The sequence below is a fragment of the Notechis scutatus genome, chromosome Z, assembly GCF_049901735.1.
Source record: "Notechis scutatus isolate UNSWTSFEM ecotype Mainland chromosome Z, rNotScu1.2, whole genome shotgun sequence".
NCBI classification, from domain to species: domain Eukaryota; kingdom Metazoa; phylum Chordata; class Lepidosauria; order Squamata; family Elapidae; genus Notechis; species Notechis scutatus.
Window position 1 is genome coordinate 110428222 of NC_142025.1, and position 121896 is coordinate 110550117.

A 121896-nucleotide genomic window follows, 5' to 3' on the forward strand; every position below is an offset into this window, starting at 1 on the left:
AGTTCTGGGAGTTGAAGTCCCACCCATCTTCAAGTTGCCAAAATTGAGAAACGGAGCTGGAACACGAAGGAATCCAGTAGAGATAATCCTTGATTGACAGCTACAATTGAGCATTTCTGTTGTGAAATGAGACGTTTGTTAAACGAGATTTGCCCCCTTTTAACACCCTATTTTTGCCACCATTGTGAAGTGAATCACTGCAGTTGTTAATGTGAGTAACAAAGTTGTGAACAGAATCTGGCTTCCCCATTGATTTGCTGCTCAGAAGGACACAAAAGGGGATCAGAGAAGCTGGAGACATTGCAATCGTCATAAATATGAAGCCGGGACCAAGCATCTGAATTTTGATCACGGGACCAGGGAGGCGTTGCAATGGTCATAAGTGTGAAAAACAGTTGTAGGTGCCATTGTAACTTCAAATGGTCACTAAACAAACTGTTGTAAGTTGAGGTTGATACCCCTGGGTTAATTCTAGGGTTGTTGTTTTTTGCTTTCTCCCTTTTTTGGTGAAATTTCAGGCCAATTTCTTAGAAAAGTAGCATGTTCTCTGTTGACATGATGGTTCTGTTGTTGGAATGGTTCCTGCATTTACACCTTTCCTCCTTCTACCTTCAGGTAGTCCTTGACTTACGGCCACTTGTTTAGCAACCGTTTGAAGTTACAATATGTAGGAGTTGGGGGGAAAAAGTGATTTATCACCGGTCCTCATGCTTGTTGCAGCATCCCTGCAGACATGATGCTTGCAATTTAGGCACTTGGCAACAGGCATATGTTTGCGATTGTTGTGACATCCTAGGCCAGTGATGGCTAACCTTTTCAGCACTGAGTACCCAAAACACATGCATGCATCCCCCAAATGCAATGTGCATGTCTCACGCGCATGCGCCCCCCCCACATTTGCCCCCTCATGCGCCCTGCCCATGCATGCGCAGCAGAGCACCCGAACACCAGCTGGCTGGTGGGAGGTGCATGCGCATGCATGGCGGAGCTGAGCTGGGGCAACGGCTCGCACCTGTGGCATGCGTGCCATAGATTCACCATCACGGCCCTTGGATCACTTGATCCCCATTTGTAATCTTTGCAGTCAACTTCCAACAAACTCAATACGGGAGGAGATAGTGGTTTCACATAATGACTGCACTGCTCACTTAGCGACTGCAGAAAAACGGATATAAAACTGGGCACGGTGACACAACTACTCGCTTAATGACTCTATCACTCTACTATCATCCCAGTGCCAAAAAACAGTTCCCTCAAAACGACGCTATAGAGCACTGCACACCAGAACAACTAGACACAAGGACAGTTTTTTCCCAAAAGCCATCACTCTGCTAAACACTGTTCAACTATTTACAAAGTCTGCACTACTATTACTGTTAATCTTCTCATCACTCCTTATCACCCATCTCCTCCCATTTATGACTTTGTCGCTTGTATCCTTATCATCTATTTGACTGTTTCCTAGTATGATTTGATTGCTTATCATACCCTATGACTATTATTAAATGTTGTACCTTATGATTCTTGACTCTTTTTTTTTTTTGTAAATTTTATTTGAGTTTTCACAATAAGAAAAGAAATACAATTAAAACATCTTTTTTGAAAGCAGCATAATCCCGAGTTACATTTCTTCGTACAGACACAAATTCAGATTCATGCTCATTTTTATATTCTATTCCATATCTTATTACAATTTTACATTTTCTACATGGCTTCTCCCCTCTTTTAATTTCCTCAATTTTATTGTATTTATTTTATCTCAATTCAAATCATTATATTTATATTTTTTATCTGTCCTGTTTCAATTGTCTATTATCTTTTCTCATTAAACAAAATTTCTCCTGTAGTTACTGATTGGAGTATGACACCTTTATATCTTTCCCCTAAAGTTATAACACTCAATATAATACATAACTTCCATTCGGATTCTGCTTGGTACATTCTTAAACTACACACAGTATTCTTAAAAAGAAAAAAAAGAAAAAAATTATAAATGTATATAATTAAAACAACATTCCATTCCAATTCAATTCTATCATTAATATTAATATTCATTGCAGTCTTAACATTTTTCACGTTACTTTTCAATTAAATATCATACTTCTATGGGAGCAATTATAAACTTTCCATAATCAATTCCCCCCCTCTTCACTTATATTTTATAAAACATTGACTAATTAAAATGTTCCCATTCCTTCCTAATTCAATTTTCTCATTTATTTTATTTCATTTACTTTATTCACAAACATTTCGCTAAATTACACTAATTATTCTATCCCTCATTCTAATCATATGTTGTTTCCAATTTTCTAAAGTTATTTCTATTTCAAATATAACAACACAATCTCATGTACCTTTACAGAATCCCCCTTTCAGTTAGATTTTCACCCATTATCTCTAAATAGGTCCTGTTTCTTTATATCTTGCTCTGGATCTTTGTAACTTCTTTTCCTTTCCTTCTTCTCTCTCTTCTTCTCTCTCCCCTTTTTACCTCTTTGTCTCTCTACCTCTATTTCCCTCTTCTGTATTTCCCTTTTCTGTTGCTTTTCAGTATTATACTTATTTTTTGAATTATTTTTCTTTTCTTTGGTTGTTTTTTTAAGTCTTAAATTCTCCATCCTCTTCCCCCCTTTCCTTTTTCTTCCCCACATAGAGTTACTTGTTCATTAAAGATGGCTTCTTCTTTGTCCCAGTCTTCTTGTTTTGCAGTCTTTTCTTGTTGTTTCTCATAGTTCCAAATCTCCATTTCTAGAAATTGAAAACGAAGCCAAAGGAACCCTTCCCTTCTTGTGCATCTTCTTTGTACTTTTTAAGTTCCATTTTCAATTCATCCAAAAGTAATGCCATTGTAGAAATTTTTAAACTGATTGATTTTAGTCATTCAAATATAATAGCCAAAAATCCAAAAGTCACCAAGTAATCCAAATACACACAAGCTGTTTCTTTTTAAAAATAAATTTTATTAATTTTACAATTAAAAACAGATCTACAATACATACACAAAAAACAAGGCCTTAACAAGGCCAAGAAAAGAAAGAAAGAGAGAGATGTAAAAAGAAAGAAAAAGGGAAGAAAAAAGAAAGAGAAATGAAAAAGAAGCATTTAAAAAAAACAATATCCTTTTTGACAGTCTGTAAGATCTATTCTTCTTAAGTTGTAACATATACGCCTATCTTATCGGTATCTATACTTAAATTACCCTCAACTAAGTTTCTCTTATAAACAGTCTATCTTTGAATTAACCAGTTATACCAGGGGTTCCAATTATTGTAATATATTGAGGACTCTTGGTTTTTTAAGGCTAGGGTTCATTTGTCCATTTCTGCGCACTCTAATATTTTCTGGATAACCATCTGTTCTGTGGGAGTGGAAGGTAAGTTCCAGCACTGAGCAAATGCTAGTCTGGCCGCAGTTAAAATGTGAATTATTATATACTTCATCTTTTTTGATAATTGTTTGTCGAAAATCCCTAATAGGAAGGACTCTGGTTTGTATTCCATTTGTTCTTTAGTTATCTCCTCCAACCATTTTCTATTTTTTTGCCAGTATTTCTGGATTTCCTTGCATGACCACCACATGTGGAAAAAGGTTCCATCTATGCTTTTGCATTTCCAGCATTTTGGACTCGTGTTGGGGTGCATTTTCGCCAACATCGAAGGGGGCAGGTGCCATCTGTAAAACATTTTGTATGTATTTTCTTTATAGGCTGCCGATTTTGTGATCTTGATATTTCTATTCCAAATCCTTTCCCATTCTGATAGTGTAATACTTCGTCCCACATTCCTGCTCCAGGCTATCATATTTCCTTTGACTATCTCTTGTTCTAGTTCTACTTCCAATAAGTATTTGTAAAATTTAGATATATTCTTTTTATTTGGTCCTAATAAAATTTTGTCTAAGTACTGCGGTTTATTATAAATTCCAAAGTCTTTGTTGTCTTGTTTATATCTACGATGGATTTGAATATATAACCACTGATCAATTTTAAATCCTCGCTCTTGTAATTCTTGTCGAGTTTTCAGTTGTCCTTGTGGGTCTAGTAAATCTTTGTATTTAATCATTTTTGTTATGTCCAGGTTGTTAGGGTGTACCATTGCCTCCATTGTTGATAGCCAAGTCGGTATTTTTAGATAGTGTTTTTTGCGAACTTTTTCCCAATTAGTTAATAGTGAGTCCCTAATAAGATGTCTATGAAAGTATAACTGCTTGGGTTTCCCCACTTCCCATAAAAAGACATGCCACCCTCTCTGGAGATCGTGCCCTTCTAATAATAGGGTTATTTTATTGAGTAGATTCACCCAATCTTTTAGCCATAGTAAGGTAGCTGCCGTGTAATATAATTCCCAATTTGGAAGAGCTAGACCCCCTCTACTCTTCGAATCTTGTAATGCCTTTACATTAATCCTGGCTTTCTTTCCCTGCCAAATAAATTTGAGTGTTATCTTATTTAGTTCTTCAAAGAATGTTTTATGTAATTTGATTAGAATTGTCTGAAATGTATAGAAATTTTGGTAGTATGTTCATTTTAATCGAAGCAATCCTGCCCAATAGAGAAAGCTGCAACTTGCTCCAGGCCTCTAAATCCTTCTTTAATTGTTGGAGTAATTTATCATAATTATTCTCTTTAAGTGATTTACCTTGTGGTGTTAACCATATTCCTAAGTATTTAACTCTTTTGGTTACCTGTATCCCCATCGTTACCTCTAATTCTTTCTTCTGATTTTCTGTTAAGTTTTTGGTCATTAATTTTGTCTTTTTTCTATTAATTTTTAGTCCTGCAACTGCGCCAAATCGTTCTAATTCTTTTATTAGGTTTATCCTTTCTCTATAGGTTCCTCCAAAAAGAAGACCATGTCGTCAGCAAATGCTTGTAATTTATATTCTTCTGATTTAATCCTCAGTCCTTTAATTTCAGAATTTTGCCTAATGCGTGTTAAAAGTGATTCTAGGGCGAATATGAAGAGAAGGGATGAGAGAGTGCAGCCCTGTCTAACACCTTTTTCTATATTTATTGGACCTGTTTGTTCCCCATTTATTAAAATATTAGCCTGTTGTGTGTCGTAGATTGTTGTAATAATATTTTCAAATTTAGTGCCAAGACTCATATTATAGATTTTTTGAATTAGAAAATGCCAATTTAAATTATCAAATGCTTTTTTTCTGCGTCTAAGAACATAAGTGCGAATTGTTTCTCCGGATGGGCTTCATAGAATTCTAAGACATCAATAACTGTTCTTAAATTGTTGTTTATTTGTCGAGATGGGAGGAATCCATTTTGGTCCTCGTTAATGTGTGGGTTTAAAACTTATTTTAATCTATTAGCTATAATGGAGGTGAATAATTTGTAATCAGCGTTTAGAAGTGAGATTGGTCTGTAATTATTAATATATCTGTGGTCTACATCCTCCTTCGGGATTAGCGAAATCAATGCTCCCCTCCACGAGTCTGGCATCTTAGCTGCTAGAAGTACCTCATTGAACACTTCCAACATCAGTGGTCCAACTAATTCCATTATTGCTTTGTATAATTCTGCCGGAATCCCATCTGGTCCTGGAGATTTGTTATTACTTTGATTCTCTATTGCTGACTTCAATTCGGACCATGTAATATCTTTATTTAGTAATTCTATCCCTTCCTCTCCAATTACTTTGTCATTCGTTTCCTCTAGATAGTTCCTTATTTTATCTTCGTTAACTTCTTCCTTTTTATATAATCTTTGAAAGTAATTGTAAGTGATATCTTTTTTCTTCTCTATCTCATGTTGCAAATCGTCCTTCTCATCCATTAGTTGATGTATCAATCTCTTTTCTTTCCCTTTTTTAAGTTTGTGGGATAACCATCTTCCTGGTTTATTTGCATACTCAAAATAAGTTTGTTTGGTCATTTTCAAGTTTATTTCTATTTTTTCTTATTCGAGTAGGTTCAATTTATGTTTAGTTGTTATTAACTGATTTTGTATTCTTTGGTTTTGGGGAGTTTTTTGTAATTGAATTTCCAATTCCTTAATTTGTTGTTGTAATTTGTTTTGTTGGGCATGTTTTCTTTTATTTCTCATGGCATTATAAGAGATTGTTATTCCTCTTATGATTGCCTTCATTGTATCCCAGATATTTTGTTTCGAGGTTGCTTCATTATTATTTTCTTTTAGGAAATAATTTAATTCCTCTTTCAGCTTATTAATGTACTCCTCTTCACTTATTAAATGAGTGCTTAGTGTCCATCTTTTCTTTGTTTTTCTCCTGCCTCTCCAAATTATTTGAATTGGGTTGTGGTCGGCCCATTCATTTGGTAAAATTTCGATTTCTTTTATTTCATTTGCCAATTCCCTATTCATCCAGGCCATGTCTATTCTTGTCCATATTTTATGCGGATTAGAATAATATGTAAATTGTTTATCTTCTGGGTTTAGTTTTCTCCAACTAAACCCTGGAGAAAGCTGTTTCTTTTTGCTCTTTCTTTTGTTTCCACTTTCTCTTCCTGGGGTTACTATTGAGTTGCAAAGTTTCAGTTAAAATGTATCTTTTAGAAGTCTTATTGAAATTTTACTTTAGATTCTTTTAAAGTCCAGGCAGTCTCCTCCCTCTTCCAGATCCTGCCCTTATTCTTTTTCTCTCCCTTCCTGCTTATAGAAGAAAAAGTTTTTAATGTCCAGAAATCTTTATTGTCCCTTTGGCATTTAGTTATATTTTCAGCTTAATTGCCTATTGATGCCAAAGCGGATTTTTCCAATTTCTTATTCTTAGTTGTCAATATAAGGAAGGAGAGAGAAGGGGGAAAAAGTCAAACCTTTCCCTTTTCACTTTCTTTCGCTGCTTCCGACTCTTCTTCGGGAGCGATGTTATTTCTTGTAAAATTTAAATTCCAGGGTACCTTAGTTATTGCTTTTTCAACTTAGCCCGGTCAGCCAAAACTTTCATTTCTTATCTTCCTCCTGCACGTTCTTTTCTGGTTGAGATCTTCTTTGAGGTGCCATTTCTGACCACCACTCCTACCGCCTTCAGGAAAGGGAGTAATGGCCAGCTGAGGAGGAGAGATGCAGCTCTCCTCGACCCTGCTGGCAGTCTCCCCCTTCTTCACCACCTCTAAGGGGTGGTTTAGCCCCGAAGCCAGCCGGCTCGGGGCGCTCCAGCGGCAAGCCCAGGCAGAAACCGCACACCATCACGGATTCCTGTCTGTCGCCGAAGCCCTTCAAACCGGAAGTCCATGATTCTTGACTCTTGATGAATGTATGTTTTCTGTTATGTATACTGAGAGCATTTGCACCAAGACAAATTCCTTGTGTGTCCAACCACACTTAGCCAATAAAGAATTCTATCTATCTATCCATCTATCTATCACTTGGCGATGGATGTTCCTGATCCAATTGTGGTCGTAAGTCCAAGAGTATCTGTTTAAGGAATAAGTGGTAGAAACAACCATTCTACATTATCTGCCCCCCATTTACAACACCTCTTAGCCTTGTGAGTGACCTCTGTGAGTTCACGAATTCTGGAGTATAGATTCCAAAGGAAAATAAATAAGATAAAATATAAAATAATCTGAATTCTGCTGGATGAGGCCGATGGATGACTTTGTCCATTATTCTTTTCACACACATTGCAGGCAATCCAGACGCTTTGGAGTGTTTATATTTACCTGGGCTGTTGGAATATTTTCCTTATATATTTTTCAATAAATATAAAATGAAGGTGTGATGGAGAATTGTATAGGCAGTAATAATGCTATTTTATAAATGCAAAAGGCTGGCTTCTGGTATTATAAATAAATGAGCATTTAATGTGGCAAAAATAATGTAAAGGAAGACATATAGCTTGTGTATAGGAAAATATATACATTGTGGTTAGCTATAGCTGAGGAAACATCTGTTTTAATGAAATTAAAGAATATCAAAGGAAGGAAATATTGCACAGGATAAAAATATTCATATTCATAACTTCCTTATTGTAATAAACTAACATATTCTATTCTATTGATAATAACTGCCCAAATCTTTAAATTAAAAATCTATTAGAAGGGCATCAGAGGAGCAGTCCTTCACGGCTGCCATCCAATGTTACTGTGAATAAATATACATATTTTTGACCTCTGATCATCCACTGTGTTTTGTTGTTGGATTCGCAGCTTGGATACCTATGAAATGTGGGGATAGAAATGTCTGACTCTGAATCTCAAGAAGAGATTGGACAACCATTTGTCTGAAATGGTATAGGGCCATGATGGCGAACGTATGCCACGCCTGGCGGGCACACCAGCCATCGCCCATTGCTCTTTTGGGTTCTGGTGCACCAGCTGGTCTTCATGCATCATGTGCATTAGAAACCAGAAGACCAGATGGCTGGCATGCATGCGTGCGCCAGGAAGCTAAGCTTCCAGTTTCCAGTGATCCCCTGCGTGCGCATCAGGAAGATGCTCTTCCAGATTCTGGTGAGCGCACACTCTCATTTCAGCACTCGGTGCCAAAAAGGTTTACCTCCACTGGTATAGGGTTTCCTGCTTAAGCACAGGCTTGGACTAGACCTCCAAGGTTCCTTCCACCTCTGTTCTATGCCTATTCCTATTCCTATTCCTATTCCTTTCTGTTCTGTTCTGTTCCGTTCCGTTCCGTTCCTATTCTATTCTATTCTATTCTATTCTATTCTATTCTATTCTATTCTATTCTATTCCATTCCACTCCAATCCATTCCATCCTATCCTATCCCATCCCTCCCTATCCCATCCAGACATGGTATTCAGCAGGTTCTGATCAGTTCTGGAGAACCGGTAGTGGAAATTTTGAGTAGTTCAGAGAACCAGAAAATACCACCTCTGACTGGAGATTTTACAGTATCCTTCCCCTGCCATGCCTACCACGCCACACCCACAGAACTCGGTAGTAAAAATTCTTGAATCCCACCCTAAACTATCCTATCCTATCCTACCCTATCCTATCCTATCCAATCCATTTCACAGACGATCAGAAATCAAAGTAGCGTCCCAATTTTCTCTCCCCCTACAAATAGGGTCAATTATTATAGATTTTTTCCATGCGTACGATTAAGGATCCGGAAGTGGTCCAGTGTTTTCATGATGCCTGAACATACGGGAGATTCTCACTTCTGATGAGAGGTCTTTCCTGATGGTCCTGCGAAACAGGCATTTTCTGAAATTTGTCTGCATATCTTTGAGGAGGACGTTATAGAAAAGGGGATCCAAGATGTTGTCCAAGAGGGAAAGGCACAGAGTTGCATGCTCGTAGATGAAGATAGATCTCAGTGACTCACAGACCGCTGCTGAAGGTGTCATGACTTCCAACAGGTATCTATAATATGAAATGACCTGGTACGGAGTGAAGAGGAGGAAAAAAACCATAATGAGGAGAGAGACGAAGCCGGAGATTTGCGTTTTGAGTCTCTTCTCCAGAGAAACCACCTGCCTGACTTTGAAGAGGACACTGATGTGGAAAAAAGCCATGAGAAAGAACGGGATGATGAAGGAGAAAGCCACGATACTGACCCGAAACATCGCATAATCAGGATTCAGGGTGGAACTGTCTACACAGGTCTTCCCCCCATGTTCAAAAGTACGGATCTGCAACCCAATGCCAATGGTGCAGAGCATCAAGACCAGAAGCCAAACCAGGATGCTAATCTTCACAGCACCCAGAACAGTCTGTGTCTGGTGAAACCGTAGTGGGTGCACCAGGCCGAGATACCTCTCCATGGCGATGAGACACAGAAAATTGTTTTTGGCATAGAAGTTTGAGCGGAAAGCCACACCGACTAAGAAACAGGTTGCTTTTCCCAAGTTCCACTCGTGATTGTTGTGGCTGTAATGCATCCAGAAAGGCAGAGTTAAGATCTGCAAGAGGTGGGCCACTACCAAATTCATAATATAAACAGAAAGGACCACAGATTTCTTCAACTGGTAGATCAAAGCCCCAAAGGCCAAGATATTCAGGGGCAGGCCAAATGCTAGTATTACAGAATACATGGGAATTTTGAAAATCTTGGTGGCATTCAGAGGCATAAAAGGACACTCGCTGTTGCTGCTGTTATCCATGGCGCCAACGGAGAGGATGGGTTGGATGTTGTTGAACTTCAGGCTTGTCTGCAGAAGACTTGGGATAGTCTGCCCTTAACACTTCCTTTGACTTGTCTCAGTGAAGACAGATTGCTCGCTCTTCAAATCCAAATCACTTTTTCATTATCGCAAAGAAACCAGGAAAAAGAAAAATATGAAAATAAATTCAGATTTTCTTTGACCGGCAAATAAATATAATCTAACACAGCAGCCTTAGGGCTGATTATGACACATCTCTCTCACACTCTTTCTCTCAGTCTCTTCCCTATCAGTCTCTTTCTCATGTATCTATCTATCTATCCATCCATCCATTCATCCATCCATCCATCCATCCATTCACCCATCCATCCAGGGGTTGGATTCAACTGGTGTAACAACTGCTGTAACAACTGTAACACATGCAGCATTTGCAACTCACCTTCTGTTGCAAGCCCTGTGTGTAAAACAGCTGATGTGCGGCAAGTGGGCGGGTGGGTAAGCACAACTGCTGATAGTCTGAGCAAACCGGTTGTCTCCCAGCTGATCTTCAGAGCTACCGGTTCTCCCGAACTGGGCAGAACCAGTAGAATCCCACCCCTGTATCTATCTATCTATCTATCTATCTATCTATCTATCTATCTATCTATCTATCTATCTATCTATCTATCTATCTATCTATCTATCTATCTATCTATTTACCCACCCACCTACCTACCTACGTACCTACCTATCCATACATACATACATACATCCACCTACCTACCTACCTACCTACCTATCCATCCATCCATCCACCTACCTACCTACTTACCTACCCATCCATCCATCCACCCACCCACCCACCCACCCACCCACCCATCCATCTATCCATCCACTTACCTACCTACCTACCTATCCATCCATCCATCCATCCAGTGGTGTAATTCAGCCAGTTCACACTGGTTTGAACCGATACCCCCTAATTTTTTGTTGAGCTCTGCGAACCAGTTAAACGTGTTCTGGAAAATCTGTGTTTTCTGCAACATGTCTGGTTTTCATTCAACTTCCTTCCAAGCATATGAAAACTGTCTCAGGTGGAGGTTGTGGGGCCTGCACATAAGGCAGCAGCCCAAGGCCAAAGTGCCGGCAGAGTGCCAGAGGGTCAGGGAGGGTGCTTAAATGAGTGGGCATCCTGCCTGCAGCACCCATGCATGCTGCCCCTTCCCAGCCAGAGCTGGAATGCCGCCACATTTACATGCCAGTAGATGCCAGCCTTCTCTCTGGCTGGCCTGGGCAACTACTGGAGAGAGATAGCCTTAATCAGCATCTGGCACCAGATGCCTTCACTTCTTCCAAGCATTTCTTTGCCTGCCTGATTTCCAGCTCTGTCACATTTCTCCGTTGCATTTCTCCATGGCGTTTCTCACCAGCGTGTGCATGGAAAGAAAACGTTTGTGGGACTAAAAAAAAAAAAAATCCAATCAATCAACCCCAACTTCTCATGGGAAAAAAAAGATCTCATGAAGTTGGAATTGATTTATCTTTTTTTAAAAAAAAAATCCCACAAACTTTTGTTTCCCTGCACACAACAGTGAGAAAAGTGACGGAGAAATGCAATGAAGCTGGAAATCAGGTAGGCAAAGAAATGCTTGGGAGAAGTGAGGACCGCTATGGTGGTGGTGGGTGAGGAAAGCTCCATGGCGGTGGTGCTGCGCTCCAATGAAGAAACAGAAAATGGAGTCGCCAGAGCGAAGGAAGGAGACCACTTTCCCTCTTTCTTCTCCCTGCTCCTCCTCCTTTCCTCATTCCGGCTGCTCCATTTCCTATTTCTCCATTGCAACACAGTGCCCAGGATCCACTTTGATAGTGTGGGGGGTGTAATTTAACAACCGGTTTGCCCAGGGTCAGGTTGGCCATCGTGGGAGGCTTGTCCCACATGTGTGGGAGCTGGAGGACGGGAATAGGCCACGCCTTCCACGACAGCCCACCTGACCCTGGTTGAGCCAGTTGTTAAATTATTTGAATCCCAACCCTCACTCTGTCTATCTGTTTGTCTGTCTGTCTATCTATCCATCCATCCATCCATCATCTATGATCCACCCACCCACCCACCCATCCATCTATGTGCAATTCTGGCTTATATTATGCAAATTTATGTGGCACAGTTGCCCAAAATAAGCCTTGATAGAACTATACGTCATTGATTTATTTATTTTTTTAATTTCAATTTTTTTTCTTCCCTTCCCTAGGTATTAAACAGGCTATTTTATGACTTCCTTTTTTCTCACTGTGTACCTGCTTATGCCTAAAAATGCTTATGCCTAAAAAATAAAAATAAAAAACCAAACCTGGGAGCCAACCAATATGCTTCTTTTTCCTGCTACTTATTGAAAGCTACAAAACCCCGCTTAAGACCAGAATAAAGGGTATTTCAACTGGAAATTGAAAGTGAAGCAATATTTTTTTATTCTTATAATAACAGCTGTTCTGCCTCTCTTTCCCAATATTCCAAGTGTTAAAGTTTTATTTCAGCTCCCAACAATACACCTTCAAAATAATAGTGCCTTCTGGGTATCACCTAGCCATCCTTATTTATTTAATCTGGAATGTTTGAAGGTTTCACTTCAGGTCTACAGTTCTTGTGGGAAATATCCACCCTTAAAGTTTATAAGCACATGTGCACACACACACACACACACACAGACACAGACACACACATACACACACCTTGAAAATACATACTATCCTGAAAACAAACCCTAGCCCAGTTTCCATGCCTGCACCTAAAATAAGCCCTAGTTAAGTCCCAGCCCACCATCTGGTTACATGAGATGGGGTGAGGCACAGGCATAAAAATCAAGCTATGGTGGGGGTGGGGGTGGAGGTGGAGCAAGGAAAGCAGATGCAGCAGAGACCCTAACTTGTTTCATTCCCTCAAACTGTGCTAGAAATAGGTCTTCTCAAAATTCATGGCGCTGGTGCAGCCACTCATGGAAGCACACCGCGAGGCTCATTGCGCCAGTTCCACATAATATGCTGTAGATGACAGCATCACAAACCTCATGACATCCAACTGAAGTTTTAGGAATACCTCGCACACAAATTCACTCACCCATTTCACCATGAACCACTATTCCCAAGTGAGGACGGAGGTAAAGCAGGAAGAAGTTCCAACCGCACCTGCTTGAACATGCTTAGCGAGAGCCAGCAATGCCTTTTGTGGCAGCAGAAGACACAGCCAAAGCACCATTTTCAGCTTCTCTGGGATGCTGAATTTCCCTGAAAAGTGTGGGGGGGGAGGAATTAAGACATCCCTCAAAAATAAGGCCTAGAGCTTATTTTGGAAGTCAAAAGAAAATAAGCATGGGTCTTATTTTTGGACTTCATCCCATAATTTCATGAGGTAAACATTAAATTAAAGGTTTGGCTAAATGCTCTGCACATGACATGAAACCAGATTTGAAATTCTTTGCCTTCAAATAGATTCGTTGGCCAATCTGTGACCCAGGCAATTCTGGTTTGCTCGACAATTGTAGCTAACTTAAGTTGTGGTTCAGGAGGCAGCGTGATCAAAATAATTCAGCAATATAAGTTTTGATGAAAAGATTTCTCTTTCAGGAAGATGGGAAGTTCAGAAATGTGAAAAATAAATAGATGGATAAATAGATATGTATGTGAGAGGGGAGGAGGAGAGAGAGGAAGATAGGGATAGAGAGAGACAGAGGTCAGGATAGATAGATAGATAGATAGATAGATAGATAGATAGATAGATAGATAGATAGATAGATAGATGATAGATAGATAGATAGATAGATAGATAGATAGATAGATAGATAGATAGATAGATAGATAATATATGACAGAAGAGAGAAGGATGGGAGATAGGGAGATAAGGATACATAGAGATCAAAATAGAGATAAAGATAAATGAAGGGGGGGAATAAATAGATATACAGATATAAAGATAGAGACAGACATACACACAGAAAGAGATATGGAGACTTCCGGTTTGAAGGGCTTCAGCGACAGACAGGAATCCGCGATCGTGCCCGTTTTTTGCCTGGGCTCGCCGCTGGAGCGCCCCGAGCCGGTTGGTTTCAGGGCTAAGCCACCCCTTAGAGGTGGTGAAGAGGGGGGAGACCACCAGCAGGGTCGAGGAGACCCGCATCTCTCCTCCTCAGCTGGCCATTACTCCCTTTCCCAAAGGCAGTAGGAGCGGTGGTCAGAAATGGCCATCTCAAAGAAGAACTCAACCGGAAAAGAACGTGCAGGAGGAAGATAAGAAGTGAAAGTTTTGGCTGACCGGGCTAAGTTGAAAAAGCAATAACTAAGGTACCCTGGAATTTAAATTTTACAAGAAATAACATCGCTCCCAAAGAAGAGTCGGAAGCAGCGAAAGAAAGTGAAAAGGGAAAGGTTTGGCTTTTTTCCCCCTTCTCTCTCCTTCCTTATATTGACAACTAAGAATAAGAAATTGGAAAAATCCACTTTGGCATCAATAGGCAATTAAGCTGAAAATATAACTAAATGCCAAAGGGACAATAAAGATTTCTGGACATTAAAAACTTTTTCTTCTATAAGCAGGAAGGGAGTGAAAAAGAATAAGGGCAGGATCTGGAAGAGGGAGGAGACTGCCTGGACTTTAAAAGAATCTAAAGTAAAATTTCAATAAGACTTCTAAAAGATACATTTTAACTGAAACTTTGCAACTCAATAGTAACCCCAGGAAGAGAAAGTGGGGAAAAAAAGAGAGCAAAACAGCTTGTGTGTATTTGGATTACTTGGTGACTTTTGGATTGTTGGCTATTATATTTGAATGACTAAAATCAATCGGGTGGTTGTTTAAAAATTTCTACAATGGCATCACTTTTGGATGAATTGAAAATGGAACTTAAAAAGTACAAAGAAGATGCACAAGAAAGGAAGGGTTCTTTTGGCTTCATTTTTCAATTCTTAGAAATGGAGATTTGGAACTATGAGAAACAACAAGAAAAGACTGCAAAACAAGAAGACTGGGACAAAGAAGAAGCCATCTTTAATGAACAAGTAACTCTATGTGGGGAAGAAAAAGGAAAGGGGGGAAAGAGGATGGAGAATTTAAGACTTAAAAAAACAACCAAAGAAAAGAAACATAATTCGAAAAATAAGCATAATACTGGAAAGCAACAAAAAAGGGGAATACAGAAGAGGGAAGTAGAGGTAGAGAGACAAAGGGGTAAAAAGGGGAGAGAGAAGGAGAGAGGGAAGAAGGAAAGGAAAAGAAGTTACAAAGGTCCGGAGCAAGATATAAAGAAACAGGACCTATTTAGAGATAATGGGTGAAAATCTAACTGAAAGGGGGATTCTGTAAAGGTACATGAGATTGTGTTGTTATATTTGAAATAGAAATAACTTTAGAAAATTGGAAACAACATATGATTAGAATGAGGGATAGAATAATTAGTGTAATTTAGCGAAATGTTTGTGAATAAAGTAAATGAAATAAAATAAATGAGAAAATTGAATTAGGAAGGAATGGGAACATTTTAATTAGTCAATGTTTTATAAAATATAAGTGAAGAGGGGTAGAATTGACTATGGAAAGTTTATAATTGTTCCCATAGAAGTATGATATTCAATTGAACGTGAAAAATGTTAAGACTTTAATGAATATTAATATTAATGATAGAATTGAATTGGAATGGAATGGTTGTTTTAATTATATACATTTATAATTTTTTCTTTTTTTTTAAGGATACTGTGTGTAGTTTAAGAATGTACCAAGCAGAATCCGAATGGAAGTTATGTATTATATTGAGTGTTATAACTTTAGGGGAAAGATATAAAGGCGTCATACTCCAATCAGTAACTACAGGAGAAATTTTGTTTAATGAGAAAAGATAATTGATAATTGAAACAGGATAGAAAAAAAATACAAATATAATGATTTGAATTGAGATGAAATAATTAAAATAAAATTGAGGAAATTAAAAGAGGGGAGAAGCCATGTACAAAATGTAAAATTGTAATAAGATATGGAATAGAATATAAAAATGAGCATGAACCTGAATTTGTGTCTGTACAAAGAAATGTAACCCGGGATTATCCTGCTTTCAAAAAAGATGTTTTAATTGTATTTCTTTTCTTATTGTGAAAACTCAAATAAAATTTACAAAAAAAAGGAAGAAAGAAAGAGATATGGAGATGAGGGATATGGAGATATAGATAGATAGATCATAGATGATAGAGAAAGAAGGAGAGGGGGAAGGAGGAAGATAGGGAGATAAGGATAGATAAAGATAGAAATCTAAATAAAAGATAAATGAAAGGGGGGAATAAATAGATATAGAGACAGAGATAGAGAGACAGAGAGATTCGGAAATAGAGGGATAGGGAGATACATATAGATAGATCATAGATAATAGAAAAAGAGGGAGGGTGATAGGGATAGAGATAGAAAATGAGAGGGGGGAAGTAGATTAGACAGACAGATAGACAGACAGACAGATAGATGGAGGCAGGCAGGCAGGCAGTTTACACTGCAAGCCTAACAAAGGCAAGGATTCTTTCTACTGTTCTTTCTAAGGTCACAAAAGAAAAAAATCACAGGGGAGAAACAGTCTCAGCAAATTATTGATATATCCTAGCATTTTTCACTACAGGACACTTGATAGTCTCCCCTGTTGGCTTTCAAGTGGAGTTGAGTTTTATTCAACCATTTGAGAGCAAAAGAGAAATGGGCTGCAGCATCAGTCTGGATTGTTTTAATTTTTTCTGTTTGATTTAAAAAAACACATCTATCAATAAATGAAAATGAGACACTCACCGAATTTGCTGCCTCCCAAAAATAATTTCCGACCTGCTCACTCAGGTCGTCTTCATCTCTACTGTTTACTGAGTCACATCCTCCCTCTGTGGTTCTTCAGCTGAAGTGATTTGTGATGTGAACTTGCAGATAGCGTGCCGAGGGCTAGTTCCTGGCCTCGTAACTTAACAACCGAGTTTTATAGAAGTGGTCAGGGTTCTTTGTTTTCATAAAAGGACACATCTGCTTTCTGATCCTTGGCAGGGAGTTCCTCAAGCTATTTTATCTAGCAGGATTTGTTGCAAATGGGTTTTGAATGGGGATCACTTCATTTCACCTAGGAATCAAGTAGGACTGAAGTTCAACTAGCGGTGTGTTTGCATTTCCCAGTGTTTAAAGACCAAGCCCATTATGCTGCAGGATATCTGTGAGAACATTCTACGCACTTCACCACAACTTACAAGAGGCCAAAACAATGACTGAGGAGATGCCTCCTTAGAAAAAAAAACCAAATGCACAGGTACAGTGTCTAGATGGTACCTGGCTCAATAGTAGTAATTGTGAGAGGGATCTTGGAGTCCTAGTGGACACCCACTTAAATATGAGCCAGCAGTGTGGTACAGCTGTCAAAAAAAGCCAACATAGTCCTAGAGTAGACGGTATTAACAGAGGGATTGAATCAAGATCACATGAAGTGTTTAGAATGGAATGGAATGGAATGGAATGGAAGAGAAGAGGAGAGGAGAGGAGAGGAGGGAAGGGAAGGGAAGAGGAGAGGAGAGGAGAGGAGAGGAGAGGAGAGAAGAGAAGAGAAGAGAAGAGAAGAGAAGAGAAGAGAAGAGAAGAGAAGAGAAGAGAAGAGAAGAGAATAAGAAACGGAATAGGATAGAGTAGGGTAGCGTACTATAGCATACCATAGCATAGCATAGCGTAGCATAGTGTAGCATAGCGTAGAATAGTATAGAATAACATAGTGTAGCATAGCATAGCGTAGCGTAGAATAACATAGCATAGCATAGAAACAGAAACAAAACTGGAAGGGACCTTGGAGGTCTTTTATCCAACCTCCTGCTTAGGCAGGAAACCCTATACCATTTCAGACAAATGGTTGTCCAATCTCTTCTTAAAAACTTCCAGTATTGGAACATTTACAACTTCTGGAGGCAAGTTGTTCCACTGGTTAATTGTTCTAACTGTCAGGAAATTTCTCCTTAGTTCTAGGTTGCTTCTCTCCTTGATTAGTTTCCATCCACTGTTTCTAGTCCTGCCTTCAGGTGTTTTGGAGAATAGGTTGAACCTCCTCTTCTTTGTGACATCCCCTCAAATATTGGAACACTGTTATAATGTCCCCCCGGTCCTTCTTTTCATCAAACTAGACATACCCAGTTCCAGCAACCATTCTTCATTTGCTTTAGCCTCCAGCTCCTAATTATCTTTGTTGCTTTTCTCTGCACTCTTTCCAGAGTCTCTACATTGTTTTTATATGGTGACCAAAACTGGATGCCATATCCCAAGTGTGGTCTTATTGAGGCTTTATAAAGCAGTTTTAATACTTCGCGTGTATTCCTTCAAAGGGAGGAAAGTCTGTTGTAACAGAAGATAAAGAATCCACTAATGTCACATTGTCCACAGAGTCCTCTGGCAACCTGTTCATTCAGTCCTTAAGTTACCTTGCCTTCTTCATGCACTAAGGAGCTTAACACAGGCTGGATTACAAATGGATTTTCTCATTTCATTCCAGGAAGTATCTACTGGGAGTGAGTTTGAGAAACCAAAACGCTTGTGAGAGCCCAGCAAAAGGAAGGAGGAAGAGGAAGGCAAATTCGCTGACATTCCCAAGAGATTGGACAGAGAACAAAAAACTTCCCTTCTCCTCTCCATCTGCTGGAAATGGGAGGTGAGCCAATGAATATTTTGATATATTGAATTATTGTTTCAGATGAGCCAATAGCGGAGTGGTTATTAACCAGTAATCATCACAAGGCTTGAAGAAATGTGATTTAAATACTGAGAAATCTTGGGGGCCGTGGACATGGTCCCTGGCCACAAAAGGTATTTAAAGGGCATCTGTGGTGAATAAAATGTTGAGAACCACTGCAATAGAGGAAGCCATCTTTCTTTCAAAATTTCAATAATTTCTAGAAAATTGACTTTAAAAAAAAAAGAATTTAGGATAGAGTAACTGTTTGCTTGGGCTCAGTATAAATCCCAAGTAAAAGTAAGCCCTGTTCACTCAAATTGATTTATTTTTATCAATTTATCTATTTGGTAATCAAATGTGTACAGTTATGTTTGATGTGCCAATTTTCTGAATTTAGATGTATCGACAGATGGTATGGGCAACGAGATGATAGCAATAATACAGGTAATAGCAATAGCGCTAAGACTGAACATTACTTCATAGTACTTCATAGTTAGCATAATGCCCCCAACAATCTGGATCCTCATTTTACCGACCTCGGAAAGATAGAAGGCTGTGTCAGCCTTGGTCCGGTCAGGATCGAACTGCCAAATTGAAAGTAGCTGGCAGTCAGCAGAAATAGCCTACAGTACTGCATTCTAACCACTGCGCCACCATAGCTCTTAATCCTCGACATCTAGAGCAGGGGTGTTAAACTTGTGGCCCATGGGCCAGATGCGTCATGCACTGGCCATGCCCACCCCAAACTTAGCGAAGGGGGAGAAAGTTGTAATACGTCACATGATGACAATATGATGCCGTGAGCTTGACACCCCGATCTAGAATAGTCTGTCTCTCACTTCACACTGCACTATTTTCCAATCACATTATGTTGGCATTAAAAGATGGCAACTGTCTTTAAAATGAATGAGTCCATGGTTCTATCTACAGTGGTACCTAAGTATCCATCATTGTTTTTGGAAGGCGTGTTGAGTACCAAAAATGATGAGTACCAAACAAAATTTTCTCATAAGGAACAATGTAGTGAGGCACAAGGCAACCAATACTGACAAATTCTAGTTTGTGTGTCAAGTATCAAACAAACAGTGGGTACTGAGACAATTTTGTGTGTGTGTCAAAATGCATTGAGTACCAAATTCAATGAGTTTCAAAGCAAGTGCCAAGGAACTATTGTATCTCCATCTTTACTTCCCAGAGACCCCAATGTGTTGCATTCAGTAAATAGGTATATTTGGTGCCTGCTATTTGTTTATGGATGTCTCCCTTGGCAGGTACACCTGCCAACTCAAATGATGTGGGATATCAGCTGCTTCAGTAACAAAGTCTAACATTCTTGGAATGGGCAGGGGACAACTGAGTCACTCAGCTAGTTTTGCAAAAAGCCCATTAGTGATACAAATTTCCTGAGGACTCTTCATCCCAAATGCAAATCTTTTGAGTTAACTTACCACTTATATACCACCAGTTAACTATTCTATTGTCTTCACCACTTTTCCTGATAGAAAGGGATGCAAAACTGAAAAACATCCAATTCTCACTTGGTTAGAAAGAGATCAGTTTTTAAAGCTTTTTTCCAAATCCATCAGGAAAAGCAAACAAAATTTTGGAGCATTGTAAAGCAAGTAATGTAGGAAGACAGGACATTTTTTCTGTGGCTCAATACTTTTTTTTCTTTTTTTGAGGCAATCAAGACATTTAGATAAATGATATTTTTATTTTTATCAAAGGGGACAACCATGAGATTTTCAGTCCAGTTTTTCCCATTTGAACCTGTGGGAAGAAAAATCCATCTGCTTCAGTTCCAAGCTGGGAGAAAGACACTGGAAACATGGGGGCTGATTGGAAAGATGGTTTAATGATGAGCAGGACCACATGGATTTGAGAAAATGGAGTTGAGTGTGGGTGGGTTTTTATACCTTTTTTGGACTCTGCACTTGAGCTTCCTGTTCCTGTGCAAGAACATGTATCCTATTGGCTGTTGTCAGATTCCTATGGGGTCAAGTAGGGGTTATGTAGGGGTCATAGCTGACTCTATAGGCAAAAGAGGATATGCAAATCCTAGGTATTTGTCTGAGCTGCCAAGTTTGGTTGAAGTTTGGACTGCTCCAAGGGTGATGCAATGAAGGGGCTTGTGTTTGAAAGAGTGTTGGGCAATTCCTATTGTGGCTTAATGGCTTTCATCCTGTTTAGGATCTTGAGTGGGGGGGTTAATCCTGCTATTCTGCCTTTGTTCAGACTTTGCTGCAAGGAATTTCAAAATATCCTATCTTGAATGGATTTCTTACTGCAGTATTTGCTTTGCTCTTCCTTTTTCAATAAGCTCTTTATCTCTTAAGTGTTGACATCTTCTGTGGGCTATTAAGGAAAGTGGGGGTTGCTTTCTGTCTTTAAAAATATGTTTCTCCACTTCTCCCTTTGGAAAAATACAATATTCTGCCTTTTTTATATATTTCCCAAAATATTTCATTCTTCTAGGAGAGAGATAGGTGCTGACTTGTGACGAACCCCATACCAGTGAGATTTGAAAAGCATTTTCTAGCCAGCTTTGGTTTATTTCAGGCTAAGGTCAGGTCAGCCAAGATTAGAACAGGAAATCACTCGCATGGTGGAAAATCAAAATATATTTCAGAGAACACAACTGCTAACCATTTGCATCCTATTTCCAAGGAAACTACAATGATGGTTCATAAAATGGGGAAGTCAAGCTCCGCTCTGAGGAGACGTCATCCTTAGCTCTGATGATGCATCAGCTGTCTGGAGGTTTTGCAGTAAAATATTGTATTGCCATTATTCCATGGTTTTGTGCTGAATTTGCCATAATGTGATTTTGGGAGTTGAAAGTTGAAAGCTATTTTGGTAGTCATAGACTTATGACCACAATCGAGCCTAACATTTCTAGTCCTAAGAAGACCGTGTTAAGTGAATTTTGCCCCACTTTATGCCCTCTCTCCAGGGGTGGGCTGCTGCGGCTTCGCAGGGGTTTGGGAGAGCCCCTAGCTAAATTTTTATTTATTTATTTTAAATTCTAAATTCTGTGCAGTTCAGAGTATCCCCCAAATCCCACTCCTGGCTGGCCCTGCCCACCTGGCTAAATTTTTATTTATTTATTTTAAATTATAAATTCTGTGCAATTCAAAGAATCCCCCAAATCCCACTCCTGGCTTGCCCCGACCACCCCTCCCCTCCCTGGAGTCTCCCATGTGGCCCATTTTGGATGCAGGGTGCACATGGAGGCTTGGGGTAGGCAAAAAGTGGGCCTCCCGGAAGTTTGGAAAGGCTGGAAATGGGCCCGTTTCCAGCTTCCAGAGAGCCTCCGGAGCCCACGGAGGCCATTTTCGCTGTCCTGGAGGCTCGAGAAAAGCCTCTGGAGCCCGGGGACGGCAAAAATGCCCCTCCTGCCATGATGCAGGAGGCCGACTAGGCCACGCCCACCATGGCCACACCCACCCAGCAACCGGGCAGAGAACCCTTTGCTAAAATTTTTGTCGCCCACTTCTGCCTCTCTCACCACAGTGGTTAAATGAATCCCTGCAGTTGTTTAAGTTAGTAACATGGTTATTAAGTGAATCTCATTTTTCCATAGACTTTGCTTGTCAGAAGATCACAAAAGTTGATCCCATGACACTGCAACCGTCATAAATATAGGCCAATTGCCAAGTGCCTGGGTTTTGATCATGTGACCCTGTGAATGCTGCAATGGTCATAAGTGTGAAAAAGGATTGCCAGTTGGTTTTTTCAGTGTTGCAACTTCGAATGGTCACTAAATGAATTGTTGTGAGTCAGGGTTGATGATTGTCAATCAAAGCTGTATATCCATGGAAATAAGATGAATGAAGATTCATAGCATTCAATAGACATCTCAGCAGTTCACCGCAGATTATCCATAAGCAATATTTAATCAAAGAAGAGAAATAATTTTTGAAGGTATCTTCTACTCATCAATGCACACACATCCATCCAGTTGAAATGGGTGAGAAATGATTGTTTTGCACAGTGGGTATTTAGTGTCCAAATATGTTTAACACAAGGTTGAATTATGGAGCATTTGATGCTCTCTGAACTTATTGCTTTCTTGCAGACGTTTCATTACCCAACTAGGCAATATCCTCAGTGCTAGAAGGGAGTGGGGTTTGCTCTCTTTTTATATGCTAATGGCTTGTCCTGTCAGTGTTGATGGCAGTTTTCCTGGTGGTTCCTTGAGTAAGCTTTTGTCTACTGTTAGCTTGTTTGTGTGAATTGATAGTTCCTTGATTGGGGTACTATTTGCTTCTTGTTTGTTGATCTAGTGTTAATATTGGTGTTACTCTCTGCTCATCTGGGTGTTGATTTGTTAGTGAGGAGATGTTCAGTTCTGTTTCCCTTTTGACTTGTTGATTGTCTCCTTTGAATGATATGTAGATGTTATTTATCTCTATGTGTCTGTTGATGGCAGATTTGTCTAAGTGCCAGGTTCTCAGGAATTCTCCAATGTTTTTGGACCTGGTTTGGTCCAGAATGCTCACAGTTTCCCAGTTGAAACTATGGTGAAGTCTGTTAATGTGTTGTGGAACTAAGGAATTTCATCATGTCTTCTGACTACTAATTGGTGTTATTCAATTTCCCTTCCAAGCATCCTAAAAATTAGAGTTTTCTCAATCTTTTGGAGGAAATTTAGGTTTAGCGTCTGTCTCTAGAAAGAGTGTAGTGAAGAGCAACAAAGATGATTAGGGGACTGGAGGCTAAGACATATGAAGAACATTTGCAGGAACTGGGTATGTCTAGTCTAATGAAAAGAAGGACTAGGGTTAACGTGATAGCAGTCTTCCAATATCTCAGGGGCTGCCAAAAAAGAAGAGGGGGTCAACCTATTCTCCAAAGCAGCTGAGGGCAGGACAAGAAGCAATGGGTGGAAACTGATCAAGGAAAGAAGCAACCAAGAACTAAGGACAAATTTCCTGACAGTTAGAACTATTAATCAGTGGAACAACTTGCCTCCAGAAGTTGTGAATTCTCCAATACTGGAAGTTTTAAAGAAGAGATTGGACAACCATTTGTCTGAAGTAGTGTAGGGTTTCCTACCTAAGCAGGGGATTGGACTAGAAGACCTCCAAGGTACCTTCCCATTCTGTTATTCTATTCTGTTCTAAGCTGCCTTGAATAGTAGTGCAGACTTAGAGTAACCTGTTTGGACATATAGCAGTCGATTAGCAGAGAAGAAAATCCGCAGAGATTCTCATGAATCTGGGGGAATGCCAGATCTTCTTCTCTTGTGTTAGAGAAGAGAACTCAATTTTGCCCATTGAAGCAGAAACAGAAGAGAATCAACAGTTAACATGATTACTCTCCTTTAATTAACTACATGCAGAGAGAACTTCAAACTGGGAGTGGATGCCACCAACACGACAGTCACGTCTGCCTTAGCTCATCATGCAAATATGGACATGTCTCTAGGAAGACGTTATATTTGCTAGAGAAATAAAGAACCTGTATTTGCAAATTACACTCCGTGCAAATTCATGTTAATTTTCAAGGCTAACACTTCTTTTTTTTTAAAAAAAAAATTTTTTTTGCTGCTGTTCCTTCAGCAAAAGAACAGAAGGGCCAACTTTGGGGAAATTTATTAGTTACACGTAACTAAATCAGGGGTGTCAAACTCAAGGTGTGGGGCCAGATACGGCCCTGTGGTGCTTAGATCCAGCCCAAGGGCATGGCCTGGAAACAGCAAAGGACCTGCCTGTGGTGCCTCTGCCAGCAAAAACAGAGCTCAGTGAAGCCGCACATGGCTCCCCTGCACCCCATTTTTAGCCACAACAGTCTCCTGCCAGCAAAACGGGGGTATGGGGGGGGAGCTCTGTTTTCGCTGGCAAAGGGCTAGCAAAACAAACTAAAAACAAAACAAAAGGATAAATGTTTCCCCTCTTGCATTTGAGCATCCAAGAAGGGACAAGAGAGGAGAAAGGGAAAGAGGAAAAACAAAGAAAAAGAAGGAAAGATGGGAAGATGGGAAGAGAGCAAGGAAGGAAAAATAAGGAAAGAGTGAAAGGAAGAAGAAAGGAGAATGAAGATGGAAGGAAAAAGAGGAAAAGGAAGGAAGATTATAATAAGTGTGAGAGAGGGTCTCAGGCAGAGGTGGCATTCAGCAGGTTCTGACCAGTTCTGGAGAACTGGTAGCGGAAATTTTGAGTAGTTCAGAGAACCGATGGTAATCTTCCCCCAGGAGTGGGGTGGGAATGGAGATTTCGCAGTATCTTCCCCCTGGATTGGGTGAGAATGGAGTATCCTTTCCCTGCCACACCCACCAAGCCACACCCACCAAGCCATGCCTACAGAACCAGTAGTAAAAAATTTTGAATCCCACCACTGGTCTCATGGAAATCCTGCATTATCATTTAGCCACCACAGGTGCCCCGGACACAAATCCCATGCCACATCTACCATGGCCATGCTTATCCCCTGACCCTCTAAGGCCAAACACAATCCTGATGTGGCCCTCAATGAAATTGAGTTTGACACCCCTGAACTAGACCAGGGGTTTCCAACCTTAGCAACTTTAAGACTTGTGGACTTCAACTCCCAGAATTCCTCAGCCTGCTTTTTTTTAAAAAGTGCTTCAGAGAAATGTCTATGGAGATTCTCTATTGTCCAGATTATGATTGGATGAGAAGTGAAACATCTTCAAGGAAAACAAAGGAAGTCCAGTTGCCTTTTGAAAAAGCACTTTTGGGACAATTATGACCTGGACAATTTTGGAGTATAGCCCTGTAGAAATCCACCCCGCTCCTAGAAGAATGAAATATTCTAGGATATACTAAAAAGGCAGAATATTAAACCTCCCTGGATGAGAAAAGGAGAAACATGCTGTTGGAAAGCAGCCCCCACCTTTCTTAATGGCCCCAGAAAGCCTGGGCCATCCTATCTACAAAATCAAACACCTTCAGCCTCAGGCCTTCACTCAAGATCCAAACCTAGGACAATGCTATTGCCATAATAGAAATTGCACAACAAGCCTCTTCATTGCATCAGCACTTCAACCAAACTTATCTCAGACAAACTCCTAGAATGGGAATCTGACAGCCACCAGTAGAGTACATGCCCTTACACAGGAACATGAAGCTCAAGTTCAAAGCCCAGACAGGCTATAAATAACCCTCACTCTCCACTCCGTGTGATCAGCTGCACCAGGACCTCAAACTCATGTGGTTCTCCTTCATCAATAAACCATCTTTCCAATCAGCCTCCATGTTTCCAGTGTCTTTCTCCTCACTTGGAACTGAACCAGGTGGATATTTCTTTCAACAGCCCCTGTCTGCAACACTTTGAATCAAGTGTATCTTTTCTTAGGATGTCATATCTTTCCACCTATTCCAAAGCACTGTGGTTTTGCTTCTGAAGCTGAAGTACTGCATTACGCTAGTGTCTATCTATGTGAAGCAGGTTTCCTTTGAACTGAGCTGACTTCCTGTTGAATTCATGGACAGGTCCATGCTATTTTCTCACGAACGAAAAGGAAGTGGTTTGCCTTTCTGCTTTCTGTATTTCTTGATCTGCTAGTCTAGGCAAAGCCTTGGACTTCCCAAATGTGCCTTCTCTGATTACCAATAAGGTTGACCCCGTTTAGCTTTCCAGATCATCAAAATGAATGGAGCGGCTGCTGGAGGCAAGAGTCTGTCTGTCTGTCTGTCTACCTATATCTATTTATCTATCTATGTGTCTATGTATCTATGTATCTATGTATCTATCTATCTATCTATGTGTCTATGTATCTATGTATCTATCTATCTACCATCTATCTATCATTTGTGCGCCGTCAAGTCAATGTTGACTGCTGGTAATTGCCTGGACAATAATTTTCTTTGGCAAGATTTCATAAATGAAAGAGAATGGCTGACCTAAAGTCATCCAGATGGCTTCATGCCTAAGATAGGACTGGAACTTCCTGTCAGCTGGTTTCTAGCTGGTCTCTAAGTTATCTGCCTGTCTATCATCTAATTGTCATCTGTCTGTCTATCTCTATCTGTCTCTGTCTTTCTGTCTTGATCATTTGTCTCTCTGTCTGTCTATCATCTCTCTCTCTCTTTGTCTCCCTCTCTTCTCTCTTAAATCAAACTCTTATAAAGGTTATGTTAATTTCCTGCAAGGTATTACCAGTCCTTCAGATCCCTTGGAGACAAACCTTCAAGGCTTCAAAGGTCCACACCATTATTTGGAATTGCAGTCACCAAAGTAGATACAAGTTGGGTAACATGTAATACAGACAGGAAGATGATGGGATAGGATGGAATGGGATGGGATAGAATATGATGGAATGGAATGGAGCGGAACGGAACGGAACGGAACAGCACAGCACAGCACAGCACAGCACAGCACAGCACAGCACAGCACAGCACAGAACAGAATAGAATAGGACAACAGAGAATGTAAAATTCAGTGCAATGGAATGCAATGGAATAGAATAGAATGGAATGTGTTCTGTATTAACATACTCCAAATACTGACTTCTGATTGGTCCACACAAATGGCATTGTGATTGGTCCACTGAACGGCAGTGATTGGTCCGCTAAGAATCAACCACGATTGGCCGAGCTGATTGCGGGAGATTCAAAGATCTGTCATTGGCCAGCGAGCCGTGAGCAATCCCTATATGAAGGGCTGCCGCGACTCCAAGATCTTGTACAGATCTATACATGAAATAAAGAGCTTGAAGTACACTGGTCTCGCGTCTCTTTCGTACCCGATCTAACACTAGCGATGAGGATGGGATCGTGAGACAAAGAGACCAACCGAGCACATGGCGAATCAACGCTGAACTCCCGACGAGATGGCCGGCAGCAACTCGCCACCCACACCCTTCGATCAAGCAGCCGAGGACTGGGAATCGTACATCGATCGATTCCTCATGTTCCTCAAGAGCAGCAACTTGAAAGATGCCAACGATCAGAAAAAGAGGGCCGTGTTCCTGACACACTGCGGGCCCACAGTGTTCAAGATGGCCAAAGCACTAGCCAAGCCCTGAGATGTGAAGGAGATGGACTGGACCGACCTCAACCAACTGTTGCGGAATCACTATGCCCCCACCGTACCCAACCTCATCCGGCGGCACGAGTTCTACAGAAGGGATCAGAAGGAGGGCGAAAGCATTGGCGATTTCGTGGCCACCCCAAGAGACCTCAGGGGCATGTGCGGGTTCTCTGACATGGATGAAGCCCTGCGAGACCATGTGGTCCTCGGGCTAAGGGACCCCATACTCCAGAGCCGACTGATGGCACGAAAGGACGTCTCCGTCACCGAGGCCATTGCTGAAGCAACCGCAGCCGAGGCAGTGAAACAGTCAGTGGCAAAGATGCAGCAGATGAACGACATAGACCGACCAACAACCGCCGAGATGACACCAACCCTGAAAAACGACCAGAGGCCAGCCACAAAGCCACAACTACACACCATGGGGACATCGACTCCTTCTCCGAGACCAAGGACAAGGAGGAGGAGATCCACAGGCTGCAAGCAGAACGGGACCAGCGAGAACAGAGAGGTCGTAAGTCGGGGTTCCAGTGTGCTGGGTGTGGAGGCGACCATCCCCGTTCAGGGTGCCGGTTCCTCAATGCCATTTGCCGGCACTGTGACAAACGGGGATACATCGCCAAAGTATGCCGGAACAAGAGAAATCACAGCCCCCGGTGACAAAACAGCACCCCCACCCCCAGGGCCAGAGACCGACATGCAGAGAGCCGGTGGAGCCAAGAAGGAAGGAACAAGCGGTTCAACAAAACGCGGCGTAAAGAAGAGACCCATCAGATGGTCATCATCGCGCACTCGAACACAATTGATGCCCGAAAGAGGCATGTGGAGGTAAGCATCAAGGGTCAGCCATGTGAGAGGGAGGTAGATTCCGGATCCTACCTCTCCATGGTCTCGTGGCGTACAATCAAGCGTTTGGTGCCCACCATCCACAGACGCGAATTAGAAAGCCAGAGACTGACCCTGAAGGATTACCAGGGAAATCGGATTCCCGTGGTTGGGATCGGACACTTTAAGGTGGTCTTCAAGGGACATACGGAGGTGCTTCCGCTCACCGTTGTGGATAAAGACCACCCAAGCCTGCTGGGACTGGAGTGGTTCGCGCCATTGGGGATCGAGGTGACTGGCATCAACCACATTGCCGAAGCAGACTGGGAGGAGACACTCGTGAGGAACTTTCAGGAGGTGTTCGACGGCGGCCTAGGCAAGTACCGGGGGTCCCCAATCTCTTTCAACCTGAACCCAAATATTGCCCCAATCCGTCTTAAACCGCGGCGAGTACCTTTCACGCTCAAACTCAAAATCGATGAGCAATTGGACAAGCTCATCGCACAAGGGGTCCTGGAGCCAATAGACCATGCCCGGTGGGAAACCCCAATAGTCACCCCGATTAAACCGAACAGGTCCGTGAGGATCTGTGGTGACTACAAGGCCACCCTCAACCATGCACTGCAGCAGAGTGCTTACCCCGTCCCAGTGGTACAGCACCTCCTACACTCACTGGGGGGAGGAAAAGTCTTCGCAAAACTCGATCTGGCGCTGGCATACCAGCAGCTGCCAGTCGACGCCGAGACTGCTTAGGCGCAAACCATCGTGACCCACCGGGGGGCATTCCTATGCAGGAGGCTCCATTTCGGAGTCAGCATGGCACCAGGGGTATTCCAGAGTCTGATGGAGAGACTATTGCAAAGAATAAAAGGTGTGGTGCCCTATTTCGACGATGTGTTAGTATCAGCCAAAAATAAAAGCCAACTAGAGAGCCGCCTAAGGGAGGTCCTACAAAAATTTAAAGACACCGGGCTAATGGTTAAAAAAGAAAAGTGCCAACTATACACAGAGAAAGTAGAATTCCTGGGGTACCTATTTGACAAAAACGGAATCCACCCCACAGAAAAAAAGGTTAAAGCCATCAAAGAAGCCCCTAGACCTCAGAATAAAACGGAGCTGCAGGCTTTTCTTGGACTCATTAATTTTTACAATGTTTTCCTGCCCCAGAAGGTGACCACAGCGGATCCCCTACATAGGCTGCTGGACAAAACAGCCACCTGGTCCTGGGGAAAGCGGGAAGAAAACGCCTTCCAGAAAATAAAAGACCTGCTAACATCAGACGCAGTCCTCATGCAGTACAGCGAAACCCTGCCGTTGACTGTGACCTGCGACGCTTCACCCTTTGGTGTGGGAGCCATCCTCAGCCACACTCTGCCAGATGGGAGAGAAGCACCTATCACCTTCTTTTCAAGGACATTGTCCAAGCCCGAGAGGAATTACAGCCAGCTGGACAAGGAGGCGCTAGCAGTAATCACCGGCGTGAAGCAGTTCCACGAATACCTATACGGTAGGACCTTTTCAATTATCACTGACCATAAACCGCTACTAGGGATACTGGCAGGGAACAAGGCCACCCCAAACATATTGTCACCAAGGATGACAAGGTGGTCCGAGTTCCTTGCCGCCTACAGCTACCAGCTGGCACACCGACCCGGGAAAAGCATCACACACACAGACACACTGAGCCGTTCCCCCCTGCCCGACCTGGAAGACGACCCAGCACCCACAACATCGACGCTACATATAGAGACATTACCCAATCCACCCCTGACCGCGTCAGACATTGCCAAAGAGACTAATAAAGACAAGCGGCTGGCGCGAGTCTTGAATTGGGTGGGAAAAGGGTGGCCGGAAACCGACGGCGGTGAGCAGTTTAAAACTTTCCGAAACCGGCAAACCGAACTGTTCACACAGAAGGGCTGCATACTTTGGGGAGACAGGGTGGTGATCCCTGAAACACTACAAAAGAGACTGTTGGCTATGTTGCATGAGGGGCACCCGGGCATAGTCAAGATGAAAGCCCTGGCCAGGAGTTACGCCTGGTGGTCAGGGATGGACAAGCAGATTGAAACTTGGGTGGCCTCATTCAGAAAATGCCAGGAAGCCAGACCAAACCCTCCCCCCGCACCGATTCTGGAATGGGAGACCCCCCAGAGGGCCATGGTCCAGGGTCCATATAGACTTCGCCGGACCCACAAAAGGACCCAGATTCCTAATAACGGTCGACGCTTACTCCATCTGGCTGGAAGTTAGCGTCATGAAACCCACCACCACAGAGGCCGTTATCAAAGAACTAACCAAACTGTTTACCACCCATGGACTACCAGACGTGCTAGTGTCAGACAAAGGGCCACAATTTACCACATTGGCATTCGAGAAATTCCTGGCTGAACGGGGCATACGGCATGCGTTGACAGTGCCTGCTCATCTGGCGACGAATGGGCGGGCGGAACGCATGGTGCGTTACACAAAAAATACAATAGAAAAAATTGAAACCGGGGACATACACGACAAAATAAATAAAATGCTACTGATAAAACACATAACACCCAACACAACAACGAATAAAAGCCCATCAGAGCTACTGATGGGCAGAAAACTACGATCCCAGCTAGACAGACTGCACCCCACATACAACCCCGAAAACCCCCCAGATTCGTCGAGCAAATACCGAATATTTGCCCCAGGAGATGCAGTCTATGCAAAAAACTTCACAGGGGATCCGCTCTGGGTACCGGCAAAAATAACCCAGGTAACGGGGCCCCGGTCGTACTTACTACAAACAGACAACGGAAGAAACTGGAAACGACACATCAACCAACTAAGGTCGAGAACAACCACTGACAACATGGACAGCACACAAACACCACAAACAAACATTAAAGAAACCAGAGGGGGGGGGAACCCCAAACAATAAGCAAAGAAAGGAAGAAAATCCCAAAACACAACCTGAACACCCTCAATCCAAAATAAACCAACAATACTCACCGGTAGATGACATCGACAGAAGAGAACTCTCAATGGACGAACAACAGGGAGCTTCACCTGGAAGGAGCAGCCAAGGCAGCTCAACCAGCCCGGAAAGACCAGGTGGGAACAGCGGAGCCGACAACTCGACCGACCCGGGTAGACTGGGTGGGAGTTGCAGCGATAGGCCCGACTCACCCTTCCAGGCGATTCCATCGAGGAGGACGAGAGCGACAAGGAATCCACCCAAACCGGCCAATGACCAAACAACAACTGAGCTGCGCAGGTCAAGTAGGCAAGTACGGAGCCCCGCCTACCTGCGCGACTACGTCCCGTAGGACTGAACCCAGAGGGGAGGGGTGTTCTGTATTAACATACTCCAAATACTGACTTCTGATTGGTCCACACAAATGGCATTGTGATTGGTCCACTGAACGGCAGTGATTGGTCCACTAGGAATGGAACAGAACGGAACGGAACAGAACAGAACAGAATACAATAGGTTTATTGGCCAAGTATGATATATACAACAAGGAATTTGTCTCCAGTGCATAAGCTCTCACTGTACATGCAAATCAACCAAGTAATAATAATCATAATATTAAAGTAATAATAGCAATAGCAATTAGACTTATATACTGCTTTATAGTGTTTTACAGCCCTCTCAAAGTGGTTTACAGAGTCAACCTATTTGCCCCCAACAATCTGGGTCCTCATTTTACTCACCTCAGAAGGATGGAAGGCTGAGTCAACCTTGACCCTGGTGGGATTCGATCTACCAAATTGCAGTAGGAGTAGCTTGCAGTACTGCACTTTAACCACTGCATCACCGAGGCTCATAATCATCTTAACAAAGATGCCAATAAGAGAAAACAGGGGAACAAAGGAGAAGGATAAATGCAATACAGCCACACTACATGGGTAAATATACTTAGACATCAGAGAGCACTGTGGGAATTAGGTCTTCAGCGGAGTGATGGCACGAGGGAAAAACTGTCTGGTTATTTTGGCATGCAATATAGATATGCCCTGTGATTACCTGAATACTATGGAATAAACAATCTGCCAGAGGGAGTTTGGGAGTAAATACAAATTTCCAACTTCATTCTGTTTCTCACAGAGACATTATTGTTGGGCTGATATTTGTTTGCTTGTACCTTAGCCTCTTTGTTGTTTTGTCTTTACTACAGCCACTTCCCACCTGCCCCAAGCCATGTCGGTTTTGCTGGGTGAACTTGCAAGAAACCTGACTGTGCAAGAGATGGATCAGAAGCCCTCAATACTAGCAGCCCTTCAAGGTTAGCCTTAAAGGTTAACACTGGTATTTTCCTGATGTCTGGAACTGCAATGCCGAGCCAGTTTGGGATCCCAGAATGGGATGGGGATGGGGGAATCCTTAATTTCTTGCTTCTCTATACTAGGGCAGGATCTCAGTCATGTGGCTGTTACCTTTGAGACCCAAGATTCAGACAGAGCTTTCTTTAAACTGAGCCTGACTCCTAGTGGCTCATTGAGTAAATTAGTGTTGCCGTCTTGCAATAACACAGAGCTGATTTGGGATTTTATTTACTTATTTACTTACTTATTTGCTTATTTATTTATTTTGTCAAGCATGTATTAGATAACAGATATAAATATAAACGTGATTATGAATACATGAAATGGGTACGAATAAAAGGGAACATTAGGACAGGGACGGTAGGCATGCTGGTGCCCTTATGCAAGCCCCTTTACAGACCTCTTAGGAATGGTTTGATGCTACCACCTCCTGAGATGATGACATTTCAACCATGATATCATTATTTGTAGAACTGATTGTAACGGGTAAAGAATTTGGCTAGCTCTTTCTCCAGAAAAGTTGAAAAGTGCCATTCAGATAAACATAATGCAACTTGTATATGGATTTTTATGAATTGACATTGAATCTCTGAAACGGAGATGTCTACTCGGCAAAACGCTGAAACTTGGCTTATATCCCCCACTTCTTCATGTCCCACTCAAAGGGACCCAAGTGGCTGTGAAATTGCTTCTAATATTTGCTTCTAGTCTTTGCTTTCTTAAGGACTTATTTGGCAAGGAAGGCAGCAAGGCGATTCTGTATTTTCCCATGCGTTCTAGTCTCAACCTGAGCTTTATACAGTATAACCCAAGAAACCACAGGGGAATAACAGATGGCAACTTATAAACCATATTTGTGGGAGAATGTTGCCATATGTTGATGAAAATCTCTTGAAGTGTTTATTGAACTGTATTCAGAGTCATATATGTCAGATGGGCATGCATATAAACTGGATGGATGGATGGATAGACAGATGGATAGATACTGTAAAGATAGATAGATAGATAGATAGATACCGTGTTTCTCATATAATAAGGCCGGGTCTTATTTTTTTTTGAGCCCCGAAAACGTGGCTAGGCCATCTTTTCGGGGGTGACTTAATTCCCCCCCTTGCATCTTCGGGCGGGTGGGTGGCGACGGCTTGGATGTTGACCTTGGCGTTGGTGGGGCACTTCGTATCGGGGTCAACGCAGGCAGCACCATATCCGGGTGTGCAACAAAAGTACTTCCTAACGGCAAGCCCCCCCACCATTCCCCCCATTTCGCATGTTTTAATATAGGCCTTAATTTGGGGGGAGGGGCTTAATTTCATTTCATGCCTATAAAACATGCTGGGACTTCCTATTGGGGGAGGCCGTATTGTTGGAGAAACAGGGTAGATAGATAGATGATAGATAGATAGATAGATAGATAGATAGATAGATAGATAGATAGATAGATAGATAGATAGATATAGATAGATAGATAGATGATAGATAGATAGATAGATAGATAGATAGATAGATAGATAGATAGATAGATAGATAGATAGATAGATAGATAGACAGACACAGATAGACACAGATGAGAGATAAATGAGATAGATAGGTAGGTAGGTAGATAGATGATAGATGATATAGATAGATGGTATAGACAATAGACAGACACAGACAGACAGACTGAGATGAGAGATAAATGAGATAAATAGATAATAGATATAGATTAGATAGATAGATAGATAGATAGATAGATAGATAGATAGATAGATAGCGACAGATGAATATAAGATATAAATAGATAGATAGATGGATGATAGAGACAGATGAGATATAAGAGATAGATAGATAGATAGATAGATAGATAGATAGATAGATAGATAGATAGATAGATAGATAGATCTCATTATATGGTAATAGTTCATTCACTCAAGTTTCTGTCTTCGCACCTTCTTTCTTTAGGTGTGTCTTCTTCAGCGCTCATCCCTGCCAAACCTGAAAGGCTGAAAATCAAAATGAAAGGTGGGCAATGAGGTGGGCTTTTCACTAAAAGCCAACATTCTTGATCCACTGGCAGACTCAGTTGGTGGGTGCAACCCACACAACCAAAGTTCAGATAAATCCAGTGAGAAACAAGAATAGGAATTTATATACTTGGAGAAACCAAAAAGCTGTCAGATTGATTTCTGAGTTAGCTAAGGGGGAAATGCTAGATACTCCTTAATTTTTACATGTCTTCCCCATGGTTTCCAGTCAAGATGTAATTATCACCTTTCCTCATCCAGGATTGAGCTTGTTAGCCAAGACTCGTCGCCAGATCAACCAAGCAAGCCAGACAGAGTTGGCTAACAGTTTTCTACAGCTTCGTGATGAACATTTGCTGCTCAAAGAGCTCACTCAAAAGCAGGAGAACAAGATCAAAAGGTACTGCGAATTTATTAAACATGTTTATCCATTGGGTAAAACCTTGGGGATCTTTCTGATAGACTAGATACAACCTTTGACGATATGGTTATTAATTCACTTGTTGTACCAAAGGTGCTTTTTCAGGAGACAACTGGACTTTCTTGCCTTTTTTCTTTGAAGACGTTTCACTTCTCATCCAAGAAGCTTCTTCAGCTCTGACTGGATGATGGGGAAGGGAAGGATTTATATTTGTTTGCAGAGAGTTGGTCATTTGCATTCTTTTAGAAAGTTGTTGAGGTCACTTGGAGTTTTATTTGTATCCTCAGGATCACCTGAGTAGTGCTCCTGTTTTCTGCAGTCTACAATTTTTTTCCTCTGGAAATCCATTCATACTCCCACACCATTCAAAGGGTAGCTATCCATTTTGGGGTGAACACCCTTCAAATGAATATATTTTTTTGCCACATGGAAGAGGGGGCCAACCTCTTTTCCAAAGCACCAGATGGCATCTATTCAAGGAAAGGGGCAACCTAGAAGTAAGGAGGAGTTTCCTCACAGAATAGAATAGAATAGAATAGAATAGAATAGAATAGAACAGAATGGAACAGAACAGGACAGAACAGAACAGAACAGAACAGAACAGAATAGAATAGAATAGAATAGAATAGAATAGAATAGAATAGAATTCCTTATTGGCCAAGTGTGGTTGGACACACAAGGAATTTGTCGGTGCAGATACTCTCAGTTTACATAAAGGAAAAGAACAATTAGACAGTGGAACAACTTGCCTCCAGAAGTTGTGGGTGCTCTATCATGGAAGGATTTTAAGAAGAAATTGCACAATGATTTGTCTGAAATGGTCTAGGGATTGGACTAGAAGACCTCCAAGGTCCCTTCCAACTCTGTTATTCTGTTATTTTCATTCATTCAGGGTTACTCAATTCTTCTATCTTTTCCTACACAATTCTTCTTTGGCTTTTGTCTGTGGAGATTCTCAGTCATCCAGCTCATGGTTGCCCAAAGTTTCTTTTTCAAGAGGCAACTGGACTTTCTGGACCAGAAAGTCCAGTTGTCTCTTGAAAAGCACCATTGGGACTTTTTTGGCTTTGGTCACCCATGACAATCTTAAACAATGGTAACGGTTGAGTTCCTAAAGCAGAAACCCAAACTAGGTTTCTGCTTTAGAAACAACAAGGGGACTAAAACATACGATGAATGGTTGCAGGAACTGGGCTTGGCTACTCTAGTGAAGAGAAGGACCAAAGGAAACAGAATAGCAGTCTTCCAATATTTGAGGGGCTGCCACAAAGAGGAAGGGGTCAAACTATTTTTCAATGCACCCAAAGACCAGACAAGGAATAATGGATGGAAACTGAACAAGGGGAGATTCAACCTAGAAATAAGAAGAAATTTTCTGACAGTGAGAACAATCAACCAATGGAACAGAAGTTGCCTTCGGAACTTCATCACTAGAGGCTTTCAAGAAGAGATTGGACTGTCAGTTTGGTGTAGGGTCCCCTGCTTGGGTGGGAGGGGGTTGGACTGGATGACCTAAAAGGTCCCTCCCAACTCTGTTAATCTGTAAAGGTCCTGCTACAACAACAGCACACACTGGGAAGACCAAGATTGAATGTTCTTTTCTTGTTCCTCCAGGATGGGCACCAAACTCTCAAGACTGAGTCATGACCGAGCACAACAGGAAACCCGGAACAGGAGACCTGGAAGCTTCATTCAAAATGCTGTGGACTTGGAAGAAGGCCTGGAAGAGATGCAGGAACGGGTTTGGGATCTGGAACGTGTCAACCAGCGTTTGAGGAGTCACCTGCTCTTCTACAAGCAACAGATAAAACTGCAGGGCTGCAGCCGTCACTGTCCCTATGGCCACATCACAGCCAAGGTCAACACAGGCTTTCGTCGGCCACATACCTCTCCCAGAGAAAGGCCCAAGAAGTCACACAAAGGTAAGAAGGTTGGAGAGCTTGATGTGTCCATCATTGGGAAGGTGCTAGGTTGAATAACAACATCAGATGGTCCTTGGAAGTCATCAAGTGGAATTTTTATGCATGCTATTCAGGGGTGGGATTCAACCAGTTCGGGCCGGTTCGGGTGAACCAGTAGCTCCAAAGATCAGCTGTGAGCCAACCGGTTCACTCCGACGATCAGCTGTTGGGCCCACCCACCCACTGTGCTTTACTTCTGGGTTTTCCAGCTCAGCTGATTCGTGCGGCACAGTGGATTGCCGCACATCTTTTACACACAGGGCTTGCAGCAGAAGGTGAGTTGCAAACCCTGTGTATGCACATGGAGCACGTGTGCAAAACACACACTCACTGAACCGGTTTTTACACCGGTTGAATCCCACCCCTGATGCTATTGTAGAAAGTTAGCACCCATCTCTCTCCTAGAAGAATGAAATTGTCAGGGTTAAGTGAGATCAGAGTTGGCTTGCTGTCAGGGCTCCAACCAATGCCCTATTTAAATCATGAGCCTCAGGCCAAGCTTCAAAAGAAATCCGGTTATTTATTAGGAGATTCATGGCAGCACAGACCAAATAAAGCCAACTCTGACTTCACTTAATCTGTACTTTGGCTGTGATTGATGTGTCATCAGTCATATTCCCCAATGAAGCAATTTTGCAGGTTGTAGAAGTCACTCCCTCCGGCCACTCTGGGTCTCCATGCAAATGACTTTGACATTGCTGGCTGGAATGTGCTTTGTTTTGACTGCAAGTTCACAATGCAGCTATGAGGTTCTATTCCCCCATCCCACTTGTCTATGGCACCTCGAGAGCAGGTTAGGAATGCTTTGTGGGTTGACATGAATATTTTGAGAAATATTAAAAAGGCATTTCCCTCAATGAGAAATGGAGAAACGTGCTCTTAGGAAAGCAGCCCCCACCTTCCTTAATAGCCTACAGCAGATGTCAGCATTTGAGAGACAAAGAGATAGATAGCCCCATTCATAAGCAAATACCTTCACCCAAGATCCAACAAGAGTAGGATTAGCCCTCACTCAAGATCCAAACCAGGACAAAGCCATTAAGCTATAATAGGTATTGCTCTTTCAGAACACAAGCCCCTTCATTGCATCATCTCAGTTGCAACACCGCCAGAAAACTCCAACCAAACCTGGGAGCTCAGGCAATGACCTATAGACCATAGAGCCATCTATGACCCCTACAACAACCAATAGAATACATGTTCTTGCACAAGAACAGGAAGTTCAAGTGCAAAGCCCAAGAAAAGGTATAAAAAAAACCCACTCTCAACTCTATGTGGTCAGCCGCCCAGAATCACATGCGCTTGGTGGCTCCGCTTCATCAATAAATGGACCCACTTTCCAATCAACCTCCAGCCTCCATTTTGTCCCCAGTGCCTTTTTCCCAACTTGGAACTGAACCAGATGGATATGTCTTCCAACACTATGTCTTTGTTGAATGATGGAGATTCAAGGACATGGCAGTCAGTCCATCCTTTTCTTTTCTTTCTTTTCTTTATTGGGCCATAGAGATGCAGGTATCAAGAATGACAGTCAGGCCAATCTCTCCCAGATATGCCGATGATGTTCTGGAAAAGTCGCAAGCAGAAACCGAAAGTCTGTGAGTTCTAGCCCCGCCTTAAGTATATTGTGGACTGATTGTGGGCCAATCACTGGGAGACTGTGATTTCTAGTTTTGCTTTAGGCATTGAAAGGTGCCTAAGTAACTTTGGACCAATCATCACATGACGGTGAGTTCTAATCCTATCTTCGGCGTGAAAGTGATCTGCGTGTATTTGAGCCAATCATCAGGAGACTGTAAGTTCTAGTCGCATCTTAGGCATGAAACTTGACTGGTTAACTTTGGACCAATCACCAGGAGATGATGAATTCTAGTCCCACCTTAAGTATGAAAGACTCCTAAATGACTTTGAGCCAATCACTCTCCCTCACAACCAAGCTCACTTTATAGTGCTGTTATTCTGGGGAAATAAGAAAGGAAGGAATATTAAGTAGATTTGCAACCTTGAATTATAAAAATAATAAAAGTGGGATCATTTTTTCTAAAAAAAAATCTTGTTAGCCTACAAGAAAAAAGATCAATCTTTAAAACAGTGGCATGCATTTTAGAAACTTCAGTTGTTAGCTATTAATACCTAAAAAAGCAATTTATATTTTTACTTTGATTCTTCTTTCAGGACCCACAGCCTGGTGCTGGCTGAGTTAGACAAAGATCATGAATTGCTGAATTTCACACCTGATAAAGAAATTGATCTGGAATATATTCAACCTCGGAAAAGCTATCTAAATTTGCAGGAATACCGGTAAAGTTTGGTTCTCGTCTCCCTCAATGGAATTAATTTAGGATTACACCTATAATAGTCAGAATAATTAGTGGAACGACTTACCTTCAGAGGTTGTAGGTGCTCCAACACTGGAGAAATGGGATAAACATTTCTCTGAAATGGTGTAGGTTTCCTGCTTGAACAAGGGGTTGGACTAGAAGACCTCCAGTGTCCTATCTAAGTCTTATTCTGTTATTCTGCTATTCCATTATTCTGATTAGGATTACATGTAAATTGTCTTCCGAAACCTTGTTTTTCTATGGTGCTTTTGATTCTTCTGCTGCTTTCATTGATAAATTCAACTGAAGCAGAATTTCAAGGTTGAGTGTGGTTGTAATTTCTGGAGGTTGGTTTTAGAGGAATGAAAGTCACATCTCAAGGCTGGGCAGCTATTTAAAAATTGGGAGCATTATAGATTTTTTTGAACTGGAACAAGGAAATACAGGTGTTCAACTGATAACAGTTCATTTAGTGACTGCTCGAAGTTTCAACAGCACTGAAAAAAGCGACTTATGACCAGTTTTCCCCAGTTACGACCTTTATAGCATTGTCATGATCATGTGATCAAAATCCTGACTCTTGGCAACTAGTTCATACTTATGATCGTTATAGTATCCTGAGGTCATGGGATCCCATTTTGTGACCTTCAGACAGTCAACGGGGAAGGCAGTTTCACTTCACAACCGTGTTATTAATGTAACAACGGCAGTGATTCACTTAACACCTGTCTCACTTAGCAACAGAACCTTTCCATTATGATTCCATGTTGAGGATTACCTGTATAATATCAAATTCCTTCGGGTCAGTATAAATTAGCAGGACATTCATTTTTTTTAATTATTATTTTATTTAGTTTGTCAATTGCTTACAAGATAATAGGTATAAGTAAAAATATAGTTATGAATACATGGATACATATAAGAAAAATAAAGAGAAATAATAGGACAGGAACAGTAGGCATGTTGGTGCGCTTATGCACGCCCCCTACAGACCTCTCAGGAAAGGGGCGAGGTCAATAGTAGAAAGTCTAAGGTTAAAGTTTTTTGGGGTTTGGGAAGAAACCACAAAGTCAGGTAGAGTATTCCAGACATTGACCACTCTGTTGCTGAAGTCGTATTTCCTGCAATCAAGTTTGGTGCGGTTTACCTTGAGTTTCTATCTATTCTTTGCTCTTGTATTGTAATGGTTGAAGCTGAAGTATTCATTGACAGGTAGGACATTGCAATGTATGATTTTATATACTATACTTAGATCGGACCAAAGGCGGCATAGTTCTAGGTTTTCTAGGTCTTGAATTTCGAGTCTGGTGGCATAAGGTATTCTGCAACGAGTAGAGGAGTGGAAAACTCTTCTTGTGAAATATTTCTGGACTTTCTCAACTGTGTTAATATCAGATACGTAATGTGGGTTCCAGACTGATGATCTGTATTCGAGTATTGGTCTAGCAAATGTTTTGTATGCTCTAGTTAGTAGTGTAATATTACCAGAGAAAAAGCTATGTAAGATTAGGTTAACAACTCTTAATGCCTTTTTGGCTATGTAGTTACTGTGGACTCTAGCACTTAGATCATTAAAGATGAGTTCTCCAAGATCCTTGACAGAGTTTGGATCATCAACAAGGTCTTGACTATTCAGCCTGTATTTTATTTTCTGATTTTTTTTGCCAATATGTAAGACAGAGCATTTATTTGTTCAGATTTGAAGTTGCCATTTGTTTGACCATTCTGATACATAGTCAAGGTCTTTTTGAAGGGTAGCAGTATTGTCTGTGGTGTTGAATAGCTTTACATCGTCAGCGAAGAGAACGCAGTTGCTCTTAATATGATCTCAGAGGTCATTTATGTAGAGTATGCAGAGAGTTGGTCCTAGAACACTGCTTTGGGGGACACCACTGTTGACAGGTACAGAATTTGATAGGACACTCCCAATTTTGACCATTTGTTGTCTGTTTGACAGGAATGCTTCTATCCAGTTATGCAGGTGTCCAGAGATACCATAAGATTTTAGTTTTAGGAGTAGTTTGTCACGTACCACTGAATCAAAGGATTTACAGAAGTCTATGTAGATTGTGTCTATTGCTTTGCCCTGATCGAGTTGTGTAGTCCATATGTTTTTGCAGTGTAAGAGTTGCAGATTGCAGGATAGTTTTTTTTCTGAAACCAAATTTGTTTATTAGAGAGTAGGTTGTTTGTCTCTAAGTGGAGGATAATGGATTGGTTAATAATTGATTCCATGACCTTACAGGTGACGCAGCATAAGGAGATTGGTCTGTAATTTTCAACTAGGCTGGGGTCTCCCTTTTTGAAGATGGGGATGACAGTGGCTTGTGACCATAGGTTTGGCAAGGAGCTGGTCCTGAAAGATTTTTAGAAGATTATGCTTAGAGGTTCGGCTATGGCAGTGGATAGCTTTTTTAAGAAGTAGGCACATATTCTGTCCGGTCCAATAGATAGAGATGGTTTTAGATTGCGTAGGCACATATTCTGTCTGTTCCAATTATGAACCAATCCATTATCCTCCACTTAGAGATAAACAATGTCTACTGTAAAATTGATGTGTGTTAGATCATTGTAGTTGTCTTTGGTTCAACTAGGAAATACTGGGCATGAGCCATTGCTGTTTACAAATACTGAGCCAAATAATGTGTTAGAGGTTGGCTTTAATATTGTTGTCGTTGCAGTCTTTACCATTAGGTCATTTCAGGGGTGGGATGGACCTTGAGTCTCTTAGTTTGTTGTTTACAAAATTGTAGAAAGCGTGGGTGGAATTGGTGCGTAGAAGGTTTTCTTCTTGTTTAATGTGATAATTGGTGCATTCAGTCTTTATCTAGTGGCATAAATTTTTGTATTGGCTTTTGAAGTTGGCAACGTGACCAGATTTGTTTTTCCACCAAAGTGATCTCTTTTTGGATTGAAGCTTCCTTATTGTTATGGGTAATCTGTTTTTTTCTGGTTTTTGGAGTTGTTATTGGTACTTATAGTTTGATGACTCTTTTGACTTCAAGTAAAAATATGTTGTAATGGTTGTTGAGACTATTTTACCTCACGGTTTTAGTGGCCAGTCAGTAAGAAATCTTTTCTCAAGCTATTGATTTTGCACAGATGGGGCTGGTTGTGCATTTGTGTGGTGCGAAGAACTCACCGATAGATGCCAACTTTGTTCACCTCGCTCAACAGAGCCACCATTCAGAAGAACGTGGAGCTGATTCGGCTGCAAAAGCTGTTATGGGAGAAGAATTCAGAACTGGTGATCTCCAAAGCTCAGATTACTGTCTTGCATGAGGTAAATCATAGTGCTTTCACAGAGTGGGGCCCTCAGTTCTCTCTGAGCTCGGTTGTTTTCTTGCAGATGTTTCATTACCCAACTGGGTAATATCATCAATGATGAGATTAGGTAGGTAATAGGTTACATCAACACGGGTGATACCTAGTTGAGTAATGAAACATCTGCAAGAAAACAACCATCCACTTTACCAGAGACCCCACAATTCAACCCTGAGCTCCCAATATTCTCTTCTATTGGTATTTTCATGGAATATTTCCTAACCCATTGGATTTTAGAACAGAACTGTGAAACATCTGTAAATGTGTTTTGATAGGGCGAGGAAGCTGCTCTTCACCTTCACTTGTGGTCCTGCCACTTCCTTCATCATGTTCTCTGCTAAACTTGAGGTGTTTTTTTAAAAAGTTTTCTTTTCCTTCTTCTGATCACCCTCATTGTACTGATCTGATACAAGTCCACCTTTTGTTAATGGCATCTTCTTATTCCACCCATCCATTTTTTTAATTGAAATTTTCCAGAGTTGGGAATGTTTCTACATTCTGTAAAACAGAGGTCAGATTTTGGGCCTCTGCTTGAAAGTGAAGTGCTGTTGGGCATCACAGAGATATTCAACAGCCTGTATTTCTGGGAATGATGGGGAAGAAGAGAGACAGAGAGTCAGAGACAGAGACAGATAGAAACAGAGAGACAGAGAGAGGGAGAGACACAGAGACAGAGAGAGAGACAGAGAGAGATAGAAACAGAGAGACAGAGACACAAAGAGAGAGGGAGAGAGAGAGACAGACAGACAGAGAGACACACACAGAGAGATAGAAACAGAGACAGAGACAGAGTCAGACAGAGACACACAGAGAGAGTGAGAGACAGAGAGACAGAGACCGAGACACAGAGAGGGATTCTTATTCCTCCCAGGTCCTGTTTTGGGCCTAGTAGGCATCCTTGCAGCCTCCTGGGAGCAAAACATAGGTCATGCTGCACCCCTTCCCCCGTGCCCCATTTTTGCTCCCAGGAGGCTGCAAGGAGGCCTACTAAGCCCAAAATGGGGCACGGGTGGGGTCACGCGTGCATGCGTGGGGGTCACATGCACATGCATGGAGGGAGCAGGGGGTCACATGTGCAAGCGCAAGGGGTGGGGCAAGCGGGAGGGGGAGTGCAAGCATTGCATTATGGGTGCAGGCATGCGCATGTTCTGGTGTGTGTGTGTGTGCACACTTTCGGCACATGGTGACAAAAAGGTTAGCCATCACTCTCCTGGGCCATACTAGAGATAGATCTTATGAGGCCCCTTTCTTTTCTTCTTGTCTACACCAGAACCAAGAGGCCTTGAGGTCAGCTAGTGAAGCCTTGCTGGCACAGTTGGATGATCTGAATGCCAATCTCAAGGAGAAGACTCAGAAGGTGACCATGCTGGAAAGCCGACTGGAAATCCTTTTACCCTTGCGGGGAACACTGGATGAGGTGAGGAACTGTGGATTGACTACTGCCACTCATTCTCCCTGGGGCTGCCTGTGAAGATCCCTGGGAAGCTTCAAGTGATTCAAAATGTTTGTTCTGACCCAGCTCCCCAAACACGACAAACTTTCTAAAGTTAACTCAAAGATTCCTTTATTAGGAGTGCCAGCAGCCCCGGCAATAAATTTCTCTTTCAATGCTGGCTAACCAATCTGTCTCTCCAGAAGATGAATAGTTGTTTGCCACATCTATTCAGCTCCTCCTCCTGCCTTTTATCCCCAGAGGTAGGGTGGGGCTTCGTGGTGGCTCTTCCTCCCAAGGATCGGCCCATAGATTTCCGCTGCTCTCCTCTCCTATGCCTTCTGTGCATCTGCGTGTGAGGCACTGGACTCAGCTTTTCCTCCTCTTCCTCATCAGTCACCTCCAGACCTGGGGACTGTTGACTCTCCATCTGAAGGTTGACGGACAGCCCAAGCTCTGCCTCTGCCTCTGTCTCTCTCTCTCTCTCTGCCAGCTCCATTGCCTCTTCTCCTTCAGAGCTCCCAGATTGCCGACCCTGGCTCCCACACTTTCTCCTCTTCTGATTCAGCTGCTGGGGTGGTGGAGTGGCTGACAGGCCACAACAGTGCTGGGGTCTTCCTGTTAGATTGGGGTGTCAAACTGGTGACCCGCAGGCTGGATGCATCACATGCAGGCCACACCTACCCAAGCTCTGTGAAGAGAAAAAACATCACAATCCATCACATGGCAATTTGATGCAGCGAGTTTGACTAGCGCTAGATGAAACCTATTTTACGACTGCTCGATAACTACTGGTTTGCTCCGATGTCCAATTCAAATGCTGGTTATTCCCCCTTAAAAGTGTTCATGGCTTGTTGTCACCCATTACAGATGGCCCTCGACTTATAACTGTTCATTTAGTGTCAAAACAGCTCTGTGAAAAGGGACTCATGACTGTTTTTTTTCTTTCAAACTTATGACTGTTGTCAGCATCCCTACATTCACATGATCAAAATTCAGATGTTTGGCAACCAGTTCATATTCATGATGATCCCGGGGTGGGAGGGGTCACACGATCTGTTTTTGCGACCCTTCTGATGAGCAAAGTCCACGGGGAAGCCAGATTCACTTAACAACTGTATTACTAACTGAACAAATGCAATGATTTACTGAACAGTTGGGCCCAGAGAAGTTGTAAAATGGGGCCAAACTTGCTTACCAGATGTTTCACTTAGCGACATAAATTTTGGGCTCAACTGTGGTCGTAGCTCAAGGACAATCTTTATCTATAGAATCATCTCTCTCCACTGAATCTGTAGTGCTCCACACGTTTCTACATGGAGAAATCCATAAGTGTCCTCACTTCATCTGAAGTAAAACGAGTACTTTAGCTCAGTGGTTGCCAACCAGTGGGCTGGGGACCACCGGTGGTCCATGAGAAAATTTTGGTGGACCGCAGAAAAATGTCACCCCCAAAGCACCCCCAAAGCAATTAATCCAAGCTACATGGGAACACAAGGCTGCGCTGCCCACATAGCCCGTGGGAACACAAGGCTTGCGTCGTTTGCATTGCGAACAACATCCCAAAGTCCGCCAGAAATGAGTCTTTGGGACCCTGCCAGGCATCCTGCTCAAAGAAGCTGCACCAGTGTGACAAGTCATATGAAGACTCATTTCTGGCAGAGTTCGGGGGAGAAAAAAAGACTTCTGCTTCTGCTGCTTTCCTTGCATGAATTCAAAAGTCTCTCTCCCTCTCCCTCTCCCTCTCCCTCCCTCCCTGAGAACAGAGCGGGAGTGCAGGGGCGGGATTCTACCGGTTCTATCCGGTTCGATAGAACCCCTTGTTAACTTTCTAAGTAGTTCGGACAACTGGTAGTTAGAAGCAATCTCCGTTTGTTTTTTTCCACCCTTTTTTCCACCCTTTCTTAAAGGAAAAGGGTTGTTTTAAGATTTTTACACTGCTGTTGGGAGGAAATACTTCCCTGAACAATTAGCACTTTGAAGAAATAATTGAATAATGAAGCAAAGCTTTTAGTGACAGGGAACCAAGATGAGTGACATTCAGCAAGGCTTCTTGGCTAGCTAGAAGGATTGAGATTCAAACGTGAGTTTACATACCCTTTCTGAGTTTTGGTGTAAAACTGGTTTTTGGTGAAGGTTAATTCTGTGCTTGACGAAGTTTCATCTTGTGTTAATTGATGGGATAATTTTCCCAATTCATCTTCAACAAGCAACAGCTACTGTTGTGATTTAATTATTTGTATTGTGTTTGAATTTTTTCTTGCCTCATGGTTTCTTTTTCTATTTGGGGAGGGGGGTCTTCCTTCACTGCTTTAATACTATCTGGCACTGTCTTTTTGGAGTATACTTCCAAGAGGCAGTATGCAAGCTTGGCACTGATTTTTTTTACTGCTTTTTTGGATCATGTGACTTTTCCTTAAATTTGGGTGATTTCCTTAGAATATCTTGTGAGGTGAGTGAGACCAGCTGGTATTTTTAAGTGTTCAAATGGATCTAAGAATTGCTTTTCCTGGGTCTGCTTTTTATGGAGAACTTAAATGACCTCTCTGCTAAAGGGTTTCACTTTATGAGCAAGAGTTGGCTGCTTGATAGTTATAACTGCATTTTAAATATTTTCATTCCTCAAGGTGCTCTGGCACCCTGCCTAATTTATAACTCCAGCTTGCAGGTATTTTTAATCTAATGATTGGTATTTAGGGCAGCTTTTTGCAAGCAAAGAAGCTTTTTGTATTTTTGTACAGGTAATCCTTGACTTACAACAGTTCATTTAGTAACCATTCAAAGTTACAATGGCATTGAAAAAGTGACTTATGACCATTTTTCACACTTATGACCATTGCAGCATCCCCACTGTCATGAGAGGCCAGGCAAGGAGAAGCGTCCCTTGACATGAGTGATGTCGAGTTGGCCACACCCACCCAGTCACATCACCCCCAAGCCACATCCATCAACTAAGCCATGCCCACAGAACTGGTTGTTAAAAAACCTGAATTCCACCCCTGGGGAGATGGTATCCTGTGATCCCAAATAAAGAATGATCAATCAGTAGGAAAACAGGGTGGGGTATTTTCCTGCAGACTTTTTGGGGGATTTCCCCAGGGTCTCTGGTCCATGGGATATAAAATTATAGTTTGGTGGTCCCTGGTTTAGCTGGTGTAGAAGTATCTTACCTTTTGATGCTCCAAACCAATACTTTTTAAATACATTAGCATTAAGATGTGTGGGTGTCTACTCCCAGAATTCCCCGGCCAGCCAGTTTCTGATGAATACTTTGCTTTTAGAATCCAATCTGCATCAGTCATCAAGACCAGAGGTTACTTTTTATTGGCCTCTTTCTACTTTTAATTGGCCTCTTCCTATCGGATCCAAAGTCCCAGGCAGACTTAGAATCCCATCTATTACTTTTTCAGTTCCAAGAAAGAATCCAAGACCTGCAAGCAGAGCGAGATTCGTTGAAGGTGGATTATGACCGACTGCTGGACAGGTACCACACAATCAGTGGAACAACTTGCTTCCAGAAGTTGTGAATGCTCCAACTGGAGGTTTTTAAGAAGAGATTGGACAACCATTTGTCTGTAATGGTACAGAGTTTCCTGCCTGAGCAGAGGGTTGGACTAGAAGACCTCCAAGGTCCTTTCCAACTCTGTGCTATTCTATTCTATTCTATTCTGTTCTGTTTTCTGGTGTTTTTTTCTGTTCTATTTTCTATTATTTTCTATTATATTCTATTCTGTTTTCTATATTCTATTCCTATTCCTGTTCTATTCTACTCTATTCTGATCTGTTCCGTTCTGTTCTGTTTTCTATTCTATTTTCTATTCTATTCTGTTCTGTTCTGTTCTATTCCTATTCCTATTATTCCTATTCCTATTATTCCTATTCCTATTCCTGTTCTGCTCTATTCTATTGCTATTATGTTTTATTCTATCCCTACCCTACCCTATCCTACTCTACCCTACTCCATTCTACTCTATTCATCCTATGAGTAATTAAGTGATTAATTTTTGGTACTGATGTGCACTGAAGATGATGTTTGATTTCATTGCACAAAGTGCAATGACAATAAAGTAAATTAAACTAAACTAAAGTGGATTTTTTGGGACATGAAATATGTCCTTTACATGTTCATATTGAGCTCTTCTCTAAGAGCTTGGGGATACCTTACAAAGGGACCGAGACCTCCAAAGTACTTTCCAACTGTTTTCCAAATGTTATTCTATCTTACTTTTTCCTTGATTTTCTATCATCCTGATGTCAACAGTTGCATCAATGCTCCTCCACAAAATCTGGACCAGGTGCCCCAGAAGGACAATGCTTCTTCTTTGGAAGATCAACTCAACTCAGCCTTGGTAGAGAAGGAGATTCTAGAGGAACAACTAAAAAAAGAGAAAGGTAAGGGATCAGTTGACACTAGAAGTTTGCAATGACTATATGCAGAATTTTTGTGCAAAATGCAGGGGCAGATCTAAGTGAATGAAAAGAAATTCACATTTTGATAAAAGGAATCTAAATATACCTACTTTGTTTCAACAGGAAAATTCTAGGCACTGATATGGGCAATCATGATTCACATTACAATAAGCATTGGGTTCATCCAGCTTTCTCATATGATAGTGTTTCTCAATCTTGGCAACTTTAAGATGTGTGAACTTCAACTCCCTGAATTCCCCAGCCAGTTATGTCTGGTTGGAGAATTCTGGGAGTTGAAGTTCACAAATCTTTAGAGTAGACAAAGTTGAGAAACATTGTCATATGATATTCTAGATTTCATTGAAAAACCTGTGTCTAGCCATATGTGCAGTCCTCGACATATAATCATTCATTTAGTAACCAAAGTTACAGGGGCATTGAAAAAAGTTACTTATCACCATTTTTCATACTTATGACTGTTGCAGCAGCCCTACAGTCATATGATCAAAATTTGGGTGCTTGGCAACTGGCTCATATTTATGACGGTTGCAGTGTCCCAGGGTTGCATGATCACCTTTTTCGACCATCTGATGAGCAAATTCAATGGGGAAGCAATTAACAACGGTGTTGCTAATTTAACAATTACAGTGATTTGCTCAACAATTGTGGCAAGAAAGGTCATAAAATGGGACAAAACTCACTTAACAACTGACTTGTTTAACAACAGAAATTTTGTGCTCAGTTGTGATCATATGTCAAAGGCTACCTAAATGTATTCATATACACACAGGTCTTATGTGTCATCAAGTTGTTGTCAAGTCTTACAAACCATGTATAGATTTTCTTCATGACGCCCTGCTCCTATGGTAATGGTGCACTTATGGCTTCCGTACCTGAGACTATCCATCTTGTTTGTCCTTTTTTCTTTTCTTTTTTCTTTTCTTTTCTTTTCTTTTCTTCTCTTTTCTTCTCTTCTCTTCTCTTCTCTTCTCTTCTCTTCTCTTCTCTTTCCTTCCACCTTTCTCAGCCTTAAAGCCTTCTCCAAAGACATAGATCTTAATATAATGTGTCCAGAGGACCACAGTAGCTCAAGTAGTTGGGATTCTGGGCAGGCGGCTAGCAAGCCTGTGTTTGAGACCCGTGAGCTGCTGTTGGGAAGGGTTGAGCTCTCGTTCTTCCCTCCAGCTCCTGCTGGGGACATGAAAGGCCCCCCAACTGGGCATTTCTAGGGCAACATTGATGTCACTGGCCAATCCTTTCAACCCAGAAGTGCTTCTGGCAATGTATCCAGAATAAGATACCATGTTTCCCTGAAAATAAGACCTAGCATGATTTTTTCAGGATGCTTGTCGTATAAGCCCTACCCCAAATAAGCCACAGTTAACATGGTCAGCCAGACAGACGCATTTATTACCGCATTTCCCCCAAAATAAGACCATACCTGAAAATAAGCTCTAATGTATCTTTTGGAGCAAAAATTAATATAAGACCAGGTCTTATTTTTGAGGAAACATGATAGTTCAAATCTGGTCATTAGTTCCTCAAGTGAGAATTTGAGTTGATTTGTTCAATTTGGTTGTTTTCTTGAGTGTTCATGGTATTTCTCAGGATCTTTTCCAAAACCGGAACTGAAGACTATCAATACTCTTTCCATCTGCTTCTTCAAAGTCCAACACATGTGCACAGATGTACATACATGTACACACACACACACAGATGCACAACCTTTTTCTATACAATGCTCAAGATGACTCACAACAAATACAAATATAATTGATAAAACATAATAATAACAACAATGTAATAAGAATGCAGCAATTAAGAGTTTGCTGGTTGGCCAAATCTACTCAACACTTTGGATTGGATTTTTAAATGCTTTTAAAATCCTAATTCCTTTGCTTTGCTCGACAAGCTCAGAATGACGTGCTGAAACAGGAAGTCGACTCTTTTCAGGAGAGGGTGGCCATCTTGGAAAATCAGGCACTGGAGGAAACACCTCAGTCCAATCCAACTCAGGTAGGTTGTTATGAATCCAGGTTGAGCAGGAAAGGTAAAAAAAAAAGTTTAAGCAAAGGGAATAGTGGTTTTGAAGCAGTTTGTCTTAATTCAGTCTGAAAAGGGTTCGTTGAAGGTGCTTCAGTCTGAACAAGCAAGAAGCAGATATGCTTGCCACCTTGCAAAATATTTCAATGCAGAATAGGGAAGCAGACAATACCAAGATAATAGGAGGGGTAGTGAATAAGTGGTTATGTCTTCTGAGTGGTAAAGTATCACATTGAGTTGTTTTGACGGTTCCAAGCATTTTAAATTCCATATTTTGTTTTCTTTCTGTTTCTGCCCCTTCCTTTCCTTCCTTCTTCCCTCCTCCTTCCCCCTTCCTTCCCTCCTTCCCTTCCCTTCCCCTTCCTTCTCTCTCTCTCTCTCTCTCATTCTCCCTCCCTTCCTTCCCCACTCCTTCCTTCCTTCCTTCCTTCCTTCCATCCTTCCTTCCTTCCTTCCTTCCTTTCCCCTTCCTTCCCTCCCTCCCTCATTCCTTTCTTCCTCCCTCCCTTTCTGCTCCCTCTCTCCTTCTCTCCCTCCTTCCCACCCACCCTTCCTCCCTCCCTCCCAGAGCCTGTCAGCAGAAGTTCCAGAAAGAGACCAGGAAAAGATTGAAATCTTCATCCAGGATAGCCTAAAGCGACAACTTCATGAGGCCGAGGCTGCACATGCAGAGACAGTGCTCGAACTGGAGAAGACACGCAACATGGTCATTTTGCAGCATCGCATCAATTGGGATTATCAGGTGCAACCAAAACATCTCCAACACCAAAGCTGGGGAACCTTGAGGATTAGCAATACATACAAAGTAAAATATTACATGAGTGACAAAGTTGTTCTCAGTGTATATTTATAATTTCCTAGTTGGATGAACAACGTTCTGCCTGGGTTAAGCTTGGATAGAATCCAATTTTGCAAATTTGCATTTCAGTTGAATAGACATAGGACTTATTAACTAACACTTAGGATGCGGAAGGATGTGCTAAGGTCCATGATATCACCAACTCTCATCTCTTAAAGACCCTCTCCACATCTGGTATCACCTCTGGCCAATGACCAGGCCAGTTGGAAGGGTAATAATTGTCAGAGGACACCAGCTGGTGAATTAATAGGGACCATTGACTAGACTACAAGGCAAATAGGGGTGGAATGATGATGAAGTTGACATGAGTTGTAATTTGAGTCTCTTGACTGCTCTTTTGGTTGGAGGTGGAGCTGGAGAAGGTGCTGATGCAGTCCAGACAGGAGAAACAGGAGCATGAAGACCAGCAAAGACAGATGGACCAACTTCTGGACTTGCGCAATGCCCGTGTTCATCAACTTGAAGGTGTGCACATTCTTTTCTACTGCTCATTTTTAGGCATTCCACAGTTCAAGGTGGATTGAAAATATTGTCCCAAAGGTGCTTTTTCAGGAGGCAACTGGACTTTCTTTTTCTTTTGAATACGTTTCACTTCTCATCCAAGAAGCATCTTCTGCTCTGACAGGATGGTGGGGAATGGAAGGATTTATATTCTTTGCAGACAACTGGTCATTTGCATCCTTTTAGAGAGTCATTGAAGCACTTGGAGGTTTATCTGTGTCTTCAGGGTCACCTGAGTAATGCTTCTGGTTCCTGTAATCTGCAATTTTTCCTCTGGAAATCCATTCCTACTCCCATACCATTCAAAGGGTGTTCATCCCAAATTGTAGAGCTAAAAGTCTGTAGAGATTCTCAGTCATCCAAGTCATGGTTGACCCAAAGGTGCTTTTTTTCAAGGAGGCAACTGAAAAACGAGAAAATCCAGCTGCCTCCTGAAAAAGCACCTTTGGGACCACCGTGACCTGGATGGCTGAGAATCTCTACAGATTGAAAATATTGTTCCGCAACTCAAGAAGGAAAGGTGTAAGTCTTGAGGTACACACAACCTTGGCGCTGAAATTGAAATCCAAGCATCCTTCTCTTACGGAAATGAAAAACCATGCAGAGGTGCAGTATTTGAGGTATTTCCTTTCCTTCAGGCTTAATTTTCTTCTTCCTATCACCCACAGTTGCATTGTATCTTAGTTTCTAAAGCGAGAGGTGCACAGATGGGGTTTCCATTTCCACAAGACAGTGGAAGACAATTTTTGGTTCACACATGATGAGAATCTGGATTACCAATTGCTGATTGGTGGTAACATGGAAACAGATTTTCTCTGGCTTACGGAGTAAGGGAAATGTAACAGAATAACAGAGTTGGAAGGGACCTTGGAGGACTTCTAGTCCAACCCATGCTCAAGCAAGAGACACTATAATGTTTCAGGCAAATGGCTGTCCAATCTCTTCTTAAAATCCTCCAGTTTTGGATCACCCACAACTTCTGAATGCAAGTTGTTCCACTGATTAATTGTTCTCCTGGTAGGAAAATTTCTCCTTAGTTCTAGACTGGTTCTCTCCTTGATTAGTTTCCACCCATTGCTTCTTGTCCTCCTTTGGAGAATAGATTGACCTCCTCTTCCTTGTGGAAACCCCTTAGATGTTGGAACATTGCTATCAGGTCACCTCTAGTCCTTCTTTTCACCAAACTAGACATACCCAGTTCCACCAACAGTTCTTCATATGTTTTAGCCTCCACTCCCCTAATCATCTTTGTGGCTCTTCTCTGCACATCTTTTTTACATCATGGCGACCAAAACTGGATGCAGTATTCCAAGTGTGGTTTTACCACACTTATAGTATTAATACTACATGTGATCTTGATTCTATCCTTCTGTTTATGCAACCTAGAACTTGATCAATTTAAGCATGCTCAAGACCATATAGGACTTCCAACCTAAAAGAAAAATGATGTATTTATAGAGCAATTAGATAAATTTAAGCAAAGTTATAATGTGTGATATTACTATGTATATGGGAATATATATGGGAACATTGATGTATTGTTAGATTTGATAAGAAGAATATCATTTATAATGTTCAAATAATTGAAATAGGTACCCAAGTTGATGCACAATTGAAATGGAATGGTTTGTTGTATATAAAATAAAATTTAAAAAATTAATTATAAAAAAAAGATAGGACTTAGGTGGCAAATCCCACAGCTTTAGACTAGACTGGGGAATGGAAGAAAATAATTTGGTAGAAGCCAATAGCAAACTGTTTCTGGCTTACTGTCCAAGTGCTGCATGGGTATTTTCATTAGTTCACCAAGAGTCAAACTCAACTGGAAAGAGAATTGACCTTACTTGACCTTGACCTAACAATGAACTCATTTTCACAGGAACCTTAGAAGACTTTAAAATTTGTGGACGCCAACTCCTGAGATTTATCAGCCAACATGGCTGGCTAAGGAATTCTGGGAGTTGAAGTCCATAGATCTAAACATTGCCAAGTTTGGAGACCCCTAGTCGATGTGATGATCCAGAAGTACTAGCTTGTCTGCAAACATCCCTTGGGATTAGTCAACCTTCTTGCCCTATCTCATAAAAAAAGAGTGCATGCTTTGTACGTCTTGACATGGCTACTGTGACAATCATTTTGTGGATGTGGAAGTGGAAGTTCCCTTCTTTGTGGCACTTTGTGGCATAGCCCCACAAGATCAAAATATCATATCTGTCAGTAGCCAGTGTTCCCCCATTGGATCTGATCAGAGGTGATATTTAGCCAGTTCTGACCAGTTCTGGAGAACTGGTAGCGGAAATTTTGAGTAGTTCAGAGAACCGGCCAATACCACCTCTGACTGGCCCTGCTCCCATCTATTCTCTGCCTCCAAATTCCCAGCTGATTGGCTGGGTATTCTTTGGTTGCCCTGCACAGGTTAGTAGAGTGGGGAGGGAATGGAATTTTGCAGTAATCTTCCACTGGATTGGAGAGGGAACAGAGATTTTACAGTATCCTTCCCCTGGCACACCCACCAAGCCACGCCCACCAAGCCACATCCACAGAACCAGTAGTAATCTTTTTTGAATCCCACCACTGGATCTGATGCAAAACCTAATGACTGCCACCAAAGACATGAATTGGGTTCTCTTGAAAATTCCTTCTTTTTTTTTTTAAATATAGTTTATTAGTTTTTACAATTAAAACCAACCAACAATACATACACAAATAAATGAAAGAAAAGAAAAGAAGAAAGAAAAGAAAAGAAAGGAAAATTTAGAGGAAAAAGAGAAAAAAAAGGGAAGTTAAAAGCATTCTTATTTTTACAGTTTGCAAGATCTTTTTTCATAACCTTGATTTATGTCATATACACACACCTGTTCTTTACATATATCGCTATATCATTATTATAGATTAATACTTTTCTCTTATGCCTTATGATATATAATTTATCTTTGATCAATCCAATTATACCAACAATTCCAGCTATCATAATATAGTGAAGTGTCTTTGTTTTTTAGCGCCAAAGTCAGTTTATCCATTTCTGCACATTTTGAAATTTTTTCGATAATCATTTCATCTGATGGAATTTGATGTTGTTTCCAATGTTGAGCGAAGGCTAATCTGGCCACTGTTAGGATGTGTATTGTTATGTATTTAGCTTTTTTGGAAATTTGTTTATCAAAAATCCCTAACAGGAAGGACTCTGGTTTGTATTCGATCTGCTCTTTTGTAATTTCTTCCAACCAAGTTTTGATTTTCTTCCAGTAATTTTGGGTTTCTGTACAGACCACCACATATGGAAAAAGGTTCGTTCTTTTTTCCTACACTTCCAGCAATACGGACTCATGTTAGGGTGCATCTTCGCTAACCTCGAAGGGGGGAGGTGCCATCTATAAAACATTTTATAAAGATTTTCCTTGTATGCTGCCGATTTGGTGATCTTATTATTTCTGCCCCAAACTTTCTCCCATTCTGCTAATGTAATGCTGCGTCCCCACGTTCCTACCCAAGCAATCATATTTCCTTTTACGATTTCTTCTTCTAATTCTGTTTCTAATAAATAATTATAAAATTTTGTTATGTTTTTTTATCTGATCCTAATAAAATTTTATCTAATTGTTGAAGTTTATTGTTAATTCCAAATTCTTTCTTGTCTTGTTTGTATCTACTTTGAATCTGAAGGTAAACTCATTGATCAATTTTTTGTCCTTGGTCCTGAAGTTCCTGCCTCGGTTTCAAATTTCCTTGTGGGTCCAATAAGTCTTTGTATTTAATCATTTTAGTAATCTCCAGATTGTTTGGGTGAATCATCGCCTCCATTGTTGAAATCCATATTGGTACTTTTGTATAATGTTTTTTCTGTATTTTCCTCCAATTTGTTAATAGTGCGTCTCTAATTAAATGTCTATGGAAATATTTTTGACTGGTTTTCCCTACATCCCATAAAAAAGCATGCCACCCCCTTTGTAAATCGTGGCCTTCTAGGAATAATATTCTTTTGTTGGTTAAGTTCACCCAATCCTTCAGCCAAACTAACGAGGTGGCCATATGGTATAACTCCCAGTTTGGAAATGCTAACCCTCCCCTGCTCTTCATATCCTGCATTGCTTTTACATTTATTCTGGGTTTTTTCCCTTGCCAAATAAATTTAAGGGTTATTCTATTGAGTTCTTCAAAAAACTTTTTGTGTAATTTAATTGGGATCGTTTGGAATAGATACAAAAATTTGGGGAGAATGTTCATTTTAATGGTGGCGATCCGACCTAGTAGTGAAATTTGAAGTTTACCCCATGATTCTAAATCTTTCTTTACCTGATGTATCAATTTATCATAATTATTTTCTTTAAGTGTCTTACAGTGTGGTGTTAGCCAAATTCCTAAATATTTCACTTTCTTTGTCACTTGTTTCTTCACCATTGTTTCTTCTAATTCTATTTTCTGTTTTTCTGTTAAATTTTTAGTCATTAATTTGGTTTTTTTCCTATTTATTTTGAGTCCTGCTACTGCTCCAAATTTCTCTAATTCACTCATCAATTTTAGTCCCCTGTCTATTGGTTCTTCGATAAAGAAAATCATATCATCCGCAAATGCTTGCAATTTATATTCCTCTTTCTTAACCGTTAATCCCTTTATATCTGAATTCCGCCTAATTCGCATTAATAATGTCTCTAATGCTAATATGAAGAGCAGGGGAGAGAGTGGGCAGCCCTGTCTCACTCCTTTTTCTATCTTTATTGGGCGAGTATATTCCCCATTTATTATTATATTAGCTTGTTGTGTGTCATAGATGGTGGTTATAATATTTTCAAATTTGGTGCCCAGATTCAAATTATAAATTTTTTGAATTAAAAATTGCCAATTTAGATTATCGAAAGCCTTCTCTGCGTCTAAGAACATGAGTGCTACTTGTTTCTCGGGGTGGGCCTCATAAAATTCTAGTGCATCTAATACTATTCTTAAATTGTTCTTTATTTGCCTAGTTGGGAGAAATCTGTTTTGATCTTCATGTATATACAAGTTTAACATTCTTTTTAATCTGTTTGCTATAATAGAAGTGAATATTTTATAATCAGTATTTAAGAGTGAAATCGGCCTATAATTATTTATATATCTGGGTTCCGTATCCTCCTTCGGGATCAGCGAAATCAACGCCCCCCTCCATGAGTCCGGCATCCTAGCTGCCAGTAAAACATCATTGAAAACTTCCACCATAAGTGGTCCAATTTGTTCTGCTATTGCCTTGTACAGCTCCCCTGGAATCCCATCTGGGCCCGGGGTTTTGTTATTTTTCTGGTTCTCTATTGCTGATTTCAATTCCGATTCAGTAATATCTTTATTTAGTAGTTCTACCATTTCTTCCCCAATTGCCTTATCCTTCACTTCATCTAAATAATTCCTTATTCTATCTTCACTGACATCTTCTTTTTTTGTATAGATCTTCAAAGTATTTATGAGTGATTTGTTTTTTCTGTTCTATTTCCTGGTATATATCTCCCTTACTATCTATTAACTGATATATCAATCTCTTTTCTTTCTTTTTTTTTAATTTGTAAGATAGCCATCATCCTGGCTTGTTGGCATGTTCAAAATAGGTTTGTCTAGTCAAATTCAAATTCATAGTCATTTTCTCTTGTTCAATTAAATTCAGTTTGTGTTTAGCTATACTTATCTGATTTTGCAGTTTTGAATCTTTTGGGGTATTCTGTAGAAGGATTTCTAGCTCCTTAATTCTTTGTTGTAATTTGTTTTGTTGGGAATATTTTTCCTTGTTTCTCTTGGCATTATAAGAGATTGTTATACCTCTTATTACCGCCTTCATTGTATCCCAAATATTTTGTTTCGTGGTTTCTCCGTTATCGTTTTCTTTTATAAAAAGATTTAATTCCTCCTTTAATTTATTAATGTATTCTTTCTCTCTTATTGAGTATTTAGCGTCCATCTTTTCTTTGGTTTTGCCCTGCCCTTCCATATTATCTGAATTGGATTATGGTCTGCCCATTCATTAGGCAAAATTTCCACTTCTTTTGTCTTGTTTGCTATTTCCCCATTCATCCATGCCATATCGATCCGTGTCCATATTTGATGGGGATTTGCATAGAATGTAAATTGTTTTTTTTCAGGGTGTAGTCTTCTCCATATATCTGTCAGATTTAACTCTTTCATCATTTCCCTACAGAACTTAGGTAGCTCTCTCTTCCCCTTTTTATTCTTTCCGCCGTTACTGTGGTCTTTTTGATAATCAACAATAAAGTTGAAATCTCCTATAATACAAATGTTTCTTTTTTGCAATCCAACCAATTTTCTATATAGGTGTTTAAAAAACTCTTTTTGATCTCCATTTGGGGCGTAAATTACTACTAAAAGAATTGGGATGTCATTAATCCAGATCTGCAAACCCAGAGTCCTTCCTTCCGAATCCGACCATATTAGCTCTGATTTCATATCCTCTTTCACATATACTGCAATTCCTTTCTTTTTCCCCTCATCCGCTGGTGTGGTAAATAACTTTCCTAATTTCGGGCATTCTAAGTATTTTTCATCTTTCTTCTTTATATGAGTTTCTTGTAGGCATATTATATCGGCATTTTGTTTGATTAATTTAGTTAATATCCTTTTTCTTTTATTTGTCGAATTTAAACCATTTATGTTTATTGATAGTAATTTTTTTTCTTCTCCCATTTATTTAGTTCTGTTTCGCTCTTTGTTGTGTAACAATTCCTATCTCTCCTTGCGTTTGTGTTTTTGTGGTTCCTTCTGTCTTTTGTTGTAAATAAGTGTTCTCTTGGTTCCCTACAATTCCGGTTCTATTTTTATGTCCACCATATTCTTCCTGAGAATTTGTTTCTGATTCCTCCCTACTACTTTGCTCCTGTGGGCCCACCATCCGTTCATAAAAGTCCTGAGTTTTTTCCATGGTGTCTATTTTAATTTTCCTCTCTTTCCACGACACTAGCATCCCTTCTGGAATAAGCCATTTGAATGTAATTCTTTTTTGGTTTAAATAAGCTGCCAGAAACTTATAATCACGCCTTTGTTCCCTTACTCTTCTCGGTATCTGTTTAAGGATCACAATTTCTTTATCTTTATACGTTATTGTTCCATCTCTAGAGGTTCTATATATCATATCTCGGACACATCTTCTAGTGAATCTTATGTGGACTTCTCTAGGGCATTTGTGGCATCTTGCGTAGTTTGTACTGACCCGGTAAACTTCATCAAACTCTTTTTGAATGTCCTCTCTGTCCTTCTTCAGTAGACCGGCCAGTATTTCTGCCATCAAGTATTCCAGGTCTTCATCTTTTGATTCCGCCACATTTTGAAATCTTAAGTAAGTTGCTGCCTTGTCCATCTCTAGAAGGACCAATGAGTCCTCCATTTCTTTGTTCACGTTTTTTAGATCTTCATCCACCCTTTCTAATTCCCTTTCCATTCATTCAGTTCTTTTCTCTACCTCTTTTATTATAACTTCATTTTTCTTCAAGGCCTGCTGCAGTACTCCCACTTTATCCTCTACTTTGAAGATGTCCGCTTTCATTTCTGCCTTTAATTTCCCCATCTCTTCCTTCAATTCATTAATATCTGCTCTTGTTTCACTGTGGTTTTTAGTCATTGTTTCTTGCAGTTTTGTCAATGAGTCCTGTAGTTAGAAACATTGCTTGAATGTTAGCATTCGAGATGCTAGTTTGCTTCTCTATTGGTAGTGTTTTCTCTATTGTTTTTTGTGCCATGGGTGAAGTTGTTGCCAAGGTAGTTGTTATTGTGGGGTTGACCTTTCTACCAGATTTCAATGCTGTGGTAGTTGTAGAAGTCATTTCCTTTAAGATTTGTTTTTGTTGTTGTACAATGCTAAATATATTATTCCAAATTGGCATTCAGTGTTCTTGGCTCTATTACTAAAATTGACCAAAATCTATCAATCTGTTAAATAACTGTATTCTTAACTAGTTGGTAGGATATATATGTATTTCTCTAATTTAACTTAAATGTAAAGTAACCTTAGCTACAAAAAATGTTACATTCATAGATATTCATAGATATAGTCACACAATGAATTATAATATTGATCTAGAGAGCTTTAAAGTTGTTAAATAACTAATACTTAATATTCTTACTGTCTCCCCTATATTCCCATTCAAAATATAACAATCTCTATTATTAATAACTTAACTAAATTAATTGATTCAATATTTTAACAATCTAATATTTCTTTACTGAATATGCATATTTATCGAGAGAAAATAAAAAAAAAGCATAATTCAACATAACATAACATCAACTAATAGAAAGGAAGGGAGAATATTTTAAGTAAATGTATACACAAAGAAGAGAGTAAAAAGAAAAAAAAGGGAAGCTCTAGAGATAGGAATTTTTAGTGTTCACTTTTCAATTTGGGAGCTTTCACTTCGAGCACTCCAGAAATGGAAGATGAAAAGTTGCTGAGGAACAGCTACAATTAAGCGGCATTCCCACTCATTCAAAGGCTTCTGATTTTACTTTGTCTTTTAGTGTTCCTTAATTCAATTATCCTGATTTCCTTCAAATGGAGAAAAAGAACTGTCTCCTCCAATAGAGCAATATTCTCAAGTTCCCAGAGGTTTGTTGAATAAATTGTATCCGTTCAGTCAGTTAAATCTGTTACTTTGTTGTAGCCACTTCAGCGTTTCTAAATACCGCCTATGGCGCCGCTCTGTCTTTTTCCTTCCCCGATCAGCTTCGTTCTGCTTTCTGGCTCCGGTTTAATAGAGTCTGTCCAAATGTAAATGATAACTAAATCTTTTCAGTCACTCCCTGAAAATTCCTTCTTAAAAGTCAGTTAAATACAGGTGAATGTTTGTGGGGAGTTCTAAGATTTTCTGTTTCTCTTCTCCCCAGAGAAGTTGAAGAATGTGGCATATGGAACAAGAGCTGTCCAACTTCGGCCACCCGACAGTGATATTGACGATGAAGGAGTTCCTAGCAAAGTTCTGAAATTGCAACATGGAGAAAACCTCTTTGAGTTACACATCTCTGGGGCAATTCTGTCGGCTGAGGCCGTACAACTTCTGGGAGACCCCGGACTCCTCACCTTTTGCACTTATGCCTTCTATGACTTCGAGACCCACTGCACACCTCTGGCCCACGGCGTTCGGCCCCACTACAATTTCACTTCCCAATATGTTGTCCGAGAGGATCCTTTCTTCATGCAATACTTGCAAGGGGCCACTTCTCGCCTGGATCTCCACCTGGCCTCTGCTGTTGACCACACCACCCTGGCCTCCTGCTGGTTGCATTTTGGCCAAGTACTGAACAATGCAGAACAAGTTCGTTGCACAGCAGTTTTGCATGGTAAGAAGAACAATTATGATCCCAAGTCAGATGGGTCTTGACTTCTATATGAAAAGGATAGGATAGGATAGGATAAGAACAGAACAGGAGTAGAGTAGTTACTTCCAGCATCCTAGGTATTGACTTATTATTATTAGACACAAAAAATGACAGTGTACACAGCATACGAGATAACTATGCTGGGTTTCGTATCACAAATCACTAGTCAAACACTTCCCAAGTGTTTAGGACTGTGAGATGTATTGGTGGATTATGCAAGCAGATCCCTGTAATGTGGCCTTCTGCAGCTGACCAATGGTGATTTTGTCAGCACCAATTGTTTTTAAGTGCTTGCCTAGGTCTTTAGGCACAGCACCCAGTGTGCCCAGTACCACTGGAACCACCTGCATTGGTTTATTCCAGAATCTCTGCAGTTCGATTCTCAAGTCCTGATATCTGGTGATTTTTTCAAGCTGTTTCTCGTTGATTCTGCTGTCACCAGATATGGCAAATTATTATTATTACTAGTATTACTAGTATTACTAGTATTACTAGTATTACTATTATTATTAATTGCAGTGTCAACCAGATGTTCAGACTGGGTTTGGCATTTTTGCCTACCTATTGAGTCCTTACCAAGGACCTGGGATAGGCAAATCTGGATGTTTGATGGTGTTACAGATATCGCCACAGGATGGAAGCTGTTCCAAGTAAAGCTGCCTTCTGCAATTGACTGATGGTAAATATGTCAATGCCAGAAATGGTGTTCAAGTGGTGCTCCAGTTGTTGTGGGACTGCACCCAAGGCACCTATTACTATTGGTACTACCCTTGTTGCCTTTGCCATAGTCATTCTATTTCTATTTCTACTTCTATTTCTGTTATTATTATTATTATTATCTTTTATTCATTAAACATGAAACTCAGTCAACTGAACATTTAAAAATGTATCACAAATACCATTGACTGATACAGGATGCTTCCATGTTCCAAGTAGTGTAGTTTTTTACAGTTCCGCTGGTGTTGTTGCAGGAAGCTGCAATTTTTTGATGTATTTTATAAAATACTTGCACATGGTACCAGATGACTTTTTAAATAATAATAATTGTTATTATTATTATTATTGTTGTTGTTGTTATTTTGCTCCAACTTTTACCTATCCATCCAAAATGCCATTTGTTTCCCTTCCCTTATTCCTCCAGGTCCCAAGGGTGAGGATTATGGTCTTTTGGAATACGAGTTGAAACTTCACTTTCCATTCAAACAGATTTCACAGCTGCCCCACTGCCAAAGCCAAACGCTGACACGTCTCTCTGCTGGAGCAGGAACTCCAGTTGTAGCCCCACAGAGCTGGCAACCACAAGGCAACAGAGTAAGGAAAAAGGAGTTTGAACCACTGTTCAAAAATCAGATCTGTGGTCAGCGTTTAAGCCTTCTTGGTTTGTACACTAAAAATTAGGAGCAAATAAGCCAGAAAGCAAAAACACAACCCAACAGGAAACCATTAGTGGAAAAATCAATCCATCATTTTGCCAAAAATTTGACTATGAAAAACTACTTTGAAAAGTTTGCAGGTTCCCCTAAATACCCTATATAGTATTTCTCAACCTTGACCACTTTGAGACAGGTAGACTTCAACTTCCAAAATTCCCTAGCCAGCTGTGCTGTTGAAGAAGTCCACCCTTTTTAAAGTGGCCAAGGTTGAGAAACACTGCCCTATAGCAACTTTAGGCCATCTCCTATTCACATGGTACCAGTAGGTCTTGATTAATGCAGTTTGTGAATCCCCCAAAATAGTTGCATTGCTCAAAGTAGCGCTGCAGGTCGTCCTTGATTTATGACCCTTGATTCAGTGATTGTTCGAAGTTATGGGTATTGGAAGTATTCCACAGATTCCATCCACAGAAAACAACAATAGCAATAGCACTTAGACTTATATATTACTTTACGGTGATTTATAGCCCTCTCTGAGTAGTTTACAGAGTCAGCCTATTGCCCCCAACAATCTGGGTCCTCATTTTACTCACCTCGGAAGGGTGGAAGGCTGAATCAACCTTGAGCCTGGTGAGATTCAAACTGCTAAATTGCAGTCAGCCGGCAGTCAGCAGAAGTAGCCTGCAATACTGCACTCTAACCACTGCGCCACCATGGCCTCCAATGCTCTCCCTCTCCTTTCGTTGTTACCCTGTAGTACTCAAAAGCCTATTCCTTCCAGAGATCATATGCAGCTCACTGATAGGCTGAAAGAATCAATACAGGATATAATTATTGTGTTCCAATTCAGAGTCAGAAACCCACTTATTAAAACCTGCAGCAAGAAATGAATATTGTCAGACTTGAAGAAACTGTGAACTGGACAACTGCCGCTGCTTCCCTGCTGCATCACCGCCATTCCTTTTTCCCTCCTTAGAAGACCGAAGGCGTAAACCGGAATGAGCTGTGCGTCCAGATCAAGAGCTGTGCCAATTTGAGAAGCCGTTGGATTGGCTCACAGCCCAGCCCATATGCCATGTACCAGTTCTTCACCTTCCCAGATCACGACACACCCATCACCCGGTCCAGCAACCATCCCGACTTTGAAGATGTGAAGAAGTTTGCTCTGCATATCACTCCTGAGCTGCACCATTATTTGCTTGTGGAGAGTTTGTGGGTCTATGTGTTTGATGATGAGGAAGAGGAACCTGGAAGCTACTTGGGCAAAGCTCAGATCCCACTGGTACCATTAGCGCATGGGCATAGCATCAAAGGTGAGAGTGACAAAAGATACTAGATAAATCTAGCCTTGCTTTCTTGATCCGTCTTCTGTGCTAGATACTTCTGGATCTAGGACAAGGGTATCAAACTCAATGTCTGCGGGCCGATCCTGCCCACGGGGGTGCTTAGATCTGACCCACAGCCTTGAAAAAGCAAATGACCGTCCCACAGTGCCAGCAAAAACAGTTCAGGTAGGAGGTGCACACGCCAATAGACTTTATTGATTTCAGCTCTTTGAGGTCAAGGGCTGATCAAGAAACAGACAGCACAATTCCAGCAATTGGGTTGGGTTAAGTAACAAGCCCATCAAGGTTTGCTCTGTCCTATCTTACCCTAAATAAAATCAAGGCAGGTTATTTTGAATTTCTTTCCCATGTTCCCTTTTTCTTAAGACTGTGCAATCTTTTATGCGAGGTCTCCTAAGAGTTCTTCGATAACTTCTTGAATTCTTTCATAACATCTTCCTGAGTTCTTCTTCCATGGTCATCTTGAAGGTCCTTTGCAGCCTGGCATAAGTCAACTGACCCCACTGAAGCTCTGAAGATTCTTTCAAAACCTCCAGGTCAACCACTGTATTCATATCATCATCTTTTAACAACCCCATAATCCCTTGCAGGGTGGAGTTTGGGCAACTGAATGGAGCTAGCAGAGTGTTTAATGGCTGGATGCCCTTCCTGTTGCCAATGCCGAGTAATATTCAGCAGATATATTCTCACTGTGCCCAGAGAGAGAAATATCTGCCTCTATCTGGTGTGATGACCCTGGGTGTGGCATGAAAGCAACACAGCCAGATAACAGGTCTAACTCCCCTTAATTGCTCCAACTTTGCCCCCAAACGTCCCCATGTTTTCTACAAGTCCTGGAGCAAAACTCTCACACACACCTTCAGCAACTTCTGGCTGTGAGTAGTCCAATAAGCCAAGTTAGCCAAACGGTAACCAGAGCAAGAAGTTCAATGAAGCAGGCAAACTGGGCAAGCCCCATAAGACAGAACACAGTAATCTCCAGCCGTTGGCAAGTGCATACGAGGCTCCACAGATTCAACGCTTGTTTCCAACAAATGCCCCTCCCACCGACACCTCCTTCCATCTCCCAGGTGTGCCTTGTGAAAGGGGGTGGGGCACTCTCCCTCGTAGCTAGCTCAGTCTGCATTGCTCTCGTCTTCTTTCTTCTCTCCGTGCTCTAGGATCAGGAGGGAGTGGTCTTTGCTCTTCGCCTGAGCTCTGACTCCTCTGCTCCACACTGTCTGCAAACCTTTCTAATCCTGAAAAACCCTGCCTGGACTGCCTGCCTTCTGCAGTTTCCTTCAAGGCCAATGGAGCCAACCTCTCAATCTCTTTCGGTTCTTGTTCCAGCTCATTTCTCCCACAGATTCAGGCTCCGAAGGGGTCTAGGATCAAACTCACAGCCTTCTGATTATGAGGCAAGAGCTCCACCTTTAGGCCACTGCACAACAATCACTGTAATCATATCATAGAGGGAAATACAGTATAATATCAGCCTCAACCTCCTCACAAGGACTTCTTTGTGTTGGAGGTTTCCATATCTGGAAAGCCATGCTCAATCTTTTGAAATGGAACACAAATGATACTTCAAGACAATTCAGTGCAAGTGTCAGCAATCTGGGTAACACATCCACCAAAAGCAGAACTCCGAGGCAGGTAGATTCCTCAAAGAACATGTTTATTGGATACATCATATTGGCACAGCTAGTGAAAACCAACTCTCAAGTTTCCCATAGTTTTAGCCTAATTCAAAGAGCAAATATTTCCCTCCCCAAATGTCACAGGTCACATTGTCCAATTAAAGTAGTTAGTGGGCTGCTTGGTCACTCCTCTCCTCCTTTAAACTACCACCTATTGGGATGATCTTGAATCCTACAATAAAGCTTTTTGTTTTAACTGCTAGCCTCCCTTCCCCGCTTCAGAGTTCGTGGCAACCATGAGACAGCAAAAGATAGATTCAGCCAGGTTTCCTTCAGAGTTGACAGCAAGTTTAAGATGCCATAGGCTTCACCACTTCCAAAACTAAACTGACTGGATCCAGCCTGGATCCAGATGTTGTTCCAGATCCAGATCTTGTCTCCCCCCCGCTCTCTATCTCCAGGAGACTTTGACCTCATGGACCCTGCAAGGAAGCCCAACGGTTCCATCCACATCAGCCTAGCATGGAAGGCCCTTTATTTGCCTCCTGAAAATGTTCGCTACAAGGCCATCCGAGGACGTTCCTTGGAGATGCAGATCGCTGATGAGCAAAACCTGTTGCACAGACAGGTATGGCAAACATCTATAGCTCAGGTGTAGAGTGAGGATGGAGGTTCATTCTCCAAGCTTGTGGGTTGGTTTCAGAGATGGTGTTCAGCAGATTCTGACCAGTTCTAGAGAACCGGTAGCAGAAATTTTGAGTAGTTTGGAGAACCGGAAATACCACCTCTGACTGCCCCTCCCCCATCTATTCTCTGTCTCCCGAATCCCAGCTGATTGGCTGAGTCTTCTTTTGTTGCCCTGCATAGGAGAACGGAGCAGGAAAGCAGGTTAGTGTGGTGGGGAGGGAATGGGGTTTTACAGTAACCTTCCCCTGCCATGCCCACCAGCCACGCCCATCAAGCCATGCCCACAGAATTATTGGGTAACAATTGTATTGTCAGCTTTGGTGGCAAAAAATAATTAATTTAAGGGCTAGGAAAACTGTTTAACAATCTACAAAGAATCACAATAAGAGGTGGTATTCATCAGGTTCTGACCAGCTGGATTCAGAGGATCGTTATGCATAAGGCCTGCAGGCAGAGGTGGTATTCAGCAGGTTCTGACCAGTTCTGGAGTATCCTTCTCCTTCTATGCCCACCAAGCCAAGCCCACCAAGCCACGCCGACAGAACCGATAGTAAAAAAATTTGAATCCCACCACTGGTTGGTTTCCAAAATTTCATTACCAGGCTAGGTAGTAGTTCCACTGATGATGTTACCTAGCCTGGAAATGAAACATTTGGAAACCCAACCACAAACTTGGAGAACGAATGTTCACCTTCAATCAATCAACCAGAATAGAACTGGAAGGGACCTTGGAGGTCTTGTAGTCCAACCTTCTGCTCAAGTAGGAGACTCTATGCCATTTTATACAAGTGGCTGTCCAGTCCCTTCTTAAAAACCTCCAGTGATGGACTTCCAGTTTGAGCTTCTTCAGCGACAGACCGAAACCTCGTCTCTGCAAGGCTTCGATCCATGCTCACCGCTGGAGCGCCCCGAGCCGGCTGGTTTCGGGGCTAAGCCACCCCGTAGAGGTGGTGAAGAAGGGGGAGACTGCCTGCAGGGTTGAGGAGAGCCGCATCTCTCCTCCCCAGCTGGCCATTACTCCCTTTCCCTAAGGCGGTTGTAGCAGTGGTCAGAAATGGCCACCACAAAGAAGAACTCGACCAGAAAAGAATGTGCAGGAGGAAGATAAGAAGAGAAAGTTTTGGTTGACCGGGTCAAACAGCAAAAGCAACAAATAAGGTACTCCAGAATTGAAACTATTAAAAAAAAACAATAACATTGTTCCCTAAGAAGATTTTTAAGCTGCAAAGGAGAGAGAAAAGGGAAAAGATTTGGTTTTTTTCTCTCCTTTTCCTATGCTGACAGCTAAGAGACTTAAGCAAGAAATTGGAAAAAAATCCACTTTGACATTAATAGGCATTTAATGCTGAAAATAAAAAGTCAAAGGGATAATAAAGATTTCTGGATAATTAAAAGCTTTTGAAAACAGGAAAGGAGAGAAAAATAATAAAAGGGCAGGATCTGGAAGGGAGGAGACTGCCTGGAATTAAAAAGCACTTACAGCAAAATCTCAACAAGACTTCCAAAAGATACATTTTAACTGAAACATCGCAACAAAAACCCCAGGAAGAGAAAGTGGAAAAAGAAATAAGAAGAAATAACTTGGGACTATTTGGATTACTTGATGATTTCTGGAATTTTGGTTATTGTATTTGAATGACTAAAATCAATTAGGTGGTTGTTTAAAACTGTTTAAAATGGCTCCACTTTTAGAAGAACTGAAAATGGAACTTAAAAAGTACAAAGAAGATGCACAAGAAGGGAGAGGTTCTTTTGGCTTCGTATTTCAGTTTTTAGGAATAGAGATTTGGAATTATAAGAAACAAGAAATGCCTGCAGAACAAGAAGATTGGGACAAAGAAGAAGCCATCTTTAATGAACAAGTAATCTTAGGTAGGGGGAAAAAGGAAAGGGGGGAAAGAGAATGGAAAGTTTAAGACTGGGAAAAACAACTCCCAAAAAAATAGAGTGAAAAATCAGTATAAAATCAGAAAGCAACAGAAGAGGGAAATGCAGAAGAGAGAATTAGAAGTAGAGAGACAAGGGGGTAAAAAGAAGAGGGAGAAGATGAGAGGGAAGAAAGAAAGGAAAAGAAGTTATAAAGGACAGAAACAAAATATAGAGAAACAGGGCCTATTTAGAGATAATGGGTGAAAATTTAATGGAAAAAGGGATTCTGCAAAGGTACATAAGATAGTATTGTTATATTAGAAACAGAAATAATTTTAGAAAATATGAAACAATGCATGATTCAAATGTTTGATAAAATAGCTATCGTAATTCAGTGGAATGCTTGTCAATAAATAAATGTAACAAAATGAATATTTAATGATTTACAAAACATATGTGAAGAGAAATAAGGGAAAAATTAATTATGGAGATTATATATGTCTTTAAGGAAGTATGATATTTAATTGAAAAGAAGTATTAAGGATGCTAAGATTTTAATGATTATTAATGATAGAACTGAATTGGAATGGAATGAGGGTTTATAATTACATATATTTATAATCTTTTTTTAAAAAGAATATAGTGTGTATTATAAGAATGTACCAAGCAGAATTCGATTGGAAGTTATGTATTATGTATGATATTGAAGGTCATAACCTTAAGGTATATATTGAAGTTTAAATAAGAGTTGAATGGATGTAATTAAAAGATATAATGGTGTCATACTCCAATTAGTAACTACAGGAGAAAATTTGTTTAATGAGAAAAGATAATATGAAATTGAAACAGAACAGACAAAAGTATAAATATAATGATTTGAATTGAGATGAGATAATCAAAATAAAATTGAGAAAATTAAAAGAGGGGAAAAACTATATAGAAAATGTAGAATAGTATAAGATATGGAATAGAATACAAAAAGGAGCATGAAATTGAGTTTTGTGTCTGTATAAAGAAGTTCAACCCGGGACCATGCTATTTTCAAAAAAGATGTTTTACTTGTATTTTGTATGTGTGAAAACCCAAATAAAACTTTATTAAAAAAAAAAACCTCCAGTGATGAAGCACCCATAACCTTCACAGGTATGGAGGCTTGCAGAGTGGAGAATTCATCCCAGTGGTGGTACCAACCCATGGAAAAGTGAATAGCACTTAGAGTTAAAATAAGTAAGATGATGTTCAGTCCTCACACGTAGGAAACAGGCATGTGATCAAAATTTGGGCTCCTGGCCATCAGCCTGTATATATGATCATTCTGGGGTTATGTGCATTTGCAACCTTTCTAGCTGACTTCTTGACAAACAAAGTCAACGGGAAAAGCTGGATTCGCTGAATGACCGCATGATTCACTTAATGATGGCAGTGATTTAATTCACAGCAGTGACCCAAAAGGCCATAAAATTGGACACAACTCATTCGACAACCAGCTGGCTTGGCAATGAAATTCTGATCCAAACTGTTATTGTAGCTTGTGGACTGTTACACTTCTCTGGTCCTTTCATCAACATGTTTTCAGTTGCAAGCTAAGTCATTCCCTATCTTCAAGGCATTTTTTATATTTAGATTTTATTCCAGGGATCATGCAACAGTAGAATTGTGCCCTTTTTACAGTTTTATTCTTGTTATTTTTACCAATACCTTTTCAATGTTATAGAGCAGGGGTATCAAACTCAAGGCCCACGGGCTGAATCTGGCTCACGAGTTGCTTAGATCTGGCCCTGAAAAGAGCAAAGGACCGGGCCCGTTTTCGGCCACAATGGCCTCCTGCAGCCCTCTGCCAGCAAAAACGGAGCTCCAAGGGCTATCAAGAGAAACTAAAAACAAAACAAAAGGAGAAATGATTTCCCCTTCTGCATTTGAACATGCAAGAAGGGACAGGAAAGAAGAAAGGGAAAGAGGAAAGGCAAAGGAAAAAAAAAAGGAAAGAAGTAGAAAGGAGAATGAAAAGAGAGAGAGAGATGGATGGAAGGAAGGAAGGAAGGAAGGAAGGAAGGAAGGAAGGAAGGAAGGAAGGAAGGAAGGAAGGAAGGAAGGAAGGAGATTATAATGGGAGTGCAGGTCTGAGGGAAGTCCTGCCTTGGCCATCACAGGTGCCCCCGACATGACTTGATATCGAGCTGGCAATGCTCATCCCAGCCACACCTCCCCCATCCATGGTCAAACATAACCCTGATGCAGCCCTCAATGAAATCGTGTTTGACCCATCCCCCTGTTATAGAGCAAAGATTTGTAAGATGTTTATATTTTTAGGAATGTGTTTCTCCTGTCATAAATAATTTTGGAAAATCTGCCCAAGACTTTTTTTGAGGGGAGGGGGGAGGGTCGGGGAAATAAAAATAATCAGCTTCTAATGACAAATGATCAATGTATTTGCAAAAACTGTTTCTTAGCTATCTTGTCCTCTGAAACCTCTCTTACAGGTGGCTGAAAAACACCTTCAGAAAAGCAGAAAGATAAAAAATGAGCTGGAACTCCTTTCCGCCCAAGTGATTCCAACACGAGAACTCAAGAGACGAAGGACAAAAAAGAAAGCGGTCAAAAGTATCCCCAAGGTAAGGGATAAGACAGCCAGTTGGTATAGTAGTTAAAGCACCAGGCTAGAAACCAGGAGAATCTGAATTCTAGTCCTACCTTAGGCAGGAAAACTGGCTGGCTGACTTTGGGCCAATGATCAGGACACTGGGAGTTCTAGTTCTGCCTTAGGCATGAAAGCTGGCTGAGTGACTTTGGGCCAATCACCAGAAGACAGGAAGTTCTAGTCCCGCCTTAGGCGTGAAAGCTGACTGGGTGACTTTGGGCCAATCAAAGTGCTTTGGAAAATAATTTGACCCCTGCTCTTTGTGGCAGCCCCTCAAACACTGGAATACTGCTATCATGTCCCCCCTAGTCCTTCCTTTCTTTAGACTAGTCAAATCCAAATCCTGCAACCATTCTTCATGTTTTAGTTTCTAGGCCTTTAATCATCTTAGTTCATTAATTATTATTAATTATTAATTATTATTATCATTACTTATTAATAACATTGTTTATTATTACATAGGAATTTGCTACAATGTGCAATCCACTTCAAGTTTCTCTGAACCATGACAAGAGAAGCTAAATTCTCTAAGATTATAATGTCGAATTGAAATAATACCTGTGGATATTTGCTTATGTAGCACCAATTATTGTCCTAAAGTCATGATCCATTTTGTGATGAAACTGGGTTTTATATCTGGGCAGATGGAGCTGGAAGAGAGGATAGAGGAAGAAGAAGAAACGTTGAATGTTGAAGAGACAGCAAAGATGGATCGAGAGCTGGACAAAGAATCAATTCTAGAGTCTGTACCGAAGGACACTGGTATACTATCACAACTCATAATGTTCTTGAAGGACAAACCTAAACCAATGTTTCTCAACCTTAACTATTCTAAGATGTGTGGACTTCAACTCCCAGAATTCTCCAGTCATCATGCTGGCTGAGGAATTTTGGGACTTGAAGTCCACCCTTGTTCAGAGTGGGTAAGGTTGAAAAACACTGGCCCAGATGTTGAATTTGTAGAGGAAACAACAATTAAATTTATTAAATCAGGGTAAGGGAGAGAGAGAAAACTTTGACTTTCTCTCATATTAATGCCAATAGATTTTAGACGAAATTGATAGGGAGCTTTCAAGAATAGATTGGACTGCCATTTGTCAGAAATGGTGTAGGGTCTCCTGCTTGGGCAGTGGGTTGGACTAGATGACCTAAAAGGTCTCTTCCAACTCTGTTATTCTGTTTCTTTCACTTGATAAATTGGGAAACGTAAAGAGAATTCAATACAGGTAGACCTCAACACAATAGTTTATTTAGTGACCGCTTGAAGTTGCGATGGTCACTAAACATAAGTTTATTTGAGTTTCTTATTCATAGGAATAAATAGGATCTCCTGTTAGATCTTGGATCTCCAGCCTCCAGACTAACATCCTGGCCCAAGATAAGACTTATGTAAAGGTAAAGGTTTCCCTCACACATATGTGCTAGTCATTTCTGGCTCTAGGGGGTGGTGCTCATCTCTGTTACAAAGCCGAAGAGCCAGTGCTGTCCGAAGATGTCTCCATGGTCATGTGACTGGCATGACTAAACACCAAAGGTGCACAGAACGCTATTACCTTACCACCATAGTGGTCCCTATTTTTATACTTGCATTTTTTACGTGCTTTCAAACTGATAGGTTGGCAGAAGCTGGGACACGGAACAAGAGCTCACTCCTTTACACGGCACTAGGGATTCGACCTGCTGACCTTTCTGATCGACAAGCTCAGCGTCTTAGCCACTGAGCCACCGCGTCCCTAAAACTTATGAGGTGGCAGCAAAAATATTACACAACAAGATCTTGATGGAGCAAACCCAAGACATCAACAAAAGATCATATTTGCAGTTCAGGGTTGTACTGGGGAATCCTTGGTGCTTGGATGTTTTCTTACAGACATTTCAATATCCAACTAGGTGGCATCTTCTGTGTAGGAAGGAAGGAAGGAAAAGACAATAAAAAAACTAAAGAGGAAACAAAAATACCAAAACATCTCCTTGCTAACAATCAACACCCAGATAAGCAGGGATTGACTCTCCTGAAAACACCGGACCAACAATCAAAAGTAAATAATACTTCAATCAAAGAACTGCCAACACAGACAAGCAATCAAACAGTAAACAGTAATCAAGGAATTACCAAGACGAAAACAACACTCCCACAATTACTGCTTGGGCAAGCCACTAATATATAAATAGAGGGTAAACCCTACTCCCTTCTAGGACTGATGATGTTACATAGGTGGATAATGAAATGACTGTAAGAAAACTGCCAAGCTCAGAGAGCACCACATCCAATAATATCCTTCTTTGATCTCTGCAGGAAAACAGATGAAATTAGAGGTGGGCTCATTTTAATACTGGTGATGGGATCTTATCTTGCAACAGGTCAATTTAAGAGAACTAAGAACAGGGCCCTTCTGTTCTGTTCTGTCAAGGGACGTGGTGGCTCAGTGATTAAGATGCTGAGTTTGTCGATCAGAAAGGTTGGTAGTTCGAATCCCTAGTGCCGCGTAATGGAGTGAGCTCCTGTTAATTGTCCCAGCTTCTGCCAATCTAGCAGTTCAAAAGCATGTAAAAATGCAAGTAGAAAAACAGGGACCACTTTGATGGGAAGGTAAGTGTTCAGTGCACCTTTGGTGTTTAGTCATGGCGGCCACATGACCACGGAGACGTCTTCGGACAGCGCTGGCTCTTTGGCTTTGTAACAGAGATGAGCACCAGCTCCTAGAGGTGGAAACGAATGGCATGTATGTGCAAGGGGAACCTTTACCTTTAAGAACAGGGCCCTAGTTTTCTAGATAATAAAAGAAACTAGTTTAGATTGTGTGTGTTTCACAATACTACTTTCCATGCTCAGCAGGTGCTACAATTTTTTTTCTCCCCTCTTTATCTGCAGATGGGGAGGAGCAAGAGATGAGTGAATCTCAGACCACAGAAAGTGACGAAGTGGTGGTGGGGTTACCCACACAGGGCTATCCTGATCTGGTGAGTAGTTACCACTAAGTTCCAAGAGGAAAATCTTACTGTTACAAAAGTTGCTTACAAAGTAGGATGGACTGACTTGGCTTACACACAGCACCAAAGCAGTGATTTGAGACACAAAGCCAGTTTGGTCTGGTGGTTAAAGCACCAGACTAGTGTTGGAAGAAAAATCCAATGCGGTTTGAAGCCAGTAAAAAGACATTGGAAATAAAATGCAGGCCATGTGGAAAGAAAGGTCTCTGCTTATTTGGTTTTCAGAAACTTCAGTGACAGCAGCAATGCTTCTGGGGTGGCTGACAAAATGGTTGAGTGAGTGGATGGATCTTTATAGGGGTTTTATGATTGAGATGCTCCAGGGGGTTGTGCAATGTAGTGAGTCTTGTGTCTTTTGCTATTCTAATGGTGGTGGGTAAATCCTGTTACGTCCTAAAGGTCCTGTCCTATCCTTAGAATTTGTGGGGGGGGGGGGAATGTAAATTCTTAATTCCATCAGCTCCAGAGCTGTGGCTGATGGTGCTTTGTTTATTAATAGGACGGGCCAGTCTTTCTGAATTGATATAAAATCTCCATTCCTAAAGACCAATATCTTTTGTTGAGGCTTTTTTGTATGCAGAAAGATTGGGGCTGCTTTGTAGCTTTAAGAATGCTTCTCCATTTCTCCTTTGTGGAAATGTAGTACTCTGTCTCTTTTTAATATTAAGAATAAAGAAAATTTCCTACATTAGAAACAAGGGACTGTGAGTTCTAGTCCCTCCTTAGGCATGAAAGATAAGTGGGTGTCTTTGAGCCAAACACTAGGAGATTGTGAGTTTTAGTCTCTCCTTAGGCATGAAAGCTGGCTAGATAACCTTAGGCCAATCACTTTATCTCAGCTCAACCTCAGAGGGTGGTTGTCCTGGGGAAAATAGGGGGAGGAAGGTGTGTTGGAGATGTTCCCTGCCTTGAGTAACTTGTAAAAATCATAAATAAGTACATGTGTTTAATCACAGTTTATGAAGTCAGCTGCAATTTGCTGGGCTCCAACATTCCGTATCCTGGCAACTAGAATTTGCAAAGCTTAACACTGGTTTCAGAGGATAGTTTGTTATGCATAAGGCCTGTTGGCAGAGGTGGGATTCAGCAGGTTCTGATCATTTCTGGAGAACCGGTAGTGGAAATTTTGAGTAGTTCGGAGAAGCAGCAAATTCCACCTCTGACTGCCCCCACATCTGTTCTCTGCCTCCCGAGTCCCAGCTGATCAGCTGGGTCTTCTTTTGTTGCCCTGCATTGGAGAACGGAGCTGGAAAGCAGGTTAGTGGGGAGGGAATGGAATCTTGCAGTATCCTTCCCCTGCCACACCCACGAAGCCACACTACGCCCACGAAGCCATGCCCACAGAACTGGTAGTAATTTTTTTTTTGAATCCCACCACTGCCTGCTGGTGAGACCAAAAAAAATGAGGACAAGATAATGTGAACTGTGAAACTATAATGATGGTGGCAAGAAAACCATCAACCTCAAGAGAGCCCCAAGGACCCTACAGTTCAATCCTGAGTCACAAATGTTCCTTTCTATTGGTTTCATTCTTTTCTACCCTCAGCAACCTTCAGAGTGGATTCGGGTGGAGGTCATTTCCCTTGGCCTTTTGCCTGAAAGCTGGCCTGCGGCTGATGAGACCATCCAACAACTCTATGTTGAATTCCACTTCCCTGGAGTTCCTCTGGAGGAAACGGAGACCGCTTTCTCTTTGCGGAAACCCAGAGGGACTGAGGAAATCTATTTCCACTTCAGCAAAGGTGAGCCCAGTACATGGATCCCGTTTTTTAAAAATTTGCTAAGGAAGAAAATAGAGTGAAAATAAAAGTAGACTTCTGTAACTTGAAGAGCCTCTGGATGTTAGGACCATGTTGGCTTAGGAGGGTGGACATTGTAAAGCACTACGAAGCAGTATGTAAGTTGAAGTGATATTGCACTTTGCAATAGTGCATAATGGTAGAGCCGTGGTGGCGCAGTGATTAGAATGAAGTTCTGAAGGCTACTTCTGCTGACTGCCGGGTGCCTGCAGTTCGAATCTCACCAGGCTCAAGGTTGATTCAGCCTTCCATCCTTCTAAGGTCGGTAAAATGAGGATCCAGATTGTTGGGGGCAACATGCTGACTTTAACAAAATGAAATTCAGTGCAAAGAAAAGTCCTACACTTAGGCAAGAAAAAACAAAAGTACACATATAGACTGGGTGACACCAGGCTTAATAGCAGTAACTGTGAGAGGGATCTTGGAGTCTAAATATGAGCCAGAAGTGTGCTGCAGCAGCCCAAAAAGCCAATGCAATCCTAAATTGCATTAACAAAGAGATAAAGCCAATTTTGGCCACCACACTATAAAAAAGATGCTGAGATTCTAGAAAACGTGCAGAGAACAGCAACCAGGATGATTAGGGGAGACTAAAACATATGATGAACAGTTGCAAGAACTAATGCTTTATTCTACTGAGAGTCGGAAGTCAATGTTTCCTTTTCTGCTACCTTTCCTCACTTTTCTTTCCCCTTTCCCCTTCTTCCTCGCTGCTCTTTTATTTACTTTTGCATTTTATAATATTTTATAACAAATAAAAATGTTTATAAGAGGAAGAAGCAAAACGTTTTCAAGAAAATGTCTATGGAGATTCTCAAATTATCCAGGTCATGGTTTTCCCAAAGGTGCTTTTTCAAGAGGCGACTGGACTTTTTGGTTTTTCTTTGAAGAGACTTTTTGGTTTTTTGTTCGAGAAGAAGCTTCTTGGATGAGATGCAAAACTTCTTCAAAGAGAAACCAGAAAGTCCAGTCGCCTCTCAAAAAAGCATCTTTGGGTTTTCAAGGAAAAAGCAGCAACGTTGCACCCAACCCTTTTTGAATAAAACATGGTCTGGATGATTTGAGAATCTCCATAGATATCAGAATTAAATAACTTGCTGAATCCTTTTGTCTCAGTGATCAAACTGGATGCAGATCCCAAAAGTTTCCAGAGGCAAATGCTGCTTTCCATGCTTGCGGCTGAGGATCCCGAATGGAACAAGTGAGTGTCAGTGCTGCTCTTATAAAAAGTTGTGGGGAAGAAATTCCCAGGATAGGTATTGATCAAGTCTCCCCTTTGGCTACAGGCTGCAGTTTATAGTGGTGAGTGAGCCTCTTCCTGGAGCCAGCGGGGAATGCGAAGATGTGGGCTTCTCCAGTGTGGATTTGAGAGAGATTCTTCTGACTGGGAACGACATCTTTGAGCAAGACTTACAAGGTATGACTCTCTTCAAAAAATTGGAAGCAATCAAATACACACAACCCAAGGCAACGCTTAAGGCAGGAGTGTCAAACTCAAGGCCTGCATCTGGCCTGTGGGGTGCTTAGATCTGGCCTGTGGAGCTGCCCTGGAAACAGTAAGGACTGAATCATGGTGCCTCTGCCAGTGAAAACGGAGCCCAAGGCCATCACACCCCAATATGGAGTCTGGGAGGGTCGCGCACAGCTTCCCTGACTCCATTTTTGCTGGCAGAGGGCTGCAGAAGGCCATGGTGGCTGAATATGGGGTCTGGGGGGACCGCGCGCTGGAGCGGGGGGCTGGTTCTGTTTTCACTGGCAGAAGGCTAGCAAAAGAAACTAAAAACAAAAGAAGAAATGTTTCCCTTTTGCATTTGAGCATGGAAGGGGCAGGAAAGGAAAAAGGGAAAGAGGAAAGAAAAAGAAGGGAAGAGAGCTAGGAAGGAAAAAGAAGGAAAGAGGGGAAGGAAGAAGAAAGGAGAATAAAGAAGGAAAGAAAAAGAAGAAAAGGAACGAAGGATTATGAGGGAGGGAGGGCCTGAGAAAAGTCCTGCCTTAGCACTTGGCCATCATAGGTGCCCCCGCAATACAAGCGAAGTCAAACTGGCCACGCACACCATGGCCAACCCCTCGAGGTCAAACACAACCCTTATGCAGCCCTCAATGAAATTGAGTTTGACACCCTGGTTTAAGGGATTAACATTCAAATGTGGTTTGGTTGCTTGATGTTCGCGGAGGGTAGGAGCTTTTCATTTCCTCAGATGTGGCTGGATTTGAATTCCTACCAGCCAAAATCCAAGGACTAGTTTCCCAAGGCCAGAGAGAAATAGAAGTATTAATAGAAACAGTTTTCACTTAAAGTTTGGATAGCTTAATTTAAAACCAAATTTTAGAATATCGAAATACAGGTGGTCCTCAACTTACAACACTTCATTTAGTGACCGTTCAAAGCCTTAATGGCACTGAAAAAAATGACTTAGGACCATTTTTCCCATTTATGACAGTTGCAGCGTCCACATGGTCACACAATTAAAATCCACAGCTCTATTAATTCTGCCCTCCACAACGGTCTGTTTCTCACATGGGAAAATTACCTGCTCAAGGCAAGCTGCATACAAATTCCTGCCAGGTATAGGATGATACCAGTTACTATCGTGTTTTCCCAAAAATAACACTGGGTCTTATATTAATTTTTGCTCCAACAGAAACATTAGGGCTTATTTTTTGGTTGTCTTATTTTCAGGGAAATATGATAGTAAATGCGTCCGTCTGGCCGACAATCTTAACTAGGACTTATTTTTGGTGTGGCTTATATTATGAGCATCCTGAAAAATCGTGCTAGGGCTTATTTTCCAGATGGGTATTATTTTCGGGGAAATATGGTGTTAAATGCATGTCTAGCTGACAATTTTAACTGGGGCTTATTTTTGGCGTAAGGCTTATTTTCCAGTTTATTTTCGGGAAAACAGGTTATCTGGAGGATTAGAAAGTTTCCATGTTCAACTTAAAAATATTCAAGTCGTTTTTCTCCTCCTCTGCCTCTCCAACCTTCAGGAATGATTGCCACTTGGTAAACAACACTATCTTGTACTTTTCATTTCTTATCACCCAGTTTTGAGTTCTTTAGACCACGCCACCAAGATTGGGAAGTTGAAAGTCTCAGTTGAAGCAGCAGTCGCATTGCATGCCATCTACCGGACAGATGAATGGCTGGGCAGTGAGGATGAAGAAACCGAAGACGGGTAAACAGGCTTCTATTATTAAAAGGATGGTTGCTACTTTTTTTTGGAGCCAGCAAAATTAACTTTCCAAATCTTTTATTTATTTATAAAAAAGACATTTTTATAGTTCAGTTTGTCTCCAAAGTCAAAAATATCAAGAGTGCTAATGACTACGAAAGGGGAAAAAAAAAAGTTGAGAAAGCCCCATGCCCCCAACCCTCCCGCCCTGGCCTGGATCAGGTGGACCCCGACTCACCCACCCGAAGGAAACAAGGGAGGGTCAGGGCAAGAAATGCATTTAATCCGTCCCTTCCGACGCTCATTAATTGGAGACCCACACGGTAACTCTGGAAACAGATAAATACAAACGGGGAGCGTGACAGTTAGAAAAGGCGGATGGGGAAAAGGCGATCCCGTAAAAGGGGAACAAAAAAAAATAAAGAATAGAAAGAAGCAAGAATCTTTTTTTTCACTTTCGTCCTAATCTCCCAGTCCTGCTTGCCTGCATCTTTAGGAAAGCTTGGCTATGTATTCCTTTCCATCACAGTTCCAAGATGGATTTCCTGTTGTTGCTTGCATCGGCACATTTTTTTGTCCATCGTGGACACGGCTTGGAATTCTCTCGCAGCGGATTGGTCCATGCGAATGGTTCGGAAAAGATGCGAGGAAGAAAAATAAAGTAAAAACCCCGAAATATGCTCCAGAGAAACAAAACAAGGGAGCCAAGGAAGTGTGGATGTGGGAAAGAGGGGGGAAAAAAAAGTTTGTGGGGAGGAGCTGACTGCCTCTCCCAGGACCCTAAAGACTGGTTGATGGAGGGAGGCCTCTGCAGTCCCCCCAATTTCTCCCGCCTCCCTCCCCCAACTGACTGACGGGAAAGGTTGGCCATCGCCCCAATCTACTTCCTCTTCTTCTTTGGCGGGGCAGAACTTCTACCAGGACTGCGACTGTGGGAGCTGCGGTGGTGTCCCGAACTTTGGGAGGGGGGAACCTTCCTCTTGCGGCTCATGGTGCGCTCCTCCTCCTCCTCGTACCGACTCTCCCGATCAGCTGCAGGGAAAGGAGAGGTAGAAGTCAGAACCTCCGCAGAGCTAGGGGTGACAGGATAGCAGTGTTATCAGTGTTGTCAGAAAGCAGAGGGAGCCCACCTATTCTCCAAAGCACCAGAAGGCAGGACAAGAAGGGATGGATGGAAATTAATCAAGGAGAGCAGCAACCTGGAACTAAAGGAGAAATTTCCTGACAATGAGGGCAATTAACCAGTGGAACAACATGCCACCAGTTGTAGATGCTCCAACACTGGAGGGTTTCAAGAAGAGATTGGATAACCACTTGTCTGAAATAGTACTGGGTCTCCTGCTTGAGCAGTGGGCTGGACTAGAATAGGGCTATCAAACTCGCGGCCCGTGGGCCAGATGTGTCACACGCTGGCTGCCCCCACACCCAGTTTAGTGACAGGGAAAAGTCAGGATACATCACATGACAGTGACGACACAAGTTTGACACCCCTGACCTAGAAAGTGTTCTGACCTAGGCTTCCCCCAAAAACTCTAAGCAGACACTTTGTCCTGGCAAAACCCCTTTTATTAAATGAAGGTGAATTTCTTTCATTCACATTCAGCCAAAGGCCTGGCAAACAGTCTTTCAAGGGTGTAATTAGATAAACAGACCTTATCTAGCTTGGAGAGCTTCCAAGTAAATATTTTCAAACTCAGTACTGACAAAGAAGGACTTGAAGGACTCGGCAGTCTCTGAGGTGCACAGACAGATCTTCACACTGCTGCAACAAACAAATTGTTTCCTGCAAAAGCCCCCTCCCCTTTTGCTCCCCTTTTAATCCCTATGGGAGGGGCCATTCACCATCCACCTGTGGCTTTACTCCCACGTCGACCCTTAGTTTGTAATTGTTCTTTTCTTTTGGCAGCTCTGTGCATGCGCAGACTGGGAACTGGCTCCAGCTGCTCTCCCTGCCTCACTGCTGTTCGACTCCAAAGGCAGTTGATGACTGCCAGATTGCCCTGGCCCCACCTCTGCCTCTGACGCATAGCCCTCGTCCAAGCCTTCCTCAGCCTCCCGGACTGGGCCATGTTCCACTCCAACCTCCTCACTGTCCGACTCTGCTTCCAGCTTCGCTAGCCACTGGCAGGCCACAACAGAAAGTCCTTCCAATTCTGTTATTCTATTCTATTCATGAGGGGTTCTTGGCTCTATGAGCTTGTTTTCTTGCAGACATTGCATTAGCCTAACTAGGCAACATCATCAGGGATGGTAAGGGGTGCTGTTTGCTGTCAGTTTATATTCTGGTGTCTTGCCTGTCAGTGTGGGTGGCAGCGGTCTTAAGAGTTTCCTTGGTTGGGCTGTTTACTGTTGGCTCTTGGGCAATTCTATTCATGCTATATAATGGATGAACATTCTATTCATTCATCACGAAATCACGCCGGTGAATGAAGACAGTTTCTCTGATTTGATTTACACGGCTGCCCACACAAAACGACTTGGAAGTAGTGTTGAATTCAACACAGAATGCTAAATTTGAACTACCATTAATAGCAAAGTTCATGGTACAAATTCTGTCAGCCAACACAACGATCAAAAGAATCCTGAGTTTTTATTCCTGCCAATGCCTGGCAGAAAAGTCTTATGCAAGGCCCACAGGATTGGGGCTCTTTGGATGAGGCCCAATGCAGCCACAGAGGAAGATGGTCTTTTGCATCCCCCAAGGTGTCACTGCTCAAGACAGACCTGGGTATTCCTTGGCTCCCAGGTCATATCTGGACCTTTGGCTGACCCCATCTGGCCTGTGGGGTTCGCTATAGCGGTCCTATTGGTTTGTCCCTCCACAACAGTCCAAGTTTCACATGTGGCTCCTTCGAAAAATTAATTGTCCACCGCTGGCTTAAGAGAATGGACCTATAATATGTTAACTTTCAGATCTTATTGGCTTGACTGAGGGGATTGGGAAAGGAGGTCCCACAAGCACTTGGCCTTGTGCCAGGAAGGTGATAACCTGGGTCCTGAATTCCATTCAGAAACCCACAGGCAATCAATGAATTGCAATGGGGCACTGCCAAATGGCCATCTTAAGGTGCACCCAGATCTACTTGTGCTACCGATTTCTGGATTGGCTGAAGCCACATGCCCAAGTTTAATTTTCCCTTTCCTGTGATGAGAAAACAGAGAATTTTTGAGATGAGCAACCAGATAGATTGATTGGATGGATGGATGAATGAAGAAATAACTAAAAATCGCTTCCAAGCAGCTTCACCAGCCCAGGTTTGCCCCAAGAGGTTTCCAACAGAGAACTGGAGAGGGAAGGGTGCTTACCTTTACGTGCTTCTTCCTCCAGTTCGTCCCAATCTTTCCCGCTCTCCTCCTCACTTCCCAGGGACTCTTTGGAGTAGTCTGCCAAAGAAAAGAAATTATATTATACACCTCTTGAAGGAGCAAGAGGGAGAGAGAAAGGGAGGGAGAGGGGATGGAAAGAGGGAAGGAGGAGAGCGAGAAGGGAAAAGGAAGGGAGAGAGAAGGGGAGGGTGGGTAAAGAGGGAGGGAGAGAGGGGTGAGAAGAAGAAGAAAGGAGGGAGGGAGGGAGTGAAAGAGGAAGGGAGAGAAAGAGGGAGAAAGACCTTACATGACAAGGGAAGGGATCCTCCTGAGAAGTCTGGAGTGACCCTCCTTCTTTCCTCACCTGATTCTTCTGCCTCTGAAGAATAGTCTTCATCACTATCCTCCTCCTCATCTTCATACTCTTCCTCAGAAGGGTTGAAGGTCTCATCCTCTATTTCAGACTCAGATTCCCCAGCTTCAGCATCACTTCCCTGGGAAAGAAAGAGGGACAGGAATGGCGTCTCTTAAGGAAGTCAATACATTTATATTACAGACCCTTATGAAAGAGATATGCTTGAGGAAGGCATGCTACGATTCTAGATTTGTTAGACAAATGTCCTGCAATGCTCTCTCCATACACCATAAATACATTGCATTATATAACAGCATATCGCCCCATACACCACACACATCCCAACCCAACCCGACTGTTTCCCCATTCTCAAATCATTCAATCTCTGGCACTGACACCCCTCTACCTTTCAAAGAAAGTAGGTGTGTGTGTGTTTGGGTTGCCCACCTCCCTTCTACCCAGATTGGTTCATCCGCATACCTCTCCCTCTGGCTCGAGGAACGACCAGCCACCTTGCTCAAAAAAGCCTTCTGGGTCATCCACAATTGTTTTCATGATTTTGGTCCAGTTGAGGGATTGAACTCCTTCGGTGTATTTAATGTCACAAGAGCTGATTGCAGATGAAAAAGGAAGAAAGAGATAAGCGTATAGCCTTTCTAACACCCTCTTCTCAAAGAGAACTCTGTTCACAAAGCCAGGTGTGAATATGTTTTACTTCTGTGCTAAACACAAACTAGTCAAGGTTTATTTACTCCCCTTCAAATCTTTCATTGGCACTGGAAGAACCATTACATGGGCACTTCAGTAGAAACACTGCCTTTGAGAAGAACGAGCATTTTTTTTGGCAGTACCTGAAATGTCCCTTTTGTCAATCTCTATGGAGATTCTCAGTCATCTGGATCATGGTTGTCCCAAAGGTGCTTTTTCAAGAGGCAACTGAATGTCTTCTAAGAAAAAAACAAGGAAGTCCAGATGTCTCTTGAAAAAGCACATTTGGGGCTATCACGACATGGATGACTGAGAATCTCCACAGACATTTAGCTATGCACTTGGGGTGAACACCCTTCAAATGATGCGGGAGCAGGAATGGATTTCCAGCAAAATGGTCAATTAAAGGAATCCATCCAGCAGTTCCAAAAAGGCTCCATACCCATCTGACCCTGAGGACACAGATAAACCCCCAAATGGCCTCAATGACTCTTTAAAAGGATGCATATGACCAGCTGTTTGCAAGGAGCATAAGTCCTTCCATTCTACACATCCAGTCAGAGCGGGAGAAGCTTCTTGGATGAGAAAAAACCAGGATTCCAGTTGCCTCTTGAAAAAGCACCTTTGGGGTCCCTTTCGTCACAAATCCACTAGTGCCATGATTTGATTTGTGTGCTGCCCATCTTATCTAGAGGTGACTCTGGGCAGCTTACAAACACTGGGTAAAAGATAAAGGTTCCCCTTGCACATACGTGCTAGTCGTTTCCGGCTCTAGGGGATGGTGCTCATCTCCGTTACAAAGCTGAAAAGCCAGCGCTGTCCGAAGACATTTCCGTGGTCCTGTAGCTGGCATGACTAAATGCTGAAGGCACATGGAATGCTGTTACTTTCCCACCAAAGGGGTCCCTATTTTTCTAGTTGCATTTTTACATGCTTTCGAAATGCTAGGTTGGCAGAAGCTGGGACAAGTAACCGGAGCTCACTCCATTACACGATGCTAGGGATTCAAACTGCTGAACTGCCAACCTTTCTGATCGACAAGCTCAGCGTCTTAGCCACTGAGCCACCGCCTCTCTACTTATAAACATTAAAAACCAGTTAACATTAAAATGTTAAAGCTATAATTTTATGGTCACCCAGAGTTGCCCGGTGGTAAGATAGGCAATCAAACAGATTAAATAAACAGACAATGATAACATACAATTGAAAGATGAGGGGAGCGGAGCACAAAATACATGAGGAAACATGGGGTTCTTCTGTTAATCTGATAGCCACCTCCAGGGTGGTGCACTCCCATTGGGGTCCCAGGCCAGCTGGCAGAGCCAGGTCTTCAGCCTTTGAGGAAAGTCAGGAGGGTGGGTGCAAATCCTATCTTGGGGAGTACAATGTTCCAAAGGGTAGGAACCATGGCAGAAAAGGCTCTTCTCCTGGACTGAAATTCCTTGACCTGATGGGGTCCACAATATGCCCTTTCTGCCATCACAGGTAGGGTGGGTCACTCTCATTGGGATGAGATGGTTCCTCAAATAGTCTGGACCCATGCCATGAAGATGATAAACCTCATGGGGTTGGAAGGGACCTTAGAGGTCTCTTAACACCTCAACAATGACCAGGCAGTGGAAAATTATACCAATGCAAGGGATGTGTCCATACTCACTTGAGCCATTCTTTGATGGGGTCGAGCGAGGCCACAGGAATGGCGTTAATCATCGTGACCTTCTTGCTGTAATCCTTGTAAACGATGACCATGTCGAAGTTCTTCAGGTGGAACTGCACACGCTCAAAATGAATCAGCTCTACCTCATCCAGCGTTACCACAAACGGAGGCTGCAGGGAGGGAGAGAACTCCGATTAGTCTTCCAAACCTTTGAGATATTGGATATCATGGGAGCAAGGACATGGTTGGCTGAGGAATTCTGGGAGTTGAAGTCCACAAGTCTTAAAATTGCCAAGTTTGGAGACCCCTGCCCTAGACTACAATGGTCACAGACTTTTCTTCTCAAATGTACAATGGCATTGCTCTCGTGTCAGAAGCACCAAGGCACTTCTGGTTGAAAGGATTAGCCAGGACATCACCATTGTCTGGGAACACCCAGTTTGGGGCTCCTTTCATGTTCCCGGCACGAGCTGGAGCAAAGGACGGGAGCTCAATCTTGCCTCATGGCAGCACTTAAGTCTCAAATACGGTCTTGCTAACCTCCACTCCAACCTACTAACCACACGAGCCACCGTACTCCTACCATGTTACTATAATCTTAATATATTGAAGACAACTGTCAATAAATATCACTTATCACTTAATATTAACAGGGTAAATATCACTTGAGCCACAGTGGTGCAGTGATTAGAGTGCAGTACTGCAGGCTACTTCTGCTGACTGCCAGCTGCTGAATGCAATTCGGCAGTTCAAATCTCATTAGGCTCAAGGTTGACTCAGCCTTCCGTCCTTCCAAAATGGGTAAAATGAGGACCCAAATTATTGGGGGCAATAGGCTGACTCTGTAAACCGCTTAGAGAGGGCTGTTAAAGTCTAAGTGCTATTGCTATTAGCGGGAATGCAGATTAAGAGACAACAGACAGCATTCGAAACACATGAGGATTTCAGAAGGCCTACATAGTAGGAACCAACTCCTCTTTGTGGGTGGTAGGGCATCTCCTGCCAGTTTGTCAGAATTGCAGCTTTCTAAGCTCTGAGGACCAGATAAAAAAACACAAAAACATCCTGAGACTGTCCCTTTATATCATGCCTTTCCTGAGCAAACGCACACTCACCCATTCAGTACAATTCACCAGGGCACTGCTGGTTGGTTGGAGCAGGCAGGTGCTTCGGTAGGGGGCACCATTGAACCTTTCATGTGAGATGAGGGAGGCAAAGAGCAGACAGTGATAATCCCCTTATAGGAAAGATGTACATAAAATCTCAAAAGAAATCAGAGACCAGCCCTACCATGTTAATAAATTGTACCCGTGTTTCCATGAAAATAAGATAGGGTCTTATTTTCTTTTGGGACCCCAAAAAAGTACTAGGACTTATTTTCGTGTGTGTGTGTGTGTCTTATTTTTTCCCAATGTATGGTATGCCACTTCTTATGCTTGCTCACAGTGGGGCAGGAAACTGCGTGGTGTGCCAGTGCTTCTGCTGCAAGGTTGGGGGTGCCCCACACCCCGCAATGGCTTACCTCAAGGCTCTTGCAGCCAGGCCATCCATGCCCTGACACCTGCCTTGCCTCATAGCCGAGGCACCAACATGCCGCTTGGCCTCCTGCTCCATTGAAGCCCCAAAAGTAGAAAAAGTGGGCCGGTTCCTACTGGTGCTGCCGCCATGATGCAGTTGTCGGGGCACAGATGACCTGGCTGCAGGGACCCTGAGGTAAGCAGGTGCTGGGCGCGCGGGGCAGCTGCATCCCGCTACCTTGCCTCATGGTCGTGGCACTGCACCAATCAGACTGAACGGGCGGCCAGCCAGGTGCACAGGCCCTGAAGTAGGGCTTATTTTGGCGATAGGGCTTATATTTAGGTGCACACGTAAAAACATGCTAAGTCTTAGTTTCAGGATAGGTCTTATTTTTGGGGAATAGCAAAGCTTTTCAGCTCTTCTTTTACAAAGGCAGGAAGATGTGTCAGAGCACACAGCAAACTTCACCTGTGCCTATCACTCTGTAAAACGACTGTGCGTTCTTGGAGGAAGGTGTGGCTGCCTTAAAAGGTCTGGGTCAGTTGCAGTGTTTGTGTTGATAGGCAGTTTCTTGTTTCTGAATCTAGGAACATTTTTATAGGGATTATTTCCTGGCACTAGTCGCAAGTCTTCTTTCCTCACCCAATAACAACTTATTGGAGCCTTGGAGTGGGGTGGAGTGGAATAAAAAAATTACAACATACAGATAGTCCCTGATTTATCATTGTAATGGAGTCTGACCATTACAGGTCATAAGTCATGATGTTTGTGTAGCTAGTCACCCACTTGACTAACCCCATTTCACCACCTTTTTGTTGCAGTCATCAAGTGAACACGGCGACGGCAAAGCAAATGTCATGGTTGTAAAAACATCTTCAAATGCAGTCATCTGACTGAGGGATGCTACTGAGCCATCTATATAGGCTGGTTTACGAATGCTTGATATGGAGTTCCATGATCATGGGCGTGTCTGTGGGTGTGGCCTGATCAGAACTTTGGAACTGGGTCATAAGTACCTCAATGGGGTATTTTGTAACTTCGTTGAAGGGTCGTTAAGTCGTAAGCAACTGGTCGTAAGTCAAGTTGAGTATGGCCTTACTCAACTGTGTGCAGTGGTCCTGTTCTTTACTTCTGGCTTGTCATCTAGATGAGTTCTACTATCTATTACCCATCTATCTATATCTATAATCTATCTACTTATCATCTATCCATCCATCCTTGTCTCTTTCTCTCATCTATCTGTCTATTCATCTATACCAGGAGTGTCAAACTTGCCTGATATGGCCCACAGGGTTCTTAGATCTGGTCCTGGAAACAGCTAAGGTCCAGCTGCAGTGCCTCTGTCAGTGAAAACAGAACTTGAGAGGGCTGCATGTTCAGTTATCACTGGCAGAAGGTTGCAGGAGGCCGACGCAACTGAAAACAAATCTCGGGAGCCCATTTTCACGGGTAGAGCGCTCAGGCCAACACAGGCAACCCCAGACAGTGATGTCAAGCTGGCCATACCTACCCTGGCCATGCCCCCCGTGCCCTCCCGAGGTCAAACACAACCCTTATGCGGACCTCAATGAAATCAAGTTTGACACCCCTGATCTAAACCTACCTGCCTATAGCCTATCTCAATGTACCTTGAAGCCTGCACACCCTTTCCCTTTCTCAAGTGAGCGCCATCCATCTATCCTCTTCCAGGACTCAAACAAAAGCTAACAGTCCACTGACGGTCCTTACCCCAGCTCTCGGAAAGGAATCTCGAATTCCAATTCCTCCTTGGTTAGAGCTTCTACTTTCTCAATGAAATTCTTGAAGGCTGTTTTCAACTTATGTCTCATCTCCCGTTCCATCTGGGGCAAAGATCAATCAGTCAACATGGCCCCCAACTGGTCTCCCGGCTTCCAGCTCTCCCTGTCCCCTCCCCACCTCCCCAGAGGTTCAAGCAGCCTCTCCTCACCTGCTCAGCGTATAGGTCATCCCGATCGTGCATGTGCTGGTGCTTGCCCAAATCGGTGGTGATTTCGCCCACCTCTGTGTAAAATTGCACGTCCGTGTGGCGTTTTTTCCCGAACATGATAGCATTCTAGAGGGCAAAGAGAGAACTGGTAAAAGTTTCAGATCTGCACAGAATTATAGTATGGAAAATCTGTGCTTAGGTAAGAGTGGGAGTTACCTTCTACTGAACATTGGGGGTGGGGTGGGGGGAGAATAAGATCTCCTTGGTACTCTCTGAGCTTGGTTGTTTTCTAGCAGACATTTCATTACCAAACTAGGTAACATTATCAGAGCTAGTGATACACTAGCCAGTAAAACACTAGCACTGATGATGTTATTTAGTTTGGATCATGAAACATCTTCCATAAAACAACCAAGCTCAGAGAGCACCAAGGATCCCTCCTTTCAACCCAGAGCTATAAATGTCTTTCTTTGTTGGTAACAAGGAGAGCAACAAACAGGGCTGAAATGGCTTTCTCCTGACTGTAAATGATGGGCCAAACTTCTCAACGTGAGGCTGCATTAGGTAAGAGATGCACCCACCATTTTCAGGATTTGCACAACATTGCGAACCACCAAGCATGGGCTTGCAGAAAGTTCAAAAGCAGCAGATTGCAATAATGAGGAAAAACAAAACAAAACCGAGGGCCTTGTCTGGCCTTGTTACCCGCTTCCACCTTGTTGTGGTTTGTCGACTGCCAGCAGAGTCAGATGAGTCAGAGGAGATGGAGGGGGAGCCTGAGTTACCATTGGATCCTGAGGAAGGCTGAGGAGCAGGGAGTCTCAAAAGCCAGAGGCAGAGCAGGGCCCACCTACTCATGCTTAGGCGGAGACAGCTGTTTTCGGGGTCTGAGTGAGGAGCAGCAGCTGGGGCCTGTCCCAGATGTGCATATGCACAGCTCAGGGATAAAATTCAAAATTTTTCCCGACCGGCTCTGTGGGCGTGGCTTGGTGGGACTCAGTCTCTAAAAGGAAGGAGGGCAGGCGTGGGCGGGGCCAACCAATTCTAATCATCCCTACTACCTCTCCCAAGGTGGTGCAAGGTGGTTGAATTTCACCCCTGGTGCAGTTGAGTCTGGAGAGGAGATCAGCGTAGGACCAAGGGCTAGCTATCCAAGGAGACGTTGACAAGCTCCTCCCTGACTGGGATATAAGGAGTGTGTGTGTGGGAGGAGCAGTTGTCAGAGACAAGCATCATGCTCCAGAAGAGTTCACTTTGGCGGATTCCTTGTCAGGATTTCCTTGCCACGATCCAGGTTGATCAGGACTGAAATGCTAATTGAGGCTCCCTGATTGTGAATCACCTAAGGATGGGTGACCTGGGAGCTTTGTCAATAAATGCCGTGTATTCCTGCCTTTCTAAAAAAAAAAAAAAAAAGGAGTTTGTCCTCATGAGGAGGCTGTTTTACTGGGGCTCGTGAAGGCTGGGTCAGAATACACCTGTAAGGATCTTCTCAGCCCTCCACCCTCTCCAAGCTCCAAGGCGTAAGGATACCTTCAGATGGAAGTGAAGCACGATGATCATCTCTCCGTCGCAGGGCTGGAACACAGCGTGTTTGATGTTGTTGTACAGGATGTCCACTTTGTCTCCCCGCACGGAGGTGAAACGGAAACCTGTCAAGGAAAAGCTGCAATGAGGGGCAAAGGACAATCTGGGTCATCAGATTGGAAATGCCTGCAGAACTTTCCCAGGCATGGGGATCCATTTTTATTTACTTTATTTAAGAGTACGGCATTGTTTCATTAGCCAGGAGAGTACAATGTGAACGCAGAGTAGTGGTTTGGCTGCCAATTGACTAGCTCTGTTGTGGGAGATGTTTGCATGCTTCCTGAGGTGCACTATAGCAGGATGAGCCAAGCTTCGCACCAGAAAGAAAAATATCTCTTCCTGCAGCATCATTCCTCAACTGGAGCTGCCTTGCAAACGGGTGTCGCAATCGGGAAGGTTCAGAAGCCAGCAGGAATCTGACCACCTGCACAAAGCACCAACTTGTCTCCCCACCAAAGTGGTACCTATTTATCTACTTGCTTAGAACATGCTTTTGAACTGCTAGATGGGCAGAAGCTGAAGTGAGTGACGGGAGTTCAGCCTGCGATGTGGTGCTGGGGCTCGAACTTCTGGAGCAGAGACCATCTCCAGCATCATTAAGCTAGAGCCAACACACCTCTCGGGCATGGAAATATGGAAGACACGATCTTGGGCAGGCTGGCTGGCCAAATTTCAGGGGAGGGGTTGCTCAAGAGATGGTGGCGAAGCCCAGAAGAACCTCTTTCTATGTTCTGCTTTTGAGCTACCTGGCCTCAAAAAAGTCGGTCCCATGCATTTTGCAAATTACCATTGACATGAGCTTCTAGTGATCCCTGCATCCGCTTCTGGGCAATGTTGGGACGGATGTAGAGGTCCTTCAGTTTTGGATTGCTGCGGTTTAGGTTGATCACCAGAGAGTCTTGTTTGACAATTCCCTGCAGAAAAAGTAAAACGTTCAACTGGTTTTGCTCCCAGAGCCTCTGTGTCTTCTAAAGGTACCCTCTCCTGGTTGTTGACTTCTCTCCAAACACGCTTCATTTTCTCCAGCCATCTTTGGGAGATGCTTTGCCTGGAAACTTAGCTCACCTCCTTTTCTTTCTCCTCAGCTTCCCGGGTTTTATAACGCTTCTGCACCTCCTTGATGATACGGAAGGCATTCTGGAGGTTGAGTGCTGGGACCATTTGCTCCCCAGGAGTTTTTATGTTGGATGCTCGGTATGTTCTGAAGGAAGAGCAGCATTAGCATTAGCAGGGTACCAGTGAGGACGCTGAAGGTATCTTTGATTGGGCTGCTAGGAGCATGAAGGAGGGGGAAGGAGATTGCCTGGGGTCTCGACCTTTAGGAATTTCCATTCATTAGATCCACAATATCCAAGAAGGTGATCGAGGCATGGGCTCCCACCCAAGACAATTCAAAGTCAACTAAAGAATACCAGCCCTGCAGCTGAGGTATAAACGCAAAAACTGCCATAACATTGTAAGAACCTTCTAAATTGCAATGCCCGGGGAGGCATTAACTCACATTTCTTTTACAAAAGTAGCTTCTGGGTTGGGGAAGATGTTGCCCTCGTTGCGACCCAAGGCACTGCCCGGGCAGTAGAAGTTGATCCTCAGGTAAGTGTAGTCACCTTCTACCGACATGCTGATGTTCTGCACGAAAAAAACAGAATAACAAAAAAATAACACAGTTGGAAAGGATCCTCGAGATCTTCTAGTCCAACCCCATGTTCGAGCAGAAGGCCTTATAACAGTCTGGACAAATGGCTGTCCAATCTCTTTTTAAAAACTTCCAGAGATGGAGCTCCCAGAATAATTATTTTAAGAGCTTCTTTCCCTGATTAGTTTCCACCCATTGCTTCTCATCCTGCCTTCTGGTGCTTTGGTAAATAGGTTGACCCCAGTGGTGCGATTCAACCGGTGTAACAACCGGTTCAGTGAGCGGCGCTTTGCATGTGAGCCAAACGTGTGCTTTGCGTGAGCCCCCAGCATTTAGAAAAGACCACTTTTAGCTATAATGCTTACCTTCTGCTGCATCCCTGATGAGTAAAACAGCTGATGCGTGGCAAACCGCTCTGCCGCGCGAATCAGCTGTGCTCAAAAATGAGGAAATAAAGCACAGGAAAAGGGCAAGGGCGGGTGGGCCAAATGATCACCAGAACTACCGGTTCGTCTGAACCAGTCCAAACCGGTCGAATCCCACCCCTGGTAGATCCCCTCTTCTCCTCCAGAGAGGAGAGGACACTCCGAAATATTTGAATGTCTCCACTCCTCCAGTGACAGGGTGGCCCTTTCTATGCCCAGCCCTCTCCTAAGACCACAACCGTACAAAGAAATGCCCTCTGTTTATTTTTTTCCTTGGGCAACACAACATTTACATTTCAGCAGTTTCCCTTTCAAAGCCATTATCTGCTCCTGCGACTACTGAGTTGAACCTTCCTAAGACTTGAGTCAGCCTCCTTTTCCCAGCCTAGCCCAGGAACCGAAGTCCTCGTACCTTGATGGTAGCGATGTGGAATGGAGTAGCGATGCCAAAAACAGGCATGATGACAGTCTCATACTTCTTGTCAATGTAAATCTTCATTTCCCGAATGTAAGGTTCTTTAGGCATCAGAGACGGGTTCTTATAGGACACATTTGACTTCCGGGCCCTGCGAAGAAGCAGATAGAATGGAAACCACCCATCTCAGAAACTATGAAGGACCCCAACATTCAACCCTGAGCTACAAATATTCCTTCTAATCGATAAGCTCCAATATTTTTTGGAAAGAGAGATGCTTTCTTGTCCCATGTGACCAGGAGTGGCTCTTCAGCTATTATATGTAACATGGCCCCCAGGTTCGAAACAGGAGAAACCCATACGGCACACAATTCTTACTTCTGGATCTGCTGCTCCCCTTTTTGTTCCGTTAAGCGTCTCCGGGCTTCTTCGTTTAGCTGCATGGCCAGCTCTTTCTGATGTGCCCGTCGTTTCTCTTCAGCGGTCAGCTCATTCTGGAAAGATGGAATGATTGCTGCCCTGATCCCTCTCTCCATCCCTCCTTCAATTTACTACCTCCACCTTTGGTGACCTGATGTTCTGACCCAGCTCCCCAAACCCGACAAACTCTCTGAAGTTAAAGCAATGATTCCTTTATTAGGAGTGCCAGCAACCCCAGCAAAAAGTTTCTCTCTCACCACAAGCTAACAAGTCTGTCTGGCAGAGAGATGAATAGTTGTCTGCCACACCTATTCATCTCCGCCCCCTGCCCTTTATCCCCAGAACTAGGGTGGGGCTTCTCTAGCAGCAGTGGCTCTTCTTTCCCAAGGACCAGCCTGTAGATTTCCACTGCTCTCCTCTGCCTTCTGCGCATCCATGCATCAGGCACTGGACCCAGTTGTTCCTCCTCTTCCTCATCAGCCAACTCCAGACCTGGAGGCTGTTGACTCTCCATCAGAGGGCTGACGGATGGCCCAGGCTCTGCCTATCTGTCTCTCTGACATCTCCATTCCCTCTTCCCACTTGGAGCTCTTGCCTTGATCCTGATCCTGACTTCCACGCCTCCTCCTCATCTGATCCGGCTGTTGGAGGTTGAAATTATGCACTAGATTGTCCACATCCACAACACTTGGCCTGCCGTTGGCTAGGCAGAAAAATTTGGGAGTTATAGTCCCAACAGTTGTGCGGTATATGTGTGTGTTGAGGGAAAGAGCTTGAGGAAGTATGGTCCAACCATTGAGCTAAGCAATATCTCATGTGAAGACACTTTCTTCAGTGTTACATGATACAACTCCCTCCCCCTCTGCCCTCAACCCATCTAAATTTCTCTACCCGTGTTCTTTCTGGCAGCAGGGCTGCCCGTGAACCACGACCGAGGAGGATTCCTTCCGTATCATCTTCTTCTTCCTCTTCCTCCTCATCCTCTTTCTGTGACAAAAAGGAGAAAAACGACATAAATATTCATAACAGGCATTTTATTTCAAAAGGGCAGAATTTTCACATCCAAACGTAATATGCAATACAGGTGGTCCTTGATTTCTAATTGCAGTGAAGCCTGCCCATCAGGATCACAAAGCAGATCACCCTGTGTGACTGGCCTGATTTCATGACCCGTTTTCTGGGGTTCGTTAAGTGAATGCCAAAGTCATAATGGTTCGTTATGGGCCGGTTTTGGACAGACATTGTAACATCTGGCCACGTGACCATGAGATGGTGCAAACAGCCATAAATCCAGGTTAGTTGCCCAGTGCCCAAAATACAGTCATATGATCATGTGGAAGGGCCCACTTGACAAAATTAGTTGGCTTGTCATAACTTTGAGTGGTTGCTAAGCGACTGTTCCTAAGTCAAGGACTACCGTATTAGAAATTTCTCATAAAACGTAGCTCATTCATGCCTAAAAGGCAAGTTTTAGGAAAAACGTTCTCATCATGGTTCTTAAATGCCTTTTTTAAACTCGTTTGAAAATGTAAAACCCCCACCAAGCCCTTATCTGTTGAAAGGACGTGGCCGAGAACCAAAAAACTGACATTACCCCCCCCACCCCCCCAAAACAGGAAAGGAATCTAGAGCTGACAGGCGTGTTCTCCCCTGCGCTCCTTTTCAAGTCCTTTAAAGCTCTTCTGCTTTTCTGGACCCTGTCGAGTTTCGGACTCACCTTTAATAAAATGCTGACATTCTTCACCTTCTTTTTCACAGACGTGAGGAGAGTAGCTGGGCCATCCTGAGGATTAAAAAAAAAACAACATAGCAGAGAAACACACACACCCACACCCATTTGCACTACTCACGTGACCCTGATGACATAGATAAACCTCCAGGTGGCCTCAATGGCTCTCTAAAAGGATGCAAATGCCCAGCTGTTTGCAAGGAATATAAATCCTTCCATTCCCCACCATTCAGTCAAAGCTGAAAAAGCTTCCTGGATGAAAAGCGAAATGTCTTCAAGGAAAAACAGAAAGTTCAGTTGCCTCTGGAAAAAAACACCCTTGGGACTTGGATGCCTGAGAATCTCTATAGACATAGCAGAATCTCTATAGACATAACAGAGAAAAAGCTGCAGGCTGGATTTCCTGACAAACCGGGGTTCCTTCCCTCAGCTGGGAATTAGCGTTTGCCCTTCTACAGGTAGTCCTTGACTTACAACAGTTCATTTAGTGACCGTTCAAAGTTACAATGGCACTGAAAAAAAGTGACTTCGGACCGTTTTTCACACGTATGACCGTTGCCCCATCCCCATGGCCACGTGATTTACATTCAGATGCTGGACAACTGGTTCCTACTTATGATGGTTGCTGTGTCCCAGGGTTGTGTGATCAACTTTTGCGACCTCCTGATAAAGTCAAGAGGGAACCAAGGTTGACTGAACAACTGTGTTACTGATTTAACAACTGCAGTGATTCACTTAACAAAGGTGGCAAGAAAAGTCATAAAATGGGGCAAAACTCACTTAAGAAACATTTCACTTAGCAACATATTTTCTTGGCTCAGTTGTGGTCATAAGTAGAGGACTACCTGCAGTAGACCGCGAATAGAAAGAGAACAGGAGTTTTTGGGTTGAATTTTCTGAAAGTGGACAATCTGCCTCTAATGTTTTCCAGCTGCCACTTCACCTCTCTTTCCTGAAACTCAAAGACTAGTTTCTGAGTTTTCTTCCTTCCTCTAATACTCAGAGCGTAATATTAGAATTCATTAAAAAATATATCAGAGAGTGGTTCAGTGGCCTAGAGGTGGAGCTCTCGCCTCAAAATCAGGAGGCTGTGAGTTCAATCCTAGGTAGCAGAAGATGATATTTCTCTCTCTGGGCACACTGAGAATATATCTGCTGAAAAAAACTCAGCGCTGGCGACAGGAAGGGCATCTGGCAGTAAACACTCAGCTCCATTCAGTTGCTCAGACTCCACCCCACAAGGGATTATGGGGCCATTAAGTGGATGATTAAAAAATATGCCAGATAGATTACAGGCAGTCCTCGACTTACGACCACACTTGAGCCCAAAATTTGTTGCTAAAACAGACAAGTGAATTTTGCCCCCTTTTACGAGCTTTCTAACCACAGTTGCTAAGTGAATCAGTACAGTTGTTAAGTCTGTAACACCATTATTAAGTAATCCTGGCTTTCCCATCGATTTTGCTTGTCAGAAGGTCACAAAAGGGGATCACATGACCCAAGGGACACCGCAACTGTCATAAATATGAGTCAGTTGCCAAGCATCTGAATGTTGATCACGTAACCTGCAACAGTCATAAGTGTGAAAACCAAATATAAAGTCCCTTTTTGGCAGCACTGTTATAACTTCGAATGGTCACTAAGTAAACTGCTGCTATAAGTCGAGGACCTCCTATATGTAGAATATATGGAATATGTGAATGTGTCCCTAAACCTAGGCTTTTAACAGTAGAGGAACTGGTGTCTTGGCAGGGGAGAACTATCACGAAAAGAAGAAACTCCTTCATTGGAAAAAAAGCCAAATCTTTCCAAATTTTTTTTGCTTGCTGCTCCAGTCACTCTCCCGCTAATTTCTCTCTGCCCTTGCACTCACCTCTTCCACCAACACAGTGTCCCCAATGAACAGGGCATAAGTTTTCTCCTCAGGTTTCTTCCCCTCTCGGTTGGGCAAGTCAGAGAGGCCAACGTTGAGGCTGAACACCATCCCTGGGTGGAGAGAACACAGTGTCACCAGTCAATAAGCTACCTACAAGGGGACTCTGAACTCTTTATCCACCACAAAGGTCTACGTGACTTAGGATTCCTTAGAGCAACTTTATTGTTGCTTTGAATGTACTCTGATTGACATACATTAAAATAAAATTTCGTTGCATACAGTTCTCAAAGGTCACCACCTCCAATGTGCTGTCACGTTCTGGTGTCCCACGTAAAGAAAAGCCTTGGTAACTGCACTACATAAACAAGAATGAATATGTGTATGTGTGTGTGTGTGTGTGTGTGCGCGCGCGCGCACACATATATGGGCATATGTATGTATGTACATACGTACGTTTTCTTAAGTTTTCGCGGGTATTTATATGTACGGTATTCAGCTTACAGAAACAGCTGTGAAAGTCTGACTCACAGACGAACACTATACAGAAGCCTGATGATGGCAGATGAGATTCTGCCGAAACGTTGCTACAACTTTAAAAGCACAACTACAATGACGTGGGAAATGACGAACAAAGCTGAATGCCATACATGTAAGCACCCGCGAAAAGAAAACACACACATATATACATACATACATACACACACACACACACACACACGTATACATGTCTATGTATATATGTGTGTATATTATATACATGTGTAAATACGTGTGTATACACACACACATACATATTATACATACATATACATAAACATATGTATATATAAAACCTGTCTATTATAAATTGTACATATACCCACATATATTATTACATGACCCATATAACATTATAATCCTGCTTGAAATAGTTCAAAACTATTAGTGGAGCAACAGAAACAGGCTGTAAAGTGGGTGTGTGGGGTCTCTAATAATGCTTGTTAAGAGTGAATGAGGGGGTCAACATATTTCCCAAAGCACCCATAAAGCAAGACAGGAAACAATGGCTGGAAACTAATCAAGGAGAGACACATCTTGGAATTAAGGAGAAAACTTCCTAACGGTGAGGACAATTAACCAGTGGAGCAATTTGCCTTCAGAAGTTGTGGGTGTTTCATCCCTGGAGGTTTTTAAGAAAAGACTTGACAAATCTCTTCTTAAATGATATAGTATCATGGAAATGATATATTATCTCCTGCTTGAGCAAGTGGGTTGGACTAGAAGAAAGACCTCCAATGACCCTCCCAGTTCTATTCTGATTGATGGATTTAGTTGAGGACATAGGACCTGCCCCATTACTTCACAGGGCCTGCCTACTGGAGTCTTACCTTTCTTGAGGCGGTACTGGTTTTTGCTATTGATGACGAGGGATCCCTCTCGGAACTCAATGCCCATGGCAAACCTAAGGAAGAAGAAGAAAGGACTGGGTTCTCTGAAGCACACTACACATCTGAGCTTAACTTTCTGAAGTTCCTCAGGAGGAAAAGCTGGTTACCCCAAGTTCTTGGTGATTTTGCTCAAGAGCTCCGGCTTCTGCTTCTTCACCATATCCATGACAGCGGTGTAGACCTCGCACAGCTTTGCACCTAATGCCAACGGGGAAGCAGATCAGAGGACCAGAAGGATGCCCCCCTTAGAGAAGAGACTGCTCTTTTTGGTGAGACGGTGTGGAGCATCCATGAGTCTCCAGCTCTTTCCCACTCACCATGCCGCAATTCCTTCAGCATTTCCTCCTGCAGTTGCAGCAGGAAAGCATAGTTGTCCTGGGTTTCCTGAGGCGGGTCCACCATGAGTGTGCGCACCAGATTGGAGCAGTACGATTTGTAACGTATGCCCATGGCACAAGTGACAGTCCCAAAGTGCATGTAGCTCTTCTCGCTGAGGGCAGAGAGACCAAGGTTAGAAACAGGACACTGGCACAGCATTTGAAATGTTAAAGATCTCGTTCTGACGATTTACGTTGCTCTTGAATTTCTTGGAAGGAGCAATTCCAAAGATGCTTTTTCCAAGAGGCAACCACTTTTGTTTTTCCTTGAAAAGGTTTCGCTTCTCATCCAAGAAGCTTCTTCAGTTCTGACTCGTCACTGTGGTTTGTGACCTGTCAGAGCTGAAGAAGCTTCTTGGATGAGAAGTGAAACGCCTTCAAAGTAAAACCAGAAAGTCCAGTTGCCTCTTGGAAAAGCACCTTTGGGACTCCAAGTGGCCTCAATGACTTTCTAAAAGGATGCAGATGGCCAGCTTTCTGCAGGGAGTATAAATACTTCCGTTTCCCCACCACCCAGGCAGAGCAGGAGCAGCTTCTTGGATGAGAAGTGAAATGCCTTCAAAGTAAAACCAGAAAGTCCAGTTGCCTCTTGGAAAAGCACCTTAGGGATAACCAGTATCTGGATAACTGAGAATCTCCATAGGCATTTCTTGAAGGAGCAAATGGAAACATGGCATGAGTAAATAAAAGCCAATCCAATGAAAGTATTTATATCTTCTATGTTCTGTCTCACTATTCTGTGCGAAAGAGGAATATGGACTGTAGAATTACTCCTATTATAATTATGCACATTATATTTTTAATTTCTTTGTTTTCTTTTCCCATTCTATGTGGAAGAGGAATGTAGACTGTGTAATTCCTCTTATAATTATGAACATCAGATCTGTGAACAGGATTCATTTTAATGGCAAACTATGACCTGTTCGTGACTGGTTACAAAGTACTAACAAAACACAGTGATGGGTGCTCCATTACTGCGAGCTTTCAAAAAGAGACTAGGCAACCATTTGTCTGAAAGAGTATTGGATTTCCTGCTTCAGCAGGGGGTTGGACTAGAAGACCTCCAAGGTCCCTTCAACTCTATTATTCTATGTTCTAAATCTGTTTGCGTATGATTTCATTCAGAAAACATGAGGGTTAACTCCACAAACTTCATTTACACATCGACCTGACGATAGAATAATTGGACTCCTAGGAAAAGCGAATATTTATACATATTTGCCTACCTGACAACACTGAACTTGAGATTGTAAGTTCCTCCACTTTGGATAATTGGGGGGTAACACATCTCCACGGTGGAAGGGTCAGCTCCAGAGAGATATTTCTTCTCCTCGATGGCTTTCTCGACAGACTCGGCCAGCTTGCTGTGCCGTACTTTCTGCCAGATGATGAAAATTGGGAGGTCATCAAACATTGGGGGGAAAGTCCCCACAAATTATACTTGAAAAAGGGGCTTCTTGAAAGAAGCTGCGATGCATCCAACGGACTTGAGGAAGACTGATCCACAGAACTGCCAGGCTTTTGGCCAATATTTGTCAGGCAGGCATAGCAAATCAGAGAGCAGTGAGAAAGCTCCTGAATTTAAAAATATCAACTCTTTCTCTTGCCCCTTAAAAGAAAAAGTCATTGCAGCTAGCACAGTCCTGTGTAATTTTATTACCCATTGGGAAAATCAGGACAACTGTGATGCCCTAGTAGGACACCCCAGTTTAAAGAACCAGGATATGTACGGATGAAGCATTGACATGGCATCGGGCCCAATTTGAGAGAGGAGAAGGAAGCAGAAGGACAAGCTAGTCCACCAGGGAGCCATGGTGATGCAGTTCTTAGAAGGCATCCCAAAGATGCTTTTTTCAAGAGCCAACTGGACTTTCTGGTTTTTTTGTTGAAGGTGTTTCACTTCTAATCCAAGAAGCTTCTCCAGCTCTGACTGGATGGTGGGGAATGGAAGGATCTTCACTATTGAAGACAAGTGTAGAGAGGATTTCCAGAAAAATTCCAGACTACAGGAACCATTTGCACTTCAGTTTGAGGTGAAGACAACACAGACTTATCCCCGACAGCATGCACATGTGTTTAACAGTGAAGGGACACAGGGCAGAAAAACATCCTGCAGCTAAGAAGGTTCCACACCCATTTGCACTATTCAGGTAACCCTGAGGACACAGATAAACCTTCAAGTGGCCTTACCGGCTCTCTAAAAGGATGCAAATGACCATCTGTATCAATCCTTCCATTCCAGTCAGAGCTGAAGATGTTTCTTGGGTGAGAAGCGAAACATCTTCCAAGAAAAAAACCAGAAAGTCCAGTTGTTTCTTGAAAAAAAGTACCTTTGGGACAACCATTACCTGAATGGTGGAGAATCTCCACTAGACATTCTTAGAAGGCAGTATTGCAGGCTGACTCCGCCCACTGCCAAGTTAGATCCTGACCAGCTCAAGGTTGAACTCAGCCTTGGTCCTTCTGAATAAAAATGAAGAACCCAGATTGTTGGGGGGCAATACGCTAACTCTGTAAGCTACTCAGAGTGCTGTAAAGCATGATGAAAGAGTTATTTATTTCTAAGTGCTATTGCTAGTCAATGGCCACACTGTGTGGGGAAAACAGTTAAAGAACAATGATTAGATTCAAGGAAGAAAAATGACCTTCATAATATGTAAAAAGCTCCTCTCCCACTTTCCAGAAGGCCATAATATTCCATTTCACCCAGAAGCCATTAGTGACCAGATTTCTCCCCTTACCTCATCAGCGTCCACAATCTCCATGACTCGCTCCTTCAAGAACTTGGTGAAGACCTCTGAGGTGATGGCAGCCGCTTTTCGCATCAGGCCGAGTTCACCGTCCTCTTTGACTGCCATGGTGTAGGCCACGACAGCGCTGATGTCCGCCTGCAGAAGAGTTAGGGGAAGGTGAGTAAAGACCCCGTGTTCCCCAAGTAGTCATTCACCCCAGAATTGCCTGTTCTCACCTTCTCAAAGCCTTCCTTGCTGAGAGCGTCATTCCAGCTGTTCATGAACTCCCCGGGGAATTTGTCTTTGCTGAAGACCCCAAGGCGCTTGCCTTTCTTGCTATTCTTCAGTGCGCCGATCATCTTGTCGAAGTTGGCCTTGTTGCTTGCTCTAGAGGCGGGGCGCAGAAAAATCAGAACTGAGTGAGAAACAATTTCTAAGCCCCCTCTGAAAATTTCAACCCTCCAAACTTTAATTTTATTCCACACAGTACTCCAGGGATGGACCGACTGGGATGCCACTCCCCCTTTTTGCACCCCTGAAAATCCTGCCAACTAACAGGGAGCTGGAAGGGACTTTGAAGGTCTTCTAGTCCAGCTCCCTGCTCAAGCAGGAAAACCTATACTATTTCAAGCAAGTGATTGTCTAGACCCCGGGTGTCAAACTCAAGGCCCGTGGGGACGGCCTGGCAATAACAAAGGACTGGCCTGCAGTGCATCTGTAACCAAAAATGGGGTGTTTTGGCTGCCAGAGTGCTGCAGGAGGCCGTCCTTGACTCAGAAGGTTTTAAAAGGGAGGAAAGATAAAATATTTTACCTTTCAGGCATGCAGGATTCTGCTACTATAGGCTATGTCAACGATTTATAGTTCTAATCTTCCTATGGAGTCCGTTTCTTGATCTGGTCTCTCTCAGGGTGATCAGGTATGTATTAAAAAACTAAAACCACAGAAACATACTCCGCTCTATTTTTCAAGTGTATATAACCATGTGTGTGGAAGTGCTATCCTATGTCATATCCCCTGGCAATGCCCATGATCACGCCCACCCTGGCTACACCCCATAACCATCACCACCCACGTCCCCCTGAAGTCAAACACAACCCTGATGTGGCCTTCAATGAAATCGAGTTTGACACCCCTGGTCTAGATTCTTCTTAAAAACTTCCAGTGATGGAGCGCCCGCAACTTCTGGTGGCAAGCTGTTCCACTGGTTAATTGTCCTCAGTGTTAGGAAGTTTCTCCTTAATTCCAGGTTGCTTCTCTCCTTGATTAGTTTCCACCCATTACTTCTTGTCCTGCCTTCAGGTGCTTTGGAGAATAATTTGACCTCCTCCTTCTTTGTGGCAGCCCCTCAAGTATTGGAATACTGCTATCATGTCAGCCCTAATTCTTGTTTTCTTTAGACTAGCCATACTCAGTTCCTGCAGCTGTTCTTCATATATTTTAGTCTCCAGATCTTTGATCATCTTAGTTGCTTTTCTCTGAACTTTTTCCAAACGTTCAATATCTCAATCTTATTTTTGTAGTATGGTGACCAATATTGGTTGCAGTATTCCAAGTCTGGTCTTACTATGGTTTTATAAAGTGGTAGTCATACTTGACTCCATTGTTTCAAAATAGCCAGCATGTCCCTAGCCTTCACACACACACACACACACAAAAGATCCCTCCTCACACTGTAGCCCTTGCTTTCCCAAAACTCTCCAAAGCTTGTACATTTCAGATGTTAACACTGAGATCCTTAGAGGAGCCGTGGCAATGGTTGGAATGCAGCACTGCAGGCAAACTCTGCCCTTAGCCAAGAATTCGATCCTGACTGGCTCAAGGTTGACTTAGCCTTCCATTCTTCCAAGGTCAGTAAAATAAGGACCAAGATTGTTGGGGGCAATGCACTGTACAACTATGAAGTGATACAACATATCGTATCTTTTGGAGTATAAGATGCTCCGAAGTATAAGATGCACATAGCTTTTGGGAAGTTAAAAAAAAAAAAAAAACTGCCTTTGCCTTCCAGCAATTTGCCTCCTGCAGAAAACAGCCTGCTTTAACTTCAGCACAGCCTGATCAGCACAAGCAGTGACTGTCAGTTAGATCGGCCTCCTGATGATCAGCTGCTTCAGGCTGCAGGGATTGCTATCACCTATTGCCACCGCACACATTTTTGGCCTCCAGTTTTCAGCCTCCGTGTGACAATTTTCCACCCGTTCCAATCCCCGCCGCCTAAAATGGGCTGAAAACAGGGCACATGGAGGCCGCAATAGGCAATCTCTGCAACCTGAAACAGCTGATCGTCAGGAGGCCGATCCAACCGGTAATCAGCTGCTTGTTCTAATCAGGCTGTGCTGAAGCTAAAACAGGCTGTTTGCTGGAAGGAGGCAAATTGCTGGGAGGCAGAGGCCAAAGGGTGGGGGCCGGTAGGGCTTCGGCAACATTCGCTGTATAAGATGCACAGACATTTCTACCCACTTTTGGGGGTGGAGGAAGTGCATTTTATACACCAAAAAATACAGTAAGTCTGAGTGATACAGCTCTTGCTAATCTGGTGCTATTTACCTTTTCCCGTACAAGCAGGGTGACTGTTGGCACCCCATTCGTATTCTCGTTGCTTTTGCTGTTTGCAATCTGCTTCAGGAATTCCACTTTCTTTTTGCTGGCCATAAAGATGATCTTGTCTTCGCAGAAAATCATGATAGTGTCCGTGAGTTCATAGCCAAAAAGCCACGTCTGGAGAGGGAAGGGGGAAAGAGGGCAGGTGATCAAAACCTTTTCTCACTACACATCCGAGAACCCCGCCTTTCCCAAACTCCTTAAGGCGAGAGCAGGCCAGCCCCAGCCTGGCTCACCTGCAGGGCCGTGGACTTGGCATAGACGGTTTCTTCATCCACACCCACAGAGACCACGATAGCGTCAATGGTGGCATATTCATCCTCTCCTTTCTGCAGGTAAAGACAAAAATTCCAACTTCAGGGAGAGATTTTGCTATTTAACACCCACTGGATTTTCCCCATAAAAAAGCTGTGACATATGTGGAAGATCCCACCATAGAGAGTTGTTAAGTGAATCCATTTTCTCAAGTATCTGCTGGACACATCCATTTTTTGCTGGACACAAGAGGTAAAGGCAAAATAAAAAAATAAAAAAAAATCATGGGCATGTGACCACAGGATGCCACAAATGGCCATAAAGGTGAGCTGAATGCCAAGCATTCAAAATGTAACCACTTGATTACAGTGTGTGTGTGTGTGCTAGCACCCTTGAGTGTGTGGCCATCATTACTTTGAAAATCATTTTGAAAGGGTCGGTTGTACCTTTGAATAGACTTTGAGCAACTGTTATAAGTCAAGGACTACAGGTAGCCCTCAGCTTATGACCACAATAGAGCCTAACATTTATGTGATTAAGTAAGTTTTCTCCATTGTACGACTTTTCTTGCCACATTCATTAAGTGGATCACTGCAGCTGTTAAATTAATAACATGGTTGTTAAATGAATCTGGCTTCCCCACTGACTTTGCTTGTTAGATGGTCACAAAATGACTTCTGGACACTGCAACTGTCATAAATGTGAGTCACTTGTCAAGCATTCGAATGTAAATCATGTGACCGTGGGGATGCTGCAACGGTTGTACGTGGGGAAAAACGGTTGTAAGTCACCTTTTTCCATGATGTTGTAACTTTGAATGGTCGCCAAATGAACTGTTGTAAGTCAAGGACTAATTGTGCCTGTATTTATGTAACCAGCTGTTACATTTTATACTGGAAAACATGCCATTTTTTTTCTCATACAAATTCAGTCACCCACCCACTTCCCTGAATTATTAGATAAAAGATTAGCTGCCTTGCTCGGGTTTTGATCCGCTCAATGCCTTTTTCCCTGGAGAGGTTTAGGTACAATGAGCCAAGGTGTAAGTAAGGCATTTGATGAAGTGTAGCCAACTACTTGATAAAAAAGAAAAATGTGGATTAGACAGCAACAGCACAAGATGGATTCGTATCTGGCTGACCAACCACACTCAACGTGTAGTCCTCAATGGAAGTGCATCTACATGGAGGGAAATATGCACTGGGGTTTCCCAGGGCTGTTTTTAGGCTGAGTACTCTTCTATATCTTCATCAATGTTTCAACAAGGGGATAGGTGGTGAACTCATCAAATTTGCAGGTGACACCAAGCTGTCAGGAATAGCCAATACTCCAGAAGATAAGCTTAAGATACAGAAGGATCTTGACAGACTTGAACATTGGGCGCTAGCTAAGAGCCGCGATGGCTAGAGTGCAGTACTGCTGGCTACTTCTGCTGACTGACTGCAATTTGGCAATTCGAATCTCACCAGGCTCAAGGTTGACTCAGCCTTCCGTCCTTCTGTGGTTGGTGAAATGAGGACCCAAATTGTTGGAGGCAGTAGGCTGACTCTGTAAACCGCTTAGAGAGGGCTGCAAAGGCACTGTTAAACAGTATATAAATTTAAATGCTATTGCTACTCTAGAAATTTAGTCTCCCAATAGCCTTCTTGTATACAGATAGTATCCATTTGTCTACTTAAGTACAGGTTAATGAATACACTGATGTAGATTCTGCTGTAATTACGGATGATTATAACAGCTGCCATGTTTCTCTTTGAATATTGAAGGTAGGGCCTGGAAGGCAAGGAGACATATGATTTGGGGCAGGCCATTATCTTGTTTTTCCACCCTGAGTATCGTGGCATGAAAGAAAGAAAGAAAGAAAGAAAGAAAGAAAGAAAGAAAGAAAGAAAGAAAGAAAGAAAGAAAGAAAGGAAGGAAGGAAGGAAGGAAGGAAGGAAGGAAGGAAGGAAGGAAGGAAAAGAAACTCACAAATCAAGAAAGTGCTAATGCTCTTAACACCTTAGATCCAGCCTGCAAATGAGAAGTAAAAGCAACAAACTAATGACAAAGTTTGCTAACTGGACTGTTAAAGAGCTTTTAAAAGAAACAAATACACAAACACAAACACACATATATATATGTTTTCTTAATATATATATCTCACATTTCGATTCTTCTATGTTAGAGAGCCCCTGATTATGGCAACGAACATGTAAACAAGCTAAATTCACTACTAACATGGGCAACATCCTGCCCACACACTTTTATCTTTCTTGGTGACTTCAATCTACCTCACATTAACTGGGCCCTAAACAAATGTAAAACTGAATCCATACATGCAAACCTTCTACAATGCTGTAACAAACCTGGGACTGGAACAACTAGTAACCAACAATACTGGATTGAACAACTGCCTCGATCTCATCTTCTGCAATAGTTTGAATTCAATTTACGGAATACAAATTAAAGAACCTTTTTCCAACAGTGACCACAGCATGATTGACTCAACATAAGTCCACACAAAAATCAACACAACGATGTGATCCCCAATTATAACTTCAAAAAAGGCAACTATGATCTTATAGGCAATGATCACTCATCCCTTGATTGGCAATTTCTATTCACTGGATGCAATACTGTTGAAGACCATTACAACATATTTTTACTTGAAGTCAAAAGTCATCAAACTATATGTACCAATAACAACTCCAAAAACCAGAAAAAACAGATTACCCATAACAATAAGGAAGCTTCAACCCAAAAAGAGATCACTTTGGCAGAAAAACAAATCTAGTCACGTTGCCAACTTCAAAAGCTGATACAAAAATTTATGCCACCAGATAAAGACTGAATGCACCAAGTATCACATTAAACAAGAGGAAACCTTCTACGCACCAATTCCACCCGCGGTTTCTACAATTTTGTAAACAACAAACTAAAAGACTCAAGGTCCATCCCACCCCTGAAAGGACCTAATGGTAAAGACTGCAACGATGACACAATTAAAGCCAGAGTCTTTAACACATTCATGCCCAGTATTTCCTAGTTGAACCACAGACAACTACAATGTTCTAATACATATCGATTTTACAGAAGACAATGTTGAAAAAGCACTATGCAATCTAAAACCATCTCTATGTATTGGACCAGACGGAATATGTGCCTAATTCTGAAAAAAACTATCCACTGCCTCTAAGCAATAATCTTTGAAAAATCTTTCAGGACCAGCTCCTTGCCAAAACTATGGTCACAAGCCACGGTCATCCCCATCTTCAAAAAGGGAGACCCCAGCCTAGTTAAAAATTATAGACCAATCTCTTTATGCTGCGTCACCTGTAAAGTCATGGAATCAATTATTAACCAATCCATCATCCTCCACTTAGAGACAAACAACCACTCTCTAATAAACAATTTGGTTTCAGAAAAAAACTATCCTGCAATCTGTAACTCTTACACTGCAAAAACATATGGATTACACAACTCGATCAGGGCAATCTACATAGACTTCTGTAAAGCCTTTGATTCAGTGGTACACGACAAACTACTCCTAAAACTAAAATCCTACGGTTTCTCTGGACACCTGCATAACTGGATAGAAGCATTCCTGTCAAACAGACAACAAATGGTCAAAATTGGGAGCGTCCTATCAAATTCTGTACCTGTCAAGAGTGGTGTCCCCCAAGGCAGTGTTCTAGGACCAACTCTCTTCATACTCTACATAAATGACCTCTGTGATCATATTAAGAGCAACTGATTTCTCTTTGCTGACGATGTAAAGCTATTCAACACCACAGACAATACTGCTACCCTTTAAAAAGACCTTGACTATGTATCAGAATGGTCAAACAAATGGCAACTTCAAATCTCAACAAATAAATGCTCTGTCTTACATATTGGCCAAAAAAATCAGAAAATAAAATGCAGGCTGAATAGTCAAGACCTTGTTGATGATCCAAATTCTGTCAAGGACCTTGGAGTACTCATCTCTAATGATCTAAGACTCTAAGTGCTAGAGCCCACTGTAACTACATAGCCAAAAAGGCATTAAGAGTTATTAACCTAATCCTATGTAGCTTTTTCTCTGGTAATATCAAAATACTAACTAGGGCATACAAAACATTTGCTAGACCAATACTCGAATACAGCTCATCAGTCTGGAACCCACATTACGTACCTGATATTAACACAGTTGAGAAAGTCCAGAAATATTTCACAAGAAGAGTTCTCCACTCCTCTACACGTTGCAGAATGGGCGTTGGTACTTACCTGATACGCCCTTTCTCGTCGAGCTGCGTAGAGCATCCAGAGTGGAGGTGCTCCAGTCTCCGCTCTTACAGGCTGAGCTATAATTGAGGAACGCTCCTCCTCCTCCACGTGACACCTCCGTAGTGCTCCCCAGTTTTATGAAGACGAGAAGACAAACACTATTATCTCCTCTAAACTATTGTAGCAGCTCACAACTACTTAACTGATTGAGTCATTGGCCAAACAGAACTCCCCACCAGACGGACAATTTAGGGTGGGCTGGATGCTCTACGCAGCTCGACGAGAAAGGGCGATCAGGTAAGTACCAACGCCCATTCTCCAGCAGAGCTGCTGCGAGCATCCAGAGTGGGACATACCAAAGCCTGTCCTGTCCCACGGGAGGGACTCCGTCTGGGTTGGAATATCCTCTGGCTCTCTTGCCACTTGTTGAAGGGCTCGGCTGCCAGGGATGCTTCTGCTGAAGCAAAAACACACTGATTTTACAATGACGAATAAAGGGTGACGGAGACACCCAGGTGGCCGCTCAGCGGATATCATGTATCGAAGCCTGGGGCCTAGGCTGCCGAGGTAGCCGCCTCCCTGTAGATAGAATGTGTGATTGTTCCACTGGGAACAGGAAGCGCCTGCGTTAAATAGGCCTTGGAGATTGTCGCTCTGATCCAAGGGCCTACAGTAGACAGGGATACTTTGAAACCCAGCGTCTTTGGTTGGAATGGCAGGAACAATGCTTGACTTCCTGATAGGCCGAGTGCGATTGATATAAATACGTAACACACGTTTGACATCGATGGAATGCCACTGCCTTTCCCTCTCTGGAGAAGGCCTGGGGCAAAGGTTAGGAAGAATGAATTCCTGTGATCTGTGAAAGGCTGAGTTAACCTAGGGCAGGAGGAAGGGTCTGGTCGCAGGACCACCCGATCAGCATGGAAAAACACACAGATTCTTTCTAACGGACAGAACTGCTATTTCAGATATCCGTCGTGCAGATGAAACTGGTATGAGAAGCACTACCTTGAACGTAGGGAATTGAAGTGATGCCTCTCTTAGGGGTTCGAAAGTCGGTTTAGACAGTGCCGTGAGAACCCTGTTAGGGTCCCCGGTTGGATGTCTGTGTATCACTGGAGGATGCAAACTTGGTGGCTCCTCTACGGGATGCCTGGATACGAGAGTGGTATGAAATGGTTCATAGGATCACCAGAAATGACCGTTGATCGGTCTGCCTCCTGCCTTCGCAAGGTATTGAGGGAGAGGCCCTTGTCCAGTCCATCTTGCCAGAAGGCCAAAAATTTGAGCAGCCGCTGGGGAAGCGGATTAATGTGTGATTTGTGGCACCATTTACAAAAAATGATCCGGGTAGCATTATATATCTGGGAGTTGAGACCGTCTCGCTGCCGAGATGATCTCAATCACCTGATTGGAAACTCCCCCCCTTCTTAGACGGTCCTGCTCAGCCTCCAGACAGCTAACTAAAGCCACTGAGGATTTGGATGCTGAAGAGGTCCCTGGGATAGCGAGATCCTGTCCGGTAGGATCCTCCAGGGAGGGGCCACTGAAAGGTTACGAAGGTCTGCAAAACCACGGTCTCCTGGGCCAGTACGGGGTAACCAGGAGGAGTTCCGCCCTCTCGTGGATCAGCTTTAGGATCACTTTGAGGATTAGCGGTAGTGGGGAAATTGCGATAAGAGCCCGGTGGGCCAGGGCCAACTTAGGGCGTTGTGATTCTCTGCTCTTTGGGGGTACCTGGAGAAGAATCTCGGTACCTGGACGTTGAGCGGAAGCTAATAGGTCCACTAGGGGTGTCCTAATATCGCTGAGGCCTCCTCTGCATTATTATTTTGAACAGGGAGGGATGAAGGCGCCATCCTGCCTGGTCTAAGGTGGCCCTGCTCAACCAGTCTGCCCGAACGTTGAGACTCCCGAGATGTGATCTGCCCTGACGGACCATAGGTTGGTCTCCGCCCAGCAACAGAGACGCCGGCCTCCTCATGAGACGGATGTCATGTCTGCCCCCTTGTCGGTTGATATGCGCCTGGTCGTAATGTTGTCTGTCAGGGACCAGTACGAGGCACCCGCATAATGAAGGAAAGTGCGTAGGGCCGGGTATACTGTGTGAAGCCTCCGCCAGTTTATACTGCACCCTTCCTCGGTTGCTGACCAGGTGCCCTGAACTGAGAGCAAGTGGGTATGGGCCCCCCATCCGGGTAGGCTGCCGTCTGTCGTGAGAGTAACCCCTGGGGGCTCCTGAAGAGATGCCCTGTTGATCGCGGGTCTGGTCCGCCAAAGAAGCGATGCGAGAACCCTTGAGGGAACCTTCGCCACGAGCCGAATTGCCCTCGCGGAGCGGTGATAAGGTAGGAGGAACCACTGTATAGATCTGGAATGGAGCCGGGCCCAGGAAACAATGGATATGCATGAGACCAATTTGCCAAGTAATTTTGATACGACCAGTAATGGCGTCTTTCTTATTCGCCTAATGTTCCTGACCGATTTCTGGGTATTGAGAACTCTTTCAGGGGAAAGGAAGACCGTCCCTTCAACTGAGTCCATCACTGCCCCTAAGTGAGCTATTCGAGTGGGAGGGGAAGTTGACTCTACTCCCAATGTACAAGAAAATCATGGGCCTGAAGAACCGAGAGGATGGATCTAGTGTCCCCTTCGGCGTGGCATTTGGTAGGAGAGAGGATGAGGATATCATACAGATAACAGAGACTGTGGATGGTGAAGTCTCTGAGGTGAGCTGATAGGACTGCCAGAACCTTGGTAAAGGACCTCGAGGGCGAGGCTAGACCAAGGGGAAGGGCCACGTACTGAAAAAGTTGACCAGTGTAGCCAGGTCTCAGAAATTTGAAAAATGAGGGATGAATGGGAATGTGAAGATATGCTTCTGAGAGGTTAAAGGAGGTGAGCCAGTCTCCCCTCCTAGTGCCCTGCAGGATGGAATGAAGTGTAGGCATCTTGAACTTATGATGTACCACATTAAGCCTCTTCAATCTAGGGTGGGCCTCCAGCCTCCGGAGTGTTTAGGAACTAGGAAAAGGAGGGAGTAAAATCCCATTCCTCGGTGCGAGGATGATACCGGCTGGATGGCTTCGATTTTTGGTGAGGTGTTGATAGTGGTTTCTATGAGAACACGCTTGGTGCGGCCTCTGGAAAGAGGGGAAACCATGAAATGCTCCAGAGGGGGGGACTGAGACTCAAGGGAGAGGCCAAGTTTAACAGGGTCCCTGACCCAAATATCAGACGCGGATGATCCCCATTGGTCGACAAACTATGTGAGTTGCCCGCCAATGGGGTAGGTGGCTGGAAGCCTTATCTAGGGCGCCAGGACGATCTACTTCCTGCGCCCTGGAATGGTCTCCCATAGTTGACCCCCCTCCTGTTCCTGACACCCGTGTCGCTCCGGTCCTGAAAGGCCGGTCGAAAGAGCGGGGTTCTCTGAAATTTGGGGAAGAAGGGAGCCTGATAGGAGATACGAAAGGGTCCCCTTCGAAGGGTTGGAACATTCTGGACTCCTGTCTGTGAAGGGAGATGGGAGAAATTTCTTTTTACTTAGGCTCTCCATGAACAATGGTTCCGGAGCCAGACCATATACTTTGCCTCCCGAGATGGGAACAGAAGCCAATTCAGCTTTAGTCTTAATGTCTGCCTGCCAGTCAAGCAATCGCCGGGCTGTAACGTGAGAGGAGATAGCCCAGGAGGAAATTTTCACGGAGTGAAAGGTAGCGTTGACCGCAAATTCCACTGCGGCCATAAGCGTGGCAATGTCCTGGTGCGCCCTGGTGTTAGAGGGGGGGACATACTGCTTCAACTGACGGAGCCATCTATTAGAGGATCGAGTGAAAGGGATGGGGCCGTGGCTGATCGAACGGCCCAGGCATCGGAATGATGCGCCCGACGTAACGTCGTCTGGGCCTGCTTGTCCTCTGGCGATGTTAGCCTTACTAAGAAGTCATCCACCTCTGGGGTGTGTGCCAAGGAAGAGAAATCCGCATCGAGATTAAAGAATCTCTTGTCCTGACTGGAGGGAGCGGAAGGGGGCCCTGACGAGGCCAACTGTTTTGCTACTAAGCCGAAGAAAATGAGTGGAGTAGGAATGACCTTGGTCTCCACGACCGGCTGCTTGAAAGTAGGATCCTCTGGGTCTCTGGAGGCTGCTGGGGAGGTATTAGAGGGTAACTGGGGCATCAGGCCCAAAATATTGTTCGCCTTGATTAGCAAGGACTTGAGCAAATGGGATTCAAACAGGCCTATGAATGTGGGCTGGACAGGGGGAATACCCTTATCCTCTGACATTTCTCCTTCCATCGGTTCCATCTCCGACAGGGGTTCAGAATAGTGTAAGGACCCCCTATCCGATCCTTCCGCTTCCCTGAAGGGTACGAGGCCCATTTCCACTTCCTCCACCCCTTCTGGAAGGGTGATCTCCCCTTTGGGGAATTTCCTGACCATGGTGAGGTTCCGGTTTGGGGAGGGATCTGCCAGAACTGATTCAACATCAGGAGCCATCGCTTGAGGACCTGCTCTGGTCATCTGTTGGATACCCTCCGCGATCCCTTGGCGGATGGCCAGCTGCCTCCCTTCTCTAATGCTGTCTGGAATAAGGACCGCGGATGGTTCCTCTGGTCGCAAGCCAGCAGCGGTTGTGAATGTAGCCTCAGTGTCCGGGAGACCTGGAGGCTCCGAACAGGTGAACTGCGCCTGGAAGGAGAAAGTTGTTCTGGCAGAGGGGTGGGTTATGTGGAAGCAGAAGGGATGGGAAAATTAGGAACTAAGGTTACAGATTGAGAGCCCCTTGAACGTTTATAAAATTCCTTCTCCAAAGCCTTGTGTCGCCTTAAGGCGTTTTATCTTTTTTTCTTTGAGAAGCTTTGGATGAATCCTTGGCCCTTTTGCACAAATGGTGTGTCTCTGACTTAGCCTTCAAGGAAGGTCCTCTGGGATTGTCTTCTGCCATGATAAAACACCAGGTACAGGGCAATATTAAATAAAGAGGCAGTTGGCACACCTAGGTGTACGGCCTATAATGTGGGCCGGATATCCTATCATTGGGCCGCGTCCCCCTTTTGGTAAAAAATTTTTTGGGTTGTATCGTAATATATATATATGTCTAATTTAAATTTATTTTATTTTATTTTATTCTTTTTTTAAAAAAAATTTGTATTAACATAAGAGGTAAGGCCAAAAAGGGCCTACTTAAACTGCAGAGTATGCTTATAGAAGGAAAAATATATTACTATTTTATTTTACTTGTGAGTAAATAAAAAGGAATATCCAAAAGCCAACAGACTGAATGAACGCTGAGGCCAGATAACAACAACAAAAAGGCAGAAAAAGGAAAAATAGGAAAATTAGACAAAAATAGGCCTCCTGAGGCAGCCTCGCAAGCAAAATGGGAAGTAGGTGCCTCTCCTTCACCTCTGGGTGGGCTGCGGAAAAAACCAACACATAAAATAACGGGGCAACAGGGCACAGAGCCACAATACCCCTTCAAAAGTGAAACTCCAAACAGGCCTGCCGGTCCTGTTATAGGCCTCCCGAAGCGTCGCAGCAAACTGTAAGGCTTAACAAAAATGGCGGCCGGTCACGAAGCGCGCCCAAAATGGCCACTGGAACCAGCGCGAGGCTCAGAGAAGGAAGGAAAGCCCCTCAACAACAACAAAAACTGCCGGAATGCAGGCAAAACGAGGGTCCGAAGAGAAGAGAGCTCGACCTCTCTCTATTGCGTTAGTGGGGGGAAGGCACAACAGAGCGCTATTAAGCGCGCAAATACAAGCCGCTGCATAAGGGCAGAACGGCTTAAATAACGGCAGGCACCAGAGTGGGGGGGTGGGGGGGTGGGGCGAAAGGCTCTAAAACCCCCGTATCTCCCCCCTGAGGGGCGAAAAATCGCTCCTTTTGCCAATTTAGGACAAGCCAAATGCGCAGGGACCAAGGATGAAAAACAAGGAAAGATCAAACCTGAGATTTAAGGCAAAGAAACCTGGATCGGCCAAGGAGAAACCGTTACAGCTGCCTGTCTCTTGCGAGGCTGAGCTAAAACTGGGGAACGCTACGGAGGTATCACATGGAGGAGGAGGAGCGTTCCTCAATTATAGCTCAGCCTGTAAGAGCGGAGACTGGAGCACCTCCCACTCTGGATGCTCGCAGCAGCTCTATGGAGAATACCTTATGCCACCAGACTCAAAATTCTAGACCTAGAAAACCTTAATGGGGAAGCCAGATTCACTTAACAACCATATTACTAACTTATTAGCTGCCATGATTCACTTAACAACTGCGGCAAGTAAGGTTGTAAAATGGGACAAAACTCACTAACAATTGTTTTGCTGCAGAAATTTATATATATATACATACATATACATACATTTGCCGCATATATATATACCACACTTCCATGTAGAAAGCAGATTCACACCCACACAGATGAGACACGACCAAGGACCAGAAGCCGTACTGCAGCTGCATCACTACCCGCTTTAAACCCCTCTGACCCATACATGAAGCGAACTGACGCCCAACATGAAGATGTGGTACGACCACGAACGCGAAGCCAAACAACAGGATCACAGCTCACCAGCTCAAATCCCCTGACAACAAAAACTAACCTGAACACAGCCAAGCCCCCACCTGAACAGAACACACACCCAGCCAATCAGAACACAGCCAAGCCCCCACCCAATCAGAACACAGCCAAGCCCCCTCCCAGTCAAGTCGCACTCCCACTGGCAGTTAAAAGAAAAAACAGCTGCAAGCTCACATTACTCCAAGAAGCACAAAGCCGAAGACACAAGCCTGAAGATGACAAATGAGATTTCGTCGAAAAGTCGCCAAAATACTTCCAATTTTACGCAGGAGAAAACCCAAATAACCAAAGATCCATCCATCCATCCATCCATCCATCCATCCATCCATCTATCTATCTATCTATCTATCTATCTATCTATCTATCTATCTATGGGTTAAAGTTTGGCCTGGGAAGTCATTACAATCCATAATTGGGAAGTTACCAAATCCACACAGGCTATGCATAGTCCTCGACTTACATCAGTTCATTTAGCAACTGTTCAAAGTTACGGCACTGTAAAAAGTGATTTGCACACTTACGATTGTTGCTGCATCCCTGTGGCCACGTGATCAAAATTAAATTGACAGTTGACAACTAGTTTCATGTTTATGATGGTTGCATGTCCAGGGGTCACATCTTCTGACAAGCAAAGTCAATGGGGAATCCAGATTCATTTAACAACCATGTTACTAACTGAACAAATGCAATGATCCACTTAACAACCATGGCAGGAAAAGTTGTAAAATATGGCAAAACTCACCTCACAAATATTTTGCTTAACAGTAAATTTTGGGCTCAATTGCAATAACTCGAGAATTACCTATTAATTGAACTTACATGACAAGGCAGAGTCTTTTTTTTTTTAATTAGGTCTCCATAACTACAAATTGGTCATTACATCACAACTAGCCCCAACAAAGTGAAAGCCTAAGAGGTATATAAGAAAGATTTTCAGGCTAATGAAAGCCACTTCCATTTTCTGATTTGTTCTTATCTCCTGCTCTCTACCAGCTCCCTCTCTCCCCAAAAACATATCTTATCTTCTTTCAAGGTTCCCCGACACACCACAACAGTTTAAGATGCTGCTTCCTTCCTTGATGTCAACTCATAAATCATTCCTATGCCTGTTTCTAAGTTGCCATAAGAAGGAGGGGGGAAAGGCCTGAGGAAGCAGTGTGGCAGATGATCTTGTGAAGATTGTAGCCTAGGCTACTGGATCTTCTGCCCTCAAAAATCCTTCATTGGAGAGTGTGATTGATGACACCCAGCCCTTGGATGTGTTTGTTGGAGAGTCTGATTTATGACACACCTAGGGGGGTAGAGGAAAACAGGGTCATAGGTGATAGTAAATTACCTGTCTCAGAGTTGGCTTTATACAGTTAGTGCAGGACATGTTGCTCCTAATAAATCTTTTGGGTCCTTTTGAAGCTTGGCTCAAGGCTCATGATTTAATTAGGGTTAGAGCTAACCCTGACACTTTGGAGTAGCATAGAAATTATTCCTTGATTATATTTTAATATTCTTTGCCACTGTTCACTTAATCTTTTTCTCTAGAACATTTTGAAAACAGTATCCTGGAAGTGATAAACTGGCAACATAATTTGAGAGGGGAAGAGTGTTTCACACTTCACACAATACAGCCAATAATCTTATTTTTCATTTATAGAACAAGTTTCAGACGCACAAGTGTGCAAAAGAATAGAGATTGGGGTAATAGGAACAAGCTTGATTTTGCCCGACCCCTTTCAAAAATGTTTGGATCTCCATATGACGTGATGTGATAGGAAAATACATCATTGCCTTTACTGGTCATTGATATAGTTTTGCACTGAATAATTGAAACAGTTTATCGGGGATGATTTGTCACCTGTCATATATGCAAATATAATATGTAATATACACTCCAGCCACAAGGAAAAAAAATAGGCACATTTTAAATGTTGTAGGTAATGTATTTTTAGTCAAGACTTATAGTAAGTTACTTGGATGAGTTACAAAACATCTCAGTTTAATAAACTTTGGCCCAGTTGCCATGATTTTAACCTTTTAAATATATTTTTGGCCTGGATGATTGAATCTTCCTTTTCACAAAGGTATGACCCTTGGACCCCATGCTCAATTAATCATAATTAACTTGGGCACTTGGCAACAACACTTCCATCATCTTGCGGTTACATGATCACAATCTCACCAGCTGGCTTCTGTCAAGCAAAGTCAATTGGGGGAATGGGACTCACTTAACAGCCATACTAAAAATAGTCAAAAAATGGGTCCACTCACATGGTGATTCACTTTATAAGCACACCAACTTACACCAGAAATTCTAGTCCCAACTGTGGTAGGAAGTCACGGACTATCTGTTCGCATTTATCCACTTAAACTATAGCCAGCACAGCAAAAGGACATGAGCAAAGAAACAACTGTGACATGTAGAAGAACAATATTTTAAAAGGGTAGCATTATCTGAGCACAAATAACACAAACTGTCATTTATTTTTAAACCATTTTTCCATAGCTGATAAAAGTCACGATGAATCTAAATGCATGTTTCTAATTACAGGTAGTCCTCAACTTATGGCCACAATTGAGCCCAACATTTATGTTAAGTGAGTTTTGCCCATTTTATGACCTTTTTTTTGGCCACATTTGTTAAGTCAGTGGTGGCTAACGTTTTTGGGCTCCTGTGCCAAAAATTGTGCGCGCACTTGCATGCTAGCACCCTGAAGGCAGTATGTGCAGGGGGGGCGCGCCCACTGCGCATGCAACCCCCCCACACGTACCATGCGGCTCTGCGCATATGCGTGCAATCCCCCCACATCATGTGTCTCTGTGCATGTGTGCGAGACCCCCCGCCCCTGCACACCAGATACCTGACAATCAGCTGTTGGGTGGGTGGCGCACGCGTATGCACAGTGGGGCTCTTCCAGGCAACCTCTCGCGTGCCACTTCCGACACGCTTGCCATAGGTTCACCATCACGATGTTATATGAATTACTAAAGTTGTTAAATTAGTAACCCAATTGTTAAGTGTATCTGCCTTCCTCATTGATTCTGCTTGTCAGAGGGTCACAAAAGGGATCACATAATCCTGGGACACTGTGACCACATAAATATGAACCAGTTGCTAAGCATCCGAGTTTTATTCACATAACCATGGGGATGCTACAACAGTCATGTGAAAAATAGCAATGGCAATTAGACTTACCCCTTCACAGTGCTTTACAGCCCTCTCTAAACGGTTTACAGAGTCAGCATTTTGCCCCCAACAATCTGGGTCCTCATTTTACCCACCTCGGAAGGATGGAAGGCTGAGTCAACCTTGAGCCTGGTGAGATTTGAACTGCCAAGTCAGCAGAAGTAGCCTGCAAGTACTGCATTGTAACCACTGTGCCATCTCAGCTCTAAACAATCCTAAGTCATATTTTTCAATACCGTTATAACTTTACAACTTTATAACTGTTGTAAATCAAGGACTACCTGACCCAGGCACAGAAACATTACTGATAGCTGAGACCATGAAACAAATATATAAAAAAGTAAAAGTGTAATGCTATGTCAACAATGACAATGGCTTCTTAGGAAAATTGAAGACACCAAGTAGATTTGGACAAATCTTTTTCCTTATTTAAGTGTTCTCTTTGGCAAAAAGGAAGGTGATTATGGCAATCAAACTCTGATGAGGATCAAAGAACAGAGAGAAACACAGGTGTTTTCAAGTGCTTAAAGTTTCATCAACCACACAACAAATGGACATACAATTGAATGCATTCCTAAAACTCAACTCCATTATTCTACCTCTACAGAATCAGAGATAACAGGTCGTGACCTCCTGTGTAGCATCTTTACAGGTGTTTGAAGAGTGTTGTCATATTCCTCCTTAACTGTCTTATCTTTAGCCTAAACATCCTCATCCCTTCAATCTGTAGTCATAAATCATATCTTCCAATCCCGATATTGCAGATTATCATTAATCCCCAATTAGGATTATCATTAATCCACAATTATCAGTAATTGTTGCTTTCTCTGATCCTGTTCAAATCCTTCTGGCAGTGTGGTCCCCAGATTGGGTAACAATTCAGGTGAGATGTCTAAATCAAAGCACCAAAATCATTAACTAACCCCTGTGTTTTCTGGTATTTTAGATTTCATTATTGGGTTTTTAATAAAGGCGGTATTAGCCTGGCATCCATGACCACTTTTGAAAGGAAATTCAGGAAACCATATTTCCAAAGCCATTTCTTTTTCAATGGACAAAACTCTTCAGGAACTGAACAGTATGGAGCCTATTCTGGAAGTCCTTGAATACGCTTGCAAGTGTTAAGAAAGAAACAAAACTTGAGCCGGAAAAGAAATGATGTAATCCATAAATTTGGCACTTGCTGAACAATATCTAGAATCAATGTTTGCTATTTTAATTCTCAGATTTAATTTTGTCTTGTATTATTCAATTAATTGGTTTCCAACACATCGCATATACAAAGGTATGTATCATTTGATTTGTAACCTATGTAACACCTATATAACTTTTATTTTGCCTGAAGTGTAGGTAATCCTCAATTTACGACAACTGATCCCCAAATTTCTGCAGCAAAACAATTGTTTGTGAGTTTTGTCCCATTTTACAACCTTGCTTGCCACAGTCATTAAGTGAATCATGGCAGCTGATAAATTAGTAATATGGTTGTTAAGTGAATCTGGCTTCCCCATTAATTTTGCTTGACAGGTGATGACATGAAACCCGGTCATAAATATGAATCAACAGTCATAAATATGAATCAGTTGCCAAGCGGCTGAATTTTGATCACGAGAACATGAAGATGCTGCAATGGTCATAAGTGTAAAAAAATGGTCATAACTTTTTTCAGTGCCGTTGTAACTTCTAACGGTCACGAAATGAACTGTAAATTGAGGACCACCTCTACTTTGTGTTTCATGCTGGTGTGTGTGTGTGTGTGTGTGTGTGTGTGTGTAAAAGCCTCTTTGCAAAGTCAGTGACTCTCTCCCAAATTCAGAAAACTTCTTACCAGCTCCATGCCAACAGAGATGCCTGACTTTAAAGGCAACAACTGCAATTTGGAAGCAAGACTTGTGTCCTTACAACCTAAAACCACACTTCTTTGCAAGTACACCACACTTTGTATTCGCCTTGCTCTCAACTGCTATCCCAGAATCTTTTCCACAAGGATCACATTCTAGACTTAAGCTTTTGATTTTGGCTTCCTATACAACAAAAGTCACATTTATCACTGAGAAAGTGCATTTTAACCTGTTTTCTCAGGCAACAAACCCACCCAGCCCGTTTCTCCAATATCCATCACCTTCGTTTGAAGTTTCACTCTGTCTGTTGGGGTGTCTGTTCACCCCCAATTTTGTGCCATCTGCAACCAGAACAAGCCTCCCAGCAATAATACAGGTAGTCCTCGACTTACAACAGTTCATTTAGCAACCGTTGAATTTACAACGGCATTGAGAAAAGCAACTCATGACCGTTTTTCAAACTTATGACCATTACAGCACCCCCATGATCATGTAATCAAAATTTCAACACTTGGCAACCGACTCATATTTATGACGATTGCAGTGTCCTGGGGTCATGCAATCTCCTTTTGCAACCTTCTGATGAGCCAAGTCCATGGGGAAGCCAGAGTCACTTAACAACTGAGTTTATAATTTATCAACAGCAGTGATTAACCACGTTGGCAAGAAAAGTTGTAAACTGGGGCAAGGTCACTTAATAAATGTTCTGCTTAGCAACGGCAATGTTGGGCTCGATCGTGGTCATAAGTCAGGGACCATCTGTGCCTCATCGCTTTCTTGGAGATTCTCTGTCATCCAACTGACTCCTATTTACGACTGTTGCTGTGTCCCAATATCAACGCACTCCCATTTTGTGACCCTCTGACAAGCAAAAGTCAAGGGGGGAGGGGTGTCCAGATTCACTTAACAACTAAGTCACTAACTTTAACAATGGGAGCGATCCACTTAAACTGCCCCGGAAATAGGGTCAAAGCTCCCTTCGCCACCGGATCACTTAGCAACGGCTCATTATTGTGGTCGTAAGTCGAGGACCACCTGTCTACCGAATGGCTGGATCTTTGCTGGATGGGTCCAAGGGGGAAGCTCGATTAAGCCAGGCTGGAAAGCGACTTCTACACCTAGCACGGCCTCGTTGGACCCAAGGCTTGACCTCCTAAGAGAGGGAGGGGAGGAGGGAACGACTTGGCAGCTGCCCATTCTCCCCCCTCAAACCCTGTTTAATCGTATTTATCGTCGCTTTGGGCTCCGGGGTCGCCGGTTCCCGCTTCAAACTAAACCCCAGTGAGGTGATGGGACCTTTGAAGTCGGTCGGGCCTCCCAAGAGGAGGCTCGGGGGGAGGCTCTAACGGCCAATTCCGCCTCCCTCTCCCGTCCCAGTCGCACCCGGGCCTGCTTCAACCCCAGCGTGGAGGTTAAGAACGGCGCCCGGCGGGTTTAAGGTTGGAGGAAGGGACCCAACGTGTCCATTCTTCCGGCCGGCTTTCCCCCCCCCCCAGGGGCCCTCTCGCGTGCCTGAGGCCTGACCTGCCAGTTGCTGTAGAGGCGCGTGACGCGGCGGTAGTACGCCTCGCGATCCAGACTCAGCGCCATCAGAGCGGCTCCCTTACAGTCGCTCCACCCGCTCCGCCGCCGTCTCGACCTCTCTCCTCGGAGCGACCCCGGAAGTGGAAAATCTCCCCCCCTCTTCTCGCGAGATTTACCGCATGGGTTGCGGGTCAGCTTGATCTTTAAGCGAAATAGAAATGCCCCGTACGTTTTCACACCTCTTCCCACCCCTCTTTATTTATTTAACTTTGGTTGCTTATAATTTTGGTTTATTTATTTAATTTTATTTATTTAATTTTATTATTTTTATCAAGCAAGGAGGCCTCCATGTCTTCCATCGTTGCGTTAGCAAGCAGCGCCCCACCCCGGATGGGAGCCGTCATGTCCTGAAAGAATAATTTTGTGTGTGTATGTATGTATATATATATGGTATACATGGTATTCAGCTTTGTTCGGGTATTTTCCCACGTCATGAACACAATACAGAAGCCTGATGATGGCAGATGAGATTCTGCCGAAACGTTGCTACAACTTTAAAAGCACAACTACAATGACGTGGGAA

At 42.8% G+C, this 121896-nt stretch overlaps 3 protein-coding genes across 5 annotated transcripts; 1 reads left to right on the forward strand and 2 right to left on the reverse strand.

The window, feature by feature from the left end:
• Positions 1-8918: 8918 nt before the first annotated feature.
• Positions 8919-10141, reverse strand: LOC113430166 (G protein-coupled receptor 4-like). The gene has a single exon (XM_026692637.2). It carries the CDS (start codon positions 10036-10038, stop codon positions 9034-9036), a length of 1005 nt encoding a protein of 334 aa, XP_026548422.1. The 5' UTR covers positions 10039-10141; the 3' UTR covers positions 8919-9033.
• An 8417-nt stretch (positions 10142-18558) lies between these two features.
• Positions 18559-79316, forward strand: RPGRIP1 (RPGR interacting protein 1). Of its 3 annotated transcripts, XM_087945874.1 has the most exons (25): positions 18559-18698; positions 32702-32809; positions 34788-34847; positions 35111-35249; positions 36885-37192; positions 38739-38829; positions 39407-39532; positions 42730-42835; positions 44147-44293; positions 47719-47792; positions 48570-48700; positions 50631-50734; positions 51330-51503; positions 51968-52085; positions 60975-61427; positions 62608-62777; positions 63816-64152; positions 66266-66432; positions 70841-70972; positions 71643-71760; positions 73871-73959; positions 75536-75731; positions 76905-76989; positions 77075-77205; positions 78838-79316. In XM_087945874.1, exons 1-25 carry the CDS (start codon positions 18692-18694, stop codon positions 78969-78971), a joined length of 3705 nt encoding a protein of 1234 aa, XP_087802000.1. In that variant the 5' UTR covers positions 18559-18691; the 3' UTR covers positions 78972-79316. The 3 variants fall into 3 exon arrangements, with proteins under 3 accessions (XP_087802000.1, XP_087802001.1, XP_087802002.1); XM_087945875.1 differs by lacking the exon at positions 34788-34847; XM_087945876.1 differs by lacking the exons at positions 32702-32809; positions 34788-34847.
• SUPT16H (SPT16 homolog, facilitates chromatin remodeling subunit) lies at positions 79026-121465 on the reverse strand. The gene is made up of 26 exons (XM_087945877.1): positions 121314-121465; positions 103921-104013; positions 103624-103801; positions 101317-101465; positions 101090-101236; positions 99575-99726; positions 98289-98461; positions 98079-98169; positions 97912-97985; positions 96542-96654; positions 94657-94722; positions 93831-93926; positions 92898-93013; positions 92517-92670; positions 91545-91672; positions 91109-91244; positions 90831-90957; positions 89990-90108; positions 88457-88582; positions 88237-88349; positions 86106-86181; positions 84991-85160; positions 83106-83235; positions 82635-82764; positions 82271-82348; positions 79026-79996 (listed from the first exon to the last, which is right to left on the reverse strand). Exons 1-26 carry the CDS (start codon positions 121377-121379, stop codon positions 79845-79847), a joined length of 3153 nt encoding a protein of 1050 aa, XP_087802003.1. The 5' UTR covers positions 121380-121465; the 3' UTR covers positions 79026-79844.
• Between the last annotated feature and the right edge of the window lie 431 nt (positions 121466-121896).

Excerpts from the sequence above, each read along its gene's own strand:
- LOC113430166 (XM_026692637.2), bottom strand. The coding sequence starts at position 10,038 with ATGGATAACAGCAGCAACAGCGAGTGTCCTTTTATGCCTCTGAATGCC.
- RPGRIP1 (XM_087945874.1), top strand. Across the intron at positions 75,732-76,904 it reads CTATTTCCACTTCAGCAAAG|TGATCAAACTGGATGCAGAT; the intron begins GTGAGCCCAGTA and ends CTTTTGTCTCAG. Across the intron at positions 77,206-78,837 it reads CTTTGAGCAAGACTTACAAG|TTTTGAGTTCTTTAGACCAC; the intron begins GTATGACTCTCT and ends CTTATCACCCAG.
- SUPT16H (XM_087945877.1), bottom strand. The coding sequence starts at position 121,379 with ATGGCGCTGAGTCTGGATCGCGAGGCGTACTACCGCCGCGTCACGCGC. Across the intron at positions 86,182-88,236 it reads ATTCCTTTCCGAGAGCTGGG|GTTCAATGGTGCCCCCTACC; the intron begins GTAAGGACCGTC and ends CTCACATGAAAG. Across the intron at positions 82,765-83,105 it reads TCCTCGAGCCAGAGGGAGAG|GGAAGTGATGCTGAAGCTGG; the intron begins GTATGCGGATGA and ends TTTCTTTCCCAG.